Here is a 144,179-nt window from a genome sequence, read left to right on the forward strand (position 1 = left end):
TTAGTATTCAAACATATTGCCTGCTATCTTGAGGCCCTCAGGATTTGGGGGGAAGTATATCAAGTCAGCTTAAGCCATGTTCAAGTAGTCACATCATCTTATGTTAACATTATGCAGAGACGCTTTTAGCAAGTATTTTTCTACTGTTTAAATTGTGACCAGGTTCCAAAGCAAGTAATCCTAGAGACTTCACAAGGATGAAGCAGGAGGATTGTGAATTCGAGGCCAGCTTAGTAAAATTAGTAAAACCTGTCTCCAAAAAAATAAATAAATAGAAGATTAAAATGCGATTTGATTTTTCTACCTCCAGTAAAATTCCATGACATTCACTCTCTAGGACAAGTCATATTTTAGGTTTTTCTTAAGAGTAATATCTCAGTTCCAGAATTATTTTTATATCAATCAGGGCATTCCAAGTTATAATGTCGTAAGATCCCAAAATACAAATGATTTGTCACAATACCAATTTATGTCACACCTATTATTTTATACCTTGTTAAATACAAGCTAGTAATAAGCAAAAATTCCTATGAAGATGCTTATCTAAGTCCTCCCTTTAGATATATAGATTCAGTATGCTTATGGTAAAATTTACATCAGAATCAAGATGTTTCAATGTGATAAGTATAAAATTTTACAATCTAATTCTGTAGCTATCCAAATTCCAAAATCAGTTTTTGTTTTTTGTTTTTTTGCTACACAAATCCAACTGCTAACAAATTACATATTTTAGTGTACTTTTTAGAACAGCAAATAAATTCTGACATCAATGTTAGTGTTAAAGAAATGAAAGTTTCTTTATTAAAACAAACAAAAAATCCACTAATAGTTTTTATTGATATTTAGTGACAGAACAAATCAGAAAACTATGTCTCTCACATGTGTTATATGGCAGGCAGCCATCAACATTTGAAACAGGGATAAGATTTCTTCAACTTTGATGCTTCACCATATTTTACTCATAGCTTCTAAGGTTGCTATAGAAGGAAAAGAAGAGATAAATATTCTACTTATTAACTATAATATCAGATAAATGATATTAATTTTTGTTAATTTTCAATTTCTAAGATCTAATCACATGCTATACCAAATTGAAAAGTAACAGACTAAATGTGCTTTTTGCTAACACCTTCATGTGGCACATAACAGTATATATTGAAAGAAGTGGGCAGAATGACTTTGTTAAGTATGAAAAATTAACAGAGTAACAATGTGTCACATGTAGAAACAAAGGACTTGAGTTGATAACATACTATGATTTTTAACTAGACATGTTAAAGTTGGAAATATTAAACACATGCAAATAAAAACTTCTACCCAAGGTTTTACAGGTTATATATCCCTTTTTCTTTGAATTGCAGAGTATAGTTTTGCTCTGGAGCTTCCTCAGAAAGAAATTAATATTCTTAAGCCAAAGCCAATGATCTCCTAAAAGAATTGTTATTTGGTTATCATAAAATGTACATTAAAGCAGAAATCATGTTAATTAAGAGTTACAAAAGAATCCTGAATACTCACCTTGAGAATTGTGCTTCACATTTGAATGAGAACATGTCTCTTTGCATCTATAAGAATATCACTGCAGTGATTATAAGGCTCTAACTTTGCATTCTCTTTTCCTCTTTAAACTTCTGTTTTATTGTCTCTATCTTCACCCCTGCATGGAGCCCATGGGTTTTTTTCATGATCCTATGCCTGTGAATTACATGTCTATTTCTCAACTCAGCTTGTGGTGGTCTTCAGATCCACATATCCAACAATCCAGAATACAATTTCTAACCTAATACTCTAAGTATCACAAACACAGCATTTAAAAATAAAGTAAATATTACTCATCTAATTTTCTCAAATTCCCTCTTACTTCAGAATCCCCACTATCAGCAAATAGAAATAGAAACCACTAAGTCCTTCAAACCTGAATCAGAATTATTATCAATTTCTTTTTTTAAATTTATTTTTTAGTTTTCAGCGGACACAACATCTTTGCTTGGATGTGGTACTGAGGATCGAACCCGGGTCGCACGCATGCCAGGCGAGTGCACTACCACTTGAGCCATATCCTCAGTCCTATCAATTACTTTTTTATTAGAGCTGTCCTTTGTTATCAATTTATTTTTTATTAGAGCTGTCCTTTGTTTTTTTTATTGTTGTTGTTGTTCAATCTGTGACCAAGTAATCTTGAATATTATCATGAACTGTTTGTTTTACTTTATTTATTTATTTAGTGCTTAGAATTTAATGGCCTTTAGCATAGATTCACAAGCTTCTCACTATGTGCACCATCAATCCATTCCCAAGATCCCATTATGAAAGCTTGTTTTCTGGGAGTATTTCTAATACCAATTACACAATCCATGAAAGTGATGCATAAAAATATATGGCACATTCAAAGTGGGTGATTTTTAATTGATTAGAATAATGAGTACATTTGCAAAAGTGTAGATACTTTTAAGAAAACAAAAATAAAATAAGAAATAACATAGCCTCCCAAAATACCAGATACAGCAGGATAGCATTCCTTTTCTATAGGTGAAAAGAAAAGAGGCAAAAGGGAAGATCAGGATCTGTACAAAGAGAGAGTTTTGTGTTAAAGGATTCCAGAAAAAAAAACAAAAAAAAACTGTGACTTTTGGTTGGGGGATGCTCCCTAGTCACTGAGGAGCACTAGGGAGAAATGTAAGGAATTAACATTTGAGCTTATTATTCCTCTTGACTAAAGCAGAAACTAGAGAACAAAGAAGTTCATTAATCAAGTCAGAGTCTCAGGCTATCCAAGAGAATAAGAATGAAAAGTTATCAGAAGGGATACATAGAAGATAGTACAATGTTCAATTCCTGTGGGAGATAGCATTCATAATGTTTCCCAGGAGAATTTCAAAATTTCTATAAGCCAAAATTCATTTCCTCCATATTCACAATTGGCAACTCATCGTAGTTTTTCTGTTATTTTCTGCTTTGTCATTTTATTTAATTTGTGAAAAGGGGAGAGCAAATATATTCCATTAATTGTTAGGTAACCAAAGTACAAAAAGTCACATGGAGAATAACATAAAAAATGAATATTACCACATAATCTTGGATGCTATTTGAATTCGACTTGAGGCTATCTTCTTGAAAAACAAATGCATGGGCTCTATCTTTAAGAAGAGTGGTATGAGTTTCACTTGTTTTTTATTTAATTTTAATAATGATATTAATATACTAATTTTACATTTTAAGAAGTACCTGAAATCATGTTTCTTAATTGATTTTCTACTTCTATAGCAGAATACTACAGTATTGTAGTATTGTAAACTCTAGCATTTATTTGGCTCCTAGATGGATGTGGTGTCACATGCCTATAATATCTGTGATGTAGAAAGCTGGGTGAGGAGGATGCAAACTCAAGACCAGCCTAAGCAAGTTTGAGGCCACACTGTGCAGTTTAGTGAGACCCTTTCTTAAAATAAAAAAGGTTAGGGATGTAGCTCAGTGATAAAGCAATCCTGGGTTCAATCCACAGTACCATGGAGGAAAAAAAAATAAAAATAAAAATGAAAAAGAGAAGTTGATTAGACTCATGATTCTGGAGAAGTTCAATAAAATAGTACTAGTACCTGGCAAGGGCTTTGTGCTACATTATAACATGTTGTAAGCTCAAGAGGTCCAACATTTATTTGGATCCTGGATGGATGTGGTGGCACATGCCTATAATATCTGGGATGTATCAGACCACTTTCTTCCTTTCATCAAGAGCCCACTCCCATGAACTTATCTACTCCCATGATAACAGCATTGATCCACTCATGAGGGCAGAGTCCTCATTACCTAATCTTCTCTTAAAAGTCCTACCAGAGCACTGTTACAATGACAATTAAATTTCAAGGTGGGTTTTAAAGTGATTATTCAATCCATAACAACAGACTTCCAAGTAAATCAACAATTCTAAAGGTCAGTTCTTAATATATTATAAAGTAAGTGAGTTCAAATAGAAGAACGAAAAATCAAGTGCTTTGGGGGGGGGAACTAAAGGTAGTTTACAAAAATGAAGGAAGCTATGCTTCACTAACCAATAAAATACATGTATTTGTCCTCCCCTTGTCTCATAGTACATAAAATGATAAAGCAGAAAGGTTTAAAACCTTAGACATTTAAGTAAATTTACAGAAAATCTAGAAAAAAATAGACATTATATGTGTGGGGAGATGATAGGTATGCATAAATGCTTTCCATAAAGTTCAAACAAAAATATACCAGTAAAATAGTTGAATAAAATGATAACTCACAAAGATATATCTATATTTAAAGATCATACTTAAATGCATCTAATAGATAAATGGCCAAAAAATATAAAAATTTTTAACATACTGGAGAATACACATTTTAAAATAATTCATGAAACTTGCCTTTATTTTTTTGGTTACAAACAGAAAGAATACATACATACTAAGTTTCTGAAATAACCATTTTTTTTCATAATAATCTCTCAATATTGGTATTGGTAATATTATGGAACTGGGGCCTTCGTAGGCAGTTTGAAGACTCCCTCTTTGAACCCCAATTCTTGCAACCAAGTCAGAAAGATTTCAGTAACGTTGCTCAGAGTAACAGGAATGAATTTATTGAAAAGTTAGAGAAAAGGGAAAGGGGACACTTTCAAATTTTTAGAGAGTGGGTTCTCTCAGAGAGGAGAGAGTCCATGTGCCTCTCAAGTTTTATTGGGGATCCTAGAAATGTTTCCAGAGTGTCCAACCCAGGCTAACCTTTTGACTGACATCAGACTTTCAAGTCACGTTGTCCTGGTAACTCTAGATCATCCTGGCCTAGGCTCATTAGTTCTAATTGGAATCTTAACCATACATTCTTGCAGATTTATGGTTAGAAGGAACTATTCTTATCTCCCAAAGTTTCATGATCTTCTCATAAAAGTGTCATGAGTTCCTCACATTGACATTATCTTTGGCCTGCATTTCTCTTGCAGTTAATAAGTAGTTTGCTAAGGAATGTGACATGTCCTGTTCACTTATGCCAGGCAGGACTGCAGGTAAATTGCTTCTTGGAAAATAAAGCAAGTGGGGGTCAGCACAATGGGCCTATTTTACAAAAATATTATCTTAACCTGGTGTTCTTACCATTCTCATTTATCTGGCCTCTAGCAGTAAAATTATGAAAGCTGATAATTTGTATAATGTACCACTAGGGACAATGTAAAACATACGTTAATCCACTTGTACGTCAAAATGGCTTTGATACACCAGCATTTCACAATGACTTTAAAGTCTCCAAAATGCTCTTTTTCAATGATCCACCCTTCAAAGAAATAGGAATTTACTCTAGAAAGAGAGTCAGTCACCAGAAGAAAAAATATCCATGTGACAGGTGATTTTATGATGGACGAATATTTAAAATTATCTTAATGTTCACATAATAATGCTTAAGTCACTGAAAAGCATTGTTTTATTTAATATAGTTTTACTCATAATTATGAAGATTATATTTGAAATGTGATATTCTATACATAATAACAGAAATAATCATTCATGAAATGTTGATAAATTATAAAATTGGGTAATGTACTTTGAGCCAAATGAGAACAAAAATATTCAAGTTTGGTTAGAAAATAATAGTATTTTTTTTTTTTGTATTTGAAATAGTTAATAAGTAGAAAATGTTTCTTAGGTTTCTTTTCCATACTAATTCCCTAACCCTATAATCTATATAATCTAACAGATACAGAACAATATAAAAATTGCAACAAAAACAATGTATTTGGAATGGAACATAAATCATGGCACATTGAAGTTTTGTGAATAAATATACTACATTTCTCTGGTACTTTTCTTTTTTGTGTGTATTTAGCTGTGATATTCTCTATACACACTTTTTTGTAAACTTTACCTTCCAAAATGTAGCCATATTCTCAATGCAATTCTTGGTTCATGTAGAAAAGCGACCTGTCAACAATAAAGACTGTAGAATAAAGAGAAGAGAAATAAATCAATTTTAGATATATTTTCAAAACCAGCTGGCACAACCTTTTATAAATTACAACGACTTAAGACAGTAAACTATGTAATAAAAGAAACAGCTAGCAATTTTGTCCCTGGGATATCTTTTAAAATATAAAGCTGTGTGAATTCAGTGTTTTTATATAGTAGTTAATAGAAGTTCTATTTCTTCCATTTATATGTTGTTTCTTCATTATTGATTGTCTGTTTCAGAATTTTTTTCTGAAACTTGGTGTTTTTTGTGATGCAATGGTTACTCATTTCAACAGAATTATTTCATGCTATTTTCAAATTTTGGTGATAATATTAGTGAAAACATATTTGATAACATTTAATTATTTTAGATAAGCTTTAAAATCATGGCATAAGTGACAAAATGCAGCCATAGTTGTTATCCACAAGAGAAACTTAGCTATCTTTTATTTTTTCCACTAAATTGAAAACAGGCTTATCCTTAATCCAACAATGTCATTACTAAAAAAATCCATATTGGCCTAACTGGAAAGAAATTACAGTTTACTCTACTCTCTCATTTGACAATTAGTACAGACAGGATGTTCCCTGATTTCTTTCAACAAACCTGGCTCACTTTCTTATGATTCTCATTTTCAAATGGAGAACATATTGACTTGTAATCTGTTTTTACTGCTTTTTAATATATTCCTGTGTAAAAATCATTTTTAAATTTTGCTTTCATAGATGCTAACTGGGGACAGAGTACTGAAAAATTAATAGTAATTATACTTTGTGCACAATGCTTTATAACTTTCAAAGCATTTTAACCTACCATTAGAAATTTACTTTATATAAGTTAAACCCATTTACAAGGAAAATAAATTACAGTTGTCTGATGCAATATGCCATTAATAATGTAAGGCAGAACCATGGCTGAAACTCTATTTTCCTTGTTGATAGATAGGTAATATTTCTCAGATAAGATCAACCTGCTAAAGATGCTGTGATAAAGGAAATTCTGTGATAATTTTGCAGAACCCACAGCTGCAAGAATATAATATGACTAAAACAAATGTTTGTGATTTGATGGCACCATAAGCCTGAGGTTAAGTAAAATAAGTTATTTATTGGAGAACTTTTTGATATTTACTCTCAAGCCCAAGTTAAAGAATAGAATAACCTCCCTGTTCTTTCTCATAACTTTTGTTTACCCTTATTGCAACTGTCCTGTTTGAGGTTCTATATCAGCATAGGTATTTGACTTAAGCTTTTCTAACAAAACATTTTTTCAAACTTGAGGCAAAGATAAAGATTGTTTTAATATAACATATTTTATGAATGCCAAGTGTACATCAAAACATATTGAATGAATCGGCAAGCAATATAAAAATGAGATTTTTTGTGTCCTCATTTGGTTTTTGTATTTCTATTAGTAAGAATATATTCTAATTTATGTGAAAAACAATTGAAGAACCTGAAGTTTTCCTAGAATACACAATTTATATGAATTTCAGAGATCAGGATAGCCATATTTCCTAAATGAGTATAAATTCTAGAGCTAACAATAATTCTGACTTTAGACCTAAATTCTGTTTCAAATGTTCAGAAAATTTAACTGACTTTTTTTTGTGTCCTGTTTGTCTAAATTCATTCTCTATAATCCTGTCTTCTCAACTATCATCTCCCAATAACTCTCAATGAAATCAACTTGGTTAGTTACTTTTGAATACACTGAATAATTAATAAATAATTAACTATTTGGCATACTATCAGTTAATACTCTAAAGGTTTGATATATGATTGAATTGTTCATTCAAAGAAAACCCCTTCTTTCCAATCTGTAGATTTTTCGTTGTTGCTGCTATAACAAATTTACTGGATTATAATCATACAAATGTATTACCTTGGAGTTCTGCCAGTCAAAAATCCCACATGAATGTGATCAGGCTCCATTTCTTTCTGGAAGATCCAGGCAATAATTCCAGGTTTTACCTTTTCCAATTTATTGAGGCCATAATCATTCCTTGACTCTCGGTCCCTTTACTCTGCCTTCAAAACAAGCAAAAGAGGCCTAATTCCTTCTTGTATCACAACTATGACTTAAACTTATGCCACCTCTTTGCCTTTGAAGAACTCATGGATTAGACTGAGACCATTCTGATAATCCAGGATAACATATATACCTCAATATACTTAATCTTAGATCTGCATAGTATCTTTGCCAAGATAGGTAGCATATCTTCTCCTGCGAAAAGAAAGTGGACACCTTTGAGGGGCATTATGCTGTTCACTACATAACCATGCTGCATTAAATGTACATCTGCTCTGCTAGCCATTAAATGTAAGAGGAAATATTTTCCTCTTGCAAAGACAGCCCAATCTGCACCACATGTGTCAACATTTTAATCAATTACTTTTTAGATTGTGATTCCAGCTCTTGGGACACTAATTCTGGATTAGTGAACTAGTTTCTGTGTGTTGGTGTCAAAGGTTGAAAAATTCATCCAGGTTTGTTATGTCCAATAGCTTAAAGTTCTTGAATCTGCATTCTGAAAATCAAATTGATAATTTTCAATGTGTTCATTTGTGTACTCATTTAATTCATACTTTCACCATAGGTCTTACTCTTTACCTTTCTTCTTTTCTGTTTATATCCTAAACTCTTGGATGATGATTTTATGTTCTTACCCTCAAGGTATGATACTGTGGATCATAATGATATTATCTCCAATATTTAAGTGTGGTTTTAAACTAGTAACTGTAGCTGTGTGTTAAATATTATACTCTACAAAAATATTCATTTAGTAAGAGTTGTTGCCTAACAAAGTTTTTAAAAGATTAAATTAAATGATACACATAAGAAAGTAATGATCAATTAAAAACAATAAATATTAAATAATTATTAAATAAAAGTTTTAAGGTTAAACATCACTTGGAATTTTATAATAACCAACTTGTTATTTAATAAATGTGATGAAACTACCCAGAAGATCTAGAAAATATTTTAAAGTTTATTATGAATATGTCCATATGTTTCCACACATAAAATTTATCATCACCCAAATTAGTCAACATTGCTAAGTTTGATAAGTTAGATTATATTCCAATTAAAATATTTATATTGGGTAAGAGTGGAAAGAAAGTTAATACTCATAAGAAAAGGTATAGAACTAAAAATATGTTTTTACCTAACAACAAACCTGTTCAGGTGAAACAAAAGCTGATATAATTAATTTTTTTTAAAAAAGTAATACAATAATCAGAGGTACCAATATTTCACTTTTCATAATGGATACAGCAGCCAGTCAGACAAAAAAATAAAGTTACCAAAGACTGTATACCCACACTTCAGATGTCTAGCTTCTACAGAAGCAGTACCATATATTAAATATAGATTTGTAACATATATAGTCTTTTAGTGACTCTTGCCTCACCCTTGTAAAGTATTATTAGATAGCTGCCATTAGATTCAAATTTTGAAATATCATTTACCATTTTTTTTTCAAGCCAGATGTTTCAAAAGAACTACAACATGGTAAGACAGTGAGTTCCATGAGCATGTGGTCCATTACAAGTTTTGCTGTGAAATGAGTTCCATAAACAGAGGAAATGCTGTGGTGCAGAATAGATTATTCTTTCTACTTGTGAGTTAATTGGCTTTTTATTGCTGTGATCAAAATACCCAACAAGAAAACTTAGAAGAGGAAATGCTTATTTTGGGCGCACAGTTTCAGTGGTTCAGTATGGGTCAGACAATTCCATTGCTGTGGACCAGAGGTAAAGTGAAGCATTTTTATGGTTTGGATATGAGGTGTCCCCCAAAAGCTCACATGTGAAAATGCAAGAAAGTCAGAGGATAAATTATGAAGTTATAAGAGCCTTAACTCTATAGGTGAATTAATCCCCTGATAGGGATTAATTGAGTGGCTAGAGGAGGTAGGACTTGGAGGTATGGCTTTGGGGTATATATTTTGTATCTGGAGATTAGAAACTCTGTCTCTTTGCTTCCTGATCACAATGTAAGCTGCTTCCCCCTGCTATACTCTTCCACCATAATGTGCTGCCTCACCTTCAGCCCCAAGGAATGGAGCCAGCCTTCTATGGACCAAGACCTCTGAAATCATGAGCGCTCAAATAAACTTTTCCTCCTGTACAATTGTGCTGATCAGGTCTGTTAGTCACAGCAGTGAAAAAGCTGATTAAAACAAGCATTGTGGTCAAGAGGAAAATTGGTTAGCTTATGAAAACCAGGAAGCAGAGAAATAAATAGAAAAGGACCACAGGGAAGATTAACTCTTTCTAGATACAACTCAGTAACCCACATCCTCCAGCCATGTCTCCCTTGCTTACCATTACCAGCCAGTTAGTCTGTTCAAACTAGGACAGACTAATTAGGTTACAATTCTCATAATTTAATGAACTGTCAGCGCCCTTTAAAAAATCAGACCTGCAACTCTAAATGCAGAATCTCTGGCTAGTTGTAACTTATTAGTACATTCAGCCTGATCTAACTTTATATTTTTTGCTCTATTATCCCACACCCTTAATATCCATTACTACATATCTCCCAGATTTCTGTTAGTTTTCCACAGTTCAAGTAGTTTTTTTGGAGTGTAACCTACCTCTTCCGTATTCACAGGTTCAAGTCACAGCAGGGACAATGTCCAAGGACTGGAGAAGAGAAATGTTTCAACTCAAAGACTGAAAACAAATTTGCTCTGCCCCTGTATTATTCTTTATATAGGCCCTTGACAGATTGAATGATTACTATCCAGAATAGCTAGGATTGTCCTATTTCAAAATACTGATTTAATGCTAATCTTTCTGGAAAGGCACTCATAGACTATTGTCGTTTTGATATGAAGTATCAAAAAAAGCTCCTGTGTTAATGGAGGAATAGTCACAGCTAAAATTATTAGATTAAGAAATATGAACTAATCAGTCTATCCTAGTTTGAGTGGACTACCAGGGTGGTAAATCTAGGCAGGTGCGTTGAAACTAAAGGTGGGTCACAGGAAGGGTTTATCATCCCTATAGCCTCTTTCCCTTGCTCTCTCTACTTCCAAGTCACCATGAGCAGTGTAGCTTTTCTCTGCCTCACCCTGTGACCTTCTGAACTCCACTGTGAATTTCTGTTTCATTTAGTTCCCAAAACAAGGGAGTCAGCCAACCACAGACTCAAACTCTGAAAACATGAACCCAAAATAAAATTTTCTTTCTCTCATTTGTTCTTGTTGGGTATTATGGTCACAGTGATGAAAACCTAAGTAACACAGAAATTGGTACCATGAGCTAAGGACATGGCTATGACTAACTTGACCTGTTGTTCAGAAGATTTGGGAAATTATTTATGGAAAGAATTTGGGAAATGTTTGCATATGCAGTCTGGAGGAGGCTTAGAATGTAGTAAGCAGATATTAGTGGATGATTCTGGTGGGAGCTGAGAAAACCACAATGCTCATAGAAATGTGAATAGTAAAGAATGTTTTCACAAAGTTCCAGAGGTGAGAGAGGATCCATTGGGAATTGAGTTAGAAGTCATTTATGTTATATTCTGGCAAAAAAAAAAAAAAAAAGCGTGTCTATGTTTTACTCATGTAATTTTGTGTAAAGACTGAGTGTAAAAGTGATGAAATAATTAATCTGATAAAGAAAATTTCAAGGCAGCACAGCATTCAGGAAATGGTATGAATATTTATGGCATATTTTTTCCAGGTTTCCTGTGAGATTTTAGAACAGAAACCAGAGCAGAAAGGTTTTTAAAACTTGAAATTTGTCCCCCCAAAATGCCTATAAAACTGGGTGCAAGGAAGATATGGTTGTTGAAAAGATTACAGCAATGAAAGAGATGCTAAGTATTTTGTACAGGATAGATGGCTTGAAGTCATCTCAGGAATCAGCATGACCACATCTTTTGCAGGCTCAAGGATGTAAAAGAAAACTCCTTCAAGAGACCAAGTGGGCACTCCTAATTACATGATGGGGCCTAGAAAATTATTTCCCTAAAATTAATTTCACTGTGCTTAGCATCCCAAATACTGAGAAATCAGTGCAAGAGGATGTGGCTACTGCTCAACCTGGTAGCAGAACTTGGCATAATCCATGTGGTTTTGGTTCTGGAATGCAGTGTGCTGGATTTAGAGGGTAATGGAGAATTACACCAAGATTTCAAAGAAAACTTGGGAGTCCATTCAGAGTGCAGCAGTGTTGGGATTCTGTGGGCTGCCCCTGAGAAGGTGATAGCTGAAGATATAAAGCTGAAACCAAAATTGGAAGTTAAATAGTAGAAACAGAAAGAACAGTTTGCTGTCTCCTAAGGAATAGGAACATGTAGATGTAATGCTTAATGGGTACAGAGTGTCTGTTCAGAACTTTTGGAAATATAGTTTATCTTAATATTTTTAAACCTGCACATGCAAATTTAAATACTGTTCAAATCCCCCATAGATTGGTAATGTAACAGTTAGGGAAACATGAGCAAACTACAATTTTAAAATATAATTACATGAGGTAGGAGATTGATGGGGTTAAGTTTATAGGTCAGTTCAAGACATTAATTTTGGTTTGCACGAAATTCAAACTCCATGTTTTGTCTCTTTACTTTACCTATTTTCATTTCACTGCAGTTTTACATAAAACTCTGTATTCTTCTATTTGTATTTTTATTCACTTTCTTTTTGAAAGAAAGATAGCATTATTTGTATCTAATCAGGTAAACGTTCACTACATTTTACCCCACCCTGCAGAGTATATATCTCAAATTTTTATTACAGATCTTAAAGAAATTCTATACTTTGTGATGTATACATTTTCTAAATCCTCATTCCACTGCCACTCAAACTTGTCTAAACAATTGTTGATCCATTTAAATTGTTAAAAAAAAATCATTAAAAATTTAATTTCCAAATAAAATGGGAAATATAAACAATAGTATCATATACATTAACTTTTAATTTAATTTTCTCTCTTCAGATAAAAAGTACATAAATTAATTATAAGGCTTTTTTTATAACAACTTAATCACTTTAGAATTATATAAGATGTCCAAGCCAAAAAAAATGACATATTCCAAACAAAACAATAAACTTTTTTTGAGCAGTTCATTGAGTTGGTACATACTTTCATTAACCATGTGAAATGTCAATGTGTGAAAAATTACTGAAGCAACAGTTTGATAGATGTAAAGTAAAGCAAGACACGAAAGACTTCACACTGCCTTTTTTTTACAGTAAATTTTGTGTAACTTTTAAAGAATATATGGAACCAATTGAATAGAACTGATGTTCATAATATAAGGTATTTCCCTTTCTGCTTAGAATGTAATGGAAATGAAATAATTTTACTTCTCTGCCAAGGAGAAAATAAGTACTTATTTTAAGCATTTGGTTTTACAACCTATAATACATTTTATAATTATAGCAAAGGTAATATGAGACAAATTTTTCTTAATGGAAATTATCTTTTAGAACACATAATATATTTGTATTATAAATCTAAAGAAGGCTTTAAGATATGTTTTATATTTCATTTTTTTGAACCATGGATTTTTTTGAGAATCTTACCATGTAGCTAACCACATCGAATGCAATAGTTAACAATGTGATTTTCTCCATGGAAACCACATAGCAAGATATGATGCTAGTAACTGTCATAGGTTAATGTGCTATTTGAAGAGTGTAGTTCACCAAAGCACTGAAGCATTGCTTTATAAAATTATGTGTGGTGCTAAAACAAATAAATAGGAAAAACATATAATTTATTTATAGGATCTATTATTATTAAATAAGAAATAATGCACTTCAATCATATTTTGTGGAATGCCTACCTACCAAAGTGCAGGATTTTATGATGGGAAATAAGATTACACAATTAAATTATCAACAGCCTCTGATTTCATAAAAAAAAGTCAATAATAAGATAGAAACAAGCATGAATTGTAATACAAACAAAAATTAACAAAGCAATTTGAAATTAATGCTGAGGATGGCAATGTCAATGATATAATCATTGTACCAAGGAATCTGTTATGTTATGAATGTTTATACTAAAAATATATGCCCTACTAGAGAGACAAAAAATATCCATCTTTCACTAATATGAGAATTACTCTACAGAGAAGTCAAATTATTTTTTAAAATGTAAGAACTGGAACACTGGGTTTTTAACTATTTCAGTATCTTCAGTATCTTGTTTACATTAATTGAATAAATGGAGATGTAGGGATGTGAATAAGTTTAGTGAAAAATTATTATTATATATTTAATATTTAATAATGGTGATCAAATATTTACTTCATTTTATACATAAATAGGTAAAAAAATCTTAAGTACTTATTGAAAAATTAAGACGTGATTTAATGAATCAAGGAACACTTGCTCAGATTACTTTTTAACTACAATACGTAGCAACAGGGTGGTAACTGAAAGCAGGTACAGTGTTGCTGGAAGAGAGAGTCCACTGGGAATGTGTCTTTGGGATTTATATTTTGTCTCTGTCTTGTGGAGCTCTCTCTCTCTCTCTGCTTCCTGATTTCCATGTCCTGACTTTCATTCCTCCTCCACACCATTCTGCCATGATATTCTGCCTTACCTGAGGCCCAGAGAAATGGAATGGACCATCTATGGTCTGAGACATCCAAAATCGTGAACACCAAATCAAGTTTTCTTCCTCTAAAGTTGTTTTTATGGATCTTTTGGTCACTATGGTGAAAAGGTGCCTGAAACACCATGCAAGAAACTGATTTTTCACACTTTTCATTCATCTCAACAACAAATTTTCAACTCTGTGGAGTCTGCCTTAGAAGTTTTGAGTGAGTTTCTAACATGAACCTTCTTTCTGAAAGGAGGCTGCTGTCCTGCCAGTGCCTTCTTTGTTTCATGTGTGACATCTGGGATATTTTTGATACATTAAACTGATCTGTACTCACTGGGGACAAAGATGAATAAATGCAAATTTTTTACCATGTTGAGTCTGGATTATTGCTTGGATAGTATTTTCTAGATCTTTAATGTCATTTATTATTAATGAAGTTTATTTTGGTAGAAGAAAAGATGATATTTCTGTCATTTGAATTTTGAGACCTGACAAATGAGCATATCATCTATTTTGATGACTATAAAACATTTTTTTCCTAGATCATATTTTTAGTTTTTTTTTTTTTTGAAGAAACTTCATTCTTTCCTTCCATAGCATTATACTAATTTTCATTCCCACCAACAGTGTGTAAGTTTTCAATTTCTTTATATTCCTGACAACTTTTTCTATTCTCTTTTTAACAATAGTCATCTTACTGGTTTGAAGTGATATCTAACTGTTGGGGGAAGGTAAAAGTTTAGAATTTTTGTGTAAAATTGAACTTAAGTAGTTTCATTATACTACTAATAATTATAGTTTCATTATACTAATAATATGGTTACCTGTTTTCATAACCAAAACAACCAATTCCTTAAGATAGAAAAAAATATTTTGTTTTAAATACAAGGTAGGTGTACTTTTATTTAAAGATTAATAATGTGTGTTGTACAAACTGATATAATTAGCATTCTAGTTATTTATTAATATATAAAAGGCCACCCTATAATTAGGCAAATGAAAAAATTCACATATTTTTATCACCTATTACAGTTAAGGGGACATCTTACTCCACATGGATTATGTAACCTGGCAGCCTCATAGTTGAGCTTCTTTTGTGGTAACTAGAGGTTATCAGGACAGCTATTCCAAAAGAAACCAGCAGAAACTACATGCTCCCTTCTGATTTTTGTCTCAGAAATTATGAAGCATGAGTTTGAATATATTGTGGCTATTAAAGATGGCATAAAGACATGTTAAGTTCAAATGAGGGGGACATTGACTATAATTCTTTCTGAGAAGAATATAAAATTATTTGCAGATATGTTTTAAAACCACAGAATAGAAGATGAGCTGTGCTTTGTAAGACTGTTTATTTAAATAAAAATGTTAATTATTTCAATACTGACTGGATTCATGAATTTACTGTAAAGATTTTACTCAGTCTTCAACATATTCAATCATCACATTTAAAGGATGCTTCAACAGGTTTTTTTGTAACTGAGATATTAAAGTTGCATCAAAACTACTCACTTGAATTCTGATGTGTAATTATGGAACTTTAGTCTACAAAATTTAAAAGCAATCATGTGTATACACAAAAAGATAACATGCCTAATCCTCTGCCACTTTAATTCCTGTACTACTCATTCGCCAGGCACCATGATTTTGCACAAATTGAGAGATTTTTAGGGAAATGTTATTATAATACAATTTCCTATGGTGCTGCGCTTTAGATTTTTTTTTTTTCACATTTCACCTGATGGAAAATAGTAATTCTAAAGTCATTATCTCTTTCCAGAACAATAGTTTAGAGAAACAGGTGCATATCATCTCAGTCTCAATTTGGAGTTCATTTCAATAAGCTCAGATTGGCTGCATTTTTTTTTTAAGACAGCACTATTAGTTGTCTCATTTGTTACAGCCATTCTTTGCTGTTCTCACATCTGTCAAAGTCCATACAAATAGCCCTCTAGAGGAAGCAGATGTTACAAAGTTATAATTTAGATGTTTGTTTTGCCTCATAGACAAAATCTGGACAGTAAACATTCTGGTCTGTTAAGCACCATTATCAAATGCAAATTGTGATGAATTTTTTGATTAGTTTGTCACTGTTTTTGAAATTCTTATCTTAGTAATTAATACAGGAAACAATATTCTCAGATGCTAAGTCCTTAAAGAAATTGGTAAATGGATAAATAGATAGGTAGCTACAAAATTGTATAAAAAGAGCAAGAGATATTTAGATAGTTATGGATGTATCTAAAAGCCAAATGTTATTCTGTGATTACGTTTGTGGTCATATAATAAATAAATTAACAATATCCAGATATATTTGATCTATCCACAAAATATTGCATTATACATAACATTTTTTTTCTGAAAGTAGAAGTTTTAGATATGAATTAGTGAGGAAAGAAGGGATACACTTTTGCTGAATGTTAAACTAGATTTTTATTTTTTATTTTACTTTGTTCATTTATCTTTACTTATATACCTAAATATTTTAGAATAAGTCATGGACAGATGACTTTAGAATGTCTTCTAATTGATATACTATGGAATTTTAATATTTCTGCTTATATGCTAATTTAAAATATACAAAATATAAGTAAATCAAATACAATTTTGAGAATGGTAGACTGGCTGACACATTTTTGCTTAACCCTTAGCAGCTCTTCTAGTCAATACATGTTACATGTTATTTATATTATCTTTTTGTTCTCCTTTTCAAAGTACAGTGTAAGCTCCCTGTGTGCACAAATATTTATCTGTGCCAAAGAATGCCTAAAATAGTGCCTGCCACAGTAAGTAAATACAGACATTAGTTTTGGAAATGTTGGATATGATATTTGCTCAAAGGTACACATAATTTAAGCAACATCCTACCTCTATCACTATTAATATTAATAGTAATTTTTGATGATGATAAAATAAAAACTAAAAAATTTAAAACTCAGTAAGTAAGAAAATTAATTTTCATGCATCAATATTCAAAGGCAAATGTTTCTATTTTGAAATTCTGAATTCTGAATGTGATTCATAATATTAACATATTGCAAATTTAATGAAAATAGTCATGCTATGTTCAATTGTCTATTTTTCTTGCTTTCCTGATTAAAAAAGAATTCCTGCTCTTTTGACTAAATTTATAAAAACAGAATTTTTTTCTACAGTGAATGAAATTATCACTGGACATTACTTACTTACTTTAAATTAGGTAAATGCCTTTCATTTTATCACATAAATTTTAAAAATGCTATCTTCTTTGATGTAACTGAATATAAAGTCTTAGAAACTTATTTGCAATTGTATAAGTTACCCCTCAAAAAGAATAAAAACTATTAAAATATTTCACACTGTTATGATATAAACTTAAAACAGATATACATTTTCATATACATTATGGTGAAAAACACTCAATTACTTTAGAAAATTTTTAAAGGAATTTTATGCTAATAAAAAGTTTTTATTTTATGGCTGGGGATGTGGCTCAAGTGGTAGCATACTCGCCTGGCATGGGTGCGGCCCGGGTTCGATCCTCAACACCACATACAAACAAAGATGTTGTGTCTGCTGAAAAACTAAAAAATAAATATTAAAAAATTTTTTTAAAAAAAGTTTTTATTTTAATAACATAAATTTCAGATGTGGCCAATAATTGTTTGAATTTTTTTTATTTCTCAAAACACATGTATTATATAACCTAATATTTGCTTAATTTTGTTTTCAAATTATATCATTATTTATAGCTTTTGAAAACATCTGAATTCTTATTAATTTAAAACACAAGTAAATTTTAACTCTAAAATGCTCACCCATAATTATTCCAAATTTATTTCTATTCTATGAAAGTTACTTGATTGTAGTGAAAAGTAAGTTTTATTTAATATCTCTTTTTAAAGCAGTGCTCTTTTTATTTTGTTCAATATATTTTTGTTGCTTTGAGAAAATCCCCCGATCACCTATCATAAAATGAATAAAATTAATGCATGTATTCCCAAAGAACACAAGAAGAATAACTCTGTATATTTCTTTAAAATATTTTTACAGTGGTAAATAATACAATAAACTTTGTCAACTTAAATAATAAAAATCCTATATACAGTATACTATGTAAAATTGTGGTTTATATTAATTAAAAATAGGATTTGAAAAGACTTTTAAGATTACTTGGGAAAATATCTACAGCTATATATTAAGTCCATAATTAAGAACACAGCCTTCAATAGGGTAATATTCTCTTTGCAATAGTGTGCTAAACATGTTGTACCTTTGAGTGTACAGGTTGTACTCTCAACGAGTTTTCATAGCAATGTAATGTCCCAAATCCTAAAACATTCTAACTTCAAAAAGTTCACAAATCTTATATGATAAAAGATTGATCCAATTTGTTTTATTTTTATTTTCACATAAAATTTATATAGGATTGTTTCAAAGCTTCTTGAATATTTGACCAAATTAGCTTAAAAAATATCTTCAAGTAAATAGTTTAGATTGTTTAAGCTATTGCTAATAAATATACAATCACTAAGTGTTTTAATTTCATTTAAATTACTTTTGGTAAGTTTTCTCTTTTTTTTTAGGAACAAAACATGATCACTTCCAATTCGACAATTTACCTGAAGATGACATGATTTCATTTTTTTTTAATGGGTGAATAAAAAAGTACACACTTGATTGGGTATGAGAGAGAGTGTGTTTATGTGTGTGTGTGCATATATACCCCACTTCTTTTCTTATTTATTCATCTTTTAGTTGTTACCTAGGCTGATTCCATAACTTGGCTATTGTGAATTTTGTTGCAATAAACATGAATATGTAAGTATCTTTATTACATACTGACTTTAATTCCTTTGGATATATACTGAAAAACATTTTAGCTAGATCATATGATGACTCCATTTTTAGTTTTTCTGAGAAAACCCCATACTGATTTTCTTAGTGCCTATACTAACTCACATTCCTATCAATGATGTATAAAAGCCCCTTATACAATGTGTTTTAATGATTAATATTTTTCATTTTAAGCATCATTTATTTAGCATTCTTTCCTTTTTAAAAATAATCATACATTTTATTTACTTAATTAAAATTATTTTATACTTCTTGCAATTAACATAAATTACTTTGCTATAAAAATGAAGTACATACTTATGGAATTTATTATGAAAATGAGCCATTTCAGTAAACATTAGCCTACATGTTATATGATATAATGGTTTAATATAATTTAATAATCATAAATATTATAAATTGTATTGGAATCAATCATTATATATACATATTTTTATTATTTACATTTCTAACTTATTATTTGACTACTATAAAATATTAATTATATTATTATTTAATTAGTATATAATTAATACTCATTGAATAAAATTAGTATGATTAAGATGATGAATTGGATATTGAAAAATTGCCATCCTGACATACAGTTCTATTTATATTTCCAATATAGTATATAATAAAAATCAGTAATTAGCTAATACATAACTTTTTAAAAATATGAACTAATCTGATAATATGTTTTGGAGGTACTACATTTTCAAAAACGTATTGGACATAAAAAAAATCTTCCTTTTTGCTGATATGTGGAAGCTAATCCACAATAAGGGGGAGGAGGGAAAGAATATAAACTTAGCAGATTAGACAAAGGAGAAAGAAGGAAAGCAAAAGGAAAGACAATTGAATGAATCTGATATAATTTTCCTATGTACATATATGAATACAACACAGTGAATCTCACCATTGTGTATATCCACAAGACTGGAATTCTAATTATAACATCTAAGATATATTTCAAGTTTGTATAAATAGAACAGAAAAAATATATTGGAAGTATACTTGAAACATAAAAGACATTTCATGTTGGAGATTCTATCTGGATTTCATTTTTAAATTCTCATTTTGTTTACATTTTTAGATATTCCAGGGGTCTCAAATTTAATTTCCTCAGAGAGAAAGCAGACTATGTAAGGAAGTAAAGCAAGCCAGTTGAAGGATGATGGAGAGCCAAGAGGACTGTGTCAAAGTGGAACTTTACTTCATCATACTGTAAAGTGGACACACAACTCTACAATTACCATATGACTACCAGAAAACACGTTTTTTAAATAAAATTTTCTAAATTGAATTGTTTTTCAAAAAATTGACCTTATCTTAACATTACACAGTACAAGAAAATCTTGTTTGTGAAGCAGAACCAGTTTGTAGAATCTGATTTTGTTAACGTAGTAAGTTAATAATATTTATTGTCATGTACTGTAATTTACTTATAGTAAAGTAATAGAGGGGAAGTTTTCATGATTATTATGGTAACTTAAATATCAGCTGATTAGATGATAATGCTTATTAACAGCAAAGCATGAAGGAACAGTCAATATAACATAATGGAAATTCAGTAGATAAGATTATAATATAAATACTTGCAATAGTAATAATACATTTGTGATAATTGATTTCTATGGAATTCAATTTTAGACCTGAAAGTGGAAGAGTTGATTAGAAGGCATTTAAGACTCATTTCAATTTTCAAGCTCTGTTGTGGAAAAAAGTATCAAACTTGCTTGTCAAAGCTTAAATCTTAATATTAATAATCTAATTAGAATCAACTGATAGGACTTCTATTAAATAGGAAACAGTCTCCTTGAAGACAATTACTATGTCATTTGTTTTGGCATCTTCAAAATACAGTGTTTCTCTCTTGCAAAAGCATTTTGTTCTATATTGTTAAAGTATTTAACTTGATAAATTTAAACTCAAATGTTGCACTGATTAAAAAAATAGTATGGGAATGTGGAGAGTCTTCGTATCTGCTTGTATTATTCTTAATAAAGTTTTGTTATATCTAAGAGGAAAAAAAGAATAGTATGCATAGAAATTAATTTTTCTACAGAAATATTATCCATTTTCCTTCTAGCTGACAACATTATTCCATATAAGGTGCTTAATATCAGTTTAAAAAAATGGAATAATGAAGCCATGTTTTGTAAAAAGTGTTTGTTTGTAAAAAGTGTTTTTAAAATAGTAACTTCCAAAACAAATTACATAATAATTATCCTTTCCTTTTTGAAAAATATTCTATGGTAAGGGAAAATGTATTTTTTATTAAAGTGTAAGAGTTTGCATGTCAATGGTGAACCTTCTGTCCCTGATCATATAACCTACCAAAGATGGCATAATGATTAATGACAGAAAATACTAGATGAATGGGTATCATAAAAGCTGCCAAAACTTTGATTCCTTTGCCAGTTACATTTTATCTCACATGTAGTTATACATTATTAATGCAGAAAACTGTTATTTCATTCATGAATAATTTAGGAAGCATAAAATGGATTATGGGAAGTTGAGAGAGAAAAGATGTGTATATGCAGAGCACAGTAACTAATATTACTGTCAACACTGTGTTCCATAGATTGCTTTGTACATTTTGATATTACTCTTAGATTAAGAAAACTGTGGAAAGCTCTGACATTACTGCCTAAGACAGTTTAATTTTTTTCTTCTTTTTCCTCTGAAAGTGTTTTCATATGAATTAACAATTATGAGAAAGTAAATAGCATACAATCTGTATTAGAAAGGGCTCCTATGAAAAAACATGTTTTGCATTTATCAATATCATAACAATTTAGTACTATACATATCACAAAAGGGTTTTCTTAATTTAAATTCATGTTTTACTAATATGTTACAAGAAATGATGTATGTGAGAAACGTTTGTTGACCACGTAGCACATGCCTGAGTCTTAGTGTATTTAGTGTAGAGCCAAGTAATTAATGTCTAAATTTAATGTGTTGTTAAAAATGAAGATAGACAAAACTATCAAAATCTCTTCCATCAGAAAATGACAAGGCTTCCCTTTTAAAATGGGATTTGATGTGACTAAAAAAGCCTTTGTATTAATTTGCTAATTATTCAATTTGTATACTTTAATAAAACATTTTATATAGATATTAATATATAAAACAGACTTCTGACTCTGATACATTGGGATTATAAATAAGACTAATTTACGTAAGGACATAACAAAATTAATTTAAATAAAATTTATAAAGTAATAGTTACAGTATAAATATAAAAGTGTTAACAATGTAAAGGTTAATGAGTCAAATTCTAGGAGAATATAATATTATAGACTAGAGTTTATTTCTTAAAATAGTATGTCAATGTCACTTTTCAACTAATGGAAAACTACCTAAAAATTTAAAGGTCATAATTTATAATATTGAAAAATATCAAAGTACCAAGCATGCTAAGCTAAAGAGGAACACAATGTACTTGTATTTTGCTTTGGAAAATATGGCTTTATCTCCAGACTGAGGGTAAATCTGAAATGAAACTGCATTCATGGGTACCTTCATCTTGACCCGTGTCATCCAGATAATAAAGGATACTTCAAAACTAGTGTTTGAACTGAGGTTGTTCATGTGTCTCTGTCTATATCCATGACTATAGTTATGCTCCCCAATATTCTAATATATTCATTCCTTCCTCAGAAGTTGATAACAAGCTCTCAAACTCCAAGAATATTCTTTTTTAATTAAAGGATAGATTTGTATTTGTTTCATAGTGCATAAATTTAGCCACCAATTAGACTTAAATTTAGCCACTATTATTAGACAAAGTTCTGTAATGAAATCTGGAGGTCTGTAGAGATTTTTTTCCATCTGAAATAATCATTATACTAGTAAGCAAAAAATGTCAAGATGAGAATAATGTACTAATGCAAACCAGCTCTGATGAACAAAAGGTCTGTTTAACACTTTGTGGCTACGTTCACTTCTTTAACAGTCTGATCACCATCCGTAGGTGCACTTGAATGACTATAATCTTACACTTATCTCCTTGAATTCGGGTTTATTTCTGGAAGTACCCAGAAACATAACTTTCTGGTTTAGTTACTGATTCCTGGACTCCTTTCTTCCAAGAATCATCTCTGATTTAATTATTTTAGACTCTAAATTCAAGCCAGAGAATATGACTAGTCTAAAAAAGCAAGAGAGTCCTTCAACTTAGAGCTTCAGTCTAAATCTCCTTTTAATTCTAATAATGTAATTTACTAATTTATTTGCCATTTCTCTTAACATTTTATTTTACCTTTCACAGTTTGAACAGAATTAGTCTTAAATTTTGACTCATTTCTTGATGTTTTTAATTTTTTTCCATCTTTTTTCATTATGAAATCTCTATGAATGATCCTAATTAAGGGATCTGTTTTTCAGTAAATGAAAATACTATGAAATAGGACATTATAGGCAACTATTAATCAACCAAATGTACTAAAAAAAAAATGTTGTGGCTTCTTTTCCCTCTTTTCCAGGATTCCAAAGGAAGTATTCTTCCCCCCAAATTATACAAATACCTAACTTCTGTGATGTCATCATAAACTTAGTATTATTTTTTAATATTAAATGGGTACCTTTTATCAAAATAATTGCCTATGATTTTGAATACCTCTTGAACTATGTCCAAACTATAAAAATTGCAAAATTGTGACTTGTTTGATGCTACATTTTCACATATTGTTAACTTACATTTATCATATTTTAATGATAAAACATTAAGAGCCCATATTAATACTCATCTCTACATGAGAGTTTCACAGAGATGTAATCACACACACACACACACACACATGACAGAGGAAATTAGAGACAAAAGAAGGTGTACTTAATGCATTTACTGAATCCTGAGAGAAATTTGAACACTAAGATACATTAAATTGATTAAGAGTATTGTGTTAATATGATTGTGTTAATACTCACAATCGGTATCTTGGAAAGTTTGAAGTATGATAAACTTGTCAGAATCTGGTAATGTAGGAAATGGAAAGGGGGAAATGGCCATTGACCTTATCTCTAACTACTAGATGAGTATCAAAATAGTGATGTTGGTTGTAAAGTTAAAGAATGTACTCATAAACATCTAAAGTCACCTGCTCAGTGGGGCATGCAACATAATCTGTATAGTCCACAGGTTTGTAGGTGCTGTGCAGTCCTCTACTGTGTCCAGGCCTGCTGCTGCTAAGGAGAAATTAATAAAATTTCCCAAAACTTTCCATTGAATCCTTCAAGCTTTTTCTTTAAGATAGGTAAACAGTATGTTTGGGGTGTTTGTGGCCATAGGGTTGAACAATTGATGTAAAGTTGGAAGGATCACAAAGGCAGACCTGTCAAGTTGACTTCTGAGTTTGGAAAGGACAAGGAGTCTGCAGGGAAGTCCTGGGCTGGCCACAAGCCTCAATGTGGTTGAAAATGGCTTCCTTATTGGAAGAATGGAGACCATGACATAAGTGTGAGAATACCTTGAACATGCAAAGAGAATGCTGCAAATATTGGAATTAGCATCAAAAGTAGTTGCAGTAAAGCAAAAGGAATTCAAAGTAGGAAATCAAAGGGAGACAAAGAATGCTTTTATAGTGATAGGAAAACACCTGCTATGTGTGTTGAACTTATCTACAGACTGGGATGTAGCTCCACAGAGTACAAGAAGAGTTAAAACTAGACAGTGAAACCAGTTTAATGCAGGTGGACAGAAAGGATGGTTGATGTGGTGCTTAGAACTTGCAGATGAATGTCCATGGCATGCTAAACTGAGGGAGGGCACATTTTGATCCAGTGTCCATATTAGAGTGTTGGTGACTAGAGAAACCTGGGATCCTTAAATGTGAAACCCACTCAGGAAGTCTACTACTTTGAGTGACACAGAAGCTCAGGTGAAAGATGACGATACAAGAAAAGTTAGACCTGTATTGGTCTCAAAGTTAAAGACTCAGCAAGAGTAGCCTGAGCAGGATGATCCAGTTCTGTTCCTTGATCCAGAGACATATTTACATGCCACCATGAGACAGTATACCCCATGGAAATGAAGTGTACCTGCATAGCTACTCCTTTTGTAGGACACTGTAGTAGATGGGATTATATTGAATGACATAGAATATGGCTAACATGGTTTCAATAACTGCTCACCCCACTTTATGTGAGTAACTTTACAACATGCTTCCGATGAAAGTGTGGACTCTGTGTTAGCTGAGCTGCTTCTTAATACTCATAATAACCGGCCAAATGCAGAAAAAAGTGCTGTGTTCAAAGGCATCGGGGCCTCTATGGAAGAATTACGGAGCTGTTTGTTGGAACTGGGAATGAAACATGCTAGATATGTTCAGCCTTTCCCAGGACCAGGCTGTATGACTTTTATTACCAGGATGAGTAATGCAGTGTCAGACTGCACAGGCTGCATACTGAGACATTGAATTAAGTGAAATCAAAGCAAAATAGATACAGGCCCTTTAAGACACTAGATGCATGGAAACCTGCTGAGTTTACTATACATATCACTCTGAATGGCTTTGAATGGGGATTATGGCAGCTGATTGGGAGACATAAAATCCCCATTAGATTTTGGTCACACTTGTGGAAATTTTGTGTCACTAATGCTGCACTTCCTGACACAGAGCCATCACCAGAAAAGTATCAGTGAAGGTTGTGACCACCTGTGAGGATAGCAAATGGTCAATGCAAGATACAAAAAATGAAAAAACCCCAAATAGTGTGACTGGGAGAGGGAATGAGGAAGAAGGCAACATATTAATCACATTGATCCTTTCCCAATACACTCTTTCCCAGTGATGAGACAATCCCTAGAAAGGAAGAAACATCATCCATTGGCAAGATAATCCCTGGGGAAGAAATAGCCATCAAGCCTAGAATGGCAGTCTGTGGGAAAAAGCCAAAGCATTGATCCTCCCCAAAATAAATGATTACCCAGTGAAAGTACTATGGGACTGTAGAGGAAAAGAGATAAATACTGAATGCTGACCCTAGACCCTCCATTAGACACACTCTGTCAAAATACTTATCTCTCAGTGTAACCAATATAAACACAGACTCCCTTTTTTGCCAGTGGCTCATTTTCCACCTGGAAAGTGGGTCCGTTAAAGGCTTGAATCCATGGCTGAATAAATGCTCTGCTGAACCCTCAATTGTGTACCCAGCTCAGTCCTCTTGTATTAATAGGTAAGGCCCCATGATCCAGGGTATTTCAAATAGCAATTACTATGTCCTGGGGTGAATAACTTCAGCAACAAGGAATAGAAAACACTTTTTTTCTTTTTTTACAAGTACAAAAAGTTTTATTTAAAGACTAAAACAGAGAGAGAGAGAGAGAAGAGAGAGAGAGAGAGAGAGAGAGAGAGAGAGAGAGAGAGAAAGAGAGAGAGAGAGAGACTCTTTCTGAGAGAAGCAGGTCCAGAATTGGTACCCTGAAGGAGTGGAGGTGTCCTTTTATAGATTTAGTTTCCATTCTTCTCATTTTACCTCCTCCTTTGGTCTTGCCTGCATGACCAAACTCCAGGAGTGGAGCTGCTGAAGGGCAGGTTCCTCCTTGTTTCTGGGAGGAACAATTTTCTAGAGACAGGTGACCTTGGCAACAGGTTGGAGGAAGGGAACGTGCTCCTGAGGTATTAGCATTTTACTTCCTTTTGAATCACCCCACTTCTTCCTGACCCAATCATTCATTATCTACACTAACACTCTTTTTCCCTGTCTCAAACCCCCCTCTGATTCAGGGAACCCTTACTGGTGTGAGGGGAAAGGAATGTTGACCACTTTGGCTGCTTTGAACTGAGAGGGGGTGATGTGGGGCAAGAAGTTTGGATTTCCCTTTTAGGAATGCTGGGGGTAGTCAGTTGAGAGGTCTATAGTAAAAGTCTAGTTTAGGAAAAAAAAAAAAAACAGGTTGTAAAGTGATCTGAGAAGTGGGTGTTCCTATGAGAGAAACTAAAAGATATGAGTAATGAAATGCAATTAATATAAAATAAATGTTGCAGCATCTGGAACATGTCAATGAAAATCATGATGATGATAGAAACTAATAATTTTCAGCCAGAGGTAGAAGACCTAAGTAGTTGTTCCCATGACAAGGCCAGTAAGGAAATAGAAAACACCTCACCTCTCAGCTTAGACTTCACCAGTTTTTAGGACCAGTTATGAATATAGCAGAAAAGAATGAGAATGCCAGAAGACATACCTCTACCCCCTTCACCAGTACAAGAACGGCAAACTCCAATACCAATGGAACAGTTAAAGGAAGTCTCTCAGAGTGGATAGGTGTAGTGTCTCATTCAGTGACTAAGGCACTGTGAATTGACAAAGAACAAGAACACAACAGCCAATATGAGTATGTCTAGTTATTGCTCACAAAAGTGGCTCATTGACTATCTTCACAGACATCCAGGACATAATCAGAGGACTTCAAATGTGTCTGTCTCAGTGGCAACTACAACAATAAATATTAATGGAAGATCTCTGGGGGAAAGCAACTATGGGAGAATATTTTGCATTGTGTCCAAACCAAAGTTGTCAAAATGTACCTAATTGTGCATTGCCCTCTACATTTTCCAGGAAATGATGAAGTTGACCAACTGACAAAAATAAGATGGTTGAAAAATTCCCAGCAGAAGAAAATGCCACTTGACTTCATCATAGATTAAAATTTGCAGGTCAAAAAACTGTGTGGGCAGCTATGATATTCTGGGGGCTGCACATAAAGATGTATAAGTTTGCTACCTCATGCCAGAACTGTCTTGCCTGCTCTCAATTTTACCCAGGATAATTGGATGCCACCAAGGGGCATATCAAACGAGGTGGCATCCATTTTAAGCTATGGAAAATATACCATATTAGCCCTTTCACATTATAGAAGAGCCAAATAGACATTGACCTGTGTGGACACAGACTGATGCAAGCTTTTCCCAGCAAAAGAGCCAATCAAAAGACAACTATTAAGGACTGAACTGGCTGAGTGCCATGTATATCACAACACAGGTAATTGAGAGTGACCAAGGAACTAATTTCACAGCTACAACATATATCAGTGTGCTCAATACCAGGAGATATTATGGATTTTTCACCCACTGTTCAATCTAATAGGAGCTTGATTAATTGGGGGGAAAAAAGCCTTAAAGAACTGTATGCAAGGGTGAGCTGCTCATTTCCTTGAGGCAATGAGGACACTAAATGAGAAATCCAGACATTGTGGGCCTGTAGCCATTTGTCTGGTATCTTGTCCATGGCTGCCAGCATTAAGGTTAGAGAAAAAGAACACTTCCACTGAACACTTCTTACACTGACATGGGACATGATTAATAAAGTACTGTTGTTGACTCCTTAAGACATCAAATCAGAAATAAGAAACATTAGTTGGCCATGGGCTATATAAGTAAGTCCCCAGTGCTTTGTCTTATTGACCCCATGAGAGAAAGAAAAGTGTCTAAGTTTACAAGTAAATTTGCAAGTAAAGTTTTACTATTATGCTGGGAACCTGGCCCTCAAAACTACAGGTGATATTACTCCCAGGATATTACTCAAGGAATACCTTTTAACAATTTAAGATAGGTATTACAGAGGTGTCTTATTCTTTCTGTACCCCTAAACTGCAAACACATAGATTAATATAGTACACTTGCCCAGGCAAGTCTAGTGTGCAAACTACTTTACTAACAGAAGATAATACAGTAGCCTGTATACTCCCTCATAGAGCTAATTTTCCCATTATTAGTACTATTATGGTTTCTATGATAGGTTTCCCTCAAAAACTCATGGGTGAGACAATGCATTAGAGTTTATAGGTGAAATGATTGGGTTATGAAAGCCTTAACCCAATTAATAAATTAATCCTCTGATAGGAATTAACTGAGTGGTAAGTAAATGTTGTAGGATATGGTTGGAGGAGGTGGGTCCCTGGGGTGTGCCCTTGGGGTATATATTTTGTCCTTTTTGAACAGAGCTCTTTGTCTCTGCTTCCTGGTGTGATGTCCATTTCCCTATGCCACATCCTCTTGCCCTAATTTCAACCTCACGTCAAGCCCTGAGGAATGGAGCCAGCTGATTATGGTCTGAGACCTCTGAAACTGTGAGCCCCTAAAATAAATTTATCCTCCTACAATTGTTCTTGTCATGTCTTTTGGTTGCAGCAACAAAGTTGACTGAAACAAATGCATATTAAACATATTTCATATTCTTTATTGGTTAGCAACAACCTATTTGGGGACTGAGTAACAGAAATCACATTATGCCAACAAGACTTGCTGTTGTATCTGGTCAGAAATCTTGTGACTTCAGAACAAGGACTTTCTTGTTAGTCCAACTGACACAAATGAGACAGACTGGGCTTGGATAAAACAGTTGTAACCTAAAACACAATGACTTCCATGTTTTAACCAAAATGTCTAAACAAATTAATGCTATTTTAATTATATTAGTATGCTTGTTGATACTTTTATTCTTTGTATCACTGTTATATGATACTGATCCTACGTGCCTCCAGAACCCTGTCCCAAGGGCTATGAAGAAGAAATTGGACAGTCAGAGATTGTGAGAGATATGAAGAAACTTCCAAGGCACTTAAGGTATGGACTGTTGGGTTAAACACTAATAGTGCCTTGGAAAGCTTGTAATAAGAAAAAGACTCTAACCCTTCTGTTACTGCCAATATCTTTAGGTTAAAATAAAAGCAAAGTGACCTTGGTTGTAAAGTAAAAGAATGTACTCATAAACATATAAGAAAATGTGTTTTTGCAATTGGAATATAACCTCTCCTTTACATCTCCTCTGGAATATAACCTCTCCTTTACATCTCCTCTGGAATATAACCTCTCCTTTACATCTCCTCTGGAATATAACCTCTCCTTTACATCTCCTCTGATTATAGGTTTGGCATGGCCCTTCATTGTATCCAAGCCCAACACCATCTAGGAGTGAATGAATAATAAAATGTACACAACCTCTCCATTGACTCTTCCAAGTTATTTCTTTGGGATTGGTAAACAGTATGCTTTCGGTATTTGCAGGCCTGAGGTAGATGATTAGTAAATTGGCACTATCAAAACAGTCAGAAGTAAGGTAGAATGCTATATAGTAAATGAATGATCTGGACTTATGTTAAATAAAAATGAAATGTGAGCCATAAAAATGAGATGAATGATCATCTTACAAAAGGAAAGCTGTCATTGAGATGTAGAAAGGTTATCACAATTTTAGTCATATGATATCATTGTGGAGATTGTCACTTTTTATAATTCTAAGTTCTCCTAGAAAATACTTTGCAAGATTTTATTTTATATAAATTCAACTTACAGAACTATGAGAATATTATAAAGATCACCTTATACTGTTTAACCATCAGTTCACTGGTAACTTCTGATTTCCCAGGTTTTTCGAATTAATCCTCTCGTTATTTTGGTTTCTTTCTCTATCTATCTTTCTATTCATGACTGACTTTCCCTCTCTCCCTGTCTCTTTCTCCCCACCTCCCCGTTGCAATTTAATTTTCCTAATGATTAATAATGTTCAACATCTTTTCATGGACTTCCCAGCAACACATGTGTTTTCTTGTAAAGTCTTGTAAAGTGTTCAAATCTTTATTCATTACTTATTATGTTGTTTGTTTTCTTAGTACAGAGCTTTGAGATGGCTTTAAAAAAATAAAAATCCTTTATTCAGATCTGTGATTGGCCAATATTTTCTCCAAATCTATGATTTTATTTTTATTATTTGATCAATATCTTTTAAAGAGTATGTATATATTTTTTAATTCCAAAGGTATATTGTGTTTTAGGTGAGATATTTAAGAAATTTTTTTCTAGCCCAGTGTCAAAAAGATCTCTTATATTTTTTAAGATTTACAAATGGTACACAGAACTTTTATATCTTTTTTTCCTTTGTGGATTTTCTGCATACAATTAGAGGTAAAAGGCAAAGTTTCTCTAATAAACAATTATCTAATACTGTTCTAGTGACTAGTGACTGATACTAATTTCAAAAAGTTGTCTGTCAGAGGTTTAAAGAAGCTAATTTATGTAAAGCTTCTTGAGTAAGGCCTGGCACAAAGTGACATACTGCAAATAAGAGCATTATTATTACTAAATTGGTTAGAGTGTGATGCATAACAAGCATGAAAGCACATGTTAAGAAGACTGAAAATAAATAAAATACATTATACTCATTATTGAAGTTTTTAATGTTATTTTCCTGCTTTTACACTTGTAAATTTAAGATGTCTTTGATGGAATTGATATTTACTAATCTTTGAGCAAAGAGTTTATTGTAAAAAATTTATTGGTCAATTTAGTAATATAGCAAAACAGTAACATGACTGATATTATGGCAAAACTGGAAAATTATTGATCAATAATAGAATGTAAATTTTTGTAAGGACTACTGTATAAAATTCTGAATCCTAATATAGCTGTTGAATTAAATTATCTACATTTCTCACCTTGCTTTTATTTAATAGTTAGTTATGCTTGGCTAAAAAATACTCATAATGATTAGCAATCTGTGGATTTAAATAATTGGATAAATATATAATTAAAGTGCTAATAAATCTATTTTAGTCCAATTATAAGTTTTCAGTGTTTTGTTACATATTATCTTATTATATTGGAAAAACAATATGAACTATTAGAATTATACTTAGAAGTTAAAATCCTTAAATTATTTTAGTTAAGTCTTTGAAGTTATCTAGAAACCTCATGTATCTTCTCAGTTATATGACAAATTTCACCAACAGCAACACTTACAATGTATGCATATTTAAATATCAGAAATACAATTTGAAGTGTTCTGTGGTAGATATGGATGCAAAATCTATCACTGTTGACATAAATGTGGAACAAATATTTTTTCAATATGGATAAAATTGTGTAAGCCTTGAATAATTATAAAATTTTTATCATATATTCATACAAAAAACACCACACTAATTACTGCTACCTCTACATGCAGATTTATGAAAAACTCTGCTTTCTAGGTCAACAATTTTTAAATTATTTATAAATTTTTAAATTGTTTAAATTATTTATAAAAGCAATATGACATCTTATTTCAGATTCAAGATTAGAAAAATAAAAAAATTGGGAAAATGTGAACAGTCCTCTATATATAGCTACAATATTATATCAAATATTTATTTTGAATTTTGATGATCTTTTTGTAGTTTTTGAAGAATGCAAGATTCTCCTTGTTTTCTTTCTCATTATTTCCCTCCCAGTACTGAGGCTTAAACCCAGGACCTTGTTCTTCTTAGGCAAGGACCCTGTCTTAGCTACACACTTAACCCTTTTTATTTTGAGGAAGGGTCTCACTAAGTTTCCCAGGCTGATCTCCAATTTGCAATCATTTCATTCTCTTATCTCAGCCTCCCAGGCAAATAGAATTATGGGAATGGCCCACCACACAAAGCTCTACCTTTTAAAAAAAATATATATCATTGTTTGTACAATAGAGTTTAGGTATACATATACATGTATGTAACTTATAACCATATAAACAATAATGAGAGAGACTGGGAGAGAGAAGAAAAGGAATTATTAATGCTTAGCAATATATTTCATACACTACTTAAGGAATCTCCATATAATAGTTATTCTGAAAATATTTTTGGAACTATTTTAAACTATGACATTGTCTTAATAAAATATTTTGTAATTTGGAGTAGTTCAGTGCTTTAATTTTAAATGAATAATAATGTATCTCATAAAATCATTCATGTAACAAATTAAATGTTAATTAAAATGTAAAACTTCCACATAAAATTCCATAGCAATTCAAAAAACCAAATCAAGATGCTTGGAAATAAATGTGATGTATGTATCCTACATTCAATGAAAAGTTTAAGCAATTAAATTACCTTTTTAAAACTTTCATATGCTGAATCACCTAACTAACCTTTTCTCTGTAGCTAATGTCAGCTGATTCCAGATTTATGTAACTTTGGATGTGTTTTCCCTACACCAAATATTCTCTGACAAATTATTTGCAAATGTTAATTTTGCACAATCAGACATTGTTTTAATTTAAGTAAGATTTATTTTTTTTATTTACTCTCCCTGTGTCTCTATACTTTTACATCAGAGATCAAATTCAATGTTTTAAAACAAACAAAAACCAGAAAAAGAAGTATGAGATATTTGATTAAACTAGTAAGTGATATGTTTGAAGTTTATAACCTATAATTAGGTATATTCAATGTAATTTAATTCCCATGTATGTATTTCTTTGCCTATTTTCTTTAAATAAAAGCAGTTTAAAAAAAAAAAAACTTTGTAGAGTTACTCATACCAGAAACTTACAATCAAAATTAACAGAGCCTTTATACTTGATTTGTATCCTAATCCATTTCAATATCTGACAGAGATAAGGGATGATTTTTTTTTCTCTAAAACTGGAATACTATTACTTTAAATTCTGCTGGTTTATTTTGTAAGGGATAGATCTAATTTGTTCCAGACTCATTTTCCTGGTAGATCTATATCCTTACGAGTTCTAATATTAGAACTACTAGGATTCTTAGAGAGGTTTAGCCAATGATCTCATTACACTTGGGAAGAACTTCTTTTAAAAAATTATTGCTGCTTCCATAACTTTCTAATATAATTGTGGCATGTCTTGTAATTTACTTAATATTTCTTTGTCAAAACAGTATCATCAGCCATTGCTACTTTCTATATCCTTTCCAGAGGTCAAGTCTAATTGCATTTAATGTTGTATATTTGGTATTAAAATCACCTGTGCATTTCCTGTTTGGTTAGTTTACTATACATTTATTTATCTTTTTGCTCTTTTCTCTTGTTAAATTTTATGTAGTTCAACTAATTGGGAATTGGTATTTATAATTTACATTTACAATGATCTGAGTGCTTGATATAAAGATCACTAACTACATAACATTTCCCAGAAAATGTAAAGACTTTAGACCATTTCAATGACATGTAGCACCCCCATAACTTGAATATTCTTTTTGATGTTTGTTTTAATTATTTCTATGTTAAATTCACAAGATATTTCTACTCTTTTATGAATGGTCTTCATTTATATTTACTAATAATGCCATGCTTTTCATTTTCTGGGTCACTGCACTATTATTTGTAATAGTTTATCCTATGTATAGTCTCTTTTAATCCTTTACTGATACTCTGCTGATGAAATGTGTCTTGTTATGTCAAACTTAGATTTATTTCTATATAAGTAATATTAACGTAGAGTTAGTAAATAATATAATTTACCATGAATAAATAGTTTGATGAACCTTAAAAACCATATGAAATCACACATTAATCTGCACAATTATAATGCAAAATATATCTATTATCCGATCAAACTTTCTCATTCAATCTACTCCTCAACCATTCAGCCCTGGCAATTAATAAAATTTTATGACATATTTTCTTCCTTAGATTTTTACAGTTAATAAAACTGAGTTTGCAATTGTTTGCATCTGCTTTTTTTCCCCTCCTACCTGATTCTTTTAGAATTTTCCATATTATATTAACAAATCTTTCATCTTTTGTCACTGAATAATTTTACATTGCATGAATGTCATGACATTTTTATCATAGAACAATTAGCATATATTTTTGGTTATTTTCAGATTTGGGTTTTATTAGAGCTAATAAAATATCTGTGCTCATGTATTTTTCTGTACACTGCATTTTCACTTTAATTGAGAAAATGTATATGAGTGAGATGCTCACCCTTCTTACCAACTGTTGGGAGCAACAAATGAATTATGGGTCTTTAAACTGTCCAGAGAAAGAGGTTGTCATCTCCCTTGGGAGTCTCTTCTGCAAAGGTGCCAAGAAAACTTCCCAGTTTCATGGTGATGCTCTGTTCAAAGGGACATTCTGTATTTGCCATGAAGTTTATCAGTTCATGTCCTAAGGTTCAGGCTCCAGCTGTCCAGGGGTGGAGAACTATGGATGCAAGTTGGCTGAACCACTAGGTCCTGCTTTTCTCTCTTTTTGTGTTTGTCTTTTTCCAATCTCTTCATCAGCTCGGTTGAGGGAAACTGAGTAAACACTGTGCTGGCAGTGACAGGTGGCACCTGAAAAGGAGACCCCAAATGCTGGGGGAACTCTAATTAGTTAAGGTGAGTAGAACACTCCTCAAAAATTAGACACATTGATTAAAGGAAGGGGAGGAGTAAGGTGATGTATAGCTCAGTGTAAAGCATGGAACATTCTAATTCTAAAGACAGAGAGCATAAAGAAATAGAACTGTATGTTACAATCCTCATAGGGCAGCCTCAGGAAAGAAGGCAGAGCTGGCACAGTTTTTGGCATTTGTAATTAAAACTCCTCTTTGTTTCCTTGAGGAGGGAGCAGTAGATGTAGAGATTTAGGAGGATCTTGCTAAAGAGCTGTGTGTTAGGTATGCAACCAAGGAATTAGGTAAGATTTCCATTGACACTTTTCCTTTATGTTCCTTAATAGGAGATTGCCTCTATCCATCTCAGGAGAGCATGAAGTGGTCAGCCTTGATTTCTGGCTTCAAGAATGCAGTCAAAAGTTACAAAGAGTTAAAGAATCTTCAGGCTACTGCAATTCCCTGCACTCCCCCAACCATTGCCACAGTCTTTGTCTTCAAAGAGCAGGTGGGCGGAGCCCAGGGACAAGGGTCCCCCAGTACTGCCAGAGATGAAATCCCAAGCTGGTGCGTCAGCACTACGTGTGCTTTCAGGAAGGCAGGGGTGCTGAGAAGGAGCGGGAGTTGGAAGTTCGGGGAGATAGCGGAGGTGGTTCCTTACTCAGCCTTATGTATCCAAGCCTATTGAGAGAATGGGAGCGTTTCAAAAAAGGTGTGCTTTTGTTAACAGGCCACTTTCTAATCTGTAGCACTGAGACAAAAAAAAAGTGGAAAGATTCTAAATTTACAAGTTTTCCTTTTCTTAAAAATCTTTTCTGAGGATTTTACAGGCTCCCACATTTTTTAAATATCTGAACTGACTCTAATCTAAGCCAAAAATGCACTGTGATTTAGTAAATTGCATGTTCTTTTAGAAATTGCAGCTGTATAATTTTTCTTCTTTCAAAAATTCCTGTTTTTTGAGATTATACATTTTTGAGCTCATGATTTCATGGTATATTTTCATTTGCTCTTGCACACCTAAATTAGTGTATTTTTCTAATGAGTTTAATTTATCTAACTATCAAAGTCTTTGTACTCTTTGTTCATAGGCCAATTCTTGAAGGGTTGATCCTCAAATAAATTTAAAAATCTCTTCTTACAAAAATTCTAAAAAGGACATAGATATGGTGGTGTTGGAGCTATATCTGATAGTCATCTGGACAAGTGGTCATCTGAAATCTTTTCTTTCAGTGTCCTCATGGCTCTTAGATTTTATACCTAACATTTCCAAGTGTACAGACCTGTCCTATGATTAAGTCATATTGTAAAATTCTGATTGGCTCTATTTTAATTTCTAACAGGTTAAATCTAACAGAGGCTTTAATAGACAGCTATAACAATGCTTCATATCTGTGGAACTCCACTTGCAAAATGTTATAATATCTTTGTTTCTTGTCTGTTTTGTGTATGTGTACACACTGGTGTCTTGTATGTTGCATCTGCATATGTGTTGTAGTGGTATTAAAGGCATATAAATATAGGAGTGCTCATAAATTAAAAGTAAAAATTTAAAATAGATCCAAATATATTTTTTAACTTACATGATTTAAAAGCAAGTCCAGTTTAAATTGGGTAAACAAATAAAAGTAAAGATGTCTTTAAAATCACTAAACTCACAAGTTTTTCAGATGGCACAACAATTAATAAAATGTTAATTTCAAAAAGGTCTAGAATGTACTAGCCACTACTTCTAGGATTTTTCTTCAATAATAAAGAGATGGTTAATACTGTTAACTACACTTGTCTGATATTGTTATAGGGACACACGGGCAGAGAAGGAAACAGTTTTATTTATTTGGCTGCAGCAAGGTTCAGAGGGTACAGCTATTGCTGTAATCAATTAATTCCCTGAACCCCGAGTTAAGTAGTTTCAGAATTTTATACCCAGCATGGGAGGGGAGGGGCTCAGAAGTTCACAGTCTGCAGAAGTACACATAAAGCAGCTTTTTCTTTCACTGTTCTAGGCAAGTTAACCCTTCAAGGACAACACCTGAGAAGGGGAGAGCTTCTTCTCTTGTTTTCTACTCCTGCCAACTGTTACCATGGAGCCCAATTGGTAACTTCTTTTATTTTAGAAATGTAGAAATATCTGCGAAGCTCCAGCTCAGGGCCAGAGGCCTTGTTAAAGGATTTGTCTTTTTTAAAATCATATTTTGCATTTTCAAATACATTTTTACAAACTACAATACTGGATAAATATTTGTGAAAAAACTAGTAAAGGGGCTACCTAGAGTGCTGATTTCTTCCAGGCCAGTGGCCAAGTAAAATATAGCAACAGGAAAATAGGAAGTTTACCTACATTGAACACTTTTATGAGACTCTTTTGCTGATAGTCCTAAAATCAATTATGGTAAAGATATCTGGAGAAGCTTAGTTAAGATTTTGTGTGGCTGGGGATGTGACTCAAGCGGTAGCGCGCTCGCCTGGCATACGTGCGGCCTGGGTTGGATCCTCAGCACCACATACAAAACAAAGATGTTGTGTCCACTGAAAAGTGAAAAATATTCTCTCTTCCTCTCTCTCTCTCTCTCTAAAAAAAAAAAAAAAAAAAAAAAAAAAAAAAAGATTTTCTGTGCAGTAGGGGGTGCCAGTATAATATCTTGGTTTTTACATTTAAGAATAAGTAAATTAGATTTAACATAAATGGGATTAATCATAAATGTGATTTTTAGTAATTAATTTAAAAGATAAAGTGTTCACTGCTAAATATAAAATCGAATACTCTTGACTTCTTGCATTTCATATGGTAATATACTTAAACATTATGCATATTTTCATAAATTGGTAAAATTGTGTTGTCTGTGTCTTCACTGAAAACAAGGTTACTAGTAGTTAAAATTCTAACAGGTATAATTCTATATGCAAAGGATCCAAAAGTTTCAGCTGTGTTTCAATTAGGGTACTGTAAATAATATAAAACTATTTCATCTTATTAAAGTGAAGTGATTTGTCTAAATTCAGAAATTTAAAAAGGGTTGTTTTAGAGTGCAAATTGAGAAAAGAAGGCGTCAACAGCTAGGAAAGAGAAATAAGAAGGTTCTAGGTATGGAAATATATTTTAGTGTAGAAAGTAGAAGGAAAAAGAAATATTTCTCTGTGAGAAAGTCTTTATGTAGCAAAATAAAGCTGTAGAGTGTCTAAGTAATTTACAAGAGGGTTTGTGAAGGGTAAATTTAAGAAGTTATGTGTGTGTAACTAAATTGGTCATATATATAATTAACATAATCAATTAAAGTTATTCTATTCAAGGCTTTTTTCTCAGGTCAAATATTAATGTTCTGGCATAAAGCAAATTTTAATAAATGTTAGGGCAACTAGTTTTAAAGAAATTAGATTTTTTATAACTCTGGTTAAACAGCAACTGTTATTTTAGAGTATTATGCTACATTACAGACTGTAGATTTTTCTTTAAAATCTAAACTTGGTTAATATATAACATCAGTGAAATTGTGGTGTTATTACTGGCTTCTTTATATAGTAGATGTAATTTTATCTCCCAGGTATAAAAGTTTGTAAAGTATAAGATTCAAAAGAACATTTTACCAAGCTGGATTCTCCAAACTAAAGTTGTCTATAATGATAATTTTACACAATAGCAAATTTAATTGGGGATTTCTAAAAATCATTTATTGTTCTGTAACTGGACCTGTTATCAACAAGATTTACATGAGATTTTTTGTTCCTTTGTACACTGGGATATAAATTTAAATTAATTTTTAAAGATAATGAGAGCCTGATCTGTTTAAGGTCAATACTGTGAAACACAAATACATTTTGTCACTTTGACACAAAAGGGGATTAAAATTGTCTTTACTTTTGATTCATATTTCAGATGTGGTGTTAAGTTATGTTAACTGATTTATATAGGTTCAAGAAATTCTGTATAAAAACTTTATAAAATAATATTTTTTAAAAAGCAATTAAAATCAGTTTTAAAAATAAAACACTTAAGATTTGTCAAGAGGCCACCTCACCTAAGTTAATGCAACCATGTTAAGATGACCATTCAAGTTTACTTAAAATTAATTTTATAAATAGATTTTTGTTAGAATAAATTGCTGTGAAAAATATAATCAAAAAATTAATATATAGCTAAGTAACTCTTTGAGATCACAAAAAAGTTATGTTCCTTGGTTTATAGCTATTGTACAAACTAAATATGTTTTTTATTCTTGTTAATTTCATTTTGCATTCTCCTTGTAAACTTTTAGTGCTTCACATAAGTACATCTTTAAATAAAACAACCTGAATTAATTTGGGATAATAGGCTATTATCTATAGACAGACAGACTATAAGGGTAACTTGCAGTAATACTGACCCCAATTGAATAGAAGGGGCAAATGACTACACAGTTATAGACAGTAAATTAGAACACAGTATTTTTACTTTACGACTGGTGAAACTGTATTGCAGAATACTTAAGTCCAAGGTTTGGAGATTAAATTTAAGAAAGAAAAGAGCCAATATTCAGTACTTGCCCAGTGAGTCAGCTTGAACCCAGAGAGCAAAGGAACTTCTCTAAGGGCTTTGCAACTTTGGGCCACATGACTTCCTGATCAGAGGCATCCACAAGACCCTGGAGAACAGAATACTGACCATGCTGCAAAAGAGGAGAATCAATGGAGAAGGAAGACATCCCTGATGCTTCCAAGGAAAGCCACCTCCTCAAGGAGACGCTGACCCATCCTGGCAGATGGCATTAAATGAATTAAGAGGCTGCTCTCAAGTTCTCCAAGAGTAAGCCTCTGAGGGAACTCAACTGACTCTTAACAATATGTAGGAATAAGATCAGTTTGACCAGCTTGGTCTTAAACACGAAGCAAAAACAGTTATAACCAAAGTACGGCCATTCCTGGGAATTTAAAAGAAAAGACAGTAGTTCTCTGAATAGAACTTAAGATGAATGGAGCCCCTATCCCCCAAATTCCGAGGCATTTTTTGTGTGTGTGTTTCTTACATTTACCTCTTCCTCTTCCTCAGGGAAGAATGTTGTTTCTTTGTCAATTAATCAGGACTAGTAAGGAATAGGTTAAAATAAATATAGAACAAATTGAGTCCATGTCATAGTAATGTGGGCTTACTTATCCCTAGAATTACAATTTAAAAAACAAAAACAAGAAGGGAGGGATAGAATCCCACAAAGTTGTTTGAATCATGCTATTTTTGTTTTATTTTATTTTTTTAACGAGAGAGAGAGAGAGAGAATTTCAATATTTATTTTTCAGTTTTCGGCAGACACAACATCTTTGTTTGTATGTGGTGCTGAGGATCGAACCCGGGCCGCACGCATGCCAGGCGAGCACACTGCCGCTTAAGCCACATCCCCAGCCCCTATTTTTGTTTTAAAATTTTAAATTTTTATGCTGAAGTTTACTCTGCTGCTGAGCACACATAACTCACGCTATAGTAGGCTTGTCCATCCTGGTCAGGTGAAAAGACTTAGAAACAAGACAATGGAATTCACCAGATCTGGTTGTAATGTGGGGTAGAGGCTATGCTTGTGTCTTTCTAGAAGGTGCAGCCTGTCCTATCTGGGTATCTGAACACATAGTCCATCATCATCATGGAGGTTCAAATGACTTAAGCTCATATCAGAGGTGTTAATCCTGACCCCCACCAGGAACAAGAAGCTGAGAAGGAAGATGAGGAAGGCCAAAAAGACTTCCCCAGACCCAGAATGCCAATCTGCCAACTTGAGGACAACTGAAACACTTGACACCTCAGACTGAACAGATTCAAACACAGGGAGGCCCTATGTCTCTAAGACACCATGTTTGCTAATCCTGAATGGCTTGTTGAACAAATACTTAGTGATGAAAATGGCTTTAATCTTCAAAATATGTTAAAACATTCAATATGTTACATTTTTGGAAAAATGTCTTTGCTACTAATTCTCTTTTGTGTTGTAACAACAAGATTCCATATCTTCTGGAAAGAAATCCAAGAACTTCAAATAGCCCATCACTTGTGCTTAAAGAAAAGAGAAAAAAGTGTGAGATGTCAGTAGCAGTGAATAAACTGTGGGTCTTTGAACTGCCAGAAAAAGAGTCTTGACACCTCCCTTGGTAATCTTTCAGTGCAAAAGCACCAAGAAAACTGCCAATTTGTATGATGATGCCCTGTTCAAAGGGAAATTCCACATTTGCCATGGAGTTTATCAGCTCATGATCTAAAGTTGAGGCGCCAGCCACCCAGGAGTGGAGAATTGTGGGCACAAGCTGATGAGTGTAATTGGGCTGTTCAAATTTTTTACTTTGGTTCATTGTAATTTTCTCACAATAGATACATTTGATATAAAAATCTATATAATAAACTGTGGAGACTGCTCATTGTCAGTCCTCCTCCATCAGTAGTTCACTGACCTACTGGCATCCTACTTTTCCCTGTTTTTCTTTTTTTTTTTTTTTTTTGTATATTCATCTTTTTCCAATCCCCTCATCAGCCTGATTTGGGGAAACTGAGTAAACATGGTGCTGGCAGTGACAACTAATACTTATTTTTGTCTGTATTTTATATTTTGTCATTCTATTTGAATATGTATTTGTACCTCATCACAGTTTTAATTTAAATTTTCTTAATGATTAGCAAAATTAAGCCTTTTTTTAATACTAATTTGCCATCACATTATCATTTGTAGTGTGGGGAGTGTTCCAATTATATGTCAAATTTTTATTGAAATTTTTTGCCTTATTGAGTCAGGAAAACAATTTATGCATATTAGAAACATATCCTTTATCACATATAAAATTTTGGGAATATTTTTTTAAATGATACTCTTTCACCTTAATAGCATTTAATAAAATATTTTGAAAAGATCAAAACCTGCTGCTGTTGAGATAAAGTCCAATTTATAAATTGTTTATATCTTGTTTCATATTTTTTGTATCATATATATGGATATTTGTCACAGTAGGCAAAGGTGTTACTTATGCAAAGGTGTTACTTATGGAGAAATGAAGAATGTCCACAGGCTTATGCCCTTTTCAATGCTTTATTCACTCAAAATCACTCAATACAATTCATTCAATAAGTTCTTAATAAAGAAATGATAATCCTTGATGCTGAGTATGGCAATAGACATATATCAATTCAAAGCAAACAATTCTAAGTTAACAGTAAACATCACAAACATACTTAATCATGACAGATTTCTTACAGACATTTCCTGTGCATATTAAGCTTAAGTGCCAGGTCTAAAGTCTTAAGTCTTAGGTTTTGAGTCCAGAAGATGCACACTCACTCAGACCACAGTGATCAAGTCAGCAACTGGTGGAGGCCTCTTCTGGATAGAGTTGGTGGCTGATCAAGGAGATGGTCATAAGGAGAAATCACTATTCTCACTGGGGTCCAGAGGCTGCTGTAGAGTTTGAGAGTGCTAAGGATGATGCAGAGGATCAGGTAAATGATAAGAAGAGTTGGGATGTCAGTCCAGGTCCTAATCAGGCTCCAAAGCTTGTGTGCATCTGTATCGGCTGGCTGAATGTCTATTCTTTAGCTCTATTTATACGATCTTTGGGAGCTTCTGCTCTCCCTTTGTGTCCCTATCAGGTGCTACCAGGTTTCTTAGTGATGTTTTACATTTCAAGGCCAAGCCATATGATTTGGTGGCTTCCGCACTCTGAGTTTTATCAAGGTTAAGGTAAGTGAAATGTTTATACCAAGTGGCTTCACTCTGACTCTTATCAGGGTTGTGGAAAGTGACTTGTTTATACCAAGTGGCTTGTTTATGACTTGTTTACCAGGCTATTCGTGATGACATATTGGAGGGCTCTGTAGGATTGTGCCTCGTGAGTCTTCAGGTTTTTAAAATGGAGTCGATAAGGCTAAGGCCTAAGGCCATGCTTGCAATATTTTTCTTTTGTTTCGATGCTTTGTTGAAAATAAGATTTTTGTCCCTTGAATTTCTTTGTAAGCTTTGTAAAAGGCATTGTTTGAACTTATTTATATGAAATATTTTTGACTCTATATGTATCAATTATTATTATTATTATTATTATTATTAATTATTTTGGTTCTGGTGGTTGAACCAAGGAATATTTTACTACTCAGCTAAGTCCCCAGTTATTTTTTATTTATTTATTTTATTTTGAATTAAGATCTCCACAAGTTACTAAACGTCTCACTAAGATGTTGAAACTGGACTTGAACTTGTGAGCCTCCTGTCTCAGCTTCCCCTGTCATGGGGACTATATGTGTGTGCCACCAGGACTGAAATGTCTATTAATTTTATGCCTCTTTTATTTTAATTTCAAACATTGTTATTTACATTGTGGATAATATTAGAACTGGCCAGACTAAATATTCTAATTTCTTTTAATTGCCTCTGGTTTTTGTTAAATTAAGTTAAATTTGGCCTTAGAATAACTCTATTTCTTAAATTCTGTGTTAGTCAGCTTTTTATTAGTATGGCCAAAATACCTGACAAGAAAAACTTAAAATGGAAAAGTTCATTTTGGCTTATGTTTTCAGAGTTTCAGTACATGGTCAGCCAATTCTGTTCCTCTGGATCCAAGATGAGACAGAATATTATGGCAAAGTAGTGGTGAAGGAGGGAAATTGTTCCACTTATGGCATCTAAGAAGCAAAGAGAGAAAGGAAGTCTCTTCCACAGGAAAGATGAACACTTCCAGGTTATATCCCCAGTGACCCACCTCATCTAGCATTGCCTAACTGGCCTCAGCTACCAACGAGGGTGGACTGATTAGGTTACAACTTTCAGATTCTAATTAATTCATCTCTGAATATTCCTGCATTAACATTAGAGCTTCTCGGGGATACTTCATATCCAAAACGTAACTGCTGTCCCTGGATCCTAAAAGCTCATATCCATCTCAAAATGTGAAATGTACTTTGTCCATCTCTAAGAATCTCTACAATCTTAATAGTTATTGAATTGCCCAAAACTCCAAGTCCAGAGTCTCATCTGACACTCAAGGAAAATTCTTGGCTATGAGCCCCTGTAAAGATCAAAAGCAAATTACGTATATCTGATATACAATGCTCTAAATAAATACTTGCTTTTGAAAAAGAGGAATTGGGCATACACTAAAGGGATAGAACCAAAGCCAAGACTGTAACCCAGCTAGACAATCAATCCCTGTATTCCAGCATCTAAGAAACATGATGGCAAGATGTAAGCTCCAAAGTGTTTGGGCACCCCTGACTCTTTGGCTTTGCCAGTTGCAGTGCTTATCACTTCTCTCTTAGTCTGAATATTTCTGCCATTAGCAACTCTGTAGACAGTTCAGGTCACTCTCATCTCTTAATTCCTTGAGTTTCAATTCCAATTTTTGCTTCAGCTTCACAAATTCACTCATTGCTTTCTCATGGGAAGCCTGCAGGGATTCTGACCCTGTTATACTTTTTTCAAGGTCTTCCTTTGAATGCATGAACCCTTTAATATAAAGAAGACTTATAGTAATTTTCTATTTTGCACAACTTGTGTTGATAAATTGAATTTTCCCTTTTTAAAATATCAAACTGTTTGGAATTTTATCAATGTTTTGACTTTTTGAAAGTACATGTTCTTCTTGGATTTCTTACTGCTTTTTCTTGCCTTTCTTATATTTATACCCTTTCTCTTGGTTATTTTGGGTCTAACTTGCTCTTCTTTTTACAAGTTTTAAAGTAGAAACTGAGATCACTAATGTGAGATCTTTCTACTATCCAAATATAAGCATTTAACATGATCATTTTTTAAGGATTGCTTTATCCTGTACCATACATGATGTTGTGTCATGATTTTTTTTGTAATTAGCTCAAACTAATTTTTATTGTTTTTTTTTCTCTTACTTATCATCATTAAAAGTTATATATTAATAACTGTATCTGTATCACAGAAGAAATTTCCCAAATAGAATTTCATTATTCATTGCTAACATTTTTGTTGTGCAGATTATACTTAATTTAATTTTATTCTTTTAAATGTTTGGAGACTTATTTAATGGCTCAGAACATTGCCTATATTGTCCCATGTTTCATGTGTTCTTGAAAAGAATGTATATTCAGTTATTGTTTTATGGAATATAGATCATTCTATAAATATCAATAAGGCATATTTGAGTAACAATCTTGTACAGATTTTCCACATTATATTATTTATGTATTTATCATTTATACTTTTTATAGTTACTGATGAAAGAATGTTGAAATTTTAAATTCTAATTTTATATTTTCCAATTCTTCTTAAAAGTTGGTCAGATTTGTTCTGTATAATTGAAGCATAAGCTCTTTCATGTTATTAGGTACATATGCATTGAGTTTTAACTTTTTAATAAATATGTCACTGTACATTTAATGAAATAAATGTTCCTGTTTGTAATTATATGCACATATGTTGTTTTCAATTAATACTTTACTTTTTATACTTTAACCACCAAAAAAAGAAACTGAGTTTCTTATTGCCTAGCCATTCAATATTAAAACTAATAGATTGACTGACAAAGAACTTAAGTACAAAATAATGCTAAATTTAGGTTAATGAAAAATTTGATAATAAAATATTGAGATTCAATTTTCATAAATATGGGCAATTAATAGACACAGTTGTGCCCTCTTGCTTTTAGGGCACCTGTTTCAATATCCACTTTAATGCCTGAAACTACATATCAGGATATATTCTATATATATATTCTCCTTCCTATTCATATAAACCTATGATAAAAGGTAATTTATAAATTAGGGATAATTAGACACTAACAATAGTAAGAAATTATAAAATCAAACAATTATAATTATGTACTACAATAAATTATGTGAATGTGGACTTTCTCAAAATATTAAATTTTTATTTAATAATTCTGTACCACAGTTTACTATAGGTGAAAAAACTCTTGAAAAGCAAAATTGCAAAAAGGAGATAAGGGGCAAAATAATACAAACTTTATGCTAAAATTTGAGTTTGAATTATTAGCAAACACTCTCAATGAAAAAAGAACTAAAAAATCTTTACATGCAGAAAGGTAGACAAATCTCAGGGATGTGTTGAATTTAAAAAGCCAGATGCAATAGCAAATATATTATGGCTCCAATTATATGAAGTTAAAAAATAAGCAAAATTCATCTATGTGGTAATATTAGTCAAAAATAGTGATGGTGGTACATACCATCAGATCAGTAGGCTGAGACAGGAAGATTGCAAGTTCCAGGATATCCTCATGAATTTAGCAAAGCCCTAATCAACTTAATGAGACCATCTCAAAATAAAAAAAAAAAAAAAAACAAAGAGGGTTGGTGATATAGCTCAGTGATGATAAACAAAATATTTATTTTTCCCTAATTTCAGTGGAAAATGGTATAATATTTTATTATTATCCATCATTTATACCATTATACCATTGAGGTTTTCTTGTTTTTTTTTTTTTTTTTTTGAATACCAGGGATTGAACTAAGGGGTACTCAATCAATGAACCACATCCAGACCAATTTTGTATTTTATTAGAGACAGGGTCTCACTGTGTTGCTTAGCGACTCCCAAAAATTGCTGAGGCAGGCTTTGAACTTGATATCCTCTTGCCTCAGCCTCCTGAGTCACTGGGATTGCAGGCATGAGCCACCTTTTCTGGATTATACTATTGAGTTTTATAGATATCCTTTACCAAATTTAAAAAGTTCTTTTGCTTTCATAACTTTCAAATATTTTTAGAAAATCATCAAATAGATATTTGCTGATTTTTCTCTACCTATTTAATAATTATGTGTTCTGATTAAATTGGTTATTTTCAGTGTTAAAATTCAGAATAAATCCAATTTGTTCAAGGTATAAAAATAAATTTTTTTATTAAAGATGAATAAATTTATAAATCATTAGGTCCACATGTTGGATCTTTTCATTGTTATGGAACATTCCTCTTTATCTTTCATCTTATTTTTTTCTTTAAAGTTCAAATTCCTCTTACATAAGACAGTTACAGCAGTTTTCTTTGGCTGGATTTTGAATAGCTCTTAACTTGTAGGATTTATAGCCTTAGGTTTAATATTTGTATATTTTTATAATCTATTAAATTAATCATATTTGTGTTATTTTACACACACTCATTAATGTGTTATTCTATTATTATTATTATTATTATCATTATTATCATTATCATTATCATTATTATTTAATGAGTATCCTAGACATATTTTCATAGAACATGTCATATTCTAATGTAAATTATTATTTGTCATCTACATGTCAATATAAGAGACTGAAGTGTTACCTTAAATTTCTCTCATTTTTGTGATAATATTGCTATATGCTTTACTAATATGCATATTTAAATTTCTCAGAACCAGATTAAACTCTGTATATTAATTTAAATTAATTCATATATTTACCTTTCACATTTCAATTTATTTCTTCTTCCATCAACATAGAATAATTTTAATTAACATAAAAACATTTTGTTTTCTGTTATAAAGGTATAATGATGACATGTTTCTGGTTTGTGTTTCTCAATATGTATTTATTTTCCTTTTTATATGAATAAAAATTTGGCTAAAATCCCACGTTAACATTTTTCTTTTTTCAGCATTTTCATGACATAATTTAATTGGCTTCTATTGTTTCTGGTGTCATCATTTTGGAAAGTCATCTATCATTATTATCTTCCTCTTTGCATTCTAACTACTTTTCAAAATGTGCTAATTCTTAAGATTTCATCAGTTTTCATATAATATTATAGGTGTATTCCTTTGAATTATCTCACATAATGCTTTTAGAATCTGAGGGGGTCTTTTGATAGGTTTAGAAGATTCTCAACGTTCTTTAAATATTGTCTCTGCCTGTTCTCATTTCCCTTAAGCACTCCATCTAAATGAATAATGTTTCAAACATTATAAATTGACAGGGCTTATATATTCTTGGATATTAATTGAACTGAAAGCATCACTTTTTAAAATGGAGATATTGTTTAATAAAGCCCTTCATATCATTTGAGGCTCTCCTGAGTTTTTCTTTCTCCGAAGAGAAGTTAATATTGTCTCTGGAAAGCAGTTAGTCTATGGCTAGATAATTCTTAAACAATTAAATTGAGTTCTTTGTTGACTATTTCTGTTGTTCATGACAATTCACCCATTTCTGATTCACACTTACTGTTAAAATTCAGGCTTTAGAAGGGGAATCAAAGAGGTTGATATGATTAAACAGGTTCCTCCTAAAGTACCATTCTAGGCTCTAGCTTACACTGTTGTCCCATGAAATTCAGTATACCTCAGTAGCTTTGTGGATTGTAATTGCCTGTAGAGGGAAATCAATGTTCAAAATGAAGTTTATCAATCTAGGTTTGCAATTACCTGGAATATTTCTCCACATTTCAATATTTTGGTAATCAGGAGAAAAAAAAAAAAAAAAAAAATATATATATATATATATATATATATATATATATATATAATATAAACAACATAAATGGAAGTCAAATTCTTTATGATAATGAAAGGGGGAAAAACATCTATTTCTGATATTAGCCTTAATGTATCAGAGATTGATGCATAAATATATGATCCTTAAAACAAACATTGTGAATTCTTTCTGTTTTTTCTTCTTACTTCAAGAACAAAAAAGGTCTAATAGCAGATTTATACATATAATGTAGAAAAAACATACCACAAGGGAAATAATAATAATAAATGTGATATTAAATTCATTGTCATTGCTCTCAGTCTTTATACTTTTGTTATTGCCTAGATATCAAATGTGTGTCTTTTTCAACTCTTCATAGTATGGATTTTTACATATTTCTTGAGATTATCATGAATATCATATTTCGTGTTTTTAAACATCTTTTTTTGAGAGTTAGCATTCTTTATTGTGTGTTCCCAAAGTATTTTGCCTGTATCTCTACTATTACATTTATCAGAATGGATTAGAGCTGTCTCTCTGCAGTCTGGCTTATTTCAGGATTCTACTAGAGTAGACATTTTACCTGATCCATCAGAATAGCACAACCATCTATCATATGGATAAACCAGACAGTATAGTCACTGATTCTTCGCACAGGATCCACAAATAACAGTCAAAAAGCCAACAAGTAGAGAACAGGCAATCTATGATCTTGATTGGAAAAATAATTATGCTTTTATTTTTTATTAAAGTGTCAGGAAAACTTAATATTCTATTTACACACTAATGTAGGTAACAAACCATATTCATGTTAACAGTATCTAATATCTGTAAGTATATCAATATTAAAAATACAAGATAATTTCATAGCAAATTACAGCTTTCATGGAGATCTTGAACAACTATTTATAATTCATGCATTTACATGGCAGTAATTATTAATTAAGTCCCTAGATCTTTTATTTGCTATGTTAATAAAGCAGATAGGTAAGAATGTTACTCTTTTACAATATAATTTTTATAATTCTAGCTAATTCACATTATACATTTAGAAATATTTCTTTGACAAGATCACTTAACTTCAAAAAAATTACACAAGGGTACAAGGTAGAGAATGTTTAAGTGCTCCTAGAACACATACATATTGAAGAGAGAATTTTAGAAATAATTTTACATTGTTAGAAAAAAATTTGATTTTCTTAATTTTTTTAATCAGGTATTTTAAAAAAAAAAATAGTTTTAGTTGTAGGTGGACAAAATACCTTTATTTTATTTATTTATTTTTTTATGTGGTGCTTTACACATGCCAGGCAAGGGCTCCACCACTAAGCCACAACCCTAGCCCCATATTTTTGATTTTTTAATTTTATATTTTAGCATAGCTTATTTAAAACAATTGCTTTAACATCCCAATATTTGCTGTCTTCAAAACAAAAACTTAGGCATTAGTATTTATTATCATAAGAATGACATGATCTTATATTCAAATTAATAACTTTAAGCTGAGAAATTTCCAGAAAAATTAATTTGGGCATTTATTTGTTTTTGTTTACCTAACTTCCAAGAAATATTAATCCAATGGTAAAATCTTCTCCCCTGTAACTTATATTATGTTTGAAAATGAGAAGAATAACATACCCTCCTTACTCTTTTCTCACTAAACAGAATCAAGATGTTGTTTATATTATCATCAGCTCTCATAGGCTTAATTAAACAAAACTTTTATATGCACTATTGTTTAACACATTTTGATTCCAATTAAACTGTGAACTGTAAAACTGAATTTGATTTCATGATAGCAAAAAAAAAAGTCTACTTTCTTAATAGTTTTTCCAAATTATAAGCATGCAAATGTAAAAGCTAGCATAAAAAAGCATGTTTACATATTATTTTGTTGAAGTTAAATACATTCCAAGTTCCTTCACAATTGTAGATAAAAATTTCACAATATTTATCAAACATGAATAAAAATTGTGACATAAAAATATCACATTTGCAATATATTAAATCACACAGAAAGTGTAATCTGGAAATGAACTCACTTCTGAAAGCAAATTTTCTTCAGCATTGTATATGAAGAAAAAGAAAGAAAAGGTAAGAAAAAAGACAAATGGGAAGGATGCAGAAAAGGAAGGGTGGACAAGACAAAGGCAGGGAGAAAAAAAAGAAAAAAGGTGTAATCTAGGTAAAAATAGAAGCAAAAATTAGGAGTGGAATGGAAAATAAATAGCTACTTAGTATTTTTAAAATTATGAAGAGTATATTGTAACTTCACTATCTTGAGATCCACTGCTCAAAAGTCCATATCTTTTGAAGCCTGTACTAAAAGACATGCTTTATTGAGGAGCCAAGCCCCTTTCTAGAGTCAGTTTTCATGTATTAATGAGTTACTAAGGAGTTTATTAGCATTTTCTGTTCCTTCAGGGCATTCCTACAAAGCAAGACATAAAAATCTTGACATATAACCTATAATGATGATGGAAAACTTTACTAATTCAAGAAAAGACAAGAGGTTAGATTCATATGTAGCAAATATTTCCTAAATATGTTGAAATTTCAATGCATACTATTCATGTAGGTAAAGCCAAAGGCTGAATTGTTACTTGTGAAGCCGCTTTTTCTATTATAATATCTTATCTACAAATTGGATATGGTCATGTGTCACATAAATTTTGGAATAAGAAGTTAGAATGTCAATTTTATCAATGTTCCATCTGATTATAATGCACAGTAGCCTTAAGCAGAGGCCTTTGTGGGCTGTGTTTCAACTAATAGAGATATGGATAAGTTATAAGCTTCCTTGCTGCAGAGCCCATAAGTTATATTTGTAGTTACTTCTGTAACAGAAGCAATGGAATGAAAATGAGATTTCCCAATTTATGCATTTTTTAAAAAAATAACATGGTCATTATACTATTTGACAAAACTCATCAAAAGTTAATAACTAAATTAATCTGTTGTCAACTCATTTACTTAAAGTCTTCCTTCGCAAATTACCTACATTCCCTGAATGTCGGTATACTCATTGAAAAAAAGGATGGTACAAAAAATAAAGGAAAATAAAAGCCTATTTTTTAATATCTATTTCTTCCTTTCCTATAGCTCTTTGTTCATCACACAATTGGAAAATCAGTAGAATAATACATACTATCTTTTATACTCCGAGATTCAATAATGTCAAGCCTAAAATTCAAAAATAATAAAGCATTTAGTATTGATAGAAAATGTGTGACTTTCTTATTTTCTTAAAGGAATATGTTCAAATGAGTTATTTCATACAATAAAACACATACTGTCATGTGATTCCTTAGATAATGGTTATCAAAACCAAAAAAAAAAAAACAAAACACATTCATTTCTTTACCTGACTTTTGAAAATATAAATCTAAACTATGAAATAATAGGTATCCAGTTTCTATCTCATTTTCGTAGGGACTTTTTTTCCAAATTATTCAGGTAACAGCAATTTCAAAGTAGTATCTTGAAACTAAAGCATTGATAATAGAATTGATAATAGACTGTATTAGACATATAACATGCCTCTATTGCTTAATTTCAATATAAGTGGACATAATTTCCATTTTCAGAGTTGTAAAATTCTTTCTGCAATAGAGAATCCCACACCCCTTTCTTTTGCACTTTCCCTGGTGTTTGGTCAATGTAAAACAGAGAAAAATAAGGCCCCATATAATTAAGGAGTAAAATCTCTTAGGAGAAATAAGACAGCCAAGTTAGTTCAAGTCTTGTGGAGTTAACAGATCAGGAGATTAGGTGAGACTCTCCCACATGAAAAGGAGCCAATTCCAGATGACCAGGGGGAAATGCACTTGAAGAATAGGTACTGAAGGAACTATAACCCACAGTTACTTTGACCTTATTAGCAAAATAAATGCAAGCTCCTAGGTGGACGCATAAGACAGTATTAGGACATGATGCATGATGAAACATGATGGAGAAGAACTCAGGTACAACTAAAATCCCATGTGATATTAGTTGCATGTGATATCAACATCCCAATTTCCTGCCTACCCCTCACATGACATAAAAGCTGGACACATTTGTGCTTTGCATGAGCCAGTCTAACACTCTTAATCAGTGCTGTCGCTCTTCTGGTTTGAGTAGAAGCCCAAAATAAACCCTTGACTTTGTTTGAATTCTTCCTGGGAACAGTTTTTGTTTCCCCAACTCTGGAACAAGGAACTGAGTTGGATGTATTGTCTCATCATTCTTTTCTGTCTAAGGATCAACTTGGCGGCCTTATATGAGTAAGTTACAGAGTCTTTTTTTTTTTTTTTTTTTTAAGTGGAGACTGGAGATTGAATCCACGGGCAGTTTATCACAGAGTTATATCCCCAGCCTTTTGATTTTTTGAAACAGAATTTGCTAAATTGCTGAGGCTAGCCTCAAACTTGGAATCCTTTAGCATCAGTCTTTTGCACTGCTAGCATTATAAGCATACTGTATGACATTCAGAACTAGTCTTCTGTTATACTTTTCAACCTTATTTCATGTTTCATTAATAGTGTTTACCACATTTAAGCATCTCTTTCCTTCTTGCCTTTCTATTACCTCAAACACTTTGAAAGGTTTGTTACATGAGAAAACATATTTATTATAACCCATATAAGCAAATGATTAAAATAGTACTCTCAAACAGTTGCTCAATATTTTTAGTTAATATTATTTTAGGTAGATAAATCATATTGTTTGCATTTGTAAGGTACAATGTGATTTTTGATATATGTATGCTTAAAAAATTATTGCATACAATATTACTAATTTAATTATAAATTATGTGAACAACTTTTTATGATTCCTTTTAGTTAATTATGTTTCATTCATATGAACTTACATGTTTTTAAAGCCTGACAGACACAATAAATTGGCTGTCTAAGAGACAGGATTTTCCATTTGCATATAAATCTATTGACTTGGCTATGAGGATTTTCAAAGCAAAAGAAAAAAAAAAAAAAAGCAAGCACATAAAAACAAACAAGAAACCCAGTACCCTCAAAAAAAGAAAAGTGATACATTTGCCACATGCTTATAACTTATCCCTTACAAATGTACCTAACTCCATTGTCATCCTCTGCTTATAAATAAGGCTGAGTGAGGAATCAGGGGAAAGTTTATTTTTCCAAGTAATAAAAAGACTTTGACTAAAGACAATGTGGGCTTTTCTGATTTATTCCTGACAGAATTGTAGATGTAAGGCCAAGAGGTACAATAAACTCCAGCAATAGGAGAATAAATTCATATGCTAACAAAAGGGGGATCTGGTTCCTGGATAACAAGGTTGAGCAGCAATTCCAGCCCAAACTGCTTGGTCCCTGAACTTCCTGTCATGCACTATAAGTGGACTGAGTATCTAGCATATACTTTAAAGAGTCACATATAGCTTTGTCACATAATAACACTTTCTATAAATTTTCATGAAAATCTGAATCACAAAATCAGGTCAATTATAATCCTAGAATACAAAAAAAAAAATTCACTTGCCATTACTGTGCTTTAACTAATGTACAAATTATATAAAATAATAATGCTAAAATACTTTCAGTGAATACCCCCCAAGGGGCTAGGGCTTAAGCTCAGTAGTAGAGGCACTGGGTTTGATTCTCAGCACCGTATAAATAAAATAAAGGTTCATTAACAACTAAAAAATATTTTAAAAAAGAATACCCCCCAAATATAAACATAACATTTCTTGCCACTTTAACTGTCAGCAATAGCAATTAATACATGGCAAATTTAATATTTTCAATATATAAGTAGCACTATTTGTTCTCTTGACCATATGCTCATAAACATAACATTATTTTGTGTAGCAAATAGACATTGTAAATATTATAAATCTGATTACATAGAATAAATATTCATTTTAAATATCTGTAAAAATCAGTTAATATATATATATATATATATATATATATATATACTTTTTTTCTAGTATTCTCAAAATATAAACATTCAATTCAATGCACACAGTATTTCAAGAAATTTGCAGTTAACTTAAAAATTGACCAATAGTTACAGATGAATACTGTTCTTCATTTGGCTCCTAGACACTTTAATCAACCTGCAGGCATGTTGGGATCAATCAATTGCGGCAGTTGTGTTCATTCATCTTTGTCCTGTCATTCATCCTGTGGCAGCAAGGAGAACACTGTGTAATTGAATTTGGTTGAAATCTAATATAAGAGCAAACTGTGACAGAGTAGCTATAATCAGTTTGATTCAAAAATTTGAGCACATGTTTTTGTTTGTCGCTGTCACAGAAAGGAGAAAGATACTCTGTTCTGGAATAGTACCTAAACAGGAGTTTTGGGGGAAAGGTAGAAAACATGCTTTAGGACACACCAAGTATGTCCATAGATTATCAGTTGGAATATTACAGTTAGTCATAGGAAAGTAACAAATACAATACAGTGTTTGCACAAAATAAGGAAATAAAGCAAAGAGGCTTAAAAACTTTTCCAGGTTATGCAAACAAGAAAATGTTTTTAAATATTTCTATACATATAAATAAAAGTTCTCTCTTTTAGAGATTTGAAGAATCTAAAAATTATGCTTATGTCTATATATCTATACCTAAATAAAGTGTTCTATAAAGTTTTTTCTCTGATTATTATTTTTTGTTTTATTTCATAATTAATTTGGGAATATAATGAAAACTAGCCTGTGTGAATAAGAATAACTGCCCTGGAGTACTTGATTTTATATTTGAGGGAAATAAAATGTTTCCCCAAGAAGCAACTTCACTCCTCACTCATTATCAGTTTGCCTGAGTGCAATGAGGCGGAACACACTCTACAAATAACAGTAGGTTTATTAACAGATAGGCAGCAAGGGACAAAAGAAGTCTAATATATATTATTGAGCGAGTCCCCCAAGATTTAGAAAAGCTTCTGGGAATGGATGCAATCTCACTATGATTGTTCCACTAGCATAACTGATCAAGAACTCTGATAGGCAACAGCACCCTCTCACAGGAATAGTACTAGCTGAGCAAAGTTTTGAAGGATATTCACTTCCAGGAGAAAGAAACAAGCCCAGTGTATCTCCAGTACTTCCTCCTTATTTCAGGATATTGAATTTTCAGAAAATTCTGTAGTCATATTTGCTAATTACAAGCAAGAAAGGAGGATATGAACATCTTATCACCTGGAAAATTGTCTTGCAATCCACTTCCTTACTCTGAAATTTTTCTTAGCAAAGCTGGCTCATGCCTATTGATCTCCCTCCTGGAGGGAGAGGTTTGTCTTATTAGATTGGTGTAACACTTTGATTGTCACATCTTAGTGCAACATCAATGAGTAATAACCAGAATATATTTTATTGATCTCAGGAGGAATATCACTGAGAGCAGGATAACCAGGCCCACCTAAAGTAGTGAGATAGCCCAGGTTCCCAGTGAAGGTCAAGAAGCTTTCTGGTGGCTCCCCTCCCTGCAATTAATGGAACTGTTTCTGAATCTCTGCTACTTTTGTTGCTACAATACCTAAGGTGTTTATTGAAGTATACTAGAATTTCTTGGCAAATACATGCAGTCCTCCCAGTTGGACCAAAGAAAAGTCTACAGCAATTCTGTTGTTATACAATCAATCAACAAATACATGAAAAAATGCTCACCATCTCTAGCAATCAGAGAAATGCAAATTAAAACCACTCTAAGATACCATCTCACTCCAATAAGATTGGCAGCCATTAGGAAGTCAAACAACAATAAGTGCTGGCGAGGATGTGGGGAAAAGGTACACTCATACATTGCTGGTGGGACTGCAAATTGGTGCAGCCAATTTGGAAAGCAGTATGGAGATTCCTTGGAAATCTGGGAATGGAATCACCATTAGACCCAGCTATTCCCCTTCTCGGACTATACCCAAAAGACCTAAAAAGAGCATACTACAGGGACACAGCCACATCAATGTTTATAGCAACACAATTCACAATAGCTAGACTGTGGAGCCAACCTAGATGCCCTTCAATAGATGAATGGATAAAAAAAATGTGGCATTTATACACAATGGAATATTACTCAGCAATAAAAAAAAAAAGATCATGGCATTTGCAGAAAAATGGATGGCATTAGAGCAGATTATGCTAAGTGAAGTTAGCCAATCCCTAAAAACAAATGCCGAATGTCTTCTCTGATATAAGGGGGTGTGACTCAAAATGGGATAGGGAGGAAGAGCATGAGAAGAAGATTACCACTAAAGAGGGAAGAGAGGTGGGAGGGAAAAGGAGGGAGAAGGGGAATTGCATGGAAGATGGTAGGAGACCCTCATCATTGTACAGAATACATGTATGATGTTGTGAGGAGAAAAAAAAAAAAGAGAAGTGTGTCACATTAGATTGGGTAGAGAGAGGGGGTGGGAGGGGAGGGGAGGGGAAGGGGGGATAGAAAGGGCAGCAGAATTAAATAGACATTATGATTGCTGTATGTATATAGGTGACTGCATGACCAATGTGATTCTGCAACCTGAACTATCAGAAAAATGAGAAATTATACCCCATTTGATTCAAATGTATGAATTGTCAAGATCATTGTACTGCCATGTGTAACTAATAAAAAAATAATAATAACTTTCCCAAGGGACATGAAGTATGTCTGCCAGGATATCAGATGTGGCACTAGAGGAAGCAATATCTACCATGGTCAGGGACAAGCTTCTTATCATGTTTACTTAAAAAACTGATTTCTATGTATTATTCCAAAGATCACATATTAGATATAAATTTGTGGTCAGTTTCACCTCTTAGCATGTTCTAAATAGGGCTGGTAAGCAGCTTTAGGCTACTGGCACAGTGTTGCATCTCACTACCCAGCTGTGACATCCAGGGGCACTCCCAGTCTATACAATATGCAGGATTCCACCTCCTGCCAGCTTTCTAGGCATAGTCTTGCCCATACCATATTTGAATTATCTCTGACCACCTGCAGAGAAAGATGCACCCCTCAAACCCCACCTCCTGTACTCCTTCCCCTTTTCTCTGTACAATAGTGTTCATGAAACCTCTACATAGAAGGCACAAAAGCTGTGAGGATCTTGTTTACATTGTCATTGATAGAACTTCCTCATGAAAGTAATGGGGCTTGATATATTAAGTTACCAGGCCAGGCCAGGAAGTTTAGATATGGTTTGGATATGAGGTGTTCCCCAAAAGCTCATGTATGAGACAATACAAGAAGGTTTATAGATGAAATGATTTGGTTATAAGTACCTTAACCTAATCAGTGAGTTGATTCCTGATATCGATTAACTGAATGGTAACTATAGGCAGGTAGGATGTGACTGGAGGAGGTGGATTTCTGGGGTTGAGACTTTGGGGTTTATATTTTGTCCTTAGTGAGCACAGCTCTCCTTGCTTCCTGCTGGTCATGTCAGGAGCACTTTCCTCCAACACAGTCCTCTGTCATTATATGCTGCCTCACCTCAGGTTCTGAGGAATGAAGTCAGCCATAATCTCATTGACTGACTCATTGATTGCTACTGATAATTTAACCTAGGATATTTTACCACTGAGCTATATCTCCAGCACTTTTTTGCGGCAGTGCGGGGTGGGGAAGAACAGGATGTCCCCATATTTCCGAACCTGGCCTCCAACTTGTGATCCTCCCACCTCCGCCTCTAAAGTTGCTAGGATTATAGCTATGCACCACCATTCTTAGCCTAAACTTTATTTTGTCTGAAGTATTTCCCTTAAATTTTATCTGATGTGTTTCCCATAAATTTTGTGATAATCTCAAAATTACCTTTATCCATATTAAATAATATTTTATACTAGTCATTTTTTTTCCACAAATTATAAAAGAGGGCTCATAAGAGCATAATTATATTTCTCTTTTTTCTAAGATGCTTGATTAAATATGAAATGTGACCCTCCCCCATGTGGTTAAGTGACTGACACAGAAAAAATTGACATGAAAGAAACTACATACATAGTTGTTTGTCCAAACTCTATGTACTTTAAAGTATATTCAGAGTGAAGTTCATAAACTAGATAGTTATGGTTGTCATTGTCATTTTTGTTTCATTTGTTTTGCTGTTTTCATTTCTATTTCAATATTATTGGGAAGTCTGTCTTTGTATAAAATAAGAAAAAAAAAAAAGAGTCTCCATAGTAGACCTTTATAAATGGACTATATACCAACTCTGATGGGATTTTGAGACAGATCAATATGAAAAGCATTTTTCTGAGTCAAAATATACTAAATTAGAAAATATGAATGCCATTATTTCCAGAAAATTTTGTAGTAATAGCTTCCCATTCATAATGAGTTTATTTGCAGCACAGTTTTGTAAAAATTTTCCGTAAGTTGTGGACATGTGGTTTTTTGCTAGGCAGATATGCTTAGGGGTAATCACCTAGGCTTGAATGGGTGGGCAGAAAACTGCTATTTCTTTAAATACTAATAGTACCTCAACTTGTTTTTTTTTTTTGTTTGTTTGTTTCATGTAGGAGCCTACAGAGAAAACCATAAGAAACCTGTCAAAATTACTGAATCACAATGAGTCACTCTTTTTAGGCAAATTAGATGAACTTTACTCACAAAATTTTATGGTAATGATAAATTTCCTCCCAAGAGTTTTTGCTGTCCACCATTTTGTGTATTCAGTGCATGAAGAAGCATGCTGTCACACAGAGCATGCTCAAGAAATGTGTCTCCCTTTGTTAGGTAGGATATAGGAGATGGGTAAGGGATAGATAAGGCTAAAGAATGATTATCATCCCCTGGAGTCCTCAGCCCCACCTAACACTCCTCTTTATCCATATTAAATAATATTTCATACTAGTCATTTTGTTTCCACAAATTATAAGAGAGGGCTCATAAGAGCATAATTATATTTCTCTTTCTTCTAAGATGCTTGATTAAATACAAAATGTGACCCTCCCCCATGTGGTTAAGTGTAAGGGGAAACTGGGCCTCCTGCAGTTAAAGCAGGGAAGCTAGACAAAAACAAGGGGAATTCAAGACCTTGAAGGGAAAGTACCTGATCTTGGACAGGTGCAGTAGCCCAAGGGACTGACTTAGAGTTAACTTGTTGCTAGTTAGCATGTCCTTAGCATTGCAGTTTACTCCTCCTCTGGGGGTTTTCTGGGAGAAAGAAACTTATGCATTTTTGCATGAGCAGGCAAAAGAAAATTGTGTCAAATTTAGCTGTCAATCTAGGTGAAAATCAAACCCAGATCCACCAAGGGGAGAAGAAAGAGAACTAGCCATAGCTCAATAAAAATAAGCTTCACTGTTTAGACAGTGCCTTGAGCTACTTTGTCATCTGGGCCAACTCTGGTCTCCCAGGGTGTACTTGCACTTTCAATAAAGCTTTGCTTTTATTGCCAGCCTCTCACATTTCACTCAATTCTTTGCTCAGAAGGTCAAGAACGTGAACCAAAGAGCCTCTAGGGACCCTTGCTCATGTGCCAGTAATACCTTTACATGTTATGATGAGTCTTTCCATATGAATATGCATGAGTTTCCCCAATATATGCCTGTTGCTTTTTTTGCTTGGGAGATGCTGCTTTGGAAGTTATTCTCAGGGCTCTTATTACTTGGTTCAAATAATAAATCTTACTTCACTCTTTTATTTACAGTGTATGTTTATTGGCTTTGCACTAAGAGCTAAATCCATTGTGTTCAATTACAGTGTTTCATTGTTGATTAACTCTAATTTCTGCAACTTTGGTTGGTATCAAAGGGGATCACTGTTAGCTAATTTTAGTCAAGTTGTTAGTATATTACTTTGATTTAGAAATGTCCTTATGATTGAATTGATCTGAATTAGATTTAACAAAATTTTGGCTGATAAAATGTTTTTGTTTATTACATTTTGAACTGGTTATAATATAGTGGTTATATTTTATGAAATGATCTAAGGACAGAAAATAATGCAATATGTAAATAGTATGGGAACTATTGTTGCCAAAAGTTCAGACCTTGTCCCAGTGCCAATACAATAATGAGGACATGGTTTGGAGAAAAAGGAAAAAGAAGGCTTATTACTTTTCTAGAAAAGGAGAAACACAGAGGACTCTGGGCCGAAAAAATGTAATTCTGCCCATCAGCAGAAACAGGGAGCTTTTAGAGAGGTGATTCAAAGGCTACATTCCAGGTGCTCTGTTGGAGTTGTAATTCACTTGTTGATTTAGGAGACAGTCATTTCTGAGATATTCCAGTGTCATCCTCAAAGTCTAGATTACTTTGTCCCTATGTTGGCTGTGTACCCAATGACAGATAAATCTGCCTAAAATGGAAGACAGGTAAATCCAGTTTCCCCTGAGATTAAGGAAGGGGAGAGATTGGGGAGGCACAAAGAGAGAGGAAAATAAACATGTTCATTTTAAAATCAGTTGCAGTAGCAGAACATATAGTGAACCAGTGTTACACTATGAACCATAGAAGAAAAAACATTGGGTTAGCTGAGCCCTTGAGTAACTGTCCCTTTCGCATTTTAAAGTTAAAACACACACACACACACACACACACACACACACACACACACAGAAGCAAGTAAAATCATTAGGCAAATTTAAATCATTAGGAGTAATAAATACAAGAGTTTGGTATTAGATTGCACATATTGTTTGTTGTTATGCACATCAAGGGAGTGGGGGTGGGGTATAAAAAGGTGATTCAAAGGCTACATTCTAAGTACATTCTGCCTGGAGTTGTAATTCACTTGTTAATTTGGGAGATAATAATTTCTTAAATCTGGTGCCATCCTCAAATCTGAATTACTTCTTTCCTGTGGTGGTTGTGTACTCAAGGACAGAAAACTGCCTAGGATGGAGAAGAAAGTTAATCTTGCTTCCCTTAAAATTAGGGAGGGGGAAAGATTAGGGAGAGGAAGGGAGAGAAAAACAGAAAGAAACATGTCTTTTTAATAAATAGGTCATAGCAGCAGAACAGTAAGCATGAAGTTAATCACTTATACCCTTTCCTCAAAGTTTAGAAATGCTGTCAATATGTCTGACACAAATTGATCTAGGGTATGAGTGCTACATTATGCTTGCATTTAACAAAATATATTCTTTAAAGTATTTGCGTTATGGAAAGGTGTCCCTGAAAAGGTCCTGGGTAAATGAGCATTAAGCTCCCCAAATTATTGTGTAGTAAGAAGAGCTACAGATACCTTTTTTTTTTTTTTCCCCCCCCACTGTAGGTTTTCTTTATACTTGAGTCTAGAACTGAGTGCATTTGTGTGTGTGTTTGTGTGTGGAAACTGTCCCTTCTCATTACAGTATTCCTGAACATGATAGTATTCCTGAAGCCAGCACATTTTAAGTCCATAGCAATCACATATCATTAATAACATTTCTTTGATTACAAAAAAAATCTGTATGATATCATTTTCCAAGATCAGAAACAAAGAGGTGACCCTCCTACATATTTTGTTATTAAATGGAAAATAAAGTAATATTATTATCAACCAAAATATTTAATAATGTAAAGGGGAGTAGACAATCTCTCAAGTGACATAAAAGGACAAAGCTCAAGAAAAACCAGATAACTAAACCCTCCCCGTACACATATTTGAGGAATTTAATCTGTAGTATAAAACATCCTTTTAAAAGAAACTTCAGGTTAGATGGCCTTACTAATGAATTCTACCACACATTTAGAAAATAATTACTGCCAATTCTACACAATTTCTTCCAGAAATTGGAACAGAAGAAACTATCTCAATTTATTTTATAAGACATATATTACAATAATAGCAAAATCAACAAAAGCAATACACAATATAAAATCATACATTGGTATTTTCATGAACACCCAAGAAAATTCTTAGTAAGTTTTTAGCAAATAAAATCCTGAAAAACATAAAAATGATAATCAGTCATGGCCAAATGCATTTATCTCAGGGATATATTGTTACTTTCATTTTAAAAAATCAGTCAACACAATTTAAGATCAGACATATATACTCCCAGCATTTCTATTTCACATTACAATAAAAATTATGAGCACTCTATAAAAAATACTAAAAATAATAAGTGAGTTTAGAAAATTTAAAAGATAAAGATACACTGGAAAATAAATCTAAATAAATAATTAAACATAAAAGAAAACTAAAAAATAAACTAAATTTTACTACACTGAACATTAGCTATTGAATAAACATTTATGATAGCATAAAATATAATTTATTAAAAAATCACAAAGACTATAGAGCAATTCCACTGGAAACTTAATAAGTAAAGAAATGTAGGGGGCTTTGGATATAGCTCAGTTAGTAGAATGCTTGCTTTGCATACACAAGGCTGTCATTCAATCCCTAGCACCAAAAAAAAAAAAAAAAAAAAAAGAAAGAAAAGAAAAAAGAAAGAAAAAAAGAAGCACACTTTGTTTGTTGAACAGAAACACAATACTGTTGAAGCAAATTCTTTCAAAATTAAACAATAAATTTAATCATATTCCAATAAAAATGAGAACAAGACATTTTTGGTATAAAATTAACAATCTAATATTAAATTATACATGTATGCACTTGTAAGCTCCTTAGACTAGCTAAAATAATTCCAAATCAAGTAACAATTTTGGAAGATTTATATTATATAATTTCAAGACACATAAAATCATAGCAACCAAGACTGTGTTTCTGCTATAAGGATAAAAACATAGAAATGTGGAACAAAATAAATTCTACAAAAAAAAGCAACAAAAATGTGATAAACTGATTTTCAGAAAAATAAAACATAAATTTAAATGCAAAGTGTATTTTTTTCATTAAAAGTTGCCAAAATAATTGGATATATTTGCATAAAAAATTTACAAGCCTCAAGACTTTTGTTAAATAAGTACCTTAAAATGTTTCATGTAGCTGTGTAAGACCTAAAAATGCACAACTTCTAGAAGAAAATAGGAAAAAAAATGTATGGTCTTGGATTGGATCAAGATCCTTAAAGAGCATAGAAAAGGGAGAGATCCATTCAAAAATTGGTCATTATTTCTTCAAAATACAATGTTAAGGAAATGAAAAAAAATGCATATTTGAAGAAGATATACTGGAGTTACATATTCAATAAAGGAATTGTATTGAGAATTAATAAATTTTAAGACTTAATAACAACAAGATGTATTGTAAACGAAAGCTCCGTTCTCATCCTCAATGCCAATCCAATAACGAAGCCAAGATCTTGAGAAAAAGGAAAAAGAAGATTTACTGCTTTGGTAGAGTCCCAGAAGCTTTTATTCTGCCCATCCTCAGGAAGTGATTCAGAGAAACTGAGATTAGGAAGGAAAGATCAGGAAGGAGAAATTCAGGGAAGAGATCAGGAAGAAGAAGTTTGGAGAAAAGAAGTTGATGGAGGAGAAGTTTATGGAAAAGAAGATCAGGGAGGAGAAATTTATGGAAAAGAAGATTGGAAAAAAGAAAAAAAAAAAACATGTAAGTTTCAAAGCCACCAGGGATACAGTCAAAGCATCAAGTGAACCCCTGTTACAGTATTGTCATATATTGACAAATATTCTGTCAGTATATTTCAAGATACACTGAAATGGAAAGTAAGTCATGATGAGGTGCCCCTATATCATTTAAAGTAGAGTGGATGAAATTAAAAATGTTGAAAATATCATATGGCAAGAATGTAGAGCAAATAATGCCCACTCATAGCTGGCAACAGGAAAATATATAAAAAAAACAAACAAACAACAACAAAAAAAACAACTACAGCCTCTTTGGAAAGCATTTTGGAAGTTTCTTGTAAGGTTTATTTTATGTGTATCTGTCAATGAGCTAGTCTCAATATATCAGTCCTAGGTATTTTCCCCAAGGTGATAGAAATGTGTAGATATAAACATTTGTAAATATTCCAAAAAAATTTAGTCATAAAATGGCCATTTTAGAAACAATGAGAGTATATTAACTAGAGTTTTGAGTGATAATTTTACATGTCCATAAAATATTAGTCAAAAGTTAAAAAAATAAACTATGTATGCTATGTGTAAACATATCATTGGTCAATATTAAAAGCACAGTTTTTAGTAAAAGAAAGCTCATACAAAACACTCCATATTGTAGGATTTCACTTACACTATGTACTTCCATTTCCAATGAATTCTATAGATGGCAAAATTAAGCTGACAGAAAGCAATTAATTGGTTTCCAGTTTTTGTGTAGTGACATGGGTGGGGTGGTGAAAATATTTTGCATACATTTTTAAAAGTTCTTGGAACTAATCCTAGTAATAGTGAATATTTTGTAACTAAACTATACCTCAAGGCTAAAAGGACACTTACAGTGTCCATTCAAAGTTCAAAGACCATGCCATACTCAGGCATCCCATGCAAAATATTATTGTCATTAACAGGAGGTAAACCAACAAAGCTGTCCCTTTTAGGAGAGCAGTAGCTTGTCGGCACACACAGAGCATCTTCATAGCCTGCAAGAGGAATTTCATAGCTGCTTAGGAGTTGCATCATAAACTGGTTGATCATAAATTGCTTAGGAGTTTAAGCTGGGGAGTGGTTGATCATTTAGCAGGCACATATTCTTACAGGAAATTAAGCAGTATTGCCTCAGAATTGAAACTTTAGAGCCTCTAGATAAAATGGCTCCTGACCTAAAATGGCAAATCTAGTGCCAATATTGATATGATGCCAGCAAAGGCTATTTAACAGTAAAAGAAAAATGTTCATAAATCTAATATAGGCATTATCAGAACTGAAGAAAAAAATCAAATTTCTACTACATTATGCCTGCAAGAAGCATGATATATTTAAAAAATAAACATAGTGCTAGAGAAAAAGCTCAGTGGTAGAAGTCTTGCATTGCATGTGGGAGGCCCTGGGTCCAATCCTCAGCACCAGAAAAACCAAACAAAAATACACGTATATACTCCTCAAACCATTCAAAGAATAATATAAAAAGGAAGGCGTGATATATATATATATATATATATATATATGCGATTAGGAGTTGCATATGATATATATATATATCATTAAATAGTCTTATATATAATATAATATATATATATATATGTATATATCATATTAAATAGTCTTTAAGGTATGAAGACATTGATAGGAACATTTAATAAAATTATAGAAGAACAATTCATTAAGAGACCTAATATTTCTATATAGGTTAGTATAATAAGATCACTGTTAGGTCAGCCTGAGGTGATTAAGGAACAGTACCAAGCAACCTGCCCACACAAATGAACCAACAATCAGGAGCCAATAGAACCACCTGTCAATCAGCGAGTTCTCCTGACCAATCCCAGGTCTCAGCAAGCTCCCCTGACCAACATCAGTAGGATAAGGGAGTCAAAAAACCTCCTTTTCCTGTCCCAAGCCCTCCCTTACTGCCCTAAGCCCAATAAAAATTCCAGTCTGGCTGAGCCCCTCGTGATTCTCTAGACCTGGTCTGTTGGACCAGAGGGTCTCGGCTGAGATCGAATCTCAATAAAGCCTCATTCAGCAGCTTTTAATCTGCCTCCTTTTGGTCACTGGTGCCTGACCTTACAATCATGACAATATATGGAGCAAAATAAATTTCTCAATTTAAACCAATTTCAATTTACCAATTTAAAGAGAGAAATAGTCCATTAGAAAATTATATTTGTAGGTTTTATCATTTAACAGTTAAAAGAACACTTAGACAAACATGTGGGAACATCTATTATATATAAATTATACTACCAATTCCATAATTTGCTTGGTATTTGCAAAACCCCATTTTTTTTCAATTAGACAATATGTCTAATGTTCTCCAAGATAAATTATATGTTGGATCATAAAAGCAGTTTCAATAAATTGGAGAGGTCAAGAATCACAGAAAAAGTGTCTGATAACAATGGAATTATATTACCAAATAAGGACCCTAAAATATGTAAAAACCCTACTATTTCAGAATTTAAAAATTCAAATCTATATTTAATAGGTGAAAAAATACTTATTGTTTCCTAGTTTTAATGGTAGCTATTAATAGATCTTACAATATTTTTATATCCCATTTAAATATACTTATGCCTCATACATTTTACAATATGATAATTTTTTAAGGGCCAAATTGGATTATTGAATTTCTTATTTCCATTCTTAATAAAATACAATCAAATCCAGGCATATCTTAGTACATTTCCATGTAGGACAATAATCTGTACTATTGGAAGCAAGACCTGTGGACATGAAGAGTAAAGGAAGAAGGTTATAAAAGGGAGAGGTGAAAGGAACATGGCATGTATATAGTTAGATTTCTCAGTTGAAGAAGAATGAATAGGGTGTGTGTGTGTGTGTGTGTGTGTGTGTGTGTGTTTATGTGTTGTGTATATTATATTTTATTGAATACTATGTGTTTGGGATATACACATGCAGAGAAACAGTGATCATTTTTTAAAAAATTAGCTCACACAACTGTGGAGCTGGCAGTTCATAAATCTCCAGAGCTCACTGACATGTTAGAACCCTGAGGGGTGGGGGTGGGTGGGGGGAATTGAGGTTGCCATTTAGAATCCAGAGCTAATTCTCAAGCAAAATCTATTCTGCCTCAGGGATCTTAAGGTTTTTCTCTTAACAAATTCAGTTGATCAAGTGAGATAAATTATAGAAGGCAATCTGTTTTATTCCATGCTTACTAATTTAAACATAAATCATATCTAAAAAATTCTTTCATAGAACCATCTACACCAGTGTTTGACTAAAAACTGGCCACTATATATAGCTTAGCAAAGGTTGCTCACAATGTTAATAATCATACATAGGAAAGAGATATTTGATTAAGAGAAAATCAAATATTAAAAAAAAATTGATGGAAATGTTTTATATTCGCTTTACATTTCAGAAAAAAATGGAAATATTAAAGACATTAGATAATAGTACACTTGATAAATACAATGCTTTAATGTAAAAAAGTTATATAACTAAGAAATGTATTTAAATTGTTAAAAAAAAGCACATAACATCTAATAAATGTAAACAATTAGGGCCAACATACTTCTGGTTAGAAACTAAATAACAGAGAGAGAAGAAAGACTTGAGATAGTCATAAGGAATACAGAGACAATGTAAAACTTAAACAACAAAAATAAAAACAAAATCTATGTAAGAATGAAAGAGACAAATTAACATTACATATATTTTTCTTTAGAGTCAAGAACCTAAATAAATAGAACAAAAAATCTATCTTAAGGTAAATGGAGAAATATTTCCTATCATGGGAAACTCTAAGGAAAGAACTAAATTCACATCAACAGAATATATCTTGTTATAAGGAAAAATAATTTTTAAAAATTCAATGTGGACATGCCTGTAATTCCAGTGGCTTGAGAGGCTAAGACAAGAGGATTGGGGTTCAAAGCCAGCCTCAGCAATAGTGAGGTGCAGGCAACTCAGCAAGACCCTGTCTCTAAACAAAATACAAAATATGGCTGGGAATGTGGCTTAGTGGTCACATGCCTGTGAGTTCAATCTCTGGTATAAAAAAAAAATCAACATGGAAATAACATGGAAATATATTCTTAGCATAGTATGAATGGTTAATGATAAAGACATTTTCTTGCTTCCACAGAAAAGTGATAATAAAAATGTAAACTGACTAAAAGAGGAGAAAATCTAAACTTTTTTTTTTTTTATAACCACTTCCAACACCAGATAAAGTTACAGTTTTGAAATATCTATAGGCTTGAAGGAAAAATATGTGTGTATGCCTAATGTTCCCAATCTCAACTCCATTTTTTATAATTTACAGTCACCTATTAACAAAAAATAAAATATCCTAATAATTGAAATATGTATGCAATTTCCTAGAAAAAAATGAATATTAAACACAGGGAAGTTATCAAACAAGCAAATAAAAAATGAGGTCAAGAGTTTCAATGTCAATACATTAATGAAATAAATTTTGTTTTTAAGTATGGTTTTTAAAATGGGAAAATTCTTTTCAAAAGTAACAGTAACAGATTTGAACATTTGGACATATGGGGAAAAAAAATCCAAAAAAAGACAAGAAGATAACCACTCAGTTTTCATAAAGGTAAAACTCTTTTTAAGACTGTAACTGTAGTATTTTAGATCACTTTTGCCTTGAAATAATCATTTTGGAAATGTTTTCTCTTATGTAGGAAAATTAACCAAATGCTTCTTAACAACTTCTGGTGATTTTTTATTGTCTTTCCATATTTATATATTGCTAACATAGAAATATGCTTATTTATTTTAAAAATCAATTCATTTTCTCTAGAAATCTAAGTTCACAGTTATCTAGTCCACGATCATATATTAGTGTAAGTATTACATAAACACTGGAAAAGATCAGACAGATGATGGCAGAGTAGGAGGTTCCAGTAATCACTCCCTCCATGGAAAGAACCATTGTACTGATAAGAATTATAGGATTTACCTCTTTTGGAACCCTGAGGTCTACTTAAACACTTGCATTATCAAAGGAATTATCAATTTTTAAAAAGAATCTTTTAATGTCCCACATTCCTAGGATAACTTACTTATGCCAGCTTGAACAACAAGGACCTTATACTCCAAAAATCAGCATTGTGTATTTTAATTTCCTTAGATATTGAATGAATGGTCAGTGCAGGGAATGGCCACTATGTGTTGCCTCAGCCAAGTCTGCTTTCCTCATGGCACTTCTTACAGTGAATTTACTAAGATGGAACATATTTGTTTTTCTCTTTTCTTATTTGGCCTGGGCATTTCAAGAAATTTTTGGAAGAGCCAAATAAGAATTCACTTCTTGAAAAAATGATCAATAAATCAAGATGATATATCACTATAAAAAATCTACTAAACAATAGAACCCCAAAATATGTGAAGCAAACATTACAAGAAGTTAAAAGAGAAGAATATGGCACATTTTAAAAACTCATAAAACATGATCAACTGGAATTGACCCAATAATTTCAAGGCTGTTTCAACATAAAATAACCAAATGGGTGTAGGGGAACCATTTCTTAATCTAAGATATGTAGAAAAGGCATCTGGCAGGATTTAATATACTTCATCAATTTGATTTGGAGAGAAGGGTACTGGAAATTGAATCCAGGCATTCTCCCAATGAATTCTCCAGTCCTTCTCTTTTTGTAGTTTGAGATAGGATCTTGCTAAGTTTCTAAGAATCTTATTAAGTTGCTGAGGCTGGTTATAAATCGTGATCCTCTACCTCAGACTCCCTATTAGTTGGTATTACAGGCATGTACTATACTGGCTCAATATACTCTGATAAAAATGCTCAGTGTCTAGGTATACAAAAGAACTTCCTTTATCTGATATGGGAATTTACTAAAACCCCACAATTAACAAAAGATGAATTTCTGAAAATGTCTACAAAATCATAAGCAGCACAAGTATTCACACTTTCACCACTGAGATCCAACATTGTATTAGAAGTTTTAGCCAAAGAAATTAGACAAGGAAAGAAAATGAAATAGAAACACCATTAAAAATTCACAATTAATATTCTGAATCTTAAATTTTAGATAGCAGTGAGCCCTTTATTTGATCAATAAGTAGTGTTACAGAAAACTTCAGGGAACTGGGGATGTGGCTCAAGCAGTAGCGCGCTCGCCTGGCATGCGTGTGGCCCGGGTTCGATCCTCAGCACCACAGACAAAGATGTTGTGTCTGCCGAAAAAACTAAAAAAAATCTCTCTCTCTCTCTCTCTCTCTCTCTCTCTCTCTCTCTCTCTCTCTCTCTCTCTCTCTCTTTATCTATCTAAAAAAAAAAAAAAAGAAAAAAAACCTTCAAGTTTATAAAAATAGTGGAATTTATATAGGAGCTCTTAAATTTCCTCTACCCTTTCAACCAAATTAAATTTGGAAATTTTAAATTGAGATGGGGTTTAGTGTGGTGCAAAATAAATTGAATCAGGTTGGTGAAATTAGGGTTTTATTAAGTAGTATGTGAATTTTTTTCTTTTAAAATAAGTATATACACAGGCGATAAACTATGCTCAGATAAATATACTTATTTAGAGAAACTTCAAAAGAAGCCATTTAAAATGAAGGAGTATGTTCAATAGTAGTTGTATAAATTTGATGAGTTATGTATTTTATTTTTGTTTTGCATAGAGGTAAAATCTAGTTTTATTATGACATAATTTATCTTGAGTTACACTATTATATTTCAAAGATTACCCCTATTTGGAGACTGTTATAATTCTTAACTGTTTCACTACAATTGGTACATTCATGTTTATATTGTTCAAGTATATAGGTGGGACTTGTGAAACAATTGCTTAGTTCCATTGGTTTAACTGTGGTTCATGAGTATCCAAACATTGCTAGGGAAAAGAAATGAATGCTAATGGGCATGCTTGCTATGAAAGAGGGCTTTTAAAAAAATTTAACATGTAATTTACTTATTGTTTGTTTTTTAGCACTACATTTACATTTTCTTGACTGGATAGCCTAGAGAATCCCATTGTTACCTTTTGAAATAGCATCATTGTCTCCATCATAATTGATAGCTTCAAAAATTGATTTTGTTTAAGAAAGTGTGATAACTGATCAGCTCTATACAAAACAAATGGTTTCAACCTGCTCATTGTAGGGGAGAAGCTTTAATTTGGCTCCAATAAATAATGTATGGTAGTAACTATTATAGGAATCCAGCATATTAAAAAAATTGCACATTTTTCAACAGAAAGGAAAAGCTACTTAAAATAATATGAAGTAATTAAATTCCTATGTCAGTTGCCAAATCATTTAATTTTTTATATTCCCCAAGCCCCAAAACAGATTCTAGCTTCCAGGATTACAATTTTAATTGGAAAGTTTAATAAATAAAGTTTATAAGTATTAAGTTTCTTAATCATATTCTGTAGTTTAAGAAAAAGGGAAATATTGTTATATACTTTTAAAATACACTTCCCCCATGTAAGGAAAAGTTATTAATTTTTAAAGCTGAAGTTACTTCAAGTAACTTTCTGGATGTCCATATCCATGAAGTAATTTTGGATGAGATGGAATTACTTATTAAAAAGTTGACTATAGAAGGTACTTTAGTTTGGAGAATTAATAAGTTAATTAGTGTTGGATTTTCCAATTTGTACTGTAACTTATACATTTATTTTGAGTGTATATATTTCTGAAGTAAACAACGTAGATATTTTTATATACCATTTTCTTTTTGATGCAGAGTTCAGATTAATTAATAGTTCACTGCATCTGATAATGTATTATATGTTTGAAGCCCAGTAATTTTCATTTTGACATTCTTATGATTTCATATTCTGCAATCTTCAAGCAATAAAATTCTGATGTTTTATAAAAAATGGAAAAGAAGAAGTAATACTATCTTTACACATGACATAATGTAATTACAAACAATGCACATACACACATATACACACACCCTACACATAGTAGAGCAAACAAGCAAATTCATTAAATTATACGGTACAAGGTCAACGTGTAAAAATCAAGTGCACTTTTGTATATTGACAATGAACAATCTGAAACGGAAATTGACAAAATAATTCCATATGAATTAACATTCAAAAAGAAAATAAAAATAATTTCTGTTGTTATAAATCTATTTTAAAATATATATATTTGTGATGAACATGATAAAATATTGATGAAAAATAAAGATGTAATTAAAAGGAAAGTTGGTAGAAAGTAGACCTCTATGCACACCAGATAATTAAAACATATAGAATCACATATATTACCAACAATAAACTTATTTACTGAAGTATATTAATCCAAATGAAAGAATATTAAATAAGATTTGTTTTATTTTACATGAATTATTTCTTTGTACAATAAATACATTATTATTATTATATTTTTTAATTTTTATTTTTTTGGTACCGGGATTGAACTTAGGGGCACTCTACCACTGAGCCACATCCCTAACCCTATTTTGTATTTTTTTAGAGACAAGATAATAAGATCTCACTGGGTTGCTTAGAGCTTCACTTTAGCTGAAGCTGGGTTTCAACTCCTGATTCTCTTGTCTTAGTCTCTGGAGTCACTGGGATTACAGGTGTACACGACACACAGCAACTGCCACACATTAATTTTTAATTCTGTTTAGTGTCAATTATTTTCCCATGTCTGGTTAGTTTTTCCCATGTCATAATACAATAATGTGCTTATTAAGTATAATTTTTTCTTTTTATTAGTATAATTATCATTTATAGTAATTTGGAAAATAATTTCTTCCTAATTATTTTTTAAAGGCAATATGTTTATAAAGTGAAATTTACTTAAAATGGAGTATAGAAAATTAAATATTAATAAATATTTAATATAATGTGATTGTTAGAATATTAAATTTTAATATGATATTCAGAAATTTTGTAGGTAATTTCTTATATGAATTTTCTAAACACTGATTTTTATGATTGAAATCATGAAAGAATTTTGACTTGATTCAGTGTTGCTGTATACTTGAAAATTCAATAGAGTACTATTCAATCAAATTTAGTCTTTATTTATATATTTTGATTCAAATTGTTTTCTGACTTTAATAGGAAAAAATAAACTTAAAAAAAATCCTCAGCTAAATTTTTACTTAAATATCAATAGAATTCTGAGTAACGCAGATACTAATCCTAAAATATTTCTTCTCTCTTCCAACTGATAGGAAGTTGCTAGTAATCTGTATTGTTCAAAAAATATTTTCCTTAATTGAAATGAAATTTTTATTCTACTAAATTTTATTTGTTTGACATGTTTATCCTTTAATTTATCTTTAAGCTTCATTCTATGCTTTCATTGATCTGGTCTGGAATTCAAGCTTTTCTAATGCAAATTATTCACTTTATCATGTCTAGAATAAATCCTTAATTTTTAAATTTCAAGGGCCCAAATCAAATATTGACTTTATAAATCAAGTATTATGGGCTAATTTTACCCACTTTTACTTTTGGGTTAATTTAAAAAATAATATAATTAATCTGTTTTGTGTTCTAGTTTTAAAAAGATTAGTGAAAGAAATTAAAATTATATTGGGTGTTTTAGCTGTCAATCTTTTTGGTTGATGGATTAGTCAGTCTGATGGAAGATGCCATATTTAATTTAGAAAATGAATAATTATTTTTTGGCTTTTATTCAATTTAATTTCCATCTACTGGAGACACTTAAACTAAAGACATATAAATATTTATTTCTGATAATAATGGCGCATTATTACCTATATTTTTTGAAGTGTTTGTATCTTATCAATGAAATTTATAGGCATAGACATTTACCTGAAAGAAACTAAATCAGTGATTATGAGGATAATGTCCAATAAATCTTTGTTAATCTTGCCAACATAATGCTGCATTCTATTTCAGAAGAAATAGTTTTACATTCACATGCGCGCACACACACACACACACACACAAAAGAAATCTAAGAGGTGTGGACTATTTGAAAAATATTTTTTTTTTACAACATGTTCATTTAGATAGAAAAGAGTAATACATTCAGAAATATATCATATGTCCCTAAAGTATCAGAATGAAGTCATATCTGGTTTCCCTTTAGCTTTCAAAAAGAACCAAAAAGGTTAATTGTTTTGTTTATAATGGGCTTACAAGAATTTACATTTTAAATACACATATTTAAAGATAAAATACATGAGGAAAAAATGTTACATATTCGAGAAGGAGGACATTAATTAAACTGGGATATTCAGGAAAATTTTTTCTGCAGTTTGAATACATGGAAATAAAACTTCAACTCAAATAAAAAAGGAACAATTATTAAAAATGAAGTACTAATTTTTTATATAATACAATATTTATTTTTCTATTTATACAATATAAATATAATATGTAATATTATATATAATATATATCTAATATACTACATATTATATATCTAATATCTATATGTATAGAACTAAAATTTGTGATAGTGACTGTAAGGAAACTAAAAGGAGACAGAGACAAGATTCAGAGGCAGGAATGAAAGTGGTTTGTTGTGCAAGCGGCCATGTTTATTTATACCAATAGGTTGCATTAGGTCATTAGTACTATAACTACATTATTGTTTAGAGTATCAGTAAGGTTGCTTATTCTGCAGTTACATTCTAAAGTTACAGTAAAGGATGTTAGGAGCTTTGTAAAGCTCTCCAGAAATTCCCTTGTATAAAGTTACCATTATGTGGTGAGATTTAGGTTCAGTGAAACATTGTGTTTTTCTAACAAGAGAGTTCCTATATTCCCAGGAGCTATGTGCCTGAGATGAAAGTCAAAGCTAATAAGACTCTAATACAGAGCTTCCTTGTGAAGGGCATTGCTACAGCAGCCAGGCATCCTGTGTGTTTCCACAGAAGTTTCCCAGCAGCCAGGCATTCTGTGCCTTTGCACAGAAATTTCCTGGCATGTCACAATCATGAAGTTTATCAGAGACCCGAATTCCAAATCCAGAACCCCTACAAGTGACAAACCACTATCTGGTGAACACATCAGAATAAATACAGACAAGCATGACTGATATATTGGGTGGCATTGCTTTAAATAAATATTAGGATACACTGAAACATTTTTTTTTTTTGGTTCTGGGGATTGAACTTTCAAGGGCATTTGCCACTGAGCCACATCCCCATCCCTAGTTTGTATTTCAGTTAGAGACAGAGTCTCACTGAGTTGCTTACCGCCTCACATTTGCTGAGACTGGCATTGAATTCATGATCCTCCTGCCTCAGCCTCCCCGCCACTGAGATTACAAGCTTGTACCAGTAGGCCCAGAAGGAAACAATTTTTAAAGTATAGTTTCAGGTAAATAAAATCCCTGTGGACCAAAGATTTATTAAATGAATAATCAGGGAATCAATGTGACTAATTCAAATAAAAATTGCAAAGCTATGATATTTATGCAAGTTAGTACAGATAATAAGGTAAGATTTTAGGTAAAATATAAAACTGATTATGTCCAACAAGGTCAAAATGTTTGAAATTATTTTATCTCTCAGGAAGAAATTCTTTCCATCTCTGTTGGAACACTCTACTAATTAACAACTAACTTGCTTAGACCTGGAACTTAAGCAACAGTGAACAATGACAAGGGTGAAGGGGAATCCTTTGGGCAATATTTGAATGTCTTTTCTTGCCATATAACTTTCTGTTGCTGTTAATTTTTGACTCATTCTCAAAATGTGGATAATTTTGAGGACATATGAATTGGTAAATGAACAATTACCAAGTATAAGAATTATGATAAAGCAATATCAATTCTTCTGGTGATATGCATAATGTTTTCAATTTTGATTAAAAATCAATTGATTTGTACAAATAATTAATGAAATGGCTACTAATGTATATTTATGTTTTATAAAATTATTGTAGATATTCACTTTTACTTTTAATCAATTTGAGTGTTTATGAGAATTATTTTATGATAGGCATTGCACTGTTAGAAATAGGATTAATAGAATGAATTATAAAAACCTTGTTAGTTCTTTACTAAATATATCAATCATCTAACATTTGGGAAACAATTAAAGAATATGACGCTTTGTGAGGAAATTAATTATCCTAACATAATCTAAATTAAGTACAAGTTTCATCTCAAAAATTCAATTAAGATCTTGAGGTACAAATAATCCAGTGAGTTCTTCATTATTTGATAAATGTAATAATGGTTTTGCTTAATCAATATCTTTTAAAATGACATAAAAATGAGCTTGGGGCTGAGGCTGTGACTTAGTGGTAGAGTGCTCATCTCACATGTGTGAGGCCTTGGATTCAATCCTCAGCACCAAGTAAAGATAAGTAAAATAAACGTATTGTGTCCACCTACAACTAAAAAACTATTTTACTTCTGCCAAGTAGCAGGGTAAATTACATGAGGGAAAATATGAATTTTCCTATATAAATTATTTGATTTTCTTTTTTAATTTTTAAAGTTAATATTTAAAAAATACTTTATCCTTTTAGCAAAAACTTTTCTGCCCTAATTGACACTTTACCTATGGTTTTATGTCCTCTCAAAAGCATAACCAATTTCATGAAATACATATTTTATTGAAACAATTACTACTTTATGTGTGGCCCACATATCAATTTTAAAGATAAAAATAAATTTTAAAAGATTTTTCTAAAAACTCCACAATCAAATATACAAAGAATATTGGGGAATAGGAAATATCAAAATTATATATATAGTTTTTAATTTATAAGAAGAGTTTGAATTTAAAAATATTTGAATATAATTCATGAGAGAATCATAACCTTAAAATGTCCTACAAATTTCAATTAACTTATTGTTATGCTAAAAATGGGAAAATAAAATTTTATAATAAACTGTAAATTTGTAATTAAAAACTGGTTTTAAAGACTTTAAATCAATACACTTACTTACTATTCAGCCATGCAAATATAGATATCAAAATTAAATAATTTAACATCATTTATAGAAATATTCGAACCTCATGAGTGTCTGGAGATACAGTCAAAGGACTTGATTTATTAAAAATCCTTTAAAAGTCTAACAAAATTTCCATAACTTGAAAATGTCATATTTCACTTATGAATTCAGGAATGAAAGATAATTAACTTAAACATTAAAGCGCACAGAATTTTCTTTAAAGATATTGATCTATTTTGTGTGTGTGGGGGGGGGGGTGGGTGGGTGGGGGGGTGACTTTTTAGCATTTCCCTCTTTCAGTAATTTTAACTAGTTCTTTTTTATTTTACTGCATTTATTTATTTATTTATTTATTTATTTGGACAAGGGATTAAACCCAGGGACACTTATCCACTGAGCCACAGATACCCAGATTATGTTTTATTTACTTTTATATCCATTTAAGTTTTCTTTGAAATTCTTAATCTCTTGCCTGACATTAAAGGAGAAGTGATTTATGAATAACGTAGTGTATTTTCATTAAAGATTCTTAAGTATTCTTTCTTTCCTAATGTTGAAACCAAACAATAGTTGGAAGAAGTTAAAGAGATAATTACATTGATGTAAATTGGTTAAATAGTCATTAAGTTGTGCAAATTAAATTTTCCAAAATCTATGATAGCCAAAAATGTTTGTTAAATGGAAATTGTTCCTTCTGGGAACATTGGAAGTCACATTATTTTGTTAAAGAATAATCTGTATGTTGGGGGATCATAAATTATACTTCAAAAATCATTATTTCAAAATTTAATTTTAGTTTTTTATTTTAATTTTAGTGGATATAAACATCACATTCGGTAAACACACAAATATGAGTGCACTCTGTACTGTTTTTACAATAGCCTCTTTTGGTTGCTATTGCTTTTGAAATACATTCAGTTCATTTAAATCTTCCACAAATCATATGTGAAACTTTTGCGGCTTTCATTGTTACTTTTCTCATTAATGTTAGTAGCTTCACTTAACATGGTACAATTATTCATAAGCAATGAGAGCTGCTATGCCTCAATGCAATCATTATTTGGCATCTAAGATTGATAACACTGCTATTACTAATTTTTTAAGTCTGTCACTTTGGGATCCTCAAGATGATTAGGAATTACTCTTCTGTGACTGTGGTTTGGAAAAAGCAGCTAACCAAAGCATATAGTACGTAGTAGAGCAGAGAAGAATGATCAGAAAATAAGAATTCAGCCTCTGTCAAATCTAGAGTCTTCATGACTTTGAAAAATGATTTTTCTTCTTATTTTTTTTGAACATGGATTCAGGAATCTTATGTGCAATAAAGAATGTATATTGGTTTAAAACTATCAATTTGTTTCTGACAATAAATATTATTGTATGTGTAGCTGCTTCTTTCATGCAAAACTAGATTTGAACTCTTGTTCAGTGTGATATGATGAATTCCAAATGAGATGTGAGTCAGCCAAACAGTTCAAAATCGGGAAGTGGGTATTGGTGATTGAATCAGAAGGAATAGTCATAGAGCAAGATGGAGCGAGGAAATTGGGAGCAAGTGAGGAAGAAAACAAAACTAAACAAAAAAGAAAGAAAGAAAGAAAAGAAAAAAGAACACAAATAATCTTAAGTTGAAAGTAGGTTACCCTTAAGGAATTCCTGCTGGTAGAATTAAAGCTTGTGTAAAATTATATATTTCATTGGAATGCTTTCTAATTTAAAAGCATTGGAAAAGATACGATTTATAATGCTATTATATTAAATATTCACATCATGTAGAAAAATACCAGAAAAATTTAAAAAAATCGATAATAACAATAGAAATTATTTTTGAGTTAAGTACTTAATTTCATTTTCTAAAAAAAATTCTAAAAACTTTATAATGGTTAAAAAAGATAATAAATATAGAATAATTTATAGAAAAATATATTTATCCTCTAAAAACAAACATATTACATATGTTAAAAACAAGGTAAATAATCAGAGCAGTATTTCATTTTAAATTGTCCCACAAATGAAACAAAGATTTTAAAAGGAATATGTGTCTGGAAAATAAAAAAAAATCAATGACTGCACAAGTTTAAATTGTGTTAAGGAAAGCAAAAAATAGACAGAAGCAAGGTACAGAGGCAAAGCAAAAAAAAAAAAAAATATATATATATATATATATATATATATATATATATATATGCTCTCCTGAGCTGCTAGTGTTATTTATATCAATAGGTTACTTTAGGTCTTTGGCATCATTAGTACATATTGTTCATTGTATTACTAGGCAGGTTACAGACTTAGCAACATTATGCACCTTATTCCTCAGTTAAATACTAAGTTGCAATGTGCAATGTTAGGAGCTTTGTGTAATTCTCAGGAAAGTCCATTGTGTAAAGTTACTGTTATGTGGACAGGTTTAGGCTCAGTGAAACATTGTGGTTGTGTAACAAGAGAGTTTCTTTATTCCTAGGAGCATTCAGTCTGACTGAGATCAAGGTTGAGGTTGATAAGAATCTAATACAGCCCCTCCTCATGCAGGGCATTGCTACAGCAGCTAGACATTCTGTATCTTTGCACAGAAGTTTTCCTAGCATCCAGGCATTCTGTGTTTTTGCATAGAAACTTTCCTAGGAGCCACTAAGCATGCCACAGTCATGAAGTCATCAGAGACCCTAATCCCAAACACAGAACTCCTACCTGTGTTAACCCTTCAAAACTATTTTCATTGATATTAATTAACAAAGTAATGTCTCTGTTTGCTTTGTTTTTGTGTGCTATTTTTGCATAATTTTATTGGAGATAGCATAACATTAAAACACTAAATATTTAAATGCTTTAGATTAAGAACCTTATGCTTATCAAATATACTGTCTAAAGTTTTCTTTCCTTGATGCATGGCTGTGAATTAGGATTGTAATGGCTTCATGGACTTTATTTGAGAGTATTCCATTCCTTTCAACTTTATGTAATATTTTGGGAAAGACAGGTTTAAATTCTTCTGTAAAAGTCTGGTGAAATTCATCTGAGAATCCAGATGGCTTTCTTTCTCTTTTTTTCTTTTCTTTTCCTTTTTTTTTTTTTTTTTAGAACATCTTAATTTCTGTTTCAATTCATTATTTGATATTGATTTGTTTTGGTTTTCTATATCTTTCTGATTCAATTTGGGGCAGGTCATATGTGTCTAGAAATACATCAATTTGTCTTCCAGGGTTTCCAGTACATTGGAGTATAAACTTTCAAAATAAATTCTGATAATTCTCTGAATTTCAGAAGGGTCTGTGATGATATCTCCCTTTTCATCTCTGATCTTATTGGTTTGGGTCTTTTCTCTCTTTTGCATAGTTTGGCTAAAGATTGTCAATTTTATTTATCATTTCAGAAAAACAATTTGTCATTACATTGATCTTGTGTATTTTTTTAAATTCTTAATTTCATTGAATTTTTCTCTGATTTTTTTTTTTTTTTTTTTTTTGGAACCAGGGATTGAAATCAGGGGTACTCGACCACTAAGCCACATCCCCAGCCCTATTTTGTATTTTATTTAGAAACAGGGTCTCACTGAGTTGCTTAGCACCTGGCTGTTCCTGAGACTGGCTTTGAACTTTCAGTTCTCCTGTCTTAGCTTCCCATGCTGCTGGTATTGCATGCATGTGCCATTGTGTCCAGTGATTATCTGTCTTCTACTGGTTTTGTTTTAATCTGTTCTTCTTTTTCTAAGACCTTGAGATGGAGCATAAGCTTATTTATTTGAGATCTCTCTAACTTTTTAAGGTAAGCACTCAGTGCTATATTTTTTTCTCTCTTAGAACTGCTTTTAAAACTGTCACAGAGATTTTTTTTTAAGAGAGAGAGAGAGAGAGAATTTTTTTTAAATATTCATTTTTTAATTTTTGGTGGATACAACATCTTTATTTTTATGTGGTGCTGAGGATCGAACCCAGTGCCCCGCGCATGCCAGGCGAGCACATTACCACTTGAGCCACATCTCCAGCCCCATGCCACAGAGATTTTGATGTTGCATCTCTATTCTTGTTCATTTCTAAGGATTTCTTGATTACCATTTTCATTTCTTCTTTGACATATTCTTCATTTAAGAGAATATTGTCCTATCTCTAAGTGTTTTTGTGGATTTTATTATTTTTTTCTGATTTATAATTTTATTTCATCATGATCTGATTGGATAGATGGGATTAGATAAATTGGCTTGTATTTGCTAAGATTTGCATTGTGGCCTAGGATATGATTTGAGAAAAGCTTCACGTGGAGCTGAGAGGAAGGTACATCCAGCTGTTATGGGGTAGAATATTTGTCTACATGCATCAGTTAGGTACAATTGACTTACAGTGCTATTTAGGTTGGAGATATTTTTATTGATTTTATGTTTTGATGAACTATCTACAGGTAATAAGGGTGTGTTGAAACCACTCAGTATTATTGTGTTAGGATCTATCTGGTATTTATTGTCATAAAGAATATTTTTATGTAATCATGTATGTTGAAATTTGAGGAAAAAAATGTTTATTATTGTTATATTTCTTGTTGAATCATTCCCTTTATTAGGATTAATTCTGATTAATTTTTGCTTAAAATCTGCTTTGTCAGACATGAGAATAGCTATTCCTCTTTGTTTAGGAGTCTGTATGCATGGATTTTTTTTTTTTTTCATCCTTTTACCTTCAGCCTGTGGATATCTTTTCCTATGAGTCTCTTCTAAACAGCATATAGTTGGCTGTTGATTTTTGTTCCATTCTGTTAATCAGTGTCTTTTACTTAGAGTGTTGAGACCATTAGTATTCAGCTTTAGAATGGATAGTTATTTATGGTTTCTTGCCATTTTGGTCTTTTGCTGTATGTTATTCTGTCTCAATTCTAATTGAGTGGGGTTTTCTTATGTTGAATTTCCTCTGTTTGGGAGTTTTAGGAATTGTTTTTTAGTTCCTTTGTGTGCATGCATTTTATCTTTGAGTATTCATTGTAGTGTTGTTTTGTGCTCATGAATTTCTTTCTTTCTTTCTTTCTTTCCTACCTTTTTTCCTTCTTTCCTTCTTTCCTTTTAGTTTATTCTTTTCAAGGTAAGCTTTAATTTCTTCCCCCTTGAATATGAAACTGAGCTTAGTACCCTTTGGCTGGCAGTTGTTTTCTTTTAGGACTTGAAATATCTCATTCCAGGCCCTCCTTGATTTTAGGGTGTGAACTGAGAAATCAAAAGTGAGCCCTTATTGGTTTGCCTTTACATGTGGCCTCCTGTTTCTCTCCTGAAGCTTTTAATATTCTTATTTTCTATGTTAGACATAGAAAGTGGTCTTTTATCTCTTGTAATTTACTCTTAATTTCTTCCTTAGATCTTCTTTGATTCATTGAACATTTTAATAATCAGATTTTGTAATTCTTCTCTGGGATTTTGTCCACCTCACTATCAGTGGAATCCTTTGGTGGGGGATTGTGGATTTGGGGAGGAGATTTGTTTGTCTGTTCCTTGTGTTTTCAGAGGTCTTGAACTTGTGCATCAATTGAGGTGGATTCTCTTACTTCTTTTTTACATATGTCCTTTTGTATGTAACTATCTTATTTTTTTCTGGGACTTCTCTCTGTTTTTGATATGTGAATAGATGCCATGAGGTGGGACATGAGATCCTCTCTGTTTGTTCCTCATTGGGTCTTTGGTTTGGGGTTGGGGCTTTTGTTTCCTCACTTCTTTGAGTTGGAATAATGTCAGGGCTCAAATGGAGTAGATTGTGTATGGAGTGACATTTACTGTTGCTTGGTTGATACGAATTTCTTGGCAGCAGGATCTCTATACTTGATATTGAAGTGTTCCAATTTCTTTGTGGCCCCTCTTAAATGTCATTGTCTACTTTGACATTTATAATACTATTTGGCACCTATTTAGAAATGGTGGGGTCAGCATTTAACAGCAGTACCTGTGAACTAGATCAGTTGTTTGATAACAGGTGTTTATATATTGTCTAGTGTATTAATCATTACCCCAAATTGAATGGGCTGGGAATTACATGGTCTGATAATTTTGTTTTTGTCTCTTCTCTTCTTTGTATTAAAGTGTAACTGAAGATGAAGTGTCATTAATTTGTATGAGGGGCAAGGCATGCTGCCTGTTGTTTGGGTTTCGTTCAGCAGCAGTCTCTAACCTATAAACGTAGTGTCCCCAGAGTTTCCCATCACTTCTTAGAATAGGGTGAAATAAATAATAGTAAAAACCATTGCAAACAACACACAACATTAAAGTAAATACTCAGTTTCTTCAAAATTAATTACCACTAAAAATCAGGAAAGAGTTTAGTGATTATCAAAAATGAAAACAATAACCATGAACTACATCTAGCTTTGAAGTGAACAGCAGAGGTCAACTATTTCATCCACAAGATTAATGTTTACATCAGCATTAATGGTGAGAGCAGGAGTAATACAAGTCAATTAGTTCTGAAAAATAGTAAAAAATATAGTTAGTTAAGGGAAAAGATAGAATTCCTTATGAAAAGTAAAGGAACTGTATTCAATGATGTGGTCAAAATAGTTGACCAGATTGGGTGGTCACTTTCTTTTCTTTGCTTTTTTTAATTTATATATGACAGCAGAATGCATTACAATTCTTATTACACATATAGAGCACAATTTTTCATATCTCTGGCTTTATACAAAGTATGTTCACACCAATTTATGTATTCATACCTGTACTTTGGATAATAATGATCATCACATTTCACCATCATTTATAACCCCATACCCCCTTCTTTTCCTCCAACCCCTCTGCCCTATCTAGAGTTTGTCTATTCCTACCATGCTCCCTTTTCCTATCCCACTATGAATCAGCCTCCTTATATAAAAGAAAACAATCAGCATTTGGTTTCACTTAACATTATCTTCTATAACTCAATCAATTTACCTGCAAATGCCATGATTTATTATTTTTTATTGCTGAGTAATATTCCATTGTGTATATATGCCATATTTTTTTAATCCATTCATCTATTGAAGTGCACTTAGGTTGGTTCCACTGTTTAGCTATTGTGAATTGTGTGGCTATAAAAACATTGATATGGCCCAATCAATAAATGGGCCAAGGACCTGAACAGACACTTATCAGAAGATGATATACAATCAATCAAACAAATATATGAAAAATGTTAATCATCACTAAAATTTAGAGAAATGCAAATCAATACCACTCTAAAATTTCATCTCACTCCAGTCAGAATGACAGCTATTATACAAACAACAATAAGTGTTGGGGAAGATGTGGGGGAAAAGGCATGCTCATACACTGCTGGTGGAACTGCAAATTGCTGCAGCCAATATGGAAAGCAATATGGAGATTTCTTGGAAAATTAGGAACGGAACCACCATTTGACCCACCTATCCCTCTCCTTGGTCTATACCCAAAGGACTTAAAAACAGCATACTACTGAGTGGTCACTTTCTATGTGCGTCTGTCCAATTCTTCTTGAGTTATCTACTGTTAGAGCAAGAGTTGGGAGTTGTTAACCCCTTCCTGTTTTTGTGTTAGTAATGAGCTTCCAGTTGGACTGGTCCAACACTGAAGCTATGTGACATAAAACTCAGCTTTTCTTCTTATAGTATGAAGCAGAATGGATTAGAAAGTATTGGCGTTGGAGTTTTGTCCTCTTAGACCAGTTCAATGCACTACCAGGGTAAAGATTCTGCAGAGTTCTCTGAAGCGAGTTCCAGCAGGTTGGATTTAGGTCTAACAAGGACTTGGAACTTTGTTGAGTGGTGTCCGCTTGGGAGAGATTTGATGGATCCAACCCTAGGGTTTTATAGTAACTGATCTCTCATGCCAGTCTCATTTTTATAAGCCTCCTAAGAATTCCAGTCATGGAGCAGGAGGTCAGTTGTCCACTAACTGCTGTCCATTAGCAAAAATTTCCTGGGCTTCATCCCCAAGTATATTCTCCTCCATCTGTGCAGACTATTGACCCACTTTGGCTGATCACATGAGTTGCCAGTCTCAAAGGACAAAGGAGTCGGCCTCCCCTTGGTCCCTTGACTTGAATACCCCTCAGTGAAGTCTACTCTGCACCTGTTTCACTCATACTCTACCAGGCACTCTCTAAGTCACCCAGTAGGCACCTGCCAGGATATTGTGTCTGTGTTTGCTCTAATCTTCTGGCTTTCACAGATGCAGCACCTTCACCCAATGATGACTCTGCTTCAGCTCTCTGTGTATGGAGTAGATTTTGAAGTACCAGAGCCCAGTGCAGCCTTGGATCAGCTAAGTTCAGGCAGCTTATTTGCTCTAAGATATTTCCATACCAAATGTGTTTTCCCTCCATTTGTGGTGAATCAGTGCCAGAATAGCAGGTAGATAGGCTCCAATATATTCTTTCTACTTCTTTTACTGTACCCAAATTTCTGAGTTCTTAAGCCACTTTGAATGTCCAATATTAAACTTTTGTGAATTCCCTCTTTCACACATCTTACTGAGAAGCAGTACACCCACTGCTTTGGCCCTGAGCTACAGTGTGAATTGGAATGCAGCTTTCCTATACTTCACCTTCTTCCCATCTAGGAATTGGGTTTGATGACTTCATGTCTTACTGAAGCCAGAAAGAAATGTATATTTGCTATTTTCAGATAAAGCTGTTTTGTCTAAAGAATAATTCATAAAGCTGCATACCTAAGCCATCATTGGAAAACTTGAAATAATGCCTATCAACCTCAAATCTCAGTGGAGGATCATTAGCAATGAATATCATGGTGAGCTCTAATTACCTCCTACTGCACTTGCACTTTAGGGGAGATGTTCCACTCATTTAGCTCATGCTACGTAATGTATTAATTAAATATTTTCAGTGCTAATCAGAATTTGTATAGAAAAAGAAAAGCACTACACTATTTAAAAGGGCAGAATAACTTTTTCTATTTTGAAAATAAAAATCTCTAGTTTGTAATAGTCACAACACAAATATTATATCTTCTTTACTCCGCTCTTTAGAAACAAATAAAAGGCATTCATACAACACTAAAGCCATTTAATTTGTTCCCCTTCTTCTTAGGATATGATATTACATTTTTGCAATCTCAAAAAAATTACTTCAACTAAATGAAATGAATTTTTAGTGCTACAATTTTCTTTTCCATTGTCATCACAAAGTTTCATAAGTATTTAGATATGCAGAATATAAGTTATTCATGGTGACATTTTCACTTTCCTGAATTGAAAAATTCAAATATGCCAATTCATCTAAATGTAAGAATCTTATTTATTTCCCTTAAAAGTACCTTGCTAAGAAATTAAAAAGACTTAGATTTGGTAATATAAAATTCTGATATATATATATATATATATATACCAGAATAATACAAAATGAATCTCTTAATCCTCTCTTTTTAAAATATTTATATTTATCTCTGTTTTTCATCCATCCCACCATTTAAAATATTATTTCATTTTTCTAAAATATATATTTGTTTTAGTTTTAAATGGACCTTTATTTTATTTATATGTGGTACTGTGACTCAAACCCAGGGCCTCACACATGCTAGGCAAGTGCTCTACCACTGAGTCACAACCCCAACCCCAAGATATTTTAAAATACTAGCTTCTCAGCTGATTTTAAGCCATAGGGGAATATAATAAACATTATCTATATAAAATAGATTATCCAGTACTAACTAACCCTAACCCTAACCCTAACCCTCCCTCAGAAGCATCTGTCACAGGAGAGTTCAAGACTCATAATTCAATCACCACTCCCAACACAAATCAACAGTGAATAAAGAGAAGGTGTTTTCTAGAAACTGGCTGTCCAAGTCCAGTGAAAACTCTGAGAAAGATGAATACCAGAGAAACTCTACAAAGTATTCCCTAGAGTTACATAGAAAAATGATTGAAATGAATAAAATAGTTGATAGCTAAAAAGAGGCAGTTGGCAGCAGAAGCAGAGAAATTATAGCCACTTTTTATGAAGGAAGTTGAGAGTCACTTTGATGAATTTGTGAACAATCTCATTGAAAATTCTCCATCATTAGACAATGGTGGGTGTGTCCTCACAACTCTTTCAATTCTTGAAGAAATAAAAAACAATCACAGAGTTAAAAATCTCAGAGCATCTCCAGAATAAGTAAAGATTTTTATTGCAAGGAGATCTCTTTTAAAATGAACTGTTTGAAATTGACCACATCAGAGAAATATACCACATTTTATTTCCCTCCTCTTTCTCTATCCTCAGCACACTCATGGTAGATTTCATTGATGAAGGAAAGCTGGAACTTGAGTTTAATCTCCTGCCTTATGCTTTTGGTAAATTTCCTACTGTTGTTTGGACATTGTGTATCATGTTCCTGCATATAATTTCAATTCACTATTTTCTGTTTCAATGTTGAGCCAATGGCTACAGCAAGAGTTCTCATCCAATGAGGGATCCATTGCCTTGTCCATGGCTTGCTTTTTTATGGTCTTCCAGTTTGGAATTATAGGTTTTGGACCAACTTATGTTGTATTAGCATATACACTACCACCAGCTTCTCAGTTCTTTGTAATACTTGAACAGATTCATTTGATAATGAAGACTCACTCATTTGTCAGAGAGAATGTTCCTTGGGTACTGCTTTCATCTAAGAAGTAGAACATGGTCCAATATCCACATTCAACCAAAACCTGTACTTCTTGTACAAGAAGTAAGATAGTACTTGTACTATCCTTATCTACCATAACAGCAATCCCGGAACTTCATTGTATTTGCCCAGGTTTTGTGTTGTTTTATGTGTACTACATCTTTGAAAGACTCTGCACCACCTTGTTTCAGAAAATCAAACAGGAGCCTTCAGTGCCCATGTTCTGGTCCTGTGTGTGTTTAACTCCATCTTGCCAGATGTGCTGATAACTGTTCCTTGCTCTTTTGTCTTTCTGCACTGCTGGATCAATGCCTTTGCTGTGATTTTCTGCTAATGGTGGTGGGAAGTTTTATAAGGGTTGTTGAAACTGTACATCATATGCTATTATGGACCTGGAATGTGGTGGTCCATGACTGACTATACTACTATGTCTACATAACATTTTTCTTGAAGAGATTCAAGTCGGCTGCCATGTTAGCTGTCTTTGCCATATCTGCCATAGTGCATGAAGGTACACTCACTGTTTGCTTGAGCTATTTCTATGAAGTCTTCCTCATGTTCTTCTAGTTCTTTGGAATCAACTTCATTGTTATTGATAGTTGGAAAAGGCACTTTGGAACATTATGGTGTAGACTTCCATTTTTTGTAGCATGGAGTCATTTTGTATTTTTATTTTTTATTTTTAAGTATGGTCCTCTGAAATAACTAACATTTCTGGATTATATCCAGGCACGTTCCTGGACTTGCCATTACATGTTTAAGAAGCCTGGACTCTGTTTCCATCCTTGTCACTGAAGATAGGATATTTCTCCTGATTTTTGGACAGCTGTTATTATTTGGACCACTCCAACCTTTTCAGATGGCACACTTCATCCCTATGTGCCCCAGATCTGAATATTGGAAGTTCCCTGGAGTCTTATATGCTTAAGAGGACTTTCTTCTTTCTTTTCTTTTGTTTTCTTTTTTTCTTTTTGGAAGAAGGGAGACTATAGCTTGGTTAATGGCAGATTTTTGCTGGGTCATCTTGGCTTAAGCCTTGTTAATTATATCTGTTTCATTCATTGACTTCACCTGATCAGAGACCAAACATCATACTTGTCTGGTCACTAAACATCAAACTTAGGAAGAGATCATTTATGCACCTATGTCTTAGAGTTTTTCCCATACATATTGTTGGAACGCATTTTAATTAAACATGCAATTGGAGAAGAAAGGAAAATAATGTGGAAAGACTTTTTGCTATTTCTAGTAGAAAGAGAAAAATATCAATTTCCAAAAATAATTTTGTTATACATTCTATTTTGTATTTTTTGAAAGTTCAAATATACTTGGTCTTTCTTTCTCTCTACAATATTGTGAAGCAATTAGCTGCCTTTAATCTTGAATTCTTGAGTTTATGTCAGTAATAGAATATATTGAGAGTATCAGAACTAGAAAAAGAAGTAGCACAATAAAAACATTTCCTTGTATTACTTCCAGGGTATTAAAAAAAAAGATTTTCTGAGTTAATAATGTGTTTAATTATTTTGTCTACAATGGAACTTATGTGGAAGGTTTTTTAACTGTAAGGTAATAATTTATTTGAAGTTATTTAGAAGTATCTGTTGGTATGGTTCTTTTATTTTCTAATAAATATTGACTTCCCTTATTTTTCAGACTAGTGAGTCTGTAACATAAGGATTATTCTCCTCCATTAATAGAAAGAGATCATTAAGGATCCAGAAGCTGGCCTGTGAATCATTTGTTTGATCATATCATATTTTTGGATACATATGTGACTGTTTCCAAGGAAATGTACTTTATTATGTAATATTTCTGGGTTACAAGATATTTGTTCTTAATACAATGTGGGTATAGGAAGGGTTTTGTTTGTATGTATGAAATATGATCATGTTTGTAAAGATTGCAAATTAGAAGGTATATCAGAGACCATATATTTCAATTTTTTACCTAAAAGAGTGAGACTTATATATTGTTCAAATGATTATTGTTAACTGAAGCAACCACTTGAGAGACTTTATTGATAAAAGATAGTTCTAGGATGTCTTTTCCCCACTGTTCAATAGCCATTTCAATCTCACAAGAAGATAAGGTGGAGTTGCTTAACCATCATACTTGGTTTAGACTAAAGGTCTCCAACTTAAAAAAAAAAAAAAATTGTTTACTATACTTTTGAACCAGATGAGTTGAGGCAGTTTTCAAATGTAAAACCCAGGTTAATAGACACAATTCACCTCAAAACAGGTTATTAAAAAAAAATTATTCTGTACGTTTCTAAGAATTAATGTAATGGGAACATCAGCCCTAGCAAGAGTACCTTAATATAGCTCATAGTTTTTGAATTTTTCTTGAACATAAAATGAGCCAGTTACTTGAACCTATAACTATAAGAAAAAATAACTCTATACACAAGAAGCCAGGATTTTATATTATACCTTATAAATTGTACAACATACTGTTTAAAAATACTAACTTTAGATTAAGACTCCTAAATCTTTTACTGTGTTTCCTTAATTTATTAACTGTAGTTTTGGCAAGCTGTGTACCTTTGTAAGTTTCAATCATTCTATTATGAAATGAAAAATATAGTTCCACACATCAGAGTATGATTACAAGAATTCCCTGGGAAAATGTATAAATCAAAATCACTAAAATTCTTGAAGTTATGCACATTATAATTATCAGGGAAATATAAATCAAAACAATAGGGAGATTTCACCTCAGACCTGGGAGGATGGCCATTATTAAACACAGAAAACAATGAATCTTGACAGAGATGTGGAATGCTTGTACACTGTTGGATAGAATGTAAATGGTGCAGCAGCTGTAGAAAACAGCATCAAAATTATTCAGAAATTTAAACATGAAACTACCATAAGATCCAGCAATTCCACTTCTACTTATACATCAAAATAACTGAAACAGGATCTTGTAGAAATATTTATATTCCCACAGTTATGCACCACTATGCACAAGAGCCAAGAGATGAAATCTACCAAAGTGTCTGCAAGCAGATAAATAGAATAAGCAAAGCAAACATGTTACATACAAACAATGATGTATAAATCAACCTGAAGAATAAGAAGGAGGAGGAGGAGGAGGAGGAGGAGGAGGAGGAGGAGGAGGAGGAGGAGGAGGAGGGGAAGGAGAAAATCCTTTTGAGAACATTAGATATTTGAGAAAATAATTGTGTAATTAGGTATAATTATAGATTTATTATACTTGTCTAAAAATGTGAAAACCCATTTAAACATATTAAAATATCAAATATTAGAAAATAGAGTGTACAAAACTTCTGATTCTTTTTATATTTATGTAGGTGCCTTTATAGTTGTGAATAATGTGGGATCCATTATTACATATTCATATATGTACCCAATATAAAAATATAATTTGGTCAGCATCATTTCCCAGTGTTACCTTACCCCTTTTTTCCTCCTCTCTACTCTTTTCTGATTTTAAAGTATATTTGTTATTACTGAAAACATAAGTCAATATCAAAAATGTCAACCTACTCAAACGAATAAACATGCCAAATCATCCCATTAAAGTCAGTGCTGAAAAATTCATGAGTTTCTAACATCTAACTAGGAAGTGTACTTTTTGTGTCTTTTTTTCCCCAATGAGGAACAAAACAGAAATAATCTATTTAATTATTTGTGATTGCAGTTCATCCTTTGTTATCCATCAGAAGACTATTGTTACCTCTGGTTTTTCTACCTCCTGTAGAATGTGCAAGTGAATTTCAGACTTTATTTTGTAATGTGAAATACTGAAGATTTAACTTGTCATAGCAGATGACAGGCATTTAAAACTTTTGTTGCTACTTCTAACTCTATTCTAAATATATTCAGGAAAACTGACATTTCTGAACAGAGTATTTCCTGATTCTGACTGACAAGAATATTTACTGGAATAATTTATTCTTTTTTGAATGAAATATAGACTCAAATTGAAATGGCTAGAAAAAAGTAACTTCTGCAATTGATGTGTAGTATACTTTCATCTAAATAAGTAAAAAGACAGAAAGAAAATTTTTATTGAACTTAATTCATCCAAACCTAATTTTAATGCTAATAATTTAAGACAAATCGGCCAGCCTGTCCTTCCATTCTAAAGAATTGATCTTTTGCCAATCTGACCTACTATTAATAGGTCATTTGACCTATTTTAGACTTAATATAGTGCTGTTTTATGTAGAAAAAAACATAAATGTATTCTATTTTGTTGAGAGCCACAATTTAGTCATAATGACACCTGACATTTTGCTAGAGGGAATGGTTGAAAGGTGACCCTGCTCTGGGATTAGGGTGGATCCTGCTGGGATTAGGGTGGATCCTGCTGCCTAGGGCGCTGGCTACTTTGGAGTTCCCTCTGAGTTCTCAGGTGAATTGGCACGCAGAGCCTGGTGGAGGGAGTGTGTTCCTGGGAAGTGTGTGTAGAGTGCCAGTGAGAGTTCGGGAATAAAGAGTTGCTGTTTGAACCCGCAAGGCTTTGTGGCAGCTCGGTTATTTGTGCCCAGCCAGACTGCGGCACTATTTGTATACTGTATATATTGCAAGAAACACTGCCTATAATAACATTTGGCAAGAGGAAAAAAAATGGCAGAATATTGCAAGACAGCATTTCTCTTAGCTAGGCTACTGGGAACACAAACAGAGGACATATTGAACAACCAGCCTCTATCTCAGAGCAAAGCCTGTCCAAGGAAGGGGCATGACCTTAGTCCTTGGAAAGACCCACAGAGCACTCCTAGGCACATTCCCACCCTGCTAAGTTGTTTATCTACAAATAACAGGAGAGATCTGCTGCACCAGGTGTCCCTGACTCAGTCAGGCTAGGTGGGGATCCATAGCAGCCCCCTAGCAGCCACCAATCAGCATGAGACAGGGAAATACCTGAGATGCCAGATGATTCTCCCAGTATTTTATGGTGGTTGATAACAAGTTGGGAAACCATGTAGTTCAGCACATACACCCCTCTTGGCTCAAACCAATCAGTTCAAATGAATACCCCTTTTGTACTGACCTATCACCCCTACCCAACTTGTTCCTGCCAGTAAATGTGCTAATCATGATTTAGAGTTGTTATTTGATTTTCCCGCGGTGTGTGATGATTTGCTAAGGGATGCTATGATATATGTGAAGTCCCTGCCCTCTCCAAAGAATGTATAAAACTTCTGCAAACCCTGGGCTTAGGGCCTCTCAGAGTCACCAGTTGCTGTGTGTGTGCGCGGAGGACCGAGCTAGTTCACGATAAACACCTCTTTGCTGCTTACATAGATCTTGGGTCTCTGGTGGTCTTTGGGGGTCCCGAATTTGAGCATAACAATATCATATCTCCCTGAGGCTTAGAGTGAAAAATCTGGAAACTGGAGGTTCAGGCTGTCCTAGCCAAACCATGGACTGCTTGACTCATATTGTAAGGGTCCAGTGAAGCGTCGGAGGGAGAAACCACAAGAGACCGGCTTCATGCAATTGGCAGAAGGGGTTTTATTGATTCAGCATGCTGAGGCTCCAGGCTCACTCAGGAAGATAGAGCAGCCCAGAGCCCAGAGCAGAGGTCAAGCAGTGCTTAAGTACACTTTTTGGAGGGGGTGGGGGCTTTGCATACATCAGAACAAATCATCATGAGGCGCGGGAAAATTGAACAACAATTCTGAGACATGATTAGTACATTCATTGGCGGGAACAGATTGGGCAGGGGTGATTGGTTATTCCTAAGCGGGTACACATTCAAACTGATTGGTTCGGGCCCTGTATGCCCTAGGCTATGAATCAGCAAAATAGCCAGTAGGGCGTTGTCTTAACTGCCTCAGGGTGTAGCAGAGGAATTTAAAGAAACTTTACCCTTTCAATTAGTCATATATGTATGTGTGTGTGTGTATGTGTATATATATATATATATATATATATATATATATATATATATATATATATATGAATAAGGAGCCTCTCTACCAGAGTTTATCTCCATAGAGTTTATCTCCGTAGAGATAAACTGTTCTCTCTTTGTCCACCATTTGAAATTGTAAACCACTTTTGCAAACTTACTGTTTATATTGTAGATAATTTTTAAATACATCATTTCTGTGTATTGTGACAAAACTGTTAGACATCTTGATAGGAACTATTTAGTTTAAAGCTGTATATTATTTGCAATCCAAGAGCCAATTTGGGATTGCAGCTTGTAAGAGCCCATTTGCATCTAAGTCTGCATGAGCCTATCTGAGCCTAGCAATCCAGTGGAAAGTCAGAATCGAGGAGCATTTTCCCCTGGGGAAACACTAGTTGCAGAGGCTGGAGAAAGCTGGGCTCTCCCCAGCTCTGGGAGTCATGAAACTTGAGGGGATAGATGGGGTCCCCAACTCCTTCCCCAGTCCCACATCCACTGATCAGGGTCTGGACAGATGCAATATCAGCTCAGCACCCAACAGGGACCTCTGGATCCCTAACACCCAGTCTTCTAAGCCCTCTATAGCACCAAACCCTGCCCATCACTCATTCTGTTAGGCCAACCTGACCCATACAGAAAAGTTCTCCATGACAGACACACAGGTTCAGATGCCCAGCCCTCAGGACCACTGAGGAGAGAGATGACTGACCAGAAATTCAAAAGGGCAGGGGCAGGAGAGATCAAGTTTGGACACTAAATCAGACACCAGGAATTGTCCAATTCACAGGCAAAGTAAGAAGCTAAGATCAGGATCTTAAACCACAGCAGTGGAACACAAAAAAGATTCCTGGGGTAAAGTCTTCCAACATGAACCAGTAATTGCTCTACAACACCTCCAGGAGTTCTGCTTCAAAGTCCAAACCTCTCACCCTAGAAACCCTCACCATACTGAGAGCTACCATCAAACTCCAGACAACTCCACCTATCTGCTGAGAAGGGAAGTTCCAACAGTTCAATTTTTCATGGAGATCTTTTTTTTTTCCTTTTTCTTACATCTCTATTATTTTTGAAATCAAGTAATTTAGATGTCTCAGTTCATTGAGGAATGATATGTCTGAATAGTATATTAGGTTTTGTTGTAGTTCTTTTATCTTTAATTTTTTTAATATTTTTTTTTCACTTATCTATTTCCTTGGATTCTTTTTCCTTCTGCTAACAGCCAATTTATTCCTCTTTCACTCCTCCTATAATATTTTTTATTCTCTCTTCTCCTTCCTCATAAACATCACATTCTATACACTTCTGTTCTCTCTTTGTCCACCATTTGAAATTATAAGCCACTTTTGCAAACTTACTGTTTATATTATAGATAATTATTAAACACATCATTTCTGTGTATTGTGATAAAACTGTTAGACATCTTGATAGGAGCTATTTGGTTTAAAGCTGTATATTATTTGTATTAGATGCTGTTAATATTGATCTCCTACTTAAAGGCGAGTTACTGGAAACCCTCAGGGCTACTGTAAGTCTACAGGGCAGAAACTGTACTGCCTCAGATCCACATAGCTAAAAGGAAAGGTACACAAACAACATTAAAAAAACAAAAAGGAAATAAAGTGCTCCAAACAAACCAAGATGCTGTAATAATAGAACAGTACTGTAGAAGAAATGTCATAGAAGGCATTCATAATGAACTTGGTTAAACTGATCCACAACATAATGGAGGAAGTAAGAAAAAAAATCAGAGATAAATTCTAGGAGGTGATGGTGCTGGGGATATAACTCAGTTGGTAGAGTGCTTGCCTTGCATTCACAAGGCCCTGGGTTCAATTCCCTGCACCACACACACATACAAAAAAAAAAAAAAAAAAAAAGAGAGAGAGAGAGAAATTTTAGGAGGTGAAAGATCACTTTAATAAAGAAATAATGATTCTGCAGTCAACCAGAAATCTACCAAATGAAGGAATCAATAAAACAGGTGAAAAATCCAATGGAAAATAACACCAACAGACTAGACCACTTGAAAGACAGACCCTCAAGCAATGAAAACAAAATAAAATATATAATCTTGAAAATAAAATTGACCACACAGAAAAAATGATAAGAAAACATGAACAGAACTTCCAAGGATGATGGAATAAGATGAAAAGACCAAATTTAAATTTTATTGGGATATATAAAAGTGTGGAGATACAAATAAAATAAATGCACAATCTGTACAATGAAATATCCGACTATTTCTCAAACCTAAAAAATGAAATGGGTCCAACAGGCCAGTAGTCCCTGGCGAGGCTCATGGGCTCATGGAGAGTGAGCAGCCGCGGCTGCTGGGCTGAGCTGCACAGAGCAGCAGGAACCTGCATGAGGCCAAGATCTCCCGCCCCCCTGCAGTCCTGCAGAGCTGGAGCTGCTCCTGGACAAGATATGAAAAATGAGTGTTGGACGTCGAAGAATAAAGTTGTTGGGTATCCTGATGATGGCAAATGCTTTCATTTATTTGATTGTGGAAGTCTCCAAAAGCAGCAGCCAAGAAAAAAATGGAAATGGAGAACTAATAAAACCCAAAGAAAAGTTCTGGAAGAGATCTAGCTTACCTCCCCAGGGGTACTGGAACAGAGAACAAGAAAAGCTGAACAAGCAGTACAATCCCATATTGAACATGTTGGCCAACCAGACAGGGGATGTATATGGGTCATCAAATATAAGTCATCTGAATTATTGTGAACCTGAGGGTCATGTCAGTTGTGACAGATTTTAATAATTTTCTAGACAGATTTAAAGACTTTCTCCTGTATTTGAGATGTTGAAATTATTCACTGGTTATAGATCAATCGAATAAATGTGCAAAGAAGCCCTTCTTATCGCTGGGAATTAAGTCCCTCACTCCACATTTCGCCAGAAGGCAAGCTATTTGGGAGTCCTGGGTCAAAGAAACCAACCAGGGGAACCAGACAGTGGTGCTAGTTATCTTGCTGGGCCAGACTCCCCCAGAGGACAACCACCCTGACCTTTCTGACATGCTGAAGTTTGAGAGTGAGAAGCACCAAGACATTCTTATGTGGAACTATAGAGAGAGACACTTTCCTCAACCTGTCTCTAAAGGAAGTGCTATTTCTCAGGTGGGTGAGCACTTCCTGCCCAGACACTGAGTTTGTTTTTAAGGGTGATGATGATGTTTTTGTGAACACTCATCACATCCCGAATTACTTGAATAGCTTTCCCAAGCACAAAGCCAAAGATTTGTTCATAGGCGATGTGATCCACAATGCTGGTCCTCATCGAAACAAGAAACTGAAGCACTACATCCCAGAGGTGGTTTTCTCTGGGGTCTACCCTCCTTATGCAGGGGGAGGGGGACTCCTCTATTCTGGCCACCTGTCCCTGAGGCTGTACAACATAACTGACCAGGTGCATCTCTACCCCATTGATGACATTTATACTGGAATGTGCCTTCAGAAACTTGGCCTCATTTCAGAGAAACACAGAGGCTTCAGGACATTTGATATTGAGGAGAAAAACAAGAATAACATCTGTTCTTATGTAGATCTGATGTTAGTACATAGTAGAAAACCTCGAGAAGTGATTGATATTTGGTCTCGGTTAAGAAGTGCTCATTTAAAAGGCTAAAATATATACAGGCTAAATTTTACATAGAAAGACATATCTTTCCTAGTTCCCATGTTGTTTTCTCACATTAGGGTAATTTCTGTGTTAAACCAACAGAATTACCTTTAAAGGTAGTTTCCATGTGAGATCCTCCAAACGCTTTAGTTTGGTACTTCTGTGACTAGGGAAAGCAGATGATGATAATTTTAATGGAGAATATGGTGTGATTGGTTCTGAACTTTCCTACTGGACAGTGGTCATTATTTTGTAATTTATCCTCCCTTCTCATCTGAAATTGTAAGTTCCTAGAATGTGATCATTGTAAGTTATTTTTATTTTGTTCTGCTATATATTATTCCTACTTCCATTATCATAATGTATTTATCTGTAATTCGGGTGTTTAGGAACTTAATGGTTACCACAACTTTGTTATTCATGAGTCAGTGGTTTTGTGAAATGGGATTATATTTATTTTCATGAAATTTGGGTGAATTTTAAAAATTATCTACAAACTGGACTTCAGTCAAAATTTCCTGCCATCTCAATAATTTATTCTTGTATTAATTTAATCAGTTTATTTTGCAAAATGAGAATCATGTGTGACACATCCAGTTTATCTTCTTGTGGTCTCATGGTCATAATGAGGAGAAAGTGAGTTTAATTTTTCTTGTGTTTGGTTTGCTATGTGATATCATAATAATGATCTGATTTTAGTATTGTTGAAAATAATGATTATGATTTCATAATGGCCAACTGGAAATTGGATTGCCCGTGACAACCATGTGGGTTTATGAATTTTCACTGTGGCTCAGGAAAGCATAGTGACTTTTAAGCTTGGAAGTGAAAGGTTTGAAGTTGTAGGCTTTTTCTTACCTGGTCTGTCAGTTTAAAACTCCAGTATTCTATTCTTGCCATATTTTCACATGTTACTTACGCAAAATTATTATTCTGAGTAGTGATCACTTCCCTGTCTCAGTGTAGAAGTGCCTGTGTTTTTATTTATTGTTCAGATCAAAGACCAAACATTTTCTTAAATATATTTTGTGTAATATTTTATTTGTATACTGTTGGGGTTTGAGTGTGCAGAGTTTAGCTCCCTCAGGCCTGACACTTTGCAAGAGCTGTGGCTGTGATTTAGGTCAGCTGAGGCAAACCTCAGTTAGGAGGAGGAAACGTTCTCTTCCCCTTATCCCAAGTCACAAGTTCTGCATGGTTTGGCCAAGAGGAAGAAGCTTCCTGCACACTTGTCCTGGGAACAGTACATTCTGAAGAGATAAATGCACCCTCAGGGGAGTAGATAATGTCTACAAAGAACTTTAGGAGGGCACTTATCAAATAAACAGGAACGATCTGAAGTTAGCTCTGTGTATCCGCTGAGGCATGTTATCTGGGCAATGTGGGTAAAGTGTTATTGAAGAATTGCTTGCTTTGTTAGAAGAAGAATATAAAAGGAACTTGCAAATAAACCTCAGCATGCAGTTGCAATTGCTGCCTTTGCTCTGCTTCCCCTGTGTCCCGGTTATTTCGGTTATTTCGTGACCCTTACCCAGGGACCCGAACGCACTAGATGTTCACAGTATACAGTGTTGTTGGTGATATATTGAACTAGAGCATGATATTTTAAATGTTAAGGTGTAACATGTTAAATAAAGTTAATGGTTATTTTTGAATTTTAAAATTTTGGGTTTTGGGGGGAAAGTATGAACTACTTAGAGTTGATAAAATTCTGCCAAACTATTGCTTATATGTACTATCTTATAACAAGCTTTCTTGACATATTTTTGTGTTTTTAGAGATAAGAATTCTTATCACATGCAATACCAGGGACTGTAAAAAAGTGAAAATAAAGTCACCCTATTTAAATAAAATGAAATGGAAAATCAAATAAAAGATGCTTACAGGGTACCAAATGTACAAAATTACAACAGATTTACAGGAAGGCACATTTTAATGAGAATGACTAATATACTAAACAAGGATAGAATTTAAATGCTGCAATAGAAAAATATCAGATTACATATGGAGAAAACCAATTCAATCTCAGTTGATTTTTCAACCCAGACCTTCAATGTTAGATGGTCCTGGAACATGCTCTGAAATAAAATGGATGACAGCCAAGAATTTTATATCCAGCAAAATTAAGCTGCCTATTTGAAGATGAAATAAAAACCTTCCATGATAAACAAAAGTTAAGAGAACTCATAAGTAGAAACCCTGCCCAATAGAACATTCTCAAAAAATATTACATGAGGATGGAATGGGAAAAAAAAAGTGAAAACAAACAAAGGGCATAATAACACAAAAAGAATAGTAAATCAAAGGAGAATTTAATCAAATTAAAAACCAGGAATAAACCAAAATCACCAGGAATACAAATCATATCTCAATAGCAAACTTGACATCACTCATGTGGATCATGTAAACAAGAATGGGTTTTTATCTTCATATCTAATTAAGTGGTCTTCAAGCAAAGTTAGTCAGAAGGGACAAAGAAAGACATTTCATATTGCTGAAGGGAATTAAATATACATTAGCATGACATAAGAATCATGAATATTTATGCCACAAACAACTCAGAATCTTTGTACATGAAAAATCCCTTCTTTATTTTAAGAATCACTTAGACAGATGACAACATAATTATAATGGGTAATGTTAATACACCTCTCTCACCACAGGATAGGTCTTCTAAACAAAAATTAAACAAAGATACTATAGAATTAAATAAAACAATCAATAATTTAGACTTAATTGGCATATATAGAATATCTCATCCATCATGGAGTGAATACATTTCCTTCTCAGCAGCACAAGGATCCCTCTCTAAAATAGACCATATCTTAGGCTGTAAAGCAACTTTTAGAAAATAAAAAACATAACAATACTATTCTGCGTTCTATCAAATCCCAAAAGAATGAAATTAGAAATCAACAATAAAATAAAAAATAGAAGGTATGCTAAGCCCTGGAGACTAAATAACATGCTATTGAATGATGAATGGATAGCAGAAGAAATCAGGGATAAAATAAAAAAAAAAAAATACTTAGAGGTAAATGAGAACACCGAAACACATATCAAAATCTCTGGGAAGCTATGAAGGCCATGCTAATAAGAAAGTTCATGGCATTGAGCTCATTCATTAAAGAATGGACAGTCAACAAGTAAATGACCTAACATTACATCTCAAAGCTTTAGAAAAAAAAAATAACATTTGGCCTAAAAAGCTAATGTAAGTTATATGCTGATTCAAAAGCTGAATTCCTATAATACACGTTTTATTACAATATTTGTAAAAGTGCCTTGCTATGTTAAAGTCCCTAAGATAAAATTATTAAAAGACAAATAGAAAATATAGTTATTTTCATTCAGTTAATATTCATAACAAATTATATTAAAAGACATTGAAGCCAAAACCTAGTTATGAACTCCAGTTAGTTTACTCCACTTCAGATGAATCATTAAATTAACACATAATATTAATTTAAAATTATATGTAGTATACATAATCATGTAAAACATGGAGTTTATATTTAATAATGACATATATTAATAATGTATATTTAATATTGACAATGAAATAAACTAATCTGATAAAAAAATTAAAAATTTAAATATTCCAATCCTTATCCAAATTTCATTTTTATTTACTCAGGAAATCTCACCAGAAATCAGAGTGAGCTGTGCTTAATTAGGACAAAATATATACCCCAAAGGCACACCCCCCAGTGACCCACTTCCTCCTCCAGTCACACCCTATCTGCCTACAATTTGTTACTACCCAATTAATTCCTATCAGTGAATTAATGCAGTTATTAGTTAAGACTCTCATAACTCAGTCATTTCACCTCTAAACTTCTTGCACTGTCTCACACATGACTTTTGTGGGATACCTAATATCTAAACTATAACAAGTAAGCACATACTTTGAAAAATTATGAAAGAAATAGCAATATTTCTTGAATATAACAGGGCCAGGTCATAGATGCTCTTGGAGAAGAAAACATATTCCATTCAAGGTAGCATTTATGAGGAAGAGTTCCAAAGCATAAGCCAAATTAATCCTTCATTAGATGTCAGCTCCATTACACCAACAATGTTTTATAATCATATTGCCAGCACATTAGACCCTCTTTGGCATATGATTAGTATTTGAAAAATACTCATTGAATGAACAAATGAACGAATTACTTTAAAAATCATGTATATGTTACATAGAGATGAAAATAAAAAAATTCAATAGGTAGGGATGATGTAGTAAAATTGCATAGTTAAAAGGTACAAACAATACAAATGGTATGAGTCAAAATGGTAGTTTAGCAGAGTATATGAATCACAAAAGAAATTCCAGATTTCCTTGGAGAAATAAATGAATACCAACTCTGATTATCAAAAAAAGGCAAAAAGTGTGCCAGAGTAGTTTGTCAAACAATAATGCGAAGAATATGATAATAACCATTTATCAGTCATATAAAAATATCAAGAGTCAAAACATATCTTACTGACCAACATTTATGTATGAAATTGGCTTCAAATAAGTATAAGGTATAAGGCATACAAGGTATAAGTCATAAAAATGAGAATATTGTTAAGTAAAAACTAGAAAGAAACTCCCAAACAGAACTTAATTAGTTGGAATTGCAAAAACCTTCTCCCTAATTCTGAGGTGAGAAGCAGCTGAGAGTTCAATGTCAGAAACAGAATTTTATATATATTTTAATTCCTTTATAGTTTCAGGGCAAATTCAAGTTGACCATGAAAAAGATTTATATAAATTTATTGCATATGGGCATAGTAACCATTTTTCCCTTATTATTTTTAATGTTCTGTTTATAAATAAAACAAAGAAAAATTAAACAAATGTAGTTAATTTTATACATAAAAATGTATAATTCATAATGGATTTTGAGACCTTTACTTTATTATTAAGCACTCAGAATTTTGGTGGTAATGAGAAAACCCATGCAGATTTCACACATTGGGATATCATGCCTTAGTAAAGTTAATTTCTATTGATTATGGTGTAAAATGTCATATATTTTATATTTCATATTATATTAGTTATAATAGAAAATAACAGTTATAATGGAAAACAACAGTTACAATAGAAAATAACAAATTATTTGCTTTAGAAAGTGAATTAGCATGTCAAACTATAAATTACTTCATATTTCCTGTGAACATTTGTTTTCATTTCAATAGTTTTTATATTTGTTCAGAAAAAAAAGATCCTAAAAAGAGAGTGCTTGAAATATGAATTTGTCAATAAAAGTGCCTTTCTGTGTCAAATGAAAATATACTTTATGAATCTTTATATTCACAAAAATTCTCATTTCTGTTTGTATAGATAAACAAAGCTTAACTTCATTCAATTTTCTGCATTTCCCACCTATTTCAATCAAACATAAGCTAACATGTTTTTTAGCATTTTCTTCAAAGTTATTCAGTTACCATAGAAAGATCTTAAAGACTATTTTTATAACAATTTCATTTTAATGGTTTCTTACACATAATCACTTCATTTGATATTTAATATGATATCTCAGAAAAAAGGTAAAAACTTGACATTAATATTTGAAGCCCTCTAAATGACCGAAATAGCTCTCTGATAATTTGCAAAAAAAGAAAACAAACTTATATTTCTCCTTATGTAGCTATTTATTTTTTTTAAATGAAATATCACAACATTCTTTTAAAAACTTTTTATCAGGCCACGGTGGTACATGCCTGTAATCACACAGATTGAGGAGGTTGAGGAAGAAGGATGACAAGTTCAAGTCCAGCATCAGTAACTTAGTGAAACTTTGCCTCAAAATAGAAACTAAAATGGTAGAAAATAAAAAAGGCTGAGAATGTAGTGCATCCCAAGTTTCAATTCCTGGTACTAAATAACAAATCAAAACAAAACAAAACATTGCAACAATAGCAAAAATAAATAAATAAAACTTTTAAATGATTTCTCAATTTGTGTCTGTTTTACTTCTGTACCAGAATACTACATGCTGGGTAATTTATAATAAAAATTTATTTCTCAAAATTATGTAGGCCAGGAAGCCTAAGAATGAGGGACTGTTATTTGATTACTGTTATTTTATTTACATCATTGCAGCAGGAAAGAGGGGGACACACACACACACACACACACACACACATACACAGAGAGAGAGAGAGAGAGAGAGAGAGAAAGAGAGAGAGAGAGAGAGAGAGAGAGAGAGAGAAAGAGAGAGAAACAGACAAAAATATTAAGAAGGGTCCAAATATCCCTTTTATAAAGAAACCAATAAAGTAATTAATCCACTTGTGGGATAATGGCAGCCATACATTCACTCCACCTTTGTGGCCCAACTGCTCCTTATTATGCCTTGCCTTTCAGCTCTGATGGACTTGAGGATTAAGTTTCCAATACATGCATTTTGGCAGACACAGTCAAATCATAACACTCAGCTTGTAATCAAGACAGATAACAAATAATAAAAATTATAAATGAAACTTAGAATACACTTTTTGTTAACAAAGATTTTATCCATTCTATTAGTCATTTGATAAATACTTATTAAAAATTATTACATGTCTAACAATTGTTCTATGTTCCATGTACCTGGTACTGAAAGAACTAGATATAATTTATTCTCTCCTAACATGGAATTGGAAAGGCAGCAAGGTCCTGGAAAGATTAATGAATGTACAAATAACCAAAAGGTATAAAGCGCAGGATAAGGAAACTTATTGGAAGTAGTTAAGGAGATAGTGGGATTAAAACTTTTCATAGAAGGCTTAATTCAGGAAAACATGTTCAAAGTGAAATTCCAGGAGGATTTATAATCAGAAAAGTGAACACCATATGACTACACAGATTGACAAGTGGTCTTAGTTGTGCAAAGAGTTTGATATATTTGAAGAACCAATTAATGACTATGCATGTTTTTTATTCTGAATGGAAAAGCCCTGGAAAATAAATCAGTTGGTTAGGGTTGGGTAATGAGTGTATCCTGGCCAAAGTTACTTAAGACTAACATCTTAAAGAGATCACCTGGCTATTAATGAAGAATAAATTGGAATTTAGAATTCCACTAACTTTTCCTTATGCATTCTACTCCTAAGAAACAAATATTGGAACTTCTTAAAACATAGTGTGACTCTTTATATAAATATACTTCTTTAAAGTGGCAACATCAAAGCTAATAGTATTCTAATATTCAAGCACGCTGTTTCCTTGATACACTCCATACTGAACTACAGAGAAAAACAGGCCTTTGTGTACTTTATTTGAATCTTTTTTTATTATGTTTATGTATTTAGTGCATTTTGAATACTGTAAAAACATATTTATAATTTTTTTTAAACAATCTCAAAAGTGGGAGTGTTCTGCTACAAGAATCAGGAGGAGCTAGACATCATGCGACACAAAAACTAACCTATCATAACAAAGACTGTTGCAACCTCCAATATCAATAATGTCATTATTAAGAAATAATGAGAAAAATCTCATTATTGAAGTTTGAGAAAAGCTGGTCTTTCAGGGTCATGCAAGTAATATAATAAATTGGTGCCAGTGAAATATATAATTTTTTTTTCTTCTTACAATGATCATTTAAAAGAAAAAAATCAAAGATGCATTCACAACGATAAATGGCAACTATCAACAGTTCTGGTCTTAGAGCATCAAAGGAAATGGACTTAGGTGAACTCCAGTGTGCTTGCTCACATTACAGAAACTCTTCACATTTAGTCTGTTGATTCTGGATATCTTGGTATTTTAGTAATAAGAATGCAATATATTGATTTTTAAATGTTTCTAATAAAACCACAAATTTATAAAAGAAAAAATACTTATGGACTTCCTAAGTATGAGGCAAATTAATTTGTACAAATTAATTTGTACATCAGATGTAGTAGATAATTCTATAAATGTACTTCAGTATTGTATTGAAGCACAAATTTACCTGAAGTTGTTTAGGGACATGTAGGGAGGTAGGAGGAAGATTAGTTTGTATAGATATGTTTTTTGAAAAAATTTGTTATGGAAAGAAAATCAATAGGTAGTTTATAGCTGAAGAGTGGTAACAGTTCAAATTTGGAATATAACATATATAAATATATATTTTTTCATTTTAGCTGGTAATTTTAGAGTTCATTTGTATACTAATATGAATAATTCAGAGTTAGAAACTGGTATGTAAAAGAGAAATCAGTAATTGCTGTAATGACTCTTATAAAGAGAACTATAGAATCCAGAGAAAAATATATTTTACAAATAGATTACAAATTAACACTATAGGAAATAAAATTTTAAAATATGGCATCTAGTAGAGAAAGAATTAAATATTTGGAGGTCAGATGGAAAAACACCTGTTTATTTTTAAGTAGGAACCACTGTTTTGGCACAATGTTATTTAAATATATACCCAAGGTATTCCAGCTGCCCAGGAGATACAATAACCACACTATATGACTGACGACATAAATATTACATATTCATTGAGTTACTCTGTTTTGTATGGATACTACTAACTTAATTGATGGAATATTTCTAAGTTATTTCCACTATTTTCCAAAAGCAAAAATAACTCTTCTATAATTTATCAATTGTTTTATAGGCAACACCTTCCACTGCAAATCTAATTATCACTAGTTTTATATTCATAGCTATGCTTTGTTATGCATTGTTTGCTCACATGCAGAAAAATCTCCCTATGGATAGAAATACTTAAAATTCTTTTTTGTATGTGCATGTGCATGTATACCCTCATATGTTCCTGTTAATATATGTGTGCATGTAAATCAATCATACGAGAAACAAATGAGAAAAAATAAAAATATAATCTTGAAAGGAATAAATAATTATGAATTATATAAGTAGAATCAATTGCTTATTTGATATTGTAGATAAAGCAATTTCTAAATAATTGTTTAAATTAAAAAAGAAAACCTTGAATTCTTTGCTATGTTCCTTAGCAGTTGATTTTGCACATAAGATTAGTGCTTTAATCTGCTAATCAACCAAAATGATAACTTGACCCAGACATACTTGTTTCTCTCAGCAGTAATAGAATTGCTATTGACTTTAACATGTGACAATTTCCTTATCACACCTATTTTTAAGGACTGTAAAATCATTAAATTTCCAGTGAAATAATTTTCCTAACCTGTTCATGGTCATAAAAGTGCTTTTTAAACTGTTAAAAATTCTCATTCATAAATGATTCTATTGCTTGACAAAATTCTATTGCTTTAGTAGTGTTTCTTCTTTTGTGTTTTTATACAGTTCAAATTAGTGCATTAAAAATGTGATAAATCCTGCAGTAAAGAAAATATATGTTTGCCATATTGTTTTATATTGCTGGTGACCGAAGCCTTCTTTATTCTCAAAGATAAGCTATTAGCATGTCTGGGGTTAATAAGATACTACATTTCTTGGTTATCTGGGAGGAAAATGGGATTTTACAGCAATCGCTATGATTTCACATTTAAAGGGAAGGGAAAGGGTTATTGTAAAAACTCATGACAAAGGCATGTGTGTCTTTATTTTAGTGATGTTCCCCTTTCCCTGTAAACCAACATCACATGAGGGATAAAGTAAAAGTCACCTGACTTAACACTTAATGTACATTACGTTGTGTTTTGTTTTGTTTTGTTGTACTAGGAACCGAACCCAAGGCTCCTAACCACTGAGCCATATTCCCAGACATTTCTGTTTTATTCCAAGACAGGGTCTTACTATTTACTTACAGCCTCACTAAGTTTCTAAAGCTGGCTTTGAACCTGCAATCCTGTCTCAGCCTCCTGAGCCCCTGGGATTATAGGCAAGCACCACCCTGCCCAGCTATGTATTTTGTTTTTAAACAAGTTTACTACTCCATGCTAAAATTTTCTTTCTTCCTTTGACCAGGATTAGGATCTTTTCTCCCTTACTGTTCTGTAATTGAACTTGGTAAAGAAGAAAAGTGTTTTCAACGAAGACCAACAACCAGGGCATAGAAGAATCAGGAAAATCATGTGTAAGAGAAAAATTTAAAAGACTCTGCATTTAATTTTAACAAATGTTGACTATGAAAGTCAGTGTCAATAGCCAGATAAAAGAGAGATTTTGTATGCATCTCATCTAGTTGGCTATAAGATTGCCAGTGCTAGCCAGGTGCAATGGTGCATGCCTGTAATCCCAGTGGCTAGGGAGCCTGAGGCAAGAGTATCATGAGTTCAAAGCCAGCTTTAGCAATGACAAGGCACTAAGCAACTCAGTGAGACCCTGTCTCTAAATAGAATACAAAATAGGCCTGGGATGTGGCTTAGTGGTCCAATGTTCCTGAGTTCAATACCCAGTATCCACTGCTCCTGCACACACAAAAGATTGCTAGTACTGAACCATAACACAGTCAGATATTTTATAACATAAAATTCCCATTAGCTAAGTTTTGGAGCTGGCACCTACCAGCTCACATCATGTACATTTCTTCCCCAATTCATGTGGAATGACATTACATGAGTAGCTTGGAACTGGCAACAAAAATTAGCATTAACTATGAATTAGGTTCTCTTTTTATGGAAATCTAGTTGACCAGCACTATGGGTTTTGGTGTCAACTTTTTATTATTGACTACATCATCACTGTGATCAAAATATCTTACCATAAAAACTTAAAGGAGAAAAAGTTAATGTGGGGCTCACATTTTCAGAGGTCTCAGTTCATAGACAGCCAGCACCATTAATTTGAGTCCTAAATGAGGCGACACATCACAGTAGAAGAACCCAGGGAAAGAAAGCTCTTCACCTCATGATGGAGTTAAGAAACAAAGGGAATGGATGAAGCTACAGGGAAGATGCACTCTTCCAGGGCACCCAGTAACCCACCTCCTCCAATCTTGTCCCACTTGCCTATAGTTAACAGCCAGTCCATTCAAACTAGGATAAGTTATTTATACTATAGCTCTCATATTCTAATAACTTTATCTCTGAACTTCCCTGAATTAAGAGCGGCTTTTGGGAGACACCTCATATCCAAATTATAGCAATTGGTAGTAGTGAATACTTTTCCATATTGAATATTGAACCAATGTTTAATATTGCTTTGTGCATGCCAGGCAAGTTCTCTACCAGTGAGCTACGTAGCCAGTCCTTTTTCTTTGTTGCTTTTTTATTTTATTTTGAGGAAGGCTTTCACAAATTTGCCCAGGCAAGCCTTAAAATTGTGATTCTCCTGCCTCAATAGTAACAATTCCTAAAGTGAGGTCTCTATAGCAGCAGTGAAAGTTTCATTGGGAAGTTGTTGAACACCTTTGCTTTCAGGATCCATTCCAGACATACTGTATCAGAATATCTGGGAAAGGTCCTGCAACCCATATTTTAGCAAATCTTTTGGGTGAATTTTATGCACATTAAAATTTATAAACTATGTCTTTAAGGAAACAAATATTGTGTGTATATGCATAAGAGTATGTGTGTGTGAAATAGATGAACGACAAACTACAAAGACTTCTGGGTTGACAAAAGTAAGACTTTGAAAAAAATGAATAAAATTTGTTCATGTAAAATAGTAGATAAACTCTCAACATCTCCACAATTCTCAGCTTTCTCAAATATAAAATACATTTTTCAGCTAAATTTAGGAGTCTAAATCCAATATATCTTCCAAAAAAACTAAGAAATTTGATCTTTTCATTTTGTACCAAATTATTTATAGTTACTAAAAGTTATAACTTATACATTTGCAATTTTTATTTATAATCCATGGATTTGAATTCTAATTTGTTGAATGCGACTTGTACATATTTTTTCTGGATATACTGAAACACATTCATAATGTGAAAAATAGTACCCTACCTGATATGAAACCTTGGCTTCTGCAGGCAAATATGACCTCTTTCAGGCCTAACAGCTAATATCATGTCCTTAAGCAACTTCAGGGTGAGTCTTAGTTTCACACCTTACTAATTTAGTTTATATACTTACTAATTTTGTTTATATTGCTATAATTTGGATATGAGTGACATAAATATAATACTTCATAATTGTAAGGAGAGTTAAATACAAAAAATTTAGAGTAATACCTGAAATATGATAATCAGTAAATATCACCTATTTATTCTAGCTTTATACACCTATTTTCAATGTTACGATGTAAGTCACTACTATACTACCTAACTTAAGGAAAAAAAAAACTAAATAGAAACTTCAAATAAAAAATATAATTGGTCAACAAATATATGAATAAATATTCAACATCTCTACTAGTTAAAGAAATGCAAATTAAAACCACACTAAGATTCTGTCTCACTCCAGTCAGAATGGCAATTATCAAGAATACAAGTAACAAAAAATGTTGGTGAGGGTGTGGGGGAAAAGCTACACTCATATATTGCTGGTGGGACTATAAATTGGTGCAACCACTCTGGAAAGCAGTATGGAGATTCCTCAGAAAACTTGGAATGGAACCACCATTTTATGCAGTTATCCCACCCCTCAGAATATAACCAAAGACTTAAAATCAGCATATTTATAGTCTCATAGCCACATCAATATTTATAGCAGCTCAATTCACAATATTAAGCTATGGAGCCAACCTAGATGTCCTTCAACAGATGAATGGATAAAGAAAATGTGGTATATCTACACAATGGAATAAAAAAAATGAAATTATGGCATTTGCTAGTAAATGGATGGAACTGGAGACTGTCATGCTAAGTGAAATAATATAATATATATATATGTATGTGTATATATATATATGTATGTGTATATATATATATATGTATGTATGTATGTATATATATATACCCAAAGCGTAAATGTTCTCTCTGATATGTGGCTGCTACATACAATAAGGCAGTGTAGGGGTGGGGAGAATAGAAGTTCATTGGATTAGGCAAAGGAAAATGAAGGGAAGAAGGGGTGAGAATAGGAATGGAAGTAGAATGAATCAGATATCACTTTCCTATGTTCATATATGAATAAACGACCAATATAACTTCACATTATTTTCAACCACAAGAAATTAAAAAAATGTATACTCCATGTATATGTAATATGTTAAAATACATTCCACAGTCATGTACATCTAAAAAGAAAAAATAAAAGTGGAAAAAGAAATATATAGAGAATCTAAGTCAAAGTAAAAATCCATTTAATAAAATCTAACCTCAATGTGTAACTAAAAATAATCTCAGCAAATGAAATAGAAAGAAATTTTATAGTATAATCCAGGTCTACTCAAAAAACAAAAGCTTAATATATTTAATGATAAAAGACTGAACATCTTTCCATAATATCAAGATAGAGACAAGTATGTATACTCTCTTCAGTGTTATTTGGCATTATACTAATAGATCTAGACAGTATAAATAGTAAAGAAAAAATTGTGTGTGTGTGTGTGTGTGTGTGTTTTGTGTGTGTGTGTGTGTGTGTAATGGAAACATAAAATCTGGTTCAGAGAAACTTTTGGTGAAGACTTACTGATTATGGTATATTTAGTAATGAATTATATGATGTCCTATCAAATGACTAATTTTTAAATCTATGTAGAAGAAAAACTCTAAATATGGAAACCAAATTCCTGACTTGAGATTCTAGACAGGAGCATGAAACCTTCCCCCAAATTTCCAGACCAAAGTCAGTTCTCAGATAAATTAATTCAAGGGAAGGCCAAAAGTTCTTAAGAAAGAGCTTTGTGCCATTATTACAGTACATAAGTGAAAACACACACAACAGACATTTTTCACTAAGCATCCACCAAAGAGATTGAAGCTATTTATTAAACTTACTATTCATTGAGGAGAATATCCAGAGTTTGGGGAAATTGCTAGATATTGTTTCTGAATGATGCTGATTCTTATAAACTACCAGTTGAAATAGGGGCTAAGTGGAGATCAGAAATACATGGAGTATACATTTTTTTTAAAATTTCTTGTGGTTGAAAATATTCTTATAAAAGAATATTTTACAGGGAAATAGTCCATTTGTTTGCTCAGGGATAATTATCCCTATTTCCTGAATGTACTGAATGTTCTAGTTTAACTCACATACGTAGAACTGAAATAATTAATTCTGTTCAACAGATAGAACTGGCTCCCTGATCATTAGGAATGGACTACTATGTTATGCTGAGTGGAATTCCCTGGAACTTCTCCCAATAAAGACAGCAAAACTCTATATGAATTTCAGAAAACAAGGTCACCATCAAACAGTTCAAAGAACCAAAAGAAAAGAAATCTTCATAATACAAATTTAATTCACTGGATTGGCCTAAGAATAGTAACTTATCCTTGACTATCTAACTTAAGCAGGTCATAACTAATTTGGCTTTTGTTTCTATAGAAGTATCTTTACTGTAAGAAGTCATTATCGTGCCTTGTATGTTGTGTTTAACAACTGACCTGACAAGACACTATTTGAAATTACTAATTTGCAAGAACTATCAGAAGCAGTTTGCCTTTGGATAACATTGTACCTTGCCAGCTTCAACTTGCCATCTAACAAATTCGGAGTTGTTAATTTTCATGCTCTCTGTCATGATATATTCTTCAAAAATTAAGAGTGTCTTGACACTCCACAAAACATCCTATTGATGCACTCCATTCATGATATTTTTGGTTATTAGCAGGAAGTAGAAACACTTTAAGTGTCTTAGCTGTGCAAACTTGATAATGGAAACTACATAAAAATTTGTGGCCTGCTACCAAAGAGAAGTTTCTAAGGATTTAGTGGTATTGACAATGTTGAGATACCTCATTAGGATTTAAAAAAAAAATCAAAAATAAGAATCACGGAAGTTGGAAAATCTTTTTTGGTTCTGAGGGCAACTATATCACATTTTAACTTAAAAATTCAATTTATTTAAATAATTACGGCACATCTGTCAGATATTTATTTATTTATTCATTCATTCATTCATTTATTCGTTTGTTTAGCTGCTAGTTATTAAACCCAAGGGCATTCTACCACTAAGCTGATTCCCTAACCCCACAGTTTCTTTCTTTTCTTGTCTTGGCCTCTCACATTCCTGGGATTATTGGTATGTGCAAAATACATTTGTCAGTTTTGAATGCATACCTGAGCAAGAGATGCTTTCCATCAAGTTTCTGCTGCAGTGCATATCACTCTACCTTATCGGTCAAGAAATCCATGGGCTGGGGATGTGGCTCAAGCGGTAGCGCGCTCGCCTGGCATGCGTGTGGCCCGGGTTCGATCCTCAGCACCATACAGACAAAGATGTTGTGTCCGACAAATACTAAAAAAAAATAAATATTAAAAAAAATTCTCTCTTCCTCTCTCTTCTCTCTCTCACTCTTTCTTTAAAAAAAAAAAAGAAATCCAATAATGCCTCAAGTGTTCATTGCAAATAGATTGCTGTATGGACCCTGTAGAAAGCACTAATAGGAAATTTCTGCAAATAACTACAGAACTTTGGAGTAAATCTAAGACTTTTTCTGCAGATAATTATTATCATTTTGATATAGCTTCATTAATAGTCCTTGTTGATGCTGAACACTTAATTTATGAGGTATAAGGTGACCAAGATGGCTGACCTTCACATCATAAGGTCTATGTACTATAAATCTAGTTATCCATTTGGTTGCAAAAACAAATGGTCCTTATGTATATAAGAGTATGTGTGTGTGTGTGTGTGTGTGTGTGTGTGTGTGTGTGTGTGTGTTTCAGAGAATTATTTGAGTCCTAAAGAACAAGCATTGAAGTATCACAGACCAAAGCAGCATGTGTATGGATACATGGCAGTAGGCCCAAATGTGAAGATCTTTCTATTGCATGTCAATTTTCAAAAGAGAGTCCACCACAGAAGGGGCACTGAAAAAGAAAGAATACAAAATACCTAGACAGACTAACTCATTTAATTGATTTTAACCACGCTCTGTCTGCCCAGAGCCTAATGCTGGGTCACCAAAGACATAAATGCAGTAATTATAGAGGGAAGAAGGGTAAAGAATGATCAGGAGTCCAGCAACATGAGTTCTCCCTTAATAACTCTGATCTTTTATTTGGTTACTGCTGAATGTCCAATTGGCCAACAGCAGAGAATACAAGTGGACCCCGATGCAGTACCAACCTTTGAAGTAACTAATTCTTCTTTGGAAAATAAATTATTTTGAAATTTCTCTGAAAAGACAGCTATTAATATCAATTTAAATGAACATGAAATTGGACTAAAAGAATTGTGTATTATTATTGTAATTATTATACTGACCAGGCTTTACCTATCCCATTATCCAAGGGCTTACAATGTATCTTGTAGACTTTTATAAAATACTGATGGTTTTTATTTCCATAACAAAATATCTACTTTATAGCAAAGAAAATTTGGAATGGGCCTGTGTACTGGTCCTATTATACCACCCAGAAGGTGCCTACATGATAAAGCATTAGAACAACTACTTTTGGGTGCAGCTTAACAGCTGGGTTGAAGTTTTATGCTGTAGTGTAGAGATATTACCTAAAATATATAGAGTTTGCAGTCTAAATCAAAGCTATTGAGTTGTAGATTGATAGAATCTTTATATATGAGAAACAAAATATAGAAGTAAGATTAATTTACTTTCCACCACTACCATTCCCAATAATTTAATTGACAATATTCTGTCCTTCACACTCATATGCATAGATTGTATAGATCTAGACTACCCAGTTTTCAATGAGGTAATGCTTCTACACAAAAGTATTTAGAATTCTAATGAACTTTAAGTTGCTTCCCATTTACTACTGTCTCTGTTACATAAAGAGAATAGGAGGCAAGGAAAGATAGAGTCATCCTGAAAAAGATAATTAGCCATAATTATCAGGATGTTATAGGACTGCTCATATGTAATAAAGTCAGACCAAAAAATGTCACTTTGGCAAACTTATTATTTAACAGAACAACTGTTAGTACTGTATTGTCTAATTTTGTTAGTCAAATGAACAAAATGACAATGCAAGAACTTAGATACCACTTCATTACTTCTGTTTCATTCTACCAGATGAGCCATGTGGACAAGCAGAGGTGAAATCCCAATATGAATGGATCATAGCATACTAAAGGAAGCGAGTGTTGAATATCACATGATGTTTTATAAACAATTACTAATTTTCAGTTTTCCAGGAAAGAGGATAACCTATAATCAGTTGAGGTAAACTTACAGGAAGTAAAAAGGAGCATGTTTATTAATGATATGGTGACTACCCAGACATACTTCAGGACAAAAACAACCCTCTACTTCCTGCAATTTATTTCTTCTCAGAATCTGTCTAAAGCAAAATGGAGTTTGGAAACATCACCTTTCCTGGTATCACTCAAACCTAACGACTTGTGATTATGTGGGCATGATGGTCTATTTTCCTTCCTCTAGTTTGGGCAACTTTGAAGTGCCTCCCAGTTTTAGAAAATCCCAAGGTACTAACTGATTGCATTATATTCCAATCTCTTTTTGAAGTTCTTACTACCCCATCTGTGTATTTTTCAAGAACAATTTCCCAGAATTACTTATTTATTTATTTATTTTTGGAATGCAAACCTTATGTCAAATTTTGGTGTTCAGAAAAACTCTATCACACAATTGAGGCTCAGAATATTTAAGTTAAAATGATAAATAAAACCAAATTTAATTATAGATTAAATCTGAGGCTTATTGTCATCTTTCAAGCTTTCTGGTGTAGGTCAAGCTCAGTTCTTTGTGGTTGTAAAAGGGAAGCTTCCTTTTCTTGATAATTGTCAGTCAACATTAGCTCTCAATTAATCAGCTATTATCAGATATTTACTAGGGTGACCCCTCCACAATCCCTCTGACAATTTGGAGGTTATTTTCTCAAGTCCAGAAAGATCAGAGAATCTCTCTGGTGCTTAATTTTCTTTTAAGGTACACTTGATTAGGTCAGACCCACCTACTCCTTTTAGATTCATTGACTACAACTGATTAATAATAACCATTCAGGAGGGATAGACAATCATGTTTATACGTCTTGCTTTTACACAAGGGTGTGTTCTATATAAGAAAGGATGATAAATGTGTGGGTTACTAGGTGTCCATTTAAATTGTATCTATCATATATTGATCCAGCTTTTTATATATATTCGATTTTATGATTTCTACAATACTGGTCACCAAAACTTCATAGTGCATTAATATTAAAAACAAACCAGAGAGTTCAAATGGAATGATAGTGCTCAAACATTTTTTATATTTTTTAGTTGTCCATGAACATTTATTTTATTTATTCATATGTGATGCTGAGAATAGAAATCAGTGCCTTACACGTGCTAGGCAAGTGCTACAACCCCAGCAGCCTCAATCATTTTCATAGGCATAACTCTAGGTAAAGTTTTACTGAGAAAGAAAGTAAATAATGAAGGAATGAAGAGAGGAAGGATGAAGGGAGGGACAAAAGCAGAAGGAAAGAAACAAAAATCAATAGAATTAATTTCTGTAATGCTATCTGGAAGTCTACAATGATTAGGAGATTGCTTACAATACAAATACAAAAAGCTGAAAACGGCAATAATAAAGTTTCAAGAAGCATTTTATAAGATATTGTCATTTGTTATCCCATGCTTTTTCACAGTTAGTATTGAAAGGTATAAAACAGGCAAAATGAACTCAGAAAATCCTCTTTTCTCTTAGCTCCTGGTACTCATTCCTTACTTAATAGTTGACCAATTTGCCAAGTGCATGAGTTTTGCATAATTAATTTTCATGCTTCACCTGTCTCTTCCAGGTATTTCTTTTTAGATTTACCAACAAAGAGGACATCATCCATCTTGAATTCCAGCCCAAAGAGGTGCCTATGTGGGAGGCCTATGGATAATCACTTCTCTCTGTGTCTGAATTTGAGCAGTGGATACAGAAATAGTCATCATCAGTTCCCTAAAGCATCAAATATTAAAAAGCAGTTGGTGAATGTGCAATAGAATGACGAAGGCTAAGTAGAAAATCCTGAGGAGATCAAGTCTGCATGCTGTACAATTTTATAAAGGGCTACTAGTTTTAAAATATTGTTACTTCATGTTTCCGAATTCTGTACTATGGCTACAGAAATGCATCTTAATGTTTTCTTTTATGTATTTATTTATTTCATACATGACAATAGTGGAATGTATTACATTCATAATTATCCATTCACATCACAATTTTTTGTAACCCTGTATATAAAGTATGTTCACCCAAAATTATGTCATTATACATGAGCTCTCTTATTGATTTTTTTTTGCATTACAATTCTTAATACATCTTTATACCACAATTTATTATATCTCTGTTTGTATATAAGGTATGTTGACACCAAATTCACATCTTTATACATGTATTATGTGTAATGATGACCATCTCCTTCCACCACCCTTGCTATTCCCCTTCTCCCTCCCTTTCCCTCCCACCCCTATTCCCTATCTAGAGGTAATCTTCCTCGTCTGCTCTCTCTCCCTACCCCACTTTGAGTCACCCCCCTTATATCAGAGAAAACATTCCGGCATTTATTTTTTGGGGTTTGGCTAACTTCATGTAGCATAATCTTCTCTAATTCCATCCATTTCACTACAAAAGCCATGATTTTATTCTTTTTAGTGCTGAGTAATATTCCATTGTGTATAAATGCCACATTTTTTTTTTATCCATTTATCCACTGAAGGATATCTAGGTTGGCTCCACACTTTAGCTATTGTGAATTGCACTGCTATAAACATTGATGTTGTTGTGTCCCTGTAGTATGCTGTTTTTAGGTTCTTTGGGTATAGTCTGAGAAGAGGAACAGCTGAGTCAAATGGTGGTTCCATTCTCAGTTTTCCAAAGAATCTCCATACTGCTTTCCAAATTGACTGCACTAATTTGCAGTCCCACCAGCAATGTATGAGTGTACCTTTTCCCCACTTCCTTGCCAACACTTGTTGTTTGTCTTCATAATAGCTGCCATTCTGACTAGAGTGAGATGGTATCTTAGAGTAGTTTTGATTTGCATTTCTAGTTTTTATACTTTGTTATGCATGCCTTGTATTTGTTTCTGCAGATATTAAACACTTTTTTCCTCAGATATTTTTGGACTACATTTATTAATTTTATTTTTAAGCTTCTCATAAGTATTTTAATTTTGTGTCAGAGAATACATTTTTATTTTTTTAATACTAATTGGACAAAAAAAAATTCCTGAAACCCTGAGGACGTTTTTTCAATGCCATATCTGCTATATGGCATCAAAGCATGAGCATCAGTTATTTCCTAATATCAGATAAGTCTACTTACTTTTAGGTTTTTGGTATAGCTTTCACATGTACACACTCATTCTCCAAGATTCACAGATAATAAAATATTGACATCTTTACTGTGTTAACACCATTATTATTCATAAAATTCCCCTTAACCTCTTCATGAAAGTAACATAAGATACAATGGGAAAAAATGAGATACTCCTACAGAATAAATGTACATCCATAACAAAATTCATATTTTAAAGCTACTTTCTATTATTTTTTAGTGCTTCCAAAGTCTCATCATAACACAAGCTCTAGAGAAAACCTAAATCATATAATAACACTGATTTTTAAGAATTTAAAACATCAAAGAATAATTTAAGCTCTCCTCTGGGTTTAGAATATAAGCCTAACATATTTATAAACATTTTTAGTTGTCTTGTCTGCTTACAATTGTTTATTGACAAAAATGCTTGTATTTGAACTCAATTTGATTTTGTTATTCAATTCAAATTGATTTTGTTATTTCATTATTATTATTCATCAAGGAGAGTAGATAGGAATTTTATACTTACATGTAATTTCAAATGAAGAGATAATGTGAAATATATAAAACTTATAATTCTAAAATCTATGGTAAATCATATTAGTGAATTTTCTTTAAAAGACTATAACTCATCAATGCATATATTCACTCAATAAATTTGAAAGTTTTCCACTGTAAGGCAATTATTAAAGATATGACAGTGAACTACTTCACCTTGGTACTAACTTTCATTGAACATAGGTAGACCATAAAAAAGTTTATATTTTATAAATGTGGAATATAAAGGAAGGAAGACACATAGATAACATGAAAAAACAAGGGAGGAAAGTGCCCCCAAACAAACCGGATATATAGTAATAGAAACCATGGACATTGAGTTTGAGGAAATGTCAGAGAAGGAGTTTAGAAGATGCATAACTAAAATGATCTGTGAATTAAAGAATGGCCTAAATGAGCAAATACAAGCAAAAACTGATCATTCCAAAAAAGAGATAAAGAGTAAATAGAGGTAACAAAAGATTACTTCAAAAGAGAGACAGATACACTGGGAAAAAAAAACTGTCAAAAATCCTTAAAATGAAGGATACAATAAACCAAATAAAAAACTCAATTGAAAACATAACCAATAGACAAGGTCACTTGGAAAAAAGAATGTCAGATAATGAAGACAAAGTATATAATCTAGAAAATAAAGTTGATCACACAGTAAAGATAGTAAGAATCCATGAACACAACATCCAAGAATTATGGAACAGCATCAAAACACCAAATCTTAGAGTTATTGGGGTAGAGGAAGGCACAGAGTTTCAAACCAAAGGAATGCACAATCTCTTCAATAAGATGATATCAGAAAATTTCCCAAGCATGAAAAATGATTTGGAAAACGAAATATAAGAGGCTTACAGGACACCAAATGTACAAAATTACAACAGATCTACACCATGACACATTATAATGAAAATGCCTAGCATACAGTATAAGAATAGAATCTTAAAAGCCACAAGAGAGAGGTATCAGATTACATATAGGGGGCAATCAATTTGTATCTCAGCATCTCAGTGGGTTTTTCATCTCAGACCCTAAGGAGATCATGGAATAACACATACCAAGCTCTAAAAGAAAATGGAGGGCTGGGGATGTGGCTCAAGCTGTAGCGCACTCACCTGGCATGTGCCTGGCACTGGGTTTGATCCTCAGCTCCACATACAAATAAAGATGTTGTGTCCGCTGAAAACTAAAACATAAATATTAAAAAAATTCTCTCTCTCTCTTTAAAAAAAGAAAATGGATGCTAACCAAGAATCTTATATCCAGCAAAACTAAGCTTTAGATTTGATGATAAAATAAAAACCTTCCATGATAAACAAAAGTTAAAAAAAAAGTTACAACTAGAAAGCCTTCACTGCAGAAGATTCTCAGCAAAATATTACATGAAGAGGAAATAAAAAACAATGATGAAAATCATCAGAGGGATGTATTACACAAAAGGAAAACCTAATCAGATTAAAAACCAAGTCACATTAAATATCAATAATAAAAATGGCTGAGAATACATATCATGTCTCAATAATAACCCTGAATGTTAGTGGCCTAAACTCACCAATCTAAAGACAAAAACTAACAGATTGGATTAGTGAAAAAAAGACCCAACAATATACTGCCTTCAAGAGAATCATCTCTTAGGAAAAAACATCTACAGACTGAAGGTGAAGTGTTGGGAATAATCATACCAGTCACATGGAAAGTTAAAACAAGCAAGGGTTTCCATCCTCATATTAAATAAAGTAGACATCAAGTTAGAGTCAATCAAAAAATAAAAAAGAAGAACACTACATACTGCTCAAGGGAACCATACACGAACAAGACTTAACAATTATAAAAACATATGCCTCAAACAATGGAGTATATACATTCATCAAACAAACTCTTCTCAAGTTCAAGAGTCAAATAGACCACAATGCAATAATTTTGGGTGATTTAAACACCTCTTTCATCACTAGACAGATCTTCCAAACAAAAGCTGAACAAAGAAACTATAGAACTCAATAATATGATCAATAACTTAGACTTAACTGACATATATAGACTATTTAATACTTTAATTAGAGGATACACTTTTTTTTTTCTCAGCAGTATACAGGTCCTTCTCCAAAATAGACTATATATTATACCACAAATCAACTCTAGTAAGTATAAAAAGGTAGAGATACTACCCTGCATTCTATCAGAAAATAATGGAATGAAATTAGAAATCAATGATAAAATAAGAAATTAAAGCTACTCCAACACCTGGAGACTAAAAAATATTATAGTGAATGAATAATGGGTTGCAGAAGACATCAAAGAGAAGATTAAAAAAAATTAGAGGTGAATGAGAAAACAGATACCACATATCAAAATATCTGGGACACTATAAAAGCAGTTTGAAGAGAAAATTTTATTGCATGGAGTTCATACCTTAAAAGAAAAAAAAGTCAACAAATAAATGACTTAATATTACATATCAAATCCCTAGAAAAACAAGAACAAATCAACACCAAAAACAGTAGAAGACAAGAGAAAATTAAAATCACAGCTGAAATTAATGAACTTGAAACAAAAGAAACAATTGAAAAAATTGACAAAACAAAATGTTGGTACTTTGTAAAAATTAATGAAATTGACAGACCCTTAGCCATGCTAATGAAGAGAAGAAGAGAGAAAACTCAAATGACTAACATACATAACTTATTCTAATTAGGATCCCATTCTTGTGGCTGTACTACACTGGTCATGTATTCATATATGAATACAGAAAAGTTATATCCAATTCATTCTACTATCTTTACTATTTGCCGCAGTCTGGCTGGGCACAATTCAGGAGCCACTTGTCAAAAGAAACTAACTTTATTTTTAGAACCACACAAGCCAAAGAAAACAGCTCCTCAGGAAAAAACCCTCAGAGCCCAACTGCCACCACCGGCTTCCCACAAGCCACACACCCTAACCCAGCCCCTTCCTCCCACAATCCTCCTGCTCTTGAGGCCGATTGGCTGGGTCGCATGGGCGGAGCCAAAAAAGTCCCCCAATGAGCAGCTCCGTGGTCTGAAAGGGCAGGGAAACAGCCCAATGAGCATCACCGCAGAGGAGCCAATCAGCTAGATATTGCTGGGGCCGGTGTGAGACAATCATCAGCTGGCAGTCTGAAAGTTTGCTGGGGCCCCTTCAGCTCATCAGCTGGCAGTCTGAAAGTTTGCTGGCTCTCAACACTATTCCCATGTCTCCTCTCTTTCCTTCATTCCTCTTTGTCTAATTCAATGAACTTCTATTTTACACACCTCCTCCTTATTGTGTGTTAGCATTCAAATAATTTTTCTGTGTCTATTGAAAAGAGTAAATTTTTTTTCTTGATTTTATTTATGTGGTGTTTTTAATTTATTGATTTATATATGTTCAACCACCTTTTATCCTCTGGAATGAAAATAACTTGATAGTGCTGTAAGAATTTGGAACCCTTCCCTTCCCTTTTATTTCATAGAATAATTTGAGCAGCATAAGATTTCATTATTTTTTTTTAAAAAACTTAAATTAAGCTACAAATCCATCTGGTCCTAAATATGTCTTTTTGGGGAGGGTTTTTATTATCCCTTCAATCTCATTACTTGATATTAGTCTATTTAGGTTTTTACATCCTCTCTGTTCAAATACTGTAAGTCTTATGTGTCTAGACATGCATTTATTTCTTCTAGACTTTCTAATATACTGAAATATATTTTCAAAATAGTTCCTAATATTCTTGGATTTTCACTAGTGTCTGTTATTATACTCTATCTTAAATTTTATTAATCTACGTCTTTCTCTTTCTATTGTTTAGTTTGGTTAATATTTATTATTCTTTTTATCTTTTCAAAGAACCAACTCTTTGCCTCATTAAATTTGTATTATCCTTTTTTATTTACTTTCTTAATGTCAGTTTATCTTTATTATTTCTTTCCCTTTATTGTTGGAAATTCATTTGTTCTTGTTTTCCTAAGACTTTGAAATATTAGTTTATTTATTTGATAACTTTTTTGATTTTTTTATATATGCACTCATAGCTATAAAATTCTCTCCTAGAACTGCCTTCACTGTATGTCACATAGTCTATTATTTTGTATTTATGCTCTTAATTTTTTTAAGAATTTTTAAATTCTCCCCACCTTGATCTTTTTGATGATCCACTCATTTAACAGTGTATCATTTAGTCTCTGTGGATTTGTACAATTTATATTCTTTTCCTTAGTGTTTATTTCTTATTTTATTTCATTATGATCTGATAAGACACAAGGAATCATCTCTATTTTTCAGCATTTACTAAGACATTTTTGAGGCCTCATATTATCAGTTGTGGAGAAAGTTCCATGAACAACTGAAAATAAACTCCATTTAGCTATTGTTAGATGAAATGTTCTATAGATGTCTATTGAGTCCATTTGATCTAGAGTTAAAGTATTTTAACTCTATATTATATCATTTAATTTTATGTCTGGATGACCTATCAATTGGTGGAAATCATGTATTGAAGTGACATACTATTATTATTTGGATCTATTTGTTCCCTTTATGTTGTGTAATGTTTGCTGTATAAAATTGGGAACACTGACGTTTGGGCACAAATATTTCTAAACACACTATATTTTTGTTGGATTATTTCTTTTACCAACACATAGTAAATCTCTTTGTGTTCCCAATGACTAATTTTGGCTAGTAGTCTGCTTTTTTTCAGATATAAGAATAGCTATTATTTGCTTGCTTTTGGATTACATTTGAATGGAATATATTTTTTATCTTTTCACTTTCAGTATGTGAATTTTCATGCTGATAAGGTGTGTTCCTTGCAGACAACATAAAATCACTCTTGCTTTTTAATTCCGTTTATGCCCCTTATTTAAAAAATTAAGACTATTTAATATTAAGTCAGTGTTATTGTAGTGTATGTATGTCTCTGTCATTTTATTTCTAATGTTTCATTCATAGTTTTAATTTGCTTATTTTTTCCTCTGAGATTTATTCTTTTTCATGCTCTTTGATCATTTTTTATGTTCTTCAGTGTAAAGGATTGGTTTTAGTAATTCCTTTTGAAATGCTGGTTTTGTAGTTATGAGTTCCTTTAGTTTATGATTATGTTGAAATGTTTCTATTTTCTCTTTGATTCTAAAGATAGATTTGTTGGCTATAATAATCTAGGTTCCTTGTTACTTTCTTTCAGTTCTTGAATTACATTATTCCATGCCCTCCTGGCCTTTTGAGTTTCTTTTGAGAAATATGATGATAGGTTTACCTTTGTAAATGACTTGTTACTTCACTATTACAGAATTTTAAATCTTTCCTAAATTCTGATTTTTTGGCATTTGCACCATAATGTGCCATGAAGAGGATCTTTTTGCTCATGTCAATCAGAGTTCTAAATGCCTCCCTTAATTGCAAGTCTAACTCATTTTCAAGATTAAGAGATATTTTCTGCTAAGTCTGTAGGCTATTTCTTCTTTAAGGACTGTGAGACTTAAATTTCATCTTTTAGTGTTGTCACAGAGCTTTCTTATATATTCTGTTATAGTTTCTTATGTTTTATTTATTACTGTCTGAATATTCTAGCACATCCCTCCTGTCTTTGAGCTCTGATATACTTTCTTCTGTTTGATCTAGTTTATTGAAAAGACTTTTTTAATTTGATTTATTGTGCCTTTCTTTGCCAAGACTTCTGACTGGTTCTTTTCAGAATCTTTATCTCTTAATTGAAATGCTCTTTTGTATCCTATATTATCTTCCTTAGTTCATTCCTTAGGTCTTTTTTAATTCATTGGTTAATTTGACCATCCATTTTTAAAATTCTTTGGTATTTTCTTCACTTCAATATCTATGGATTCTGTCATTGGAAAATTTTAAAAAATTTTCTTTTTGGTGTTTTATTATTTCATTTTCTCATGTTCTCTGTGTTTTTATGCTATTTTTTTTCATATTGGGATTTCTGTTTCTATAATTTATTACATAAGGGGCTTTTAGTTAGCTAATTATCTTTATGATGTGCCTTGGGTTGGGGATTTGTCTTGGCCATGAAACCTTCACTAATCATGTTCAAAGTGCTGTTTTAAATCCAGAGAACCACTCTGAGAGACAATCAAAATAATTTACATGAGGGCTCTTTTAGAGTTCAACCTTCTCTTGATGTTTTGTCCTGGGTGAGCGAATACTTGAGAATGTTGAACTTATTTTGCAGATGGTTACATAGTATATTTCCCTGCTTGTTTTTTCTTTCTTCCTTCCTTCCTTTCTTTCTTTCTTTTTCTTTTTCTTTTCTTTTTGTTAGTGACTTGTGTGTTTTGACACACATGTATATAATGAAACTTGAGGATCCTACTTTCCATGTCAGTCTTATAAGAGTGGGGTCTTTCCTGCAGAGGAGGCAATCTTGTAGATAGCAGAGTATATCAGGTAAACCCTCTGTGATTAACACCTTTGTCTTGTCACCAATTTAAATTCTAACATGTTTAGAAGAAACTTATGTTCAGTTCCCTAGAAGATGTGGTATCTCCATCCTTGTATTATTTCTCTGTGCTGATATATAACATCAAATGCCCAGGAAGAGGTCTATAAGCTTCTCTGGATGTGCTAGTTGGTCCTGATCATGAGGTGCATATTTTTGTCTCCTAGACTTTTTGTGTTAGAGTATTCATTGAAGATAGAGCAGGATTGGGTTGAATGTGGAATTGGAACAAGCTGTGTAGTCTCTTTGATGATCTCAGACTGTCACTTAGCATCAGAGAAATAGCCAATGAACTTGAAAAGCTATGCCAGATCCTTAACACCTTATAGAAAGAAATAAACAACAGCAACAACAGTGGTGAACCAGATGCAGCACTGAAGAAGTGATTGTAAAACTCTAAAATCCATGAAGCTAACAACTACAAAAAGAATGGTGAGGGCACATGGTATATAACCTCTGCAGTTTTTTTTTTTTTTTTAAATACAAGTAATTAAAATAGAAGAATATGAAAAGATGAAGACAAAATAAAAGTTGGAATACTCAAAATATGAAATGAAAGAAAGTAAAATAAAAGGTAAAATGAGAAGTTTATGAGGAAAGAAAAGTGGAAAATAAAATTAACTGAAATGAGAGATATTAAAATAAAAATAAAAAAGTTATAGAAATAAGTAAATACATAAATAAATAAGTAAATCGATATCTCCTCTGGGTAAAGTCAAAAAAAAGTAAAAATAAAAAGATTATGAAAAAAAAAAAAAGAAAAATGCTAAGTCATCAGCTAAAACAAACAAACAAACAAATGTCTTAGAGAAAATGAAGGAATTATCACCACTGAGGTCATCAAAACTTGGGCAAGTCTTTTTACTACTTATGCCAATCTTCACTTCTCTTTTTCTTGGGCCTTGTACCCCTTGCAGAGCACAAGGACTTGGGTTGTTTTTTTCCCTTCCTCCTTTTGTATTAACATGAAATAATCTGAGAAACTCAATCATAAATTCATATCAATATAATCTTTGCCAATAGTTCTTTAATTCTTTCTATTTTGACTACTTGTTCTCTTTCATGTCTGCATAATAACACTAAGGTTTATTCTTTTCTTAACATGTTCTGCCTCATTCACAGCTGCTAAGAGAATCAAGAATAAGCAATTGACTTTCAACTTTATCAAATGTACTTATTTTACTAAAAATATAACTACACTTCCTAATTTATAGTTTGAATTGTTTTATTACCTTCCAATTATACCACATTCTCATGCAATTCTAAAGGTTTTAAGTATTTGGTGAATTATGTGAAATAAGCTAATCCCAAAAATCCAAATAGCAAATATTTTTGCTCCTATGTAGAAACTAATCCACAATAAAGGGGTCAGGGAGAAGAGAAGTTTAATAGATTAGACAAAGGGGAATGAAGTAAAGGAAGGGGAATAGGATTAGAAAAGACAGAATTAATCTAGCATAATTTTCCTATGTACATATATGAAAATACCTAAGTGAATCCCACCATTGTGTACACCCACAAGAATGGAGTCCCAATTAGATATACTCAATATTTTATGCTTGTATAATTTTAACAAAATGGATTCTACTATCATATATAACTAAAAAGTACCAATAAGAAATAGGAAATGGACTGAATAGATAACATTTTGGATTTAGGGTATTTGATTTTTCTGATAAAAATACATAAAGTTAAATAAATAAATAAATTTAAAAATTGTATACCTGTAATCCCAGCAGCTCAGGAGGTTAACGCAGGAGGATCATGAGTTCAAAAGCCATTCTCAGCAAAAGCAAGGTGCTAAGCAATTCAGTGAGACCCTGTCTCCAAATAAAATACAAAAAAAGAGTGGGGATGTGGCTCAGTGGTTGAGTGCTCCTGAGTTCAATCCCTGGTGCTTAAAAAAAGAAAAAATTGGAAAAAAATTCCTAGGTGGAATATTATAAATTGTGCTGAGTATTAAAATATGATGCCTAATATACCTACACTAAATTTATATTTCAAATTTGTTTGATTTTGGTCACATTTAAATTTTCGGTTTAAAAAGGAAAATGCCTTAAACCTTGGGATTCACTCAATAAGGTTCATGACTTTTTTTACATCCTAATTTTCTTAATTATTTTGGAAAAAAAACCATTATAAATATATCTGTGTATTAACTACATGATAATTATATGTTAATATAATTAATTATGTATAATTAAATATATAAACATAATATTTGTGTGTGTATATATACAAATATTATGTTTATATATATATGAGCTTTTTTTGCTAGATATGAGGGTGTGCACCTGTAATACCAGTGACTCTGGAGGCTGAATCAGGAATAACAAGGTGATACTAGCCTTGGCAACTTAACAAGATCCTATCTCAAAATTTTAAAAAATAAAGAAATGAAAAAGGCAGGGGATTTAGATCAGTGTTAGAATGCCCTTGGTCCAATCACCAATTTCATTAAATAAAACAGAAAAAACAAAAAGAAGGATGGAAGAAAGGTTGCTTGTTGTAATGCTAAGGGAAGAGGAAAGTATTAGACCCTAAATATTATTCCTTTCATTTTAAGAACAAGGCCTAGGAAATGTGGCTCAATTGTAGAGCAGTTGTCTAGCATGTATGAGGCCCTGGATTCAATCCCAGCACCAAAAATAAAAAAATAAAAATAAATTAAAAAAAAGAGAGAGAGAGAGAAAGGCCTAATATCTTTAAAAAATTATAGAGAAGATGTAATTCAAAGCACTATAATTTACCAAGGAAGCAAATGTTCTTAAAAAATTCATGAAGTCAAGATTATACTTCAAGTTGTTACCACTGTTGATCGGTGACGAGTTCTTGCTTCCCCAATGTTGAAGAATAACACCAAAGAAGCACGCTGAGGCAAGGTCAGAGTAGAAATTAGAAGTTTATTAAAGGACAGCAGAAAAGACTTCTCCCGGAGGAAGAAGGGGACCCAAGAGGTGGAATCCGTGGAAGTGCGGTTGTTTCCCCTTTTTATAGTTTTGGTGATGGAATGTAGGTTGGAAGCCCGAGGGGTGGGACACAGGTGGGTCAAAGAAGTAGTCTGAGCAGGAAGGACTTCATTAACTCTTCTTTGGGATGGACTTTGGCCTAGGGCCTTTTCAGGACTTCATTAACATTCCATGAGTTGTCCTGTGTTTTCCCTGAGTCATTCTCAGCATGGCCTCCATTTTAGATTTCACTCAATATTAGACCCGATTTACCTAACTACACTGACTACCAAACTTTAAATCTGGCTTCAAAGTCAAGATTAGAATATGGGCAATGCTGTATTTATGTAATTCATGTAATTAGTAAAATGTTATTTTACAGCTTTGGTTTTTGAGCAGGAGGAAAAGATTAACATTTAACAGAGTCATGAGGTGGGAGGGAAAGGGAGAGAAAAGGGAAATTCCATGGAAATGGAAGGAGACCCTCATTGTTATACAAAATTACATATAAGAGGTTGTGAGGGGAATGGGAAAAAAAAATAAGGAGAGAAATGAATTACAGTAGATGGGGTAGAGAGAGAAGATGGGAGGGGAGGGGAGGGGGGATAGTAGAGGATAGGAAAGGTAGCAGAATACAACAGTTACTATTATGGTATTATGTAAAAATGTGGATGTGTAACCGATGTAATTCTGCAATATTTGTAATGTTTTGAATAACCAATAAAAAAATAAAAATAAAAAAAATAAACTTGAAAATTATTATAAATTCTGTGTGACATGTCTATGTTTATGTTGTATTTATGCATCTATACAGAGTTGGACATTCCTGTGTATGGCATTGTTTTTATTCCACAAAATTTCTTGAATTCGATTAAGAGGAGATAATTAAAGGAGAGTCAGATGGGCCTGAGGGTATAGCTCAGTTGTAGAGTGCTTGTCTTGCATGTACAAGGCCCTGGGTTCAATCTGCAGCATGAATAAAAAAAGAAAGGGTAGGTAGAAGGAGGTATAGGTGGAAATATATATATATATATATATATATATATATATATATATATATACACACACACACACACATTTATATGTAGTTTTCCTTTCAAGATGGTGGAGTAAAAATATTTATTTTTTATTTTAAAGTCTCAGTCTGGAGACTCAAATAGGTTTTATTGTGGTAGATTCATTCATTTCTTTATATACTTTAAGGTAATTTAATTTGTGTGTGTGTGTTGTGTAATATAGATTTCAGATTATTCTTTGCAGATAACAAATTGCCTGAGTATCCTTTGTATAACAATACTGACAACTATAAAATTTATCATAGAAATAAATTAATGACATCGTTTAAATGGAAATGCATCTCATGTCTGTGGTTTGAAAAAAAAATTAATGCTAAGATGACATTACAAAGTCAAAACTATGATGATCAAAATCTTAGATGTTTTTTAATTTTGGTGGGTGGACACCAAGGATTGAATTTGGAGGCACTCAACCACAGATCCACATCCCTAGCCCTATTTTGTATTTTATTTAGAGATAGGGTCTCATTAAGTTACTTAGCACCTTGTTTTTGCCAAGGAACTGGCTTTGAACTCCCCATCTTCCTGCCTCAGACTGCTGCCTCAGCCTCCTGAGCCTCTGGGATTATAGGTGTGCACCAACATGCCTGGCACATGATTTGTTTGGGGCAGAAATTAACAAGTTTATCAAAAAGTTAGGGAATGCAAGAAACAATAAATATCAAGAATCATGTAAATAATCATTAAAAAAAAAAAAAAAAAGAAAGAAAAGAAATGGGAAGGACTCACATTTCTCCATGACATCACTGGTTATTGGTGATGAATTCTGCTCCCTCACATGTTGAAGTATAACATAAGAGAAACATGCTGAGGCAAGCCTATAAAGCAGGGATTATTTAAAAAGGGGTAACATAGACTTCTCCCAGGAGGGAGAAAGTTTCCATAGAAGGTATCCTGGTATCCCCAGAAGTGAGGTGTTCACCTTTTTGTATGTCTTAGGCTTCCTTTGTTCTCCTGTTCACTTCCCCTTATCTTTCTCCTTCCTGAGTAGGTGACTAGGCCCAGGAAATACTAGGTGGGATGGCCAAAAGGTGGGAAACTGGTGGGCTAATGGGGGAAGGACAGGATGGAGCATCCCAAAACAAATTAATTAACAAGTTTTACAACTCAATGTAGGGAGGGGCAATTCCTGAGACAGGTAACCTTAGCAACAGGTTAGAGCAGAGGAAGATTATCTTGATAGGGTGAGATAAAGGCTCTAAAGACATTTCAATCCCTCAGGGGGCAGTCTCCTACTTCCCAGACTCACTCAATTGGCCTTGTTGATCTGACAGGAACTGGATTTACATATCTATACTGACAGCCTGCCTAATTCTGGCTTCACCAATTTCAAAATTTACTCCATAACTGCAGTAATCAAGAAAGTATATTCTTACATTAGAAAACATATATACATAGAAGAAAGGAATAAAATTAAAATTCAATTTATTGAGTTTTTTAGTTTTAGTATTGGGTACCTTTGTAGAATTTTTGTTCATTTTATTTATGCTACCTCATTTGTTAGCATGAAATTGTTCATAAAATTATCTTACTACCATGTTCATATCTATAAGGTTAGTTGTGATTTCCCTTGTTTTAATCCTGATCTTAATAGTTTGGGTCTCCTCTTTTTCTTAGTCAGTCTAGCTAACCCTTTATAAACTTCCTTGAACTTTCCAAAGACCAATCACTTGGTTTCAATGATCTTCTTTATACTATTTCTAATCCTTCTTATTTATTTTCATGATTATTCTAATAGTTTACTATATTTTCCTTCCTGTTTTGGGATATGCTTATTCTGGTTGTTCAAGTTTCTCACACTGAGAAAGTAGAAGTTTCTTCCTTTGAAGTATAAGTGTTTACAACTATAAATTTCTTCCTTAGACATATCCTATAAGATTTAGTACTATGTGATTTTGTTATTATTCATTTCAAAAAAAATTTAATTTCACTTTTAAATTATTCTCTGACCCATTTGTTGTTACTTGATAGGATGGTAATTTGCACATCTTTGTAAATTTACTAAATTTCTTTTATGTATAATTTCATTTTGCTGTAGTGCAAAAATATATTTTGTATAATTTTAATCCTTTAAAATTTTAAGTGCTTTGAGACACTTTCATATGGTCTACATATGGTTTATGGTTCTTGTGCCCTCAAGAGAATTTGTATTCTTCTTTTATTGTCTGAAATTTCATACTAAATCTAATAACATGTTATAAGTTTCACTTTCTCACCCAGGGGCATTTCAAGAAAGGCTCACCACTCCCTCATACCAACTCCATCCTTAACCACCCTCATTAGGACCAGTGGGGCTCTAATCCCTGAGCCTGCCCTAGAAAAGTCCCAGTACTCAATCCTGTGCTGCCTCTCTCTGTCTATGGAGAGATGTGCATTTATTTGTCAGCTGCTACAGATAAACTCTCCTGTGTATCTCTACCTAGTCTCCATCTTTCATTTCTCACTTACCTGTCTCTCATTTCTCATTTTCCCTTCATATGTGTTTATTGTCTTTAAAATATTTCATTTTAAAAAACCTTCTCAGTAGTTTTATCTACTTTAAAAACTGGATAACTGAAGTCTCTAATTATTACTCTGGAATTATTTCTCAAATCAATTCTTTCAATTGTTATTTCATTTATTTGGGGTTTCTATTATTCATTGCTTAAAAGCTCATAATTGTTCTATGTTACTGGTTGATTTACACTTTTTCAATTTTAAATTTTCTTCTTATTCGCTAGTACATATTTTTCTTAAATATTTGTTTATTTCTGTTATATTATCTTCACTATTTCAGTAATTTTTGTTTGGTTGCATGAAATATTTATTTCTAATCCTTTTACTTTGAATCTATTTGTGCCTTTGAATGTAAGTTGTGTCTCTAATACAAAACATACTTGATTAATGTTTTCATTTTTTCCCAATTCTTTCAATCCCTGATTTTTGATTGGAATGTTTAGACCATTTATATGTAATGTGATTATTAAGAAAGGATTATACCTGTCATCTTGCTCTTCATTTTCATATGTTATATGGTTTTTCAATGTTGTTTTTTGTTCTTCTATTTTGTTTTTATTTTTGTGTGTGTAAGTTAGATGTTTTCTAATATACCATATTAATCTGCTTATTTTCTTTTTATCATGCTGTTGTTTTAATAGTGGTTTTCTCAATAATTATAATTAACAACTTAAATATTTTGATAAAAACCAAGCTAACTTCAGAAGCTTAAAAAACTTTGCTATGTCCTGGGGATGTGGCTCAAGTGGTAGCGCACTCGCCTGGCATGCGTGCGGCCCTGGTTCGATCCTCAGCACCACATACAAAGATGTTGTGTCTGCTGAAAACTAAAAAAATAAATAAATTCTCTCTCTCTCTCTCTCTCTCTCTCTCTCTGTCTCTCTCTCTCTCTCGCTCCCTCCCTCCCTCTCTCCCTCTCTCTTTAAAAACAAAACAAAACAAAACAAAAAAACTTTGCTATGATATAGTTCCATCCCCTCACTTTTGTACTCAGATTATACATTAATGCTTTATGAGGCCTTAAACCTGATTTTACAAGTTATTTTTCAATGTAAATAGGAAGAAAAATAAGATGTTGGCATCGGATCAATATTGGCATTAGATCTTAGGTCAGAAGACATTTTATCTAGAGACTCCTAAGTTTTGATTTAGGAGCCCTTTTATTTAGAGATTCTGAGACAATGATTCTTAGCCTCTTGTAAGATCACTTGCCTGCTAAAGGGACAATCTCACCCCAGCCCATGGCTTAACCCTAAGCATACTTGTGAAATTCCTCTTGTGGGCTATAAAGTTGCTCTGTGAGTGCCAACCTGCTGCTGCTCTCCTTGGAGTGACAGCCTTGTTAATTTGCTACTGACAATAACACTCTTGTGTGAGATTCTGGTGTGTGGTGTGGTCCTTGGATTTTGCAAGTATCCTTTCATAAGTCAAAAACAAAAATACATTTATGTGGTCTTTGTAGTTGTACCTATCACTTTTTTTTTTTTACATTCTTATATTAGGTTTGAGTTATTCTCCAATACTCTTTCATTTTAGAATGATTTTTTTTTTTTTTTTAGTTTAAATGTCTTTTACCATTTCTTACAGAACATGTCTTCATGTTTATGAGAGGATTTTTCAATATCTCTTTCATTTTTAAAGGATGCATTTATGGATATAGAATTTTTGGTTGATAGTCTATTTTTAATATAAAGAATATTTTACTTCTGTATTAAAAACTTGACTTCTATGGATTCTAAGAATAAATAAACTCTAAATCTCATTCAGTACACCTTTCATTCACCATTTTTTTTCTTCCTGTAAACTTTCTATTTGTCTTGGTTTTTAAATGATGATTATGATCTATTTACATATGGATCAATCTATTGAACCAAGTTAGAGTTTCTTGAGCTTTTTGAATTTATTGATTATAGTTTTAATGAAATTTGTGAAAATTCATCCTTACTTTTAAAAATATTCTTTGTCTCTCATTGTGTTTGGATTCTTTTTGAATTCTTATTTTACCTATGCTGGAACTCCTGGTGGTATACTGAAGATCTTAGGATTTTATTTTTCTTTACTCATTATTCTTGCTGTCTTATACACTGAGTAAGCTCACTGGATCCATCTTCAAATGTACTGATTGCTTCTGCTCATAGCTGAAATCTCCTATTCAACTCTCTATTGAGTTTTTCATTTCAGTTATTTTATTCTTCCACTTGCAATATTTTTTTTCTTTTCTTTTTATAACTTGTTTGTCAATATCATCTATTCAGTGAGACATTATTCTTGTGTTTTTGTTTATTCATCAGGCATGGTTGTTTGACTTTTAAAACATATTTATGATAACTTATTGAGAGACTAACAATTATAACATGATCTTCTTAAAGACAGATTCTATTAATTATTTTTCAGTTTTACTTGTTTATTTGCTGTATTTTCTTTTCATATCTGGTACATTTTTGCTGAACATTTTTAATTTAAACAACATATTGTGACAACCCTTGAAATTGGATCCCTTACCAACAACACTACCCCCTGGTTTGGAAAGATATTTGTTTAAATTTCTTTTACCACTAAATCTGTTAGCCTTTGTCAAGGATGTGTGTGTGTGTGTGTGTGTGTGTATTAGGACACAATGTTCTACAGCAAGTTATTTTCAACTATGCCTTACTTTTCACTTTATCCTTGTAAAGAACTTCAAGAACACTTAGAGATAAAAGATAGGTCTGCAAGCCCAAATATGACATCTTCTAGATCTCCTACAATATGTTGTAGCTTTTAAAGCCCCTTAAGTATATCCCATTCTTGAATATTATCTTTAAACTTTCTTAAGTTATCTTTTTAGTCCTAACTTTAAAACCTTCGCCAGTTGTGATGTTAAACAAATGCCACACACATTTTTCAACAAATGCCCTAGGGATAGGGTTATTGACACTTATTGACTCTGAATCAGGTCAAATAACCATAACTCCTGGGAAGGGAGTTCTTCAGTGAAATTTCAGGCAAATATGGGAATTCTCTAGGGATGGATTCTTTGGGTGCTAAAAACTCATTTCGTTCATTCTAGTGATCGCTAAGTTGTTACTTTAAACAACTATTTTAGTTTTGAAGCTGTTGCTTTTTGAAGTTACTACTGACAGTGGAAAAGAGATTAGAACAAGTTAAATGCCACAGAAAACACTATCTCAATTTAATCACTTTTTTAATTGAACAAAAAAAAAAACTTGCAATATAGTTCAAAGTCAGAATTTTGAATTAAAAAATATTTTGGTTATTTTCTTAATATTGCTAGTAGGATGAAGAATTATATATATCTATATATATATGTGTGTGTGTGTGTGTGTATGTGTATATATTATATATATGTGTATATGTATATATATTATATATACACATATAATTTGTATATATACATATATTTGTGTGTGTGTGTGTATATATATATATATATATATATATATATATATATATATATACATTTATTTATTTATTTATTTTTATGTGGTTCTGAGGATTGAACCCAGTGCCTCACACATACTAGACAAATGCTCTACCACTGACCAAAACCCCAGCTCCAGGAAAACGAATCTTTGCTTAGCTAAACTTTAGTAAGATTTCCGAAATTTCCTCTAGGTTCATCAGTGCACTTCCATGTAAAATTCAGTTTTAACAAAGAACACTGCTGAGTCAATTTTGGAAAAATCTCACCTTTATAACAGGCTCCCCAACCCATATCTTACCAGGTTCCTCATCTCCACAAATCCTTTGGTGATCAGTGATATCAGTAATCAGAGTTATCTAGTGGTTCTTCAAGAATCAGGTAAGCTCAAATTCTTCTTGATAATGAGGTTTCTTCTTAATAACTTAATTCTTTGACTTCTACCCTACTACTTGGCTATAATTTCTCATTTGTCCATATTATATCTGGAGTTGAGCCCAGTTTTTTCTTTACTGCAAAATCTAATTGCAATGGTCCTGCAAAGACCCTAATTAAATTCTTACTTGCCATGTTTTAATAGGTATTATTAAATATTTTCTCTAATATTGGCTTTTATAGAAAACCATAGTTTTCTTCTTTTACTATTCTTGAATCACTCCTAGTCTTCTCTATTTTATAATTTTATTATACTTTTACATAACAGTAGGATTTAATTTAATTTTGACATAATACAAGCATGAAATATAATTTGCTTCAATTCTGTTCCCAGTACTTCCCCTTTTCCTTATCACCTCCATTCCCTTTTTACTTTCCTTCTACTCTACTGATCATTCTATTTATTTATAGTTTTCTAAAGTAGAACATTATGGGTATACATAAAGGTGTATATTTATATATTCACAAAGGTGGTATATTTATATATGCACAGAGGAAAGTTTGACCAGATTCATTCCACTAGTCTTCCCTTTTTGTGTCATCCCTTTACCTCTTCCAATTCCTAATCCACAGATCTCTCTTCTGTTTTCATGGGATTCCCTCCCCTCCCATTTTCATGGTATAGCTTCTTATTTTGGTATAGTTTCTACATATATCTTCTCTAATTTACTTAATAGATATTTTTTTGGGGACAAGTGCATGGAGTACTGCATACATGGCATACATTACGGATGTCTGAGTGGCAAACCACTCCCCCCACCATGCTAGGCATGTGAGTGGCAAACCCCTTATCTAGTAGTCTCAGCCTTGGGAGTGAGGCCATGTGTTGCGATCCCTGCATTTGCTCCATTGTCCATTCCTCCATTCGTTGCTGCAGGAACAGTTGGCCAGACATTGTATTGGTGGCTACTTGTAATCTGCTTAGCTACTGCCTGAGTATATATACATGGTAACTATGCAATAAAGTCAGACCTGCTTCCTGCTTGGTTTCTGGAGGTCTTGAATAGCAAATCTCCTCTACCCTGTTCCATAGACCTCCTCGATGAATGAGAGAGAGAGCCCACACAGATATTCTTTAATTGCTGGGAAGATAATGGAATGTTCCTTTTATCATGACTAATTTACAGAGTAAAAATGCATTTCTAGGATGAGGCATTCTACTTCATCATTGATAGACATGGAAGCAGGTTTTATTTTGGACTGAAATTGTCTAGAACCAAGTTATTTCAAAAGTCTTTGTACTGGATAATATAGACTATTCTATAAATCTGTGTATCACAATTCTGAACTTCTTAAATTTGTTGTCAAAATATTTACCAAAGAGTTAACAAAATTGACATTGTAAGAATAATGAATTCTGTTTTTTTTTTTTTTTTTTTAAGATTCTTCTTAGAGTCTTTAAGGCAGAATTTAATGGAAAATATAGAACATAAAACATAAATGCTCCAACAGTAACCTAGATGGGTTAATATAGAATATTGAAGATGTTGAAATATCAAAAATAAAACAACATAACAATAAAATAACTACAACATAATAGAAAAATAATAACAATGAAATATTTCATAAGCCCAAATGATATAGAATGCTATCTTAGGAATAATTAATATATATTTAATAGAAGTTAATATACTTCATAAAACAAGAGTGCTCTTTGTAAATCAAAATTTCAGCATACAAATAATTGGGCCCTTTTACTCAGAAAACAGTTATGAGTGCCTACCTTCTATAAAGAAATTTACAAATTTACATTCCTTACTTTGAAGGATTGTTTATTCTGTATAAAAGTAAATTGTTAAGACACAAGTCAATAACAGAATTAAGTAACAGAGCTAATAATTCAATTGATTCATAAAAAGTCTTTAAAGGATTAAATAAAAATTTTCTAAGTTCACTAGAGGAAGAAGATTCAGTCTTCATTAACTTACTTTTTCATGTTATAATCAAAAGCTTGATATGTGGGGAGCACATAAAATGGTGATGTGAGCTTCAGCAAAGTTTGTGATGGAGATAAAGCAAACACAACAGGTAAAGGTTAAAATATAAAAAAGGGTTCCAAACAAAAAGTCTTTCATCTATTTCCTCAATCATGTTTATAACATATTTACATTGCAAAATTTTACCCAGAGGATGGTTATACAATAATGAAACTTTCTAAATTATAATGCCTCATTTACATTTAGAAATTACAAGGGAGGAACCTAAAAGTGATTTTATAAGGTTCAGGCTGTAAATATTAGTCTACTGTATGTTATTACTTTCTCTAATATTTTTGTATTAATTTTACATGGAAATTTATTCCTCATGAGATATTTATAAAATCTTAGGACAGTTAGTTGATAATAAAAAAACTTCCATCATGGGCATTAATAAAATATTTTTTTCCAGGAGGGCTGGCTACAATTCAACATAATTAATTTAGTTTGAAATATATTTATGATTAATTGTATACTTAAATCCATAATATAAGATTGAATTGAAAAATTAAAATCATAAGAATATGGATTAAAAAGCTAGGAACCACCCAATTTCTTTTGCATTAATTTTCTATTCTATGTAACAAATTGAATTAGCTCTTAATTGCTGTGACAAAATACTTGGGAACATCCACTTAAAAAGGAAGGATTTATGTTGGCTCTTGATTTCAAGCATTTCAGTCCATGGTTTTTTTAGCCCCAACCCTTTGCTTCTTTGTCAAGGTTCTCTGTGACCATCTTCAAGACATATGAATATAGTTCATTTTAGCCCTCTTTATTTTTTCTAAGCCAATCCTCTCTGCCCTCTTATGGCCACATATGACTGACTATCTCATGAAGAATTACAAAACAGTTTCACAGGCCAAAATCAAGGTATCACTTGATTGAATCCCACTCTGGAAACTTAACTGTGGAAATATTCATATTATGCTTCCTCAGGTTGTTGGCAGAATTTACCTCCTTGAAGTTGTGGACCACATGTCTCCTTGGTCTTGTTAGCTGTCAACTGTGTCCTGTTCTCTATTGCTGGAGTCTATTCTCAAGTTTTTATCATGCAGCCTCCTCCACAGCCCTTCTTACAACAAGGCAACTTACGTCTTCAGGGCTAGCAACAGAATTTTTCTTATGTTTAAAGTCTTCCTCCAGAAAAAAACCTTGTCCACTTTAAGAAATTACCTGATTAGATATGGCTCACACTTTGATTAGAAATCAACTTATTTAGGATCTAACACTGGGGGTGATATCTCATATACATAGGTTTCATCACTTTCAAAGGGAATAAAAAAATTCTATAGGGCATCTGCATCAGGAATATGGAAGAAGAGAAAATGGAATTAGAATTCTGCTACCTGCATCACTAATTCTGCATAAATATTAGTACTCTTTTTAATAGCAGTCCCTCTCTCTTTTTTATTTCTCTGTTTCTGTTTCTAGGTGCGCGCGCGCGCGCGCACACACACACACACACACACACACATCAATCCATTTATCATTCTGTTTATCTACCCATCCTATTGTATACCTGTATATTATAGGTACAAGAATATATACAGAGACAGACACATACAAATGTATATGAATATAAATAGTGTTGTATGTTGAATCCTCCAGATATTGATTCTGACAAGAAGAATTTGAAGTGGGAGATGTCTATTAGAGGTGAATATCTGTAAATGTTGAGAACTTAAGATTTCATAGTGCTTTAAATTATGTAAGTCCAACCTTATAAAATGTAAATAATACCAGCAGGGGGGAATTCTGGAGCAAGTATTGCCTAGAAGAGTCTGGGCCTTTTCATTCAAAGGCTTTACCTTTAGATACCTATTTTAATAATTGATTTGTAACCACACCTCTCAGTAATTGTATTTTGTGGTGGAAAATTAGCTTTCCAGGAACAGGAAGTATCAACATCTTTTAATATCAACATAAAAAAGTTAATGAAAATGTTTAATAAATAAGAAACTTTTTGGAGTTTAATTTCATGAAACTGGACATGTTTTCACACAGGTTTAGATACTATGGTTCATTTAAGTGGTTTCAATGAATGGCTGAAAATTTTGTAGCTAAGACCACCTTAGTGAATTGAGTAGAAAAATAAATATTTGATTAAATCTTAGGTGAAGATAAAAGGAAATACTTATTTTATTTAGCCTCTTCTTATTCTGAAAAATGAACATATTCAGGAAAAATAAACATTAAAATTATATGAAAAAACATGATATGTTCAAGATGAACACCAGATACCATGTCATATAATGTCAAACTGTATCTAGAAAAAGTGATGGATACATTTAATAGCATAATTTTTGGCATTCTTAATACCATAATTATGCTTTGTTGATATATTATTGGAGACTTGTTATTAGATGTTTTCATACATACTGAACTTTGGGATATTTTGTGAGAAACCTGTTTCAAACTTTATTTTGTCAAACATAATTTGATTTGTCTATGGGTTTCCCAGATCCCAATTCAAGGACTAAGGCATTTGTCACTATAGTATTGGTTGCTAAGGACAAAAAGTTACTTTTCTTTCTGGAATCTTAATCAGACAGCCTCTCACAAGCATGACACTTTGGGAAAATTACAGTCCAGTGATTGCTGATGAGAACCTATAGAAGCTTCATTTTCTAGACTTAATTGGAATAAATCTGAAAGATCTTCTAGCTGCTAATTTCCCTGGGGAATTGTCTAAAGTGTATTTATAAATACATCAAAATTCAACAGGTCTCTCAGTTCCATTCTGTTTCCTTCAAACTTACACTGGTTTTATTGTTAAGTGCACCCTTCCATAAACTTCTTGTATGCAAATTTTTCCCTCTCTGAGTTTGTTTCCAAGAAATCTCAGCTTAGCATATGGAGAATTGGGAACTTGCCATGAGCTAGCACAACATGCATTCTATTGAGCCTAGTTTAGTTTGTTTGATCATGAAGGTGTGTCAGCCCTTCAAAGCATTACTTATTTTCATGTTTCAATCATCACTGACTTTGAATGTGAACTAGGAGTGAATAACAGCTACAGTTCCCAATTGAAATGTACCTGTACACTTCTACTTGAATAAGAATTCCTAGGCAGTGAAATTGTATATAAAACTCTCAGCATAAAATCTGATATGCACAACAACATCAGTGTTAGCCGCAACTGCTACTATTAATAATTGCCACATAAAAGAAACTAAATAAACAGCTAAAATTATATTAGGATTACAAAATCTTCCAAAATTAGAATTATCCTTTTTATAATATACAAATATTTACCTGATATAATTAATATTCTGTATGAAAGTTCAAATTTCCACAGTCTGAAAATGTGCTATTTTAATGTAGTTTTAATTTAAACAATAGTCATCTACATTAGAAGACATGCATTAAAAATATGTGAGAATATGCAAGTATTTTCTTCTCCTAGCTATGTGCCATAATTAAGCTCCACCATGATAATGTTTATTACAATAGTATTAGATTTTGTGTAATGTCTAAAGACAGGTTTTCCTGAAGAACTTTCATAGTTTGGATTAGAAAATTAAGGAATAGATGCTTTGTGGCACTATCCTTTTCCGATCTAATACAGATAATAAAATATCTGGGACAAAGTCCATATATAGCAAAAGCTGATGTTGAGACAAAAACTAAGTAAAAGATGATAAGAAATGGAACAATGGCAAGGAAACTATTTAATAAAATGAGTGGTACTTCTCAAATGTTTTAATTCTTTTTTTTTTTTAAGAGAGAGAGAGAGAATTTTTTAATATTTATTTTTAGTTTTTGGTGGACACAAAATCTTTTATTTTTATTTTTATATGGTGCTGAGGATCGAACCCAGTGGCCCGTGCATGCCAGGCGAGCGCGCTACCCGCTTGAGCCACATCCCCAGCCCCTTAATGTTTTTCTTATGGTATCAATTGGAGACTGTAAAAAATAAAAGACTAAGCCTTACTTCAAGTAAGTTTTCACCTAGTTCAAGAAATACATCTTCATTTTAATCCTTTTACCCAATTAAAACATTAGGTAAAACAACAGTACCACTTCTCCTACAAGAGTAGGGGATATAAGACTAGGGGAAGTTGGTCTTTTTATGAGTTGGTCATTTTATAAGTGGAATATTAGATTCAGAAAAACAACATCTATCATACTGAATATTTAATTTTATATTTTTTTATCATTTTTACTGATTTTGAATTTTAGTTTTTAAATTTGTACTGCTGTAAATATAAATTTTGTGCTAAATTCATTTTCATATACATAATTAGTATGGTAAGAAAATATAATTCATAATGACATAAGTGACCAAAATTTTACTTACCATTTATGTGCCCATACACTATTCATTTTTTTATTAAAACTGAAACTACCAATGCTCTTAATATGGGCATTGATTACCAACAGCAGAAATGGCAAGTCTAGGGAACATGGCCTTGAAGGAGACTGTGAGACCCTGGCTTCCTCTTCACTCTCTTCTGATTATTGGCCATGAAGTAAGTACTGATCAAGTGGAGTCCATAGGCTATTGGTAAGACAAGCCAAAAGCGTATGGTCACCACTTGATCAGGAACTAATTCTCCAAAATTTGAGCCAAAAATAAACCTTTTCTCTTCATAGCTTGATTATTTCAGGTCTTTCGCTATAAGAGATGGGAAGTTGAAAGCACAAAATATTGTAATAGGATTAGAGTATTTGCTGGATTATACCTGATGATGTAAAGAAGCCTTTGGTTTGGGTTTGACGGGAGATTTTGAAAAAGTTTTGAGGATCAGATTAGAGAAATTCTAGAATGCTGTACTCATTTCTTAATTTGTATTCTGAAGAAGGCTCTGGGTACCATAATTCTGATAGAAATGCAATCTCTCTTTCTCTATCTCTGTCTTTATCTTTCCCCTTACTTACCTAGTAAAGACTAAACTGATGAGATTTAAGATGGAATTAAAAGTTCTATGGGGAATTAGACTAGAAGCTATTCTTATTACACTCTGATAAAGAATTTGAATGCATTCTGTTGAGCCCTGATAGTTTGTGAGACGCTGAACTTGTAAGATACTATTTTACTTTATAGATAAGATTTTAAGGCAGTAAGTACTCAGGCTGTGGCCCAAGTATAACTGGTAATTTTTAGTCAAATTTATGTGAAAAGTATGAGCAAAGAAGATTCAAGCAAAAAGACTGGAACAATTTGCAGAAAACTTAGCCAGAAAAGGAACATGTGTAAAGATTTTGCAATTGGACAGTGTGATTGTTAGCATTAATAGAAAGAAGCCAAGCATTTTGTGCCATTATGGTAGAAAAGATCCCAAGGGTATCTCAGATGTCATCAAGGTTGCAATAATCACAGGTTCCAATATTTAGAAATATAAATTTGTTTCAAAGATTTCACAGGGCCTTGGAGTGTACTGTGTATGAAAGACCACTTAAGGAATTTTTCCGTATGTCCAGCTGGCAAGACACTCTGAGACTATTTTATTTATGGTCAAAGTGGGCTAATGTGAGCTCCTGTGGCCACAGATCTTGGAATTGACCTTGTGATACTTGTTTCTCAGGAATGCAAAATGCAAGAGTTATAGGATCATGGAGTCATCCATCAAGATATCAAAAACAAAAAACAAAAACTCTGGTACATCGGGAAGTGTGTTTTAGATCCCTGATAGCAGCACCCAATAGGGTGATATGTGAAGCTGTAATTTAGACCACAGGAAGATAGGAATTTCAGCAACATATAATAACTGCCAGGGAAAGCTGTAGGTAGTGAGCAAAGCCAGCCAAATAGAGTGGCCATATGGGGCTACCACCAGCAAGGCTATAGAAATGGAGCTATTCAAATCCTTAGAAGTTCATATTCCACCAGAGTGTGCACTGAATGCTAGACAAAAAGTTTTATGATTTAATACTTTTGTTCTTAAATTTATTTTGTTCTTAAATTTTAGTTTGCTTTGGTCCAATTCCTTTTTATTCCCATTTCTTACTTTTGGAATGGGAAGACATATATTGTGTTTCTCTCAACAGCTTATCCTTCAAGCATTTCACTTTCTTTTAAATCATTATATGCATCACAACTGATTTTGTCTTATGTCTCACAGGAGATTTTGTACTTAGACTCTAAAGCAATGCTGGAATAGTTAAATCTTATGGTGACTCTTGAGAATGCAATATATAAATGCATTTTTAGTTGTTGTTAAATGAACATTAAATTTTGGAAATGCTCAGCAGAATGATATAATTTGGATCTTGTATGTCCCCCAAAATGCCATAATTAAAAGCTTGGTTCCCAAGCGAATGCTACTATTAGTTGGTGGAAACCTTTAGAGGTGAGATTTAGTGGGAGTTATTTAGATCATCGGTACATGACTTTGAAAGCGATTATGGGTCTCAGGTTACTTCTGTCTTTCTTTTGCTTCCTGGCTATGAGTTGTCTGAATATGCTCCATCACGCACTGCTACCATGATGTGCTGCCTCCCCATAAGCTCAAAACTTAAGAGAGGGGTCACTTAATCGTTGACAAGAATCTCCAAAAGTATAAACCAAAATAATCTTTTTTCTGTGTGAATTGATTATTTCAGGTAGTTTGCTATAGTGATGCAAAACTTTCTAACAGAATGCTATCAGTATTTTTTAGCTTTGTAAGTAGTAATGAGTATAAATAGATTGAAAAGCAATAACATTTCAGGAAGGTCTAGAGTAGACCAAAATATAACTAGATCAGAGTATATAGAGGTGAAAATTGAGGTATTTCAGTAGGTTTTGAATTTTTCTTCTCATCTCTACTGACAGAGCAAATTTATTGAAATCTTCTATAAGATTTTATTCTCAAAATTCATTATTTGTCACCAAAATTCACTTATAAAGAGAAGCATATAATAGTAGAAGGAAGAGCGTATTACCGCTCTGTGTGTCACAATTCTATCACTGGGTTCTGGGATAGGAGTCTTATATGAACAAAGATTTGCAGGCCTCTGATACATTTAAAAGGTAAATGGATGAAATTCAATAATATCTTTTCAAATTTTTCTTTTTTATTAGTTGGCATGCCTTTTTAACTCTTCTATATTTTCATCTCACAGGATCAGATTTCAAAGCCATTCTCATTATAGCAACCTCATTGTTCTCATGATTTGTTTTGTTTTTTCAATTTCATTAGTAAGAGATTCCAAACTAGTTCCTTTCCTATAACACTGTATTTTCTTTTAGAATTTTTATTTCTCATGATACTTATAGTAGGTGTGTTTGTATATATATATATGTATATATACACAAATACACACACACACGTATACACATAAACATACAACAAACATTTTACATCATTTGTGGACTTTATCATGAAATTCCAAGTAGTACTCATGATGTTGATTCAAAAACATAAAATACAATATGAACTTGTTTTAGTCTGCTATGTATGCTATTAAAAAATAGCACAGGTTTGATGGCTCATAAAACAGGAATTCATTTCTCACAATCTGGG

At 32.6% G+C, this 144,179-nt stretch overlaps 2 pseudogenes; both read left to right on the forward strand.

Annotated features, from left to right (window-relative positions):
* The first annotated feature begins 42,798 nt into the window (after positions 1–42,798).
* LOC143405645 (sterol O-acyltransferase 1 pseudogene) lies at positions 42,799–88,463 on the forward strand (annotated as a pseudogene).
* A 7,534-nt stretch (positions 88,464–95,997) lies between these two features.
* LOC143405646 (N-acetyllactosaminide beta-1,3-N-acetylglucosaminyltransferase 2-like) lies at positions 95,998–97,193 on the forward strand (annotated as a pseudogene).
* Positions 97,194–144,179: the final 46,986 nt, after the last annotated feature.

This window comes from Callospermophilus lateralis, chromosome 8 (genome assembly GCF_048772815.1).
Source record: "Callospermophilus lateralis isolate mCalLat2 chromosome 8, mCalLat2.hap1, whole genome shotgun sequence".
Lineage (NCBI taxonomy): Eukaryota > Metazoa > Chordata > Mammalia > Rodentia > Sciuridae > Callospermophilus > Callospermophilus lateralis.